General features: G+C 40.7%; 1 protein-coding gene across 1 annotated transcript; it reads right to left on the bottom strand.

Moving 5' to 3' along the window:
• Nucleotides 1-48,040: 48,040 nt before the first annotated feature.
• LOC124613422 (putative defense protein) lies at nucleotides 48,041-120,606 on the bottom strand. Its single transcript, XM_047142125.1, has 9 exons — nucleotides 120,573-120,606; nucleotides 119,576-119,778; nucleotides 115,926-116,056; nucleotides 114,150-114,238; nucleotides 92,686-92,888; nucleotides 89,393-89,523; nucleotides 51,240-51,328; nucleotides 48,933-48,999; nucleotides 48,041-48,406 (listed from the first exon to the last, which is right to left on the bottom strand). Exons 2-9 carry the CDS (start codon nucleotides 119,775-119,777, stop codon nucleotides 48,371-48,373), a joined length of 948 nt encoding a protein of 315 aa, XP_046998081.1. The 5' UTR covers nucleotide 119,778; nucleotides 120,573-120,606; the 3' UTR covers nucleotides 48,041-48,370.
• Nucleotides 120,607-144,179: the final 23,573 nt, after the last annotated feature.

The following is a 144,179-nucleotide window of genomic DNA, read 5'->3' as shown; positions in this document are numbered from 1 at the left end:
TTGTTTCGTAGCTTATGGTTAATCTGCGATCCCAGGGCCATAAAGGTATTCTTTCTTTTCCTGAAACCTGTTCTGGTTCCGAATTTGGTGCTGCGTTTTTCAGTCCGGTCTCTTTTAACAAACTGAGACATTCCTTGCTCGGCGGCGGCCATGCATCTCCTGTCACATAATGACGTTTTCGCTTTACGCCTCTGCGACGATTCCTAACACGTTTTTAGATTAATAACCTTCACTGAATATGCCTGTAGCTATATATGCTCCTAATTCAACAGTTTTTGTCCGACAGTGAAGATGTCTCGGTAACAGATTCCAAATCCAGGCGTTTAAGCTCTCGTTGTCATTTTACGCATATCATGATTGGAAATAAATTCTTATATTGATCGAATATTTTCTTGGATTAATTCATCGAGCGTCTACAACTTCCTATATTTCAGTCAGTACAAGACTACATTTAACACTCTGTAACTTCTAAAATACTTTCACAATCAAAAAATCCTTTTGCGGGCGTAATCTGTATACTACAGGAATGAAAATTATGTAAAATTATTCATTTTTCCTCGGTCCCAACCAGAACTTCTCCTTAAAGGCACTCGTAACAGCTGCCAGAACATGTATTTATTTCATTCTGCTCTATTGTGGCTTGCTCCTTAGTCATTGCGTAGTATTCTAGCGCCCCTCCCATATTTTTTTCACATCGGCTGAAATATTTTTGTTGTACACCGTCTTGCTATGAGAATACTACTCAGCTGTTCCCTTCGGGTTCCCTCTGTGTTCCGAGTAAAGAAGTAGCATATCTAGCTTGTCATCGTTCGTATTACTTTTATACCGGTTTCACGGCGGTGCAAAACACTGTTCCCTCCTCAACCGACAAGACGTATTTCCTTTTTTTTTTTTTTTTTGGGTGTTAAATCACGAACTTCTGCTAAAAACAGCAATCGCTTTCACTTTCAAAACAGATAAATCCTACATTTTAAATAGCGATATTTCTCAGAAATTACTAACTGGTTTTTGAAGAATGAAGGATAGTTGAATTATTTTGTTTTAAAGGTACGATGCTAGCAGCAGAAATTACTGTATTTCTGTTTTAAAAAGTGAAGTTGACGTCGATATCTGTTTAAGTAATATTGCTATGAAAAGAGACTGTAGTCCATTTAGTAAGGACTTGTTCACAATCCAGAATTGCGATATCTTAAACAGTTTACGAAATATCTGAGGTGAATAGCTCAGCTGAAACCTCGTATTACGGTTCTCCTGTAATAATCGTCAGACTTATAATTTCGAGGGCACACTGTCGAAACTCGGTTAGCGGCAGCAGCACGTGCATGGGAGACTCATTGCGTCGCGTGCATGGAGGGCAACAATCCCATTACGAAACATCTTCAATGGGGATATACTGTGAACTAAAAAGCACCTGTCTTAATCGGAGACTTTGGACGAGACCTGCCACGTGAAGCAGTATTAATTTCTCAGGTAATAGCACGAAGACGTTAGATCTTCAATCACAGTGTGATGGTACTGAACATCCGTATTGGTTGATGATTTCTGTCCTTACATCACTATGACGAAAGGCAGCTATTGTTGTAACCTTGGCTCAGGAACCATCGATGATTGGAAGATAACAATATGATACGACGAGCTAGCTATCACATTCTTTACAAATGTGGGAAACCTCAGTTTATCAGAGATTTCGAAAGGAACTGGGGCCCCCCTTCCTACTATGTAGAGTTGAACATGGAGTCGTTTCTACACGAATGATGCTGTCTGGTACGTGGCATTCCATTAATTCTGCTGTTCCTTCTCAAAGGAAATACGAGCCCTGATTACACGGAAGGTCTAGTTGAAGCTTGTGGCACAAATGACGATCATCGATTGGGATAATTATGGTATTATAAGTGGTGCGCGAGACAAGGCATCCAGCGAAGTAACAATAACTTGTCTGAAAACTACTTAGAACAGAAACTTTGTAAGTCTGTTAATGACAAAATTATATATTACATCTAAGGGCAAGAATTGTGCTCTTCTATCTGAAAACGTCCACATTCAATCTAGTATCACTTACCATGAGGGAGTTGGAGTATCAATGATTCAGAGAGTACAAAGGACAGATGAAACGATTAGAGATATTAATAGGGTCAGTAAAATAGATATAGTGTGATTCGGTGAGGCACTCGAAACATATGTAATATCGAATCATGTGTAATATCAATATCTGGATAGATATGTACCGAGTAGAGCAGTTTGTGATGGGAAGGACCCTTGTTGGTATAAATACACCTCTAAAGAATCAACGACAACTGAGCAATAGGCGTACAATAGGTGTAGAACAAACCACAGATTTGTGTGTAGCGAGATGCTGAATGAAACGATTTGCCTGTTAAAAGGACAATACGTAATGCCTTCAACGACTTCCGTAGCAGAATCTTATCGAAAGGCCTCTCGCAGCACTCAAAATATTCAAGCCGTGTGTAAAAGCTATCAGTATCACCGTAGTTAGGGTCTTTCGAGACATTCATGGCTGACACAGGAACCGAAATTGATCGTAGCAAAGAAAAGGCAGAACTACTGAACTCGGTTTAATGTTCCTTTACAGTGGTAGATACAAACCCGTTAATCCCAGCAGCGTTGAGAAATAGCTGAAATTTCTAAAGTTGAACGAGGCCTCAGGACCAGATAAGATCTCTATTAGATTGTCTATTAGATTGAAGCTCAGTTAGCACCTCGCTCGACCATAGTATACCGTTGATCTCTGGACTGTGCTCAGTGTTTGGAAGACAGCAGAAGGCTCTCCCGCCTACGAGAATGGTAGCAAAAATTATCCACAAAAATAGTGACCAGCGACTGGGATATCCATTTGCAATGAAGTACGTGGAACAGAATGACCTTCTCCATGCCGTCCAGAAAGATCACGCGTAATCCAGCTCACACTATTTTCACATGACATCTTGAAAGCCATGGGTGTAGGTAACCAGATGGATGCACATTTCATTACGTTCGAAAAGCATCTGACTCAGAACCGTACTAAGGCTTATTGATAAAATTACCACCAAATGGTGTCACAAATGAGATTTGTGACTGGACAGGGGATTTCTCTGACGACGCAGCATATTACTGTGGACCGAGAATCACCAACACATGGGGAAGTATCTTCACGGGTTGCCCAAGACAGTACGGTGGAGCCCTCCCTGTTCATCATGCATGTCGCATGTAGCTTGTTAGTGGTCTTGGAAATAATATGAATAACAACTACAGACTTTCTGCAGATGATGCAGTTGTCTGTGACGAAGGGGTATCCGAAGAAAGCTACACAAACATCCAATCAATTTCATACACATACATAATCGGAAACAACTGTCTGATGGTAGCAGTACCAATACTAATCATTTCCTCTTCTGCTCCCCTTGTAAATGAAATGAAGGAAAAACCACTGTCTATATACCGCCATACAATCCTTGATTTCTCTTGTGTTCGCGGTCCTTATGCGAAATGTACATTGCCGGCAGTAGAATCGTTCTGCAGTCAGCCATAAATTCCCGTTTTCTAACTTTGTCAGTAGTGTTCTGCGTTAAGAACGTCGTTTTTCCTGCAGAGGTTTGAGTTCACGAAGCATCTCCGTAACACTCACTTATTGATAGAACCTACTGGTAACAAATCTGGCAGCACGTTTCTGAATTGTTTCGATGCGTTCCTTTAACCCAACCTGGTGGTGATCCGAAACACTTGAGCAAGACTCGACAATGATCACACTAGTGTTGCACGTGAGGTCTCCTTCGTAGATGAGCTAAACGTTCCTCGAACTCTCCAAATAAACCGAAGTAGACCATTCGCCTTCCCTACTACCGACCTTACGTATTCGTTTCATGTCGATCTGCAACGTTACACCTAGATATTTAATGAACGTGACTTTACCAAATAGAACACCACTAACCTTGATAAGGTTTCAAAGTGGTGCAAAAATTGGCAACTTGTTTTAAATGTTCGGACATTTGAAATTGACCGCTTCAGAAACTGGTATCCGTCACGTCATACAAACACGTGGCACATTATGGTTTATTGGTGTGATACCTGGTAAATGCAGTCCGTCGGCAAAGGAGATTGCTTACAAAAATTCGTAGACCCATCTTAGAACATTGCTGAAACATTCGGGAATCGTTCCAAATGGGACCAAAAGTGGGTGCTGAACGTGTAAAAAACAGGGCAGCATGAATGGTCACAGAACTGTTTTCCTCACCGGATTGCTTTATGGAAATGTTGGCAAACTTGAACTGGCAGATCCTGAGTGCAGACGTCAACTACTCCGCTAAAGACTATTTAGAAAGTTTGAAGAACACGTATCACCGTTAATGAAGAATCTAGGATCATGCTGCAGCACCCATAGGCGTCACGAAGACATAATTACCCATATTACAGTGAGCACAGAAGTATTCAGGCAGTTGTCTCTCCCGCGGTCGACACAAGAATGTAACGGAAAGAAAATCCAAAATGTGATAAATGAAAAGTGGCCTCCGCCACGCATTTCAAAATGAATTTGCACAATATGTATGCAGATGTAGATTTAGATGTAACTGTAAATGTGAGGGGTCTTTCTTCCCAGACAATCATGAGATTCATGTTCCTATCCCATTTCAGGCGTTGCCTTGGAGACATGTAGAAATTAAACACCATCACCTATGAACGCACTCGAGTATTCTTGGTCGCTTCCAGATTGAAGAATACAATAGCATATTTCACCCTCGCGACATTACTGCCAAACCTAACTTCTAAACTACATGATGAACTTCGCAAGATTATTCGGAAAGAAAATCACGAGCTAGATAAAGCTATTACGTGACGAATCAGCTGATTACCTGTGTAGGATATGGAAGATCGAAATTCATTTTAATGATTTCCGTTCAGCCGTCCTTATTGTTTATTCATTTTCATGAATTCCATCCAGCACCCTTTATTATTTTGACACTCCTACACACAGTTGTGGGCACTCATCACTACCAGCGCAATCCGTAACCCCCGCGATTAAACTAATTCAAGGTTACTATCTTTTTTTTTTTAAAAAAAAAAAGCAAGAAAATGTAGGCCTCTAGATAAATCAAGGGGGAATTTAGGTTAAATCTGTTAATTTGGTTTCATGATTTGGCAAACTACAGCGAAAACTCACTAATTCGGTCTCTAATTAGGGAGAGCCCCAGTCCGAATTATTGAAATTCCGAAGTACAGAATTTTGTTCTAAAATAGTTATCTAATGATGTAATTAGGAATATAACATTCATTATATGTAGAGGTTAAATAAAAACTAGAAACACTTTAATACGACATGAAATACTGTGCAGCATTTTTAGTTTAAAAGCAACTAAAGAAACTGTATCATAATAATGAACTATATAATTAAACAAATTAATATTTATTTAAAAAAGCTGTATATGTGTTCTAATGCACATACGAGGGTTGGAACCTTCAAAGCAGTCACCGGCATTGTGTATAACCCGTTGCCAGCGATGTGGAAGTCGTAAGATACTCTTATCAGTGCCAGTTCTGCTGACAGTTGGAGCGGCGCGGTCTATTGCCCGGCGAATTTGCAGCAGTTCTGAAGCGAATGCCGTGAAGTTTCCTTCCGTTTAGAAATCGAGTTGAACCTACGAGGGATTAAGGCAGGAGAGTGCACTAGGTTGTATAGCACTTAGCAATCCAATCAGTCAAACAAATCAGTAACAGCTTGCACTGTAACTGCTTGAGCACTGTCCTGCAAAATGATGGTCAGGTCCTGCAGAAAGTGTCATCACTTCTGTCTCTGTGCTGCCCATTTTTGGAACGCAACCTACGACAAGCTTAGAGACAGAAGTGATGACACTTTCTGCAGGACCTGACCATCATTTTGCAGGACAGTGCAAGCTGTTACTGATTACGGAGTGGCCGTGCGGTTCTAGGCGCTACAGTCTGGAGCCGAGCGACCGCTACGGTCGCAGGTTCGAATCCTGCGTCGGGCATGGATGTGTGTGATGTCCTTAGGTTAGTTAGGTTTAATTAGTTCTAAGTTCTAGGCGACTGATGACCTCAGAAGTAAAGTCGCATAGTGCTCAGAGCCTTTATTTTTTTTCTTTTTCTTTTTTTTCTTTTTGTTACTGATTAGTTTGACTGATGGGCTGCGAAGTGCTATACCAACTACTGCACTCCCCTGACTTAAGCCCTCGTGAGGTCAACTCGATTTCTAAACTGAAGGAAACACTTCACGGCATTCGCTTCAGAACTGCAACAAATTCGTCGGGCAGTAGACCGCGCCGCTCGAACTGTCAGCAGAACTGGCACTGTTAAGAGTATCCTACGACTTCCACATCGCTGGCAACGGGTCATACACAATGCCGGTGACTAATCTGAAGGTCAGTAAAACTTTGAAATACACATCTATTTTGTACTAGCTGTAAATAAATAGTTCCCGGTATTAAAGTTCCAACCCTCGTATAAATTACTGTATAACATTCGAAAATAAAAGTCTGAACTATACTGGAAATTAATATGCTACACATACTGTAGAATGGTACGTACGCCACCAGTTATTTGTTACCGTTATCTGGATCTACGATGAAATGGTCCACAGCAGCCAAAGAGGGACTATTACTACCTGATGTTGGAGCCATGTAAATATGTTCAACCCTAACAGCTGTTAATAATGTCTTACAGGAGGACCTTACTTTTGGCTGAGGCACTTTTGTGCACTCTCCTTTCACGACTTGTCGTATTTCTTTTAGTGTAATCTTTTTACCTCGATCTTCATCACTATCATTGACTTCCTTTTCTTCAGTAGAAAATAGCTGCTCTTGCTCCTCATTCGTCAGTTCAGTGCCAAGATCTTCATCATCATTATCCAGCCAGTCCATGGGTGTAGCTTAAAATCCACTTTCTAAACCTGAATCTTCAATTCCTTCAACGTCAAATTTCGTTTCTTCGTTATTCTTCGTTGCACGTAAGATAATTCCGTGAGTTTTCAAGAATCCTCCGTTTTATCTTCACTCCCACTGTTGGCCCATTTGAAAAATGGGACTCTTCATTCTTGATATTACAAGCTATCGGGAGGTTCACTAAGATGGCGTTTCACTTCCGATGAAAAACCAGTTGGAATTATCGGGATTCCGAATTAGTGAGGATTTACTGTAGTTTTCTTTTTCTTTTTATTTCTTTTTGTGTAATGAGGCGCAGTACATGTAATTGAAAGTGTTGGCAAAATGCAGTACTGGATCATTTTCGAGTCAGAAATTGTATCGTACCAAAACGTCTAGCAATGTTAAACGAAATAGCGCTGTGATAGTAGCAGTGACAGATCTTGTACACTCAGGAACATTGAAAATAGCGCTCCCAGAGGGAAGAAAGGTACAAACGTGAAACTCAGTAAATAGCACAGTGAGATCCGGTTTGCAAAGGATCCAAGTTTGGTACCAATGCGATTGCCAACAGACAATGAAGGGACACTGCAATAGGGGGAGGGGGCCCTCCTTAAATGGCGTATGGTGGACGAGTCCTACAAGTGACGATCACATCCCGACTGGCCGGCCGGGGTGACCGAGAGGTTCTAGCCGCTACAGTCTGGAACCACGCGACCGCTACGGTCGCAGGTTCGAATCCTGCCTCGGGCATGGATGTATGTGACGTCCTTAGGTTAGTTAGGTTTAAGTAGTTCTAAGTTCTAGGAGACTGATGACCTCAGAAGTTAAGTCCCATAGTGCTCAGAGCCATTTTTGAACATCCCGACTCGAGGAGGACATCAGTCGGCGCAGAACGGCAGGCAGACGACATTTCCCACAGGTAACACAATTTGAAAGCAGCCTTGTAAAGCGCAGACTTTTGACAAACCGTCTGGCTCGCTAGGTCGACCGCTCCGAATGTTCCGTCAAACGATGTTGGCAGTGGACACGAGATGGCACCCACCTGCGACATACTGGGTCTACAGCGACCAGCAAGACGACGAGGCGAGAGCATCGAAGCATTGTGTGGCAAGTGATCATGGATCTTACAGTGACTCTCTCCACGATGCAAGCAAATGTACGGGTGCCAATTGTTTCACAAACCATTTCCAGACGTCTTGCAGATGCGAATTTAGAATCCAGGCGCTCTTGATGTGTACTGCCGTTAACAATGAGACATCGACGACTCCGATTACAATGGTGCAACGGCAGTATTACGTGGACTGCCACGGATTGGTAAAACGCGGTGTTTAATGATGATTCCTGATTCGTTCTGGGATGATAATCACTTGCCGGAGTGGAGGCAGCCTGTGAACGATACAGTTCCAACCATGCTGTCGAGCGCTACACTAACCGTGCCGCAGCGTAATGGTTTAGAGGGCCGTAAAATACGATTGCCGGTCCTCATTATTGTGATACGGCCAGCTTTATGTTGATGACATTCTTCAGCCTCATGTGGAACCTTTCCTGCGTTGCCTACCAGAGGCACTTTTCCAGCAAAACAATGATCATCCGCGTGTAGCTCGACTTGCTCAATACTTCCTTCGTCATGTTCCGAAACTTCCGTGGCCGACCTACTCCCCGGACATGTCCCCAATAGCGCGTGCGTGAGACCACCTGAAACGCCAGGTGGCATAGTGTCCCTCTGTTCACGATATGGAGTTGGCTGTTTAAGATTTGAGGTGCATTTTGTCTCAGGACAATATCTGACGTCTAATGAGCTTGATGCCGGACCGTGTTCCATCATTGCAGGTGCTTCTGCTGGAATTTTCTACATGAATAAATTGGACAGGTGGGACAGTTACAGACAAGAAACATGAGAACTATAATGTAGTCTGTGTGTGTGTCAACGTATCGACTTTAACCAATTTGGTACTCAAACAACTTATTGCCTGATAAGAAATACTGTGGGGGTAAGAACCACCAACTCCCATAGAGGTTGGGGGGGGGGGGGGGAGGGGGGGACAGAGGATTAAAAGGTTTGCTAACATCTGATATGTAGGCTGCCCTGCACAACTAGTGTATCGTGTGGGTGGTATTGGATACTTTCCGACGGGTATTTATGCGGATGGGCACAGCTGAGCAGATGGAGGGGGGAGGAGGAGATGGATAGTGAGAGCGGGAGGGCGAGATGAACTCAGAAAATCAGGGAGGAGGGGGAGGACAACAGATAGTGGGACAGAGAGGGGGGAGGGAGAGATGTGTGCATTATATGTGTGGCACATGTAATTGGGCGAATGCATGGATAAAAAGTTAATATGTGATAAAAAGGGATGTATGTATGTATTATGTATTTTTCACATCTCCTTCCAAACCATGAGATTGGTTTGAAACAAAATTGGTACATACATCATTTATTGTCTGGAAAGAAGTACTGTGGGGGTAAGAACCACTTATCTCCCATTAGGATTGAGGATAGTGGTGTAAATGGGATGACACAGGAGATGGACACAGAGGGGGGAGATAAAATGAGGTGGACAGACAGAGAGAGACAGGATCAGGAGATGGCTTTTTTTTGGGGGGGGGGATAGAGAGATTGAGAAGTAGAGGTGGGGAGGATGGACAGCGAAGCAGGGAAGAAGGAAATGGGGTGAGAGAAGCGGAAAGGAGAGATAAAGTAATCTAAAGTCATATAGCATGACTGGCTGGGAAGCTCCTGGGGGCACGTTCAGCCACTGAATTGGAAGTCTTTTCCCTAAACTCCACATTGGCAAACACCCTTCCGTCGCAGAATATGAGAGCTCTTTATGTAAATGTATCTGTTAAGTATTGCTGACTGTAATAGTGTGTGTGTGTGTGTGTGTGTGTGTGTGTGTAATTAAATCCAGGACATTAGCGCAAAGATTGATGACTAAAAACTTTACGCTGCCACCTCTCCTCCCGTTGTCGACCAAATATTGGCATTTTCTTACATATTTTGTTTTTGAGATCAAGTGAATCTTTCATTTATATCATTACGTCTAATAAATTTCATTTCGACCCGACGCTCCCCTCTTGGTGCACTATTTTCAATGTTCCGGAGTGTATATAGGCAACATTATACCTCTCTTCCTAACGTTCATTTAACATATTGTGGAAGAAGTGAAACAAAACAAAAGCTCGGCAAATCATCATATCATTAGTAGTTGATCAGTCTCTCACTTGTATGATATCGATAAAGGTCAAAACTGACACGAAGTCGCACACGCGCACGCGCACCACTTCAGAGCACTTACAAGGGAACCTCCTCATCGCACCCTCCTCAGATTTAGTTGTAAGTTGGCACATTGGATAGGCCTTGAGAAACTGAACACAGATCAATCGAGAAAACAGGAAGAAGTTGTGTGGACTATGAAAAAAATAAGCAAAATATACAAACTGAGTATTACATGTGCAAGATAGGCAACATGAAGGATAATGTGAGCTCAGGATCGCCATGGTCCCGTGGTTAGCGTGAGCAACTGCGGAACGATAGGTCCTTGGTTCAAATCTTCCCTCGAGTGAAAAATTTAATTTTTTATTTTCAGACAATTATTTTGCGAAGCTGCACAGGTACACAGAGCAGTATTGTTTACGTGATCGTGTGTCAATTATCAAAGTTCAGGCACTCACACATCAACTTCACTGTCCAAAATTCCAGGAAATGTTCAGATTTGCTTGGACATATGCAGGATTTGACGGTCTACACACGGAAAAATTTGAAAACGTTGAAAACATGTTTTGACAGAGCACAGGGAAAACTGTGCGACTGTGAAACTCTGCATTCATTTGTTGCAGTTTATGTGACGAACTCTTATGTTTTCATCACTTTTTTGGGAGCGATTATCACATCCACAAGAAAACCTAAATCGGGCAAGGTAGAAGAATCTTTTTACCCATTCACCAAGTGTACAAGTTAGGTGGGTCGACAACATATTCCTATCATGTGACGCACATGCCGTCACCATTGTCGTATAGAATATATCAGACGTGTTTTCCTGTGGAGGAATCGGTTGAACTATGACCCTGCGATCAAATGTTTTCGGTTACCATTGGAGAGGCACGTCCTTTCGTCTACTAATCACACGGATTTGCGGTGCGATCGCAAAACACAGACACTAAATTTATTACAGTAAACAGAGACGTCAATGAACGAACGGACAGAGCATAACTTCGCGAAAATAAACTTTTCAGTCGAGGGAAGACTCGAACCAAGGACCTCTTGTTCCGCAGCTGCTCACGCTAACCACGGGACCACGGCACGCCTGAGCTCACATTGTCCTTGATGTGGCCTATCTTGCGCGTGGACTACCCAGTTTGTATATTTTGCTTATTTTTTTCACGCGCACGCGCACTCGTAGTTAATGCGACGTCGTAGCTGTCTCGGTAGCCGAGATCTTGCTAAGTGCTCTGAAGTGGTGCTTATCTCGTGTCTTCGGAATTTATAAAACATACCGTCTTGGTGTATGAGTGCCCAGTCCTCGTTTCAACTGAATTCACATGCCAGTTACTACTCACTGTCGTACTGCTTTTTCTCAGCTGACTGAATAGAACTCGTGAAAAGTTAGACTTCACTGCACTCCATGTGGATGTTAGCTCTACAGCCCTCACGTTCTGAATTTAATGAGGACTTACTTTACTTTACATGTAGCAAGGGCCTTATCGAACATACGCCTGCTCTATGAGCCTCTTCCACTTCTGCCTGTCAAATGCGCTGTTTGTCCAGTTCCTGTTGCTGTTCATCCTAGTTGTGTCCTCCCGAATGTTATCCCGTCATCTAATTCTGGGTCTCCCTCTTCCTCTCGTTCCATCTATTGTTCTGCTGAATGCCATTCTAGGTAGTCTATTCTCTGTCATTCTTGCTATATGGTCTACCCAATTCAACCTTCTCCTCCTGAGTACTTCGACGATGTTACGGTGTTTGTAAAGCCCTCTTAATTCTTCATTTCTTCTTATTCTTCATTCCATGTTATTTTCGTCGTGCCGGCCTGGGTGGCCGAGCGGTTCAGTCCGGAACCGCGCTGCTGCTACGGTCGCAGGTTCGAATCCTGCCTCGGGCATGGATGTGTGTGATGTCATTAGGTTACTTAGGTTTAAGTAGTTCTAATTTCTAGGGGACTGATGACCTCAGATATTAAGTCCCATACTGCTCAGAGCCATTTGAACCACTTGAATCATTTTCGTCCATGGATCTTCTTTAGGATCTGGCCGAATCAAGGAAATCAAATGATCTTAAAGAATATCTAAACGTAGATCATAAAGAATAAATTTTAAGTGGAACATGACGTGGCTAATAGCTTAGCAGATCTTACATTCAGTGTTAAAAGTGTATGAGATGAAAATTACTTTTACTGTTATAGTGATTAAAAACAGTCGATCTGCTCGTGTTGTTGGAAGTATAAAAAGGTTGTCAATAAAGTCATTTTAGACAAATGAGGAATAATTAAGACTGTAGTTCCTATTTTTCATGGTAACAGAAACGTATCTAAGAAATAACATCATTTAGTAGCGCTAGAGTCAATCTGAATGACACCCTGAAGGAAATTACTTTCTCCGTAACTGACTTCCAAAAACTTTCCTTAGTACTTTTCTTTCGAATATTAACAGATTTTCTTCATCTTTCTTTCTAAATATTTATGTTTCACATCCATATAACATTACAAGTATAACGGTCGATTGATATAAGCGGATTTTGAAGTTACTGCTAAGTGATCTTTTTCTTCCAATTTTGATGAAACTAAGAAGTGTCTTGTTTGCTGTTGATAAAGCGGCATCTACTTCCATATCTGTTCTGTTGTTATTACTAAAAAGACTTCCTAGGTACTAGAAGTGGTCAACAGTCTTGAAATTGAATCCCTCTACAGTCAGAGGTGCATCTTTTCTGGTTTTCTTACTTATGGGCAAGTATTCTGTCTTTTCTTCATTAACATGTAATCCTGGTTTCTGAGCAATTTTGTAGTAATTTTCCATCATTCTGATTAATTCTCTTTTGGAACTACTTATTATTGCTACATCATCTGCATAGGCAAGTCTTGTAACGTTCACATTCTGTAGCTGGATCCCTTGTGGAATGGATTTAGAAAATTCTCTATCGATCTTCTCTAGGACAAGGTTAAATAAAATAGGTGAAACGGCATCCCCTTGTCTCAGTCCAGTGTACACCTTAAAATCTTCAGTTTCTCCTACCGGTGTCTTTATGTGACGTAAAGTTTCATCTATACGCATTTTAGCTAATCTGATTAACTTTGATGGTACTTTAAATTCCTTCATTATATTTAGGAGTGTCTGTCGCTGTATGCTATCATAGGCCTTTTTAAAATCTACGAATAATATGTGTACATCTAAATTGAATTCCCACGCCCTCTCAGTTACTTGTCTTAGGGTGAATAAGTGATCTAATGTGGATCTGTTTCTGTGGAAACCGCATTTGTAGTCCCCAATCAGTTCTTCCGTTATTGGTATCAGCCTGTTTAATAGGCAGCTCGATAAGATTTTGTAGGTGACATCCAGTAAGGCAATTCCTCTGTAGTTATCACAAACAAGTGGATCATTCTTCTTAAATATGGGGCACACAACTGCAGTTTTCCAATATGCTGGAATGGTTTCTGTCTCCCAAATTGTTTCTATTAACGCCTGTATTTCTAATTCCAGTTGTGGGCCTCCATTCTTTAATAACTCAGCGTATATCTTGTCCTCGCCACAAGCCTTGTTATTTTTTAATTTCTTTATTGCTTGCTGTATTTCATGTACTAATGGAGTAACTGTATCAGCCGTATCAATTGTGTCAGGTTCTTCCAATTTAAAGTAAGAGTGTGGGTCATTGTAGTCTTCCATCTGTTTTGTATGCCACTTTTGTTGGTCAATATTTTCCCATACTGATCCTTTATAAACTGTTCCCTTTTATTGAATTTACCGAAGGATTTTTTTATATTTTGATACATCTGCCTTGTCCTGTGATGTTGGAAATCATCCTCTGCTTCTCTGATAATATTGTTACTGCATTCCCTTTTCTCTTGTCTTCGGGTTCTTTGCGTTTCTTGGCGGAGTTTATAGTATCTTTCCTTCAATGTCATATTGTCCCTTTCTTTAATCCTTGCATTCCTCGCATTTCTTCTTTCTAGCACTTTTTCATGACACTTTGTGTTAAACCAAATTTTATTAGGTCATTTTCTTTCACCTATGATTTTGGAACCTGCTTCTTGAATACAGCCCTTCAGGTGTCTCCATCTGCTTTCGACATTCTGTGGTTCTGCATTGGTCAGTCTCGGTTTTGTTAGATTAAATTTCTTTTGTAAAATTTTCTTTTGTATCTACTTTCGCCAGGTTTCCTATGTTATATCTTGTGATTTAATGAGGCCACCGTTATGAAATAGGATGCCACTGAAACTTATAAGTGTAATCACGTAGGAAGCTACTGGAACATTCCATTACCATGTGTGTGTTTGTGTGTGTGCGTGAGAGAGAGAGAGAAAGAGAGAGAGAGAGAGAGTATAATTTCATTCTTGAAAATATCGGTTTCCATTCATACCAGGGTCCTATTGTGTTTGAATTTGAGAAACAAGAATTAAAAGACTGGCTGGTATGAGTATGAAACGGAAAGACCAGCAGGCGTATACGAAGCCCACATAAACTGCATTGGGAATCGTAAAGAAGAGCAATAGCAGCACAATAAATAACGTTTTACTAGTGAGCTCGACTCCGAAGATGATCTTTTTACTGTTGGTACTGGAATCGATTACTGTCTAATCGAACCTCACAGCGTTCCTGCAGAATTCTTTTGCGGCCTTGTAGAGATTTACTTCTCAATGCGTAGTTTTTAATCTCCTACACAGTCTGTAGAGATACTCTCAGTGAGCCATAATCTCCAGTAAATATTAGTTGTGAAACCTCCTAGCAGCATCAGAAAAGTGTAGAAGATGAAAACAATGCTTTTGGGGACAGAAAAAATTGCGTCCTGTTGCCCGATGTGAAGTCAGTTGCGGAGAAAGTAATTTCCTTCAGGGTGTCATTCAGAGTGACTCTAGCGCTACTAAATGATGCATTTCTTAGATACGTGTCTGTTACCATGAAAAATAGGAACTACAGTCTTAATTATTCCTTATTTGTCTAAAATGAGTTGATTGACAACCTTTTCTATCCTTCCAGCAACAACACGAGCAGGTGGACTGTTTTTGGTCACTATAACAGTAAAAGTAATTTTCATCTCATACACTTTTAGCACTGACTGTAAAATCTACTAAGCTATTAGCCACGTCATGTTCCACTTAAAATTTCTTCTTCATGATCTACGTTTAGATCTTCTTTAAGATCATTTGATTTCCTTGATTCAGCCAGATCCTAAAGAACATCCATGTAGAGTGGCGATGACTGTGAAGAAGAAATTTTAAGCGAAAGATGTGGCTACCTAGGAACCTAGAAGATCTGACCTTCCGTTTTATGATACGCTGTTCAAACGTCGTCTTAGTAATATACGCACCGCAACTTTTTAAAACCGATATGCTTGAGAACACAAGTTTCTTCAAAACGAAAACCTTTTTTACAGACTGAAACTGTGTGCTGGACTGAGTCTGGGTCTCTTGCTTTTCGTAGATATTTCTGCAACATTTGTAAGCTCCGCGGGAAACCTTTGTCCGTATCAGCGCACAGTCCGCTGCGGACTGCAAATCTCGTTGTGGAAGTTTCGCTGGGCTGTGGTTAAGCCATTGTTTCACAATCTGAATCCCCGCCTTTTGCGAGCAGTGCCGTACAGAATTCGATATCCGTGCACGCCTCACGAAACGACTGAATGCTTTAACTTGTCACTGGTTCCTCTGACTTTTGTACAAGAAACCTAAACGCGCAAAATTGACCACAATTGTCGGCGCACTGCCTGCGAAAGGTAGGTGTCTGAGTTTTGAATCCTTACTCGAGACACCGTTTCCACGTGCCACAAATATTCATCATTGTATATTCCCCTCTAAAGGAAAAAAAAAATCGTTGTGGTTCAGATGTAATGGTAATCCGTATCACTGGTTTCTAACCCAACATACAGGTCGTTGATAGTTTTACGTTTACATTCATTTATGAAAGCTGCTTTATACTTAAATGGAAGTTTTCTGTATAAGTCAAATGTACCCTTAACCATTTCACGATTTTGTAACAAAACTGATGGAACTGTTAGATTACGTACAGTTTGCAGCTTGAATCTTGAAACCAGTTCTATCTGCTGGCATTTCCAGGCCTGTTTGTTACAGCATTAAGTCGATTTGTGATCTATAGCTTTTCACCATTATAGACTGAGCAGCTGACACAACCGACTTATTCTGCAAAAATGCACTCTTCTCATTCTTGCAGGCAATTTCCATGCGAGAGACGTCTAGCATATGCGCCAGTACTGTTAAACATTCCGTGTGAGGTTAGGAGTTAGGTAATGGGCTCTCAAAATAATGAAATAACTTTGCTTAAGGGTATCAGAATACAATTGTCTTTATGTTTTTTTAAAAAAGAGCAACTGAGTCTTGACAGTAAGCGGATGTAAAGCAGACGTCGCTGTAATATCATGGTCTTCTGAATTATTTCACCAGGACACAAACCAGGCTGTTGAGCATTCTTCTGCTTTCCAGGTGTGGGAGGCGAGGAATCTTCTTGTCGTGACATGCTGTTATCTTTGCACTGCTTCAAGCTTAGGCCATTTAGTGGTCACCCAACTTTCTGCTCAATGTACCAGCGACCTGCCTCATTTGCTTATTATTGAGAACACTTGTAAGAAAATTTTATTTCATTTTTGTTGTGTTTGCCTAGAAAGACATTAGGCAGAATCTCTCTACAGGACTGTCTCGCCGCCGACGTAATCCATTTTCGATCTTCATGCTGCAATGACGTTGGAAGCCATCCGCGTGGTCTGTAAGGAAACAGAAACGCAGTTAAATCACAATACTGAAATTAACTGCAAAGTCAAATAGATTTGTTACGTTACGCTGTAAAACTTTTTTTTTTTTTCTTCGTCAAAATTCTGTTATTCAAAATAAGCAGTAGATATACTTTGCACGATTAGTAATGGCCGAGGGTAACCGGGGCGTACAGACGCGATTATACGAGCATAATATTCATAATATACGTCCGAACAGGCCTTGGTAGACCCAACGTTAACCGATCACCACGTCACCCTCAGCCGACAAGTGTCACTGGAAGCGGATGTGGAGGAGCGTGTGGCCAGCACTCCGCTCCACCGGCCGTTGTCAGCTTTCGTGACCGAAGCCGCTACCTCTCAATCAAGTTGCTCCTCAAGTGGCCTCACAAGGGCTGAGTTCACTCCGCTTGCCAGCAACTCTCGGCAGACCCGAACGGGCCCCCGTCCAAGTGCTAGACTAGCCCGACAGAGATTAACTTCATGATCTGACGGTAACCGGTGTTACCACTATGGCAAAGTCTACATCTACATCTACATCTACATCTACATTTATACTCCGCAAGCCACCCAACGGTGTGTGGCGGAGGGCACTTTACGTGCCACTGTCATTACCTCCCTTTCCTCTTCCAGTCGCGTATTGTTCCCGGGAAGAACGACTGCCGGAAAGCGTCCGTGCGCGCTCGAATCTCTTTAATTTTACATTCGTGATCTCATCGGGAGGTATAAGTAGGGGGAAGCAATATATTCGATACCTCATCCAGAAACGCACCCTCTCCAAACCTGGACAGCAAGCTACACCGCGATACAGAACGCCTCTCTTGCAGAGTCTGCCACTTGAGTTTCCTAAACATCTCCGTAACGCTACCACGATTACCAAATAACCCTGTGACGAAACGCGCCACTCTTCTTTGGATCTTCTCTATCTCCTCTGTCAACCCGACCAGGTACGGATCCCACACTGATGAGCAATACTCAAGTATAGGTCGAAAGAGTGTTTTGTAAGCCACCTCCTTTGTTGATGGACTACATTTTCTAAGGACTCTCCCAATGAATCTCAACCTGGCATCCACCTCACCAACAATTAATTTTATATCATCATTCCACTTCAAATCGTTCCGCACGCATACTCCCAGATATTTTACAGAAGTAACTGCTACCAGTGTTTGTTCCGCTATCATATAATCATACAATAAAGGATCCTTCTTTCTATGTATTCGCAATACATTAGATTTGTCTATGTTAAGGGTCAGTTGCCACTCCCTGCACCAAGTGCCTACCCGCTGCAGATCTTCCTCCATTTCGCTGCAATTTTCTAATGCTGCAACTTCTCTGTATACTACATCATCATCCGCCGCATGGAACTTCCGACACTATCTACTGGTTCATATATATATATAGCCGGCCGCGGTGGCCGTGTGGTTCTGGGCGCTTCAGTCCGGAACCGCGGGACTGCTACGGTCGCAGGTTCGAATCCTGCCTCGGGCATGGATGTGTGTGATGTCCTTAGGTTAGTTAGGTTCTAGGGGACTGATGACCTAAGATGTTAATTCCCATAGTGCTCAGAGCCATATATATATATTGTGAAAAGCAATGGTCCCATAACACTCCCCTGTGGCACGCCAGAGGTTATTTTAACGTCTACAGACGTCTCTCCATTGAGGACAACATGCTGTGTTCTGTTTGCTAAAAACTCTTCAGTCCAGCCACACAGCTGGTCTAATATTCCGTAGGCTCTTACTTTGTTCATCAGGCGACAGTGCGGAACTGTATCGAACGCCTTCCGGAAAGTCGTTGGCACAATACTCAGTAACTGGACAAAATATCTAGCTGATCAGTTTACTAGTTACTCCGATGCTGTTGCATAATCGAAGAGGGGAAAGACACTTCCCCTAACAACTCTGCTCAATTGGTTGGAACGTCGTAACACTCGTGTCACTCACGAAGCACGGAAGAGGAGACCAAGTCTTAATGCAAATAGAAACTATAATCTCTACTTTATGACTTTCATGTTGTACTCTGAAACTCGCGGATCCGGAAACAAATAATAGCAAGATGAGAAAGCCATATTTTGTGAAGAGTTATTCAGCTTTCAAGAAATAAACCAAAATAAATAATTTCGTGTGCGTTTCAGAGCTTGTTTTTTTCTCAGATAGGACTTGAGAGAAACGACAATATCATTAAGTAGACGTATGGTTCTTATATCTCTAAACTAACTGTTATGAAAATAGTCAAATAAGGTAATTGAAATTCATGGTGACTTAATGTTAACTTACTAGTGAGAAAGAGGTAACTGTTGTTGTACTTACCCCGACCTCGACACTTTATGACCCTACGCCGATCCAGAACTCAGGGAAGGTTTTCACGAAAGACACTCTGCAACAAAAGCGAATTTGTGTTAGAAAGTAATTTGTTAGTCAGCCTCCGGCGGTGTGCTGTTAGCTTTGCTGCACACGCCAAGAACCCGAAAAGCAGTCGGTAGATTGTGTTGTATCCGTGCCTCAGCTCCTCTTTCTCAATTCATATCTCGCCGTGGGCAACGGAAACTCACTCACCTTTCATTCATTTAAGTACTCATATGTTCGTCATTAGGAAATGGCAAGACCACAATTACATTCTCCATTATGTTAAGTTCGCCTACATGTAACTTCCTTGACAAAATCTCATACAGCCTTAATCTATTACTCGGAGTCGAGTTTATTATGCACATTTGATCAAACAAGTACGTTGGTCTTTTGATGCAGCATTGGCTTGAACTATTACTACTATTATTTCATTTACCTTTTCACTTATTTATGTCCGCATAGTAAGCTTCTTGAAATTCACAAGTGACGTGAAGGAACAGAAGCGGCTCTGAAACGTATATGCTGTGGCATACAAAATGTTTAGACAGTAATTGTTCATTTTTCTGCTAAGGTTCTTAGAGTTTAAAACAAAGTTCAGGCCAATATCAGTACAAACACCACATTTCAGGTGTTTGGGAGGAGGAGTTAACCGAAATCGTAAGAAAGAATCCAGCTTACAACTCGCTATAAATTTTTATGGGTAATACAGGTATTCTAAACCATGTGCACTCCTTCGGGACATACATTGCTCGATCTGTTCTGTCGCCACTGTAACTCAGTATTAAGGAAATTCACCATAAAATCATTTCTTCGTGGAAACTCGTATTAAAGAAGAACGCGATTCCTTTCAGTTTTTTTTACTTTAACGTTTACCATCTTCTTGTATGTGTAACCATGTCGAATGCGTTAAGTTTATCCACAATGTACGCTAAACACTTAATGAGGGCCGGCCGTAGTGGCCGTGCGGTTCTAGGCGCTACAGTCTGGAGCCGAGCGGCCGCTACGGTCGCAGGTTCGAATCCTGCCTCGGGCATGGGTGTGTGTGATGTCCTTAGGTTAGTTAGGCTCAATTAGTTCCAAGTTCTAGGCGACTGATGACCTCAGAAGTTAAGTCGCATAGTGCTCAGAGCCATTTGAACCATTTGAACTTAACGAGGAGTAACTATTTAGCTAGAAAATGGAACGACTCATACAGAGAAATAACTACGAATGGTGCAAAGAAGAACGACTGTTCAAGAGTCCCTGTTGGGTACCTACGCGTAGACGAAAGTATGGGTGACACTAAATCGTTCTCTTGGAGTTTACTACGACATGCAGCTATGAAGAGTGGAGAACTGCAGAGCAATAAAAAAGAGAATTGTTAAACTAATAGGAAAGCAGCTTATATCATGTTCAACAGGACAGTGTGTGCCACTATGTAACACTGGACTCGGCACTGACTATTGTACTTTTTTTAGATAGACGAACGTAATTGGTACAATTAAGTGTCAAGAAAAAAAGAAGGCAGAGAAACACAATAATTTGTTCCTGAATGACGCAACAGCGGAAGGCTATGAACATCCAGGTCTGTGGCAGAGTTGGAAGACAATTTAGGCGGAAAAAAATCCTCAACCTATACAGATCTGCGAAACCAGAAGCGTGAACCAATGCGAACGAACAAACAGTAGAAATGGCTGACCCCCCTCCCCCCCCCCCCCCCCCCACTTCAGAGGAAGGTATAGAAAACAGATCCTAGCCAATAAATCCTCACTTTTTTTGAACAGATAGTTCAGCAGACATCTTTCTTTACGGATTCTAAGAGGTAATGGTATGTCTAAACGTCTTTCTACAAATAAGTTTTACAATGAGAGTAGTTTACGGTGACGATCTCAGTGAAGAGAACAGACAATTCCTCGGCGTCAGTCATAGGTGCACTGACCAATAATGCAGAACTTTGGCTTTTCGTTTCTCGTCTCTCTGTAGCTATTACTGGCAGTACTACCTCCCTCGCAGAATTTCAATTTTTGGTGCAGTCCCTCTGCACTATCTACGTCCTTCTTGTATAGCTACTTATGCTCAAAGACTGAAAATACATAAATATGGAGCTTCAGTGTTGATTGCTTGCAGTCTCCCTATTTCCGAAGATTATTTAATTATCCGTGTCCGATACAGGTGTCCCTACAATAGGAGGCTTAGCCACTTTAATTTTAAACGCTAATTTCTGCAGCAGGTAAGTGTTGAGCGCTCGCAACATCTAAAGGTGACGCCTATGACTCCCAGACAGAACAAGGCTCGAATTAAAAACAGGTGACAAGCGGGATGTGATTACAGCAGTACAGATTATTACAGAAAGGAAGGGATGAAACAACATGACATTCGGAATGACTGATGCTTCCAGCTTCTGGACCAGCAGGTGTTCCAGGAAATGTGATAGATCACAGAGACCAGACAGTTATGTGAGGGGCAAGTGTTTAGATCATTTCCCTATTATTATTAATATTATATTATTATTATTATTTAGGCAAAAAGTAGAAAATTCTGTAAAACTTTTAAAAGGGGACAGGAGGTCCAGACAATTACAGTTCAGCAAAGTGGTAAGCAATAGTTACAGAGAAATCATGTTCAGTCCAGTCGTTTATGTTGTGTACTGAAAGTCTGACCTGAAAATTACGCTGTCGTTAATGTCTGGCGCCACCCACTCGACATCCAGTTTCTCAGTGTCTTCGTTTAAAACGTATTCCAAGGCGTTCTGAAAGCAGTCATATGATTGTGCTTACTTACACTAATTATCTAAAATACAGTAAACATTACTCGCAACCATAAATGTTTGGCACGCTGAACGAGTCTAAATGAATGTTTCTAAAGTCTAAAGTTTTTGATTGAGCGACCATTAATTTATACTGTTTGTTGAATTAGCGAAATTAATTTCAAATAGTAGTCTTCGTTCATCAAACAGACGATATTATTATTTTATTAACTATGCCTAATTTCGAACGTGCATATTTTTACCATCGAACCACACAGTTCTGCTGCACCGTAATTTTTGTCTCTATACTTTGCATTTTACATCGAATTTTCAATTTCCTATTCAGTCAGATGAATGAGCCGCTAATCTTTCTCTCGCCCACAAGTAGAGAGAATCCTTTATCATAGCACCTGAACCGTAAGTATTACAAAGAAATTATAAGCTTTACGACTGTCAGCACCACTACACGTTTCCTACGGCTAATCGATGGATATCATTTAAATCAAGAAGGGCAGCTTCATTTAAATATCTAGTGTCATATATAGCATTTAATATCTAGTCTTGCTCATGATTATTGTTTAAGGACATCATCTGTGGCATGGCAACATGTCGGGTACATAATTAGTCTTGCGGCTTCCAGACTGCTGCGAGACTTTAAATTTTGCTCCCAAGTGAGCAAAAAAAATGTTTCAAATGGCTCTGAGCACTATGGGACTTAACTTCTAAGGTCATCAGTACCCTAGAACTTAGAACTACTTAAACCTAACCAACCTAAGGACATCACACACATCCATGCCCGAGACAGGATTCGAACCTGCGACAGTAGCCGTCGCGCGGTTCCAGACTGTAGCGCCTAGAACCGCTCGGCCACTCTGGGTGGCCCACGTGAGCAACTTACTTGCTGAAGCACCTTTCTTATTTCTCCTCAAGAGGCTGAACAGACCTCGTTCCAAACGTTGCCACACCCGGAAACGGAGGTGGCTACTAGAGACATACATGGAGAAAAGTTTGAATTTTATTATACACTATTATCCATAAGTACCTCTTGGTTTCTGAAGATGAATGTGTGAAAAGTATCAATGGATAGAGCACCTCACCATTTTTTTAAAATTTACGGTGCAACTGTTCATTATGTGCACCTCTTGTGACATGAGAAACGTCAATACGTGCGTACAATTCATTGAAATCACTGCTGCTAATGCTGCAGACTGCCAAGGCACAACGACAGAAGATCGCTTTGCGAATCTGTTCTTTCGGTTGCCTATCTACAGGCGGGAACTAGCTCGATGGTACAATTCCGAGCGGTTGATTTATCTACATATGTCCGAAAGAAGAGCCACCACATACACATAATTGATGCCTTGACGGTCAATCATCCCTTCAGTGCAAATGCACAACAAGGTAACAAGGTCGAACTCTTAATGGTATTGGTGAGATGCCGAGAGTAATGAGGCTAATGAGCAGTGGCACTACATCAGTAGTGTGTGGTATAAGTTGGGAATTTGGGCCTGACGGGAGGCTTGCTAGGGCAGTCCGCGCAGCTGCCGTGGCCACTGTGTCCAGGTGGCGTAGTTATCAGCGCATCTCCCTAGTAAGCAGGAGACCCAGGTTCAAGTCCAGTCTGGCAAACACTTTCATTTTGCTCCATTGATATAAATCAGTGCCCACTGGCAGCTAATATCTTTAACTCTTTTGTGTCTTGATTTATCAACTTGTTTCTACACGCCTTGTCTATTGAGGCACTCCATAACTACGCCACGGCGTGTATTACGTGTGTGTGTGAAATCTTATGGGACTTAACTGCTAAGGTCATCAGTCCCTAAGCTTACACACTACTTAACCTAAATTATCCTAAGGACAAACACATACACCCATGCCCGATGGAGGACTCGAACCTCCGCCGGGATCAGCCGCACAGTCCATGACTGCAGCGCCCAGACCGCTCGGCTAATCCCGTGCGGCAAGGCGTGTATTACGATTCGAAAATTCTAACTCCAACGATGTTTTATTTTTCTGTATGTTTTACAGCTTTAGCGCAGCTGCCCTCTGAATCCCTCGAGGCAAAAATAACGTGTGTAGTTAATAATTTATAGTTAGACTGACTTATGAGCATTTTTTACTAAAAATATGTTTTTTTCGAGTAAGATTCTTCCCAGAATATAAGTAATTTCGTATAAAACTACAAAAGTATTATCTCAACCGCGGTAGCTATCAGAGAGCGTCCCTCTGACCAATGTAAAGCATCAAATTCTGACTAACGACATTTTATTCCCTCAGAAATTCACAATGGCTAAGCCCCTCGGGGCGTTGATGTGAGGCATTAACCGGACGGATATCATCACAACGTTAACTCCGCCACGGGTAAAGAGATTTCGGTGTCAGATTAGTTACTCAGAATGTTAACAGTCACGTTAGGTGGACCAGAGGCTGCTGAGAGCCGGTACTCACGCTGGTGCCGGGCGCGCAGTCGTCCAGAGCGACGCCGGCCACGTCGCTGGCGAGGAACTGCCCCACCGGCTGGTCCCCTTGGCGGGCCTGCACGTACACGCCCCGGAACGTCGTGTTGCCCGAGAAGTGCACTGCAACAACAACAGCAGTAGAAAAATACTGATAACGCTCCCTCAGCTAAGGTACATCTATAGCCGCACTTTTTAATGGAGCCGTATAAAGAAAGTGGAACGTCGAGCTTCTCACGAACATCAGACATTTGGTGTCTGGAGCACACCTTATTTTAGAAATATTTTACTCGATGATAATCATTAAAAAATCACAACTCTCGACAAGAGAACAGACTTGATGAGGAATATTAACTGTCACGATGCAGTTTAAAACACCAATTGGCTATCGGACACGAGAATACACTTTATGAGGCATATTCTTTTACCAATAACTGACTGTGCTCTTGAAACCTGTACCATCTACTGAAGAGACAGTAGGAGACAACAGACTGCAGAAAGCTCCACACGTCAATTCTCAAAGTAACCAAAAAAAAAATATATATATATATATATATATATATATATATATATATCCAGAATTAATAGAACCGTCAAGAAACGGAAGCGCAGCATCCACTACTTGAAAGCATAAAAATAGTAAGTTTGAAGTAGTTTGGATATGTCAAGAGCATGGAACAAGCAACAACAAAGAAAAATGGATTGGAAAGAAATGTGTGACATAGACGCTCCCTCAGGAAACTGTGGACTGCTCAAGTGAAACAGGACCCGGAAGGAAGGGGAGTAGAATAGCTGCAGATGGAAAGAACGGAAGTGTACCTGGATAGAGAAAGGGGGAAGTGCTCTCATACCACAGTGGGAAACGGGAGATGGTTAATCGATAATGATTATGATGAAGATAATAATGACGCAGCTTAAAACGCCCCATCAGTTTACTTGTCTCTTCTTAGTACAAGCATAACAGTATCTCAGTGGTGTGTGTATGGTTGTGATTTTTCTAGAGCGATAGGTAGTTCGCAAAGTACTGCTAACAGGGTGTTACCTGAACTGAACGTGCCATCTAAAACGGTAAAGCCGGCCGGGGTGGTCGAGCGGTTCTAGGCGCTATAGTCTGGAACCGAGCGACCGCTACGGTCGCAGGTTCGAATCCTGCCTCGGGCATGGATGTGTGTGTTGTCCTTAGGTTAGTTAGGTTTAATTAGTTCTAGGTTCTAGGCGACTGATGACCTCAGAAGTTAAGTCGCATAGTGCTCAGAGCCATTTTTAAAACGGTAAAGAAAGTAAGTTCTGCTACTCAGTTTGCTGATAGTTTGGAATCGTCGACCCGACATTTTCCATACGACAAGGTACGTCTTTCAGCCTAATATGTAGCCAACTAACTGTGTACCTAACTGTCTTTGAATTCTACTCCTACTTCGACTATGACCAAATATTCTTCTTCCACTGGCATTATCGTTAGATGGTGTACTGATTTCGCTTTTCCACGTCAGTAAGAAACCCATAGAATCTTCATGCATTTACAGCTCTTATTCAATACGATGAGCGTAACGTCTAGTTCTCTCGCAATTAATGCACGCGAACTGGGGTAGAAAATAACATTCTACTGGATACCAAGATACTTTGGAAGAAAATTAAATCCCTTATTCGCTTAGACGCCTGAATTTGTATACCGAGATTTTTTTTTTTTTCTCTCTGTCTATAGGTAAATCAAAACCAAGTATCTGTCGTAGAATTTTTGTACCTTTTATTATGGAGTTTCGATAATTTGCTATAAAGAGCAAGTACGCAATTTTATGGCGTGTGTATGTGTGTGTGTTTAGGGAAACTTTTGTAATTAGTTTATTGTAATTCTTTAACCTCTCTCTTCTTTATTATATTTATCTCAAACAATTTTACTATGGGGGTTAATGTCCACTTTAACATAACTAACGGGAAGGAAATTGGGTCCAAAAATGGTTCAAATGGCTCTGAGCACTATGGGACTGAACATCTATGGTCATCAGTCCCCTAGAACTTAGAGCTCCTTAAACCTAACTAACCTACGGACAGCACACAACACCCAGTCATCACGAGGCAGAGAAAATCCCTGACCCCGCCGAGGAAGATTGGGTTTAACGTCCCGTCGACATCGAGGTCATTAGAGACGGAGCAAAAGGTCAGATTGTGTCAAGGATTTGAAAGAGATTGGCCGTGGCGTTTCAGCGGAACCACTCAAGCATTTACCTGTAGCGATTTGGGAAATCACGGGAAACCTAAATCTGGATGACCAGACGCGGGTTTGAACTGTCGTCGTCCCGAATGCGAGTCCAATGTGCTAAATATGCCACCACATCGCTCGGTCTTTAACATAGCTGTATGTCAGAGGTTGAAATTACCGCTTCAGTTGTAAATTTCTTTTGTTATCACGACAGGTTTCGGGCTCTCATAAGCCCATCCTAAGGTGTCGCGATTGTGCTGTGGCCCCCAAACGCAGCGGTGGATGTCTTCGTATGACAGGCTGGCAAGTCAGTTCAGAGGCCGTACGGAGGCAAAGGCATACCACCTGCAATAAGATCATTCCCTGTAGTTCATTATCTTCTTCAAACCAAGCTGTTTTGGATGACAGCTTGTTATCGTTGAAAAGAAAATTCCGATTGCTGTAAGTCGGCACCATAGTCATCATCGCCACTATCGCCCTTGTATACAAACTGACTGTGATTCTGCGTATACAGTTGAACCCAGTGTGACGACATTTCAGCTAGAACAATGACACGCAAAGTTAATGATACAATTTCTGAGCTTATAACAGTGTTAGACTAAATATTGAATCACGGTATTGCTCTTGGCTGTGAAATTGGATCTCTATGGAAGTCGTAGTACTGAGGTGAAATTTAAATTAATTCAGAATAATTATTGTAAGCATGGTATATTTTCCAGGAACGTCTTTCTAGAACGTAGGTTTTTGAGGGCAAAAGTGACTACTGATGGCAGTTGACATACGGAAGCGCTTGTCTCCAACACATGCAGGGAACTCTGTTACTTGGTACTTTCCTTCGTTGATTTCAGTGCTTAACCATTATAAAATAGCAGGGTACTTAGGAAAAGTGGATCTGGCCGTCGAACTTACAAGCTGCTTTGTGGCATGAGTCAGTCGGTGGCTAGCAGGCAATAGGGTGCTCATCTTGTGAACTGAAAGAGGCGAGAAGAACTGAAAGATTATGTAATATAGCCTTGGATGCGGAAGTAGTGCAGCTTATTGTTCATGGCACGCTCTGGTTAGCTCTGTTCTATGAAAATCCGACGCTAAGAAGAGAATTTTCAGAGCTTTTTGCAAAGGAAGAGCCGTGGATACCTTTTCTGCCTTTTTTGAATAGCACAGGAGATCGACGCTGCCACCACCTTCATTATCAGTTGAATGCTATATAATTGCATGGATCGCATATGTGGTTTCGTTTTCAGTAATAATTTTGTGTTCTGTAAACTTTGTCTTGAGCCACCGTATTTTATAACCTTCGTCATTTACCCAGACAGGGTCCTATCCAAGTGCATCTGTGAATCCGAGAATCCTGTTTTACTGAACTGAAAAGCAATTATCTTCTTTAACTAAAGTCAATAAACAGTGTGGAGTTGTAAAGTACATACTTACTTAGTGAGCAAAAGTTTTCTATTGCTCCACCTAGTTTTCATAAATGGACAGTTAAAGTACTCTGTTCAAAGTTTTTTTTATTGAAATAATAGTATCTACAATTGCACGTGTTATGTAATTAAAATTGCTTCCCATATTGTGTTGTGACTAAAGTGTACAGCCGCGATCTGAATCTGGCGATAGATAAATTTCTGAGTCCCTATGCTAATAGCTGAGCCAGATTTAAATGTCATATTACAGTAACAGCAGTCAAGAATAAGCAACTGGCCACAAATATTCAAACTATACTAGGATATAAACAAAAGATACAAACACTTCATAACTATTTCAGTAATAGTAATTTCCTATAATTAAATTCACAAAAGAACCTCTTGTCCTGATCAGAAGTGCTCCACCATTAGTAAGCTTTTTACTTATAATTATCATTATCTTCCTACTGCAATGTGCAGATAGTTAGTGTTATTGAGAGTCAGTTGTTGCCTAAACGCATTAATACTCCTCTGGTATAGTTCAACTCAAATCACTGGTACATTACTTGCTAAAGTGTGCTACTGTCTAGTATATTACCAGCAAAACAGAAGTTTAGTATCAAGTAAAGTCAACTCACATAGTTAACTTTCTTTACGAGCCATGCTAGTATTGGGTAAAACTTATCCCAATTAAGCTGGCGACCATTTCTTTTTACGTAATTACAGTTTACTTTATTAGTAACAGAACTTTGCTATTGCTTTGTCTCAATAGAAATCTTTAGGGAAACACATTTAGTCCCACAACTTTCCATTACAGACAGTCACGGTCACAAAATAAAAATTCTTTAACAGGAATAACATCATCGGCTATTACTACTTTAATAGTAGCCGTTAGTGTTATAACCCCAAAGCCAGAAAGAAGATTTTTGTAATTATACTCGATAATGGCGTAAAGACGAAATCTAGATTGTACAGAAAAAAAACAGTAAGTCAAATGGCAGTGTATTCTTTCAAAAAATAATCTATGCAACTGGTCATTTTCCGAAATATTATGCCCGTTGGCCATGGGAATCCGGCCATACAGCAATGAATTAATTTGTAAAATATTTACGAAATTTTATAGAACTGCATGTATTACAATCTGGTCACATAAACGTGCCTGGAGCTACCTTCGAATTTGCGTGATTTTAGTGAAAATTCAGTTCTTTCGAAAAGATTTTTAAGAAATCGGGCGTCTGGATCTGTTACTTTCTTGTTGGTAGGGAGTGTCTTTCATTAGTCTCCAACGGTCACAGATATAGCCATCACTAAATGTTTGGTATCCACTGCATTAAATATAAATCTGCTGTTATAAAGAAAAGCATTACCCAACATTAAAAAGACTGGATCTCTGGTCTGTCTTCCGTTTACGTTACATTAGCATTGCACTTAATCAGTGAAGCCGCTGCTGAGGAAACATTACCAACAAACATCTGTTTACTGCCTCTCGAGTTCCCCGTCAGTTATCGAACGTACAAAACCGAAACCAAAATTACACTCCCGCAAATATTTTAGGACTTACGCTCGAGGAAACATGTGTGTAAATAGCAAGGTTACATTTTCATGTGAAAACATATTAAGCGAGTTTAGTAGTAAAGGGCACGGACCGATTCAATATGCTCACCTGTAGGTCCTGACGGTGAACAGTTGTACTGGAGCTCCTTTGATTTCCTGGAAGTTACACTCCTGGAAATTGAAATAAGAACACCGTGAATTCATTGTCACAGGAAGGGGAAACTTTATTGACACATTCCTGGGGTCAGATACATCACATGATCACACTGACAGAACCACAGGCACATAGACGCAGGCAACAGAGCATGCACAATGTCAGCACTAGTACAGTGTATATCCACCTTTCGCAGCAATGCAGGCTGCTATTCTCCCATGGAGACGATCGTAGAGATGCTGGATGTAGTCCTGTGGAACGGCTTGCCATGCCATTTCCACCTGGCGCCTCAGTTGGACCAGCGTTCGTGCTGGACGTGCAGACCGCGTGAGACGACGCTTCATCCAGTCCCAAACATGCTCAATGGGGGACAGATCCGGAGATCTTGCTGGCCAGAGTAGTTGACTTACAACTTCTAGAGCACGTCGGGTGGCACGGGATACATGCGGACGTGCATTGTCCTGTTGGAACAGCAAGTTCCCTTGCCGGTCTAGGAATGGTACAACGATGGGTTCGATGACGGTTTGGATGTACCGTGCACTATTCAGTGTCCCCTCGACGATCACCAGTGGTGTACGGCCAGTGTAGGAGATCGCTCCCCACACCATGATGCCGGGTGTTGGCCCTGTGTGCCTCGGTCGTATGCAGTCCTGATTGTGGCGCTCACCTGCACGGCGCCAAACACGCATACGACCATCATTGGCACCAAGGCAGAAGCGACTCTCATCGCTGAAGACGACACGTCTCCATTCGTCCCTCCATTCACGCCTGTCGCGACACCACTGGAGGCGGGCTGCACGATGTTGGGGCGTGAGCGGAAGACGGCCTAACGGTGTGCGGGACCGTAGCCCAGCTTCATGGAGACGGTTGCGAATGGTCCTCGCCGATACCCCAGGAGCAACAGTGTCCCTAATTTGCTGGGAAGTGGCGGTGCGGTCCCCTACGGCACTGCGTAGGATCCTACGGTCTTGGCGTGCATCCGTGCGTCGCTGCGGTCCGGTCCCAGGTCGACGGGCACGTGCACCTTCCGCCGACCACTGGCGACAACATCGATGTACTGTGGAGACCTCACGCCCCACGTGTTGAGCAATTCGGCGGTACGTCCACCCGGCCTCCCGCATGCTACTATACGCCCTCGCTCAAAGTCCGTCAACTGCACATACGGTTCACGTCCACGCTGTCGCGGCATGCTACCAGTGTTAAAGACTGCGATGGAGCTCCGTATGCCACGGCAAACTGGCTGACACTGACGGCGGCGGTGCACAAATGCTGCGCAGCTAGCGCCATTCGACGGCCAACACCGCGGTTCCTGGTGTGTCCGCTGTGCCGTGCGTGTGATCATTGCTTGTACAGCCCTCTCGCAGTGTCCGGAGCAAGTATAGTGGGTCTGACACACCGGTGTCAATGTATTCTTTTTTCCATTTCCAGGAGTGTATTTTGAAGAACAACTTCACTTCATAAATAACTTCAATATAACAATACGAGAAAAGAAACGTGGATGCATTCATCTCCATACTAACATGCAGGGGAAGCAGGTTCACAGTCCCCGTTTGGCCATACAGGTTGACACTTTCCATGGTTTGCGTGAATTGTTTAAAGCGAACGCTGCGATGCAGATAATAACCCCTACTGTAGTCCAATGGTGACCACGAACTAGATGGTACGTCAAACATGTAATGGATGTCAGATTTCTGACTGGCCTTCTTTAAAATCTGTGTTATCAGTGCCCACGACCCTCGAATGCGAACAAGTGCCTCTCAACATACAAAATAAGCCTAATTTTAGAAATTAAGGATTATTTTTCTCTTAGACTAGCTGTTAGTTCCATGGATAAGTCCTCTGCAAAGTGTATTGTCCATTCCATCCCACTTTGTAAATAGGAGAATTATATTTTATTTAACAATTTGTGACCTTTATTGTAACAGTCAGTCCGACTAATTTACGTTACCCTATAAGAATCTCATAAAATAATGTTCTATATTTTGTAATGACACTACTGCCCTGTGCTACAGTCTGGAACCGAGCGACCGCTACGGTCGCAGGTTCGAATCCTGCCTCGGCCATGGATGTGTGTGATGTCCTTAGGTTAGTTAGGTTTAATTAGTTCTTAGTTCTAGGCGACTGATGACCTCAGAAGTTAAGTCGCATAGTGCTCAGAGCCATTTGAACCATTTTGAACAACTGCCCTGTTTGTATCATTATGTGACATAACTGCACCTGGTAAAATGGGATTTGCCTGAAACCAACAAAATAAAATAAAATTAAAAAAAGACAAATCTTTCCAGATATTAACCGTTACATTTCCTGATATGAGAAGTACACGTAAATGAAAATCAGTTTCTGATACTTTGGTCAGTATTTCCAGCACAACCGTTTTACTGTCAGCTAGAAAGTCAAAAGTGTCCCCCATGACAATGCTTCAGAGAAATATGGGGTCAATGTGTCCTTTTGTTTTTCTTTTAGAATCTAGTACATATGACTAAAGAGAAATAATTTTAGTCTTATTGGTATCATCGTGTCCTGTTCTTCACAGATCTCTACTGTGTGTTAGCCTTGTTAGGCATGTTACTTAAAATGCAAGCTTTCAATTAAATTTCCAAACTTTCGTACATAGAAAGTTGCAAGAGGCTAACTGTTTACTTCCCGATGGTATGGTGTATACATGCATAGAGCAGCCACGACTATTGCTAGGGTGAAGTCGTGAACTGGTCGTCTTGTCGTAGGGTGCAGACAGTATGCATCACAGCTCACCTAAGCGCCGCCTTAAATACCACCTGCTGGGGTATTCCGCGCCACGCGCCACGACACTCGATCGCCGCTACTTCACATAGATACACTGTTTCAGAGATAACTCCTCGACAGCGGCACTCATCACTCATGAGGCATGTGCTGATCACGATCTAGAAGTAGGATTTTCTCATATAACCATCTGCTCTGAGTACGTGGTTATCTCTCAGCGATGTCTCAGACGGTTTTCATTTAGGGAATATCCATAGTTCGTATCTGCATTAGAGTCGGAAACAAAGACTTCAAGTATTGAACTGTGATGGTGAAAGTACAAGGACACAAACAAAAGAAATTTCATTAACTGCACTTCAGGAAGAAGACACTCCTAACTGACAAAGACTGTTACTCACCAGTTTTTGAATGAACGTTACTGTGTTAACTTCGCTACAGTCACATCATCTCTTCAAAGGGTTTTAATCTTTATATGTTACGTTGATGTACAAAATAATATGAATAAAATGGAATAAACGCTTTTATAATTTGTTAGCGCATCTTTTAGTTCTCTCTATCTTTGCTCTTTACTCAAAACATTTGAATTTATTCTATTGGCGCTGTGATGCTATGTTGGTATACCACTGTATCGCAGTTAACACATTTCATGTACGAGTTCGTAGTGATGCAGTATAATCATAATATTTACACTATAGCTCCATTGTCAGACCTCTTGTAAACCACGAGAATGAAACAGCCATCAACAGAGGCAGGACAGAAAAAATCTGAGCTACCATTTAATGAAATGTTATCAGCCGATAAGTCCATTTCTGTACCGGTTTACGTAAGTTTTTACTTAGCGAAAACACGCCAGGTAGCATACAGTCCGGACAGTCGTCTTCCATCTGGATATGAGAATCGTGTATTTTCGCACATCGCAGATATTTATTACTTTTTGTCACTTTTATTAAGCTTTATGTTGACGTGTGATGTATAGATGGTCGCTTGGACACAGATGGTTAAGCTGTGACGAGTGCTAAAGCACAATCTTTGGTTGCCAGCAGCGTTTTAACATTGTTATTCGCGTTATATCCAAGATTTGAGTAAGTTCCAGTAGATTGTTACAATTCATTAGATGTTGGTGGGACTATATAAGTAGGGAATCTGTACCAGTTTTAAAAAAGGCATCCATTGTTCTCCTGATGTAAACAAACTGGCCACTTGGCCTTGCATTCTTGTGTAAACAAACTAGTGAAGTTTATGACCCTAACGTAGACAAAATGCTTACTTGCCCTCTTAGTTTTGTTTATACAAGTGTTAGTCAATGGCCAAATCCGTTTAACCTGTTCTAAGTTATGACCCATAACTATCAGCTTAATTACGATAATTAATGATCCAGGACGTCCACTGAGTAGTCCACTTGTGCTGTTATCTTTACACAAGTCTAATTTATGACAAAATGCTTTTAGTCTCTCTCAGTATTCCACAAACACCCACATTTCAAGAAGAAGACATGTATAAATATGAGACACACCTTGCCCCTCTCCATCTGCCCAAAACCCTGAGACAAGAGAGACATTATGCTGCCAACTAACCCATTATTTATGAGATCCTTCTGTACATACATATTGTCACTATTAAACGGGTAGTGATGGCTTCGATCACTTTCTTGCGTACTTCTCATAAAAATTCCTTTTTTGTCAACACATCTTCCTTGCAATAAGTATTAAACAAATAAATATTATAGATCATCTACCACATACAATTTTTCCATTTTATCTTAGCGGAGCACACGCAATACCAGTTGCCTAAAATGTGTGTAATACACATGTAATTAATTCCTTAATAGCACGCCGATATCCATTTACAACATCAGTTATACGTCACACAGAACGTTTATAGGTATATGATTTCAAATGAGAACAAAATTCATTTCCGATATCGGTTTGGCAATTCCAGTAATTTATCCTCATTTCAACAGGACGATCGTCGACGAATGTATCAACAAGGAACTGGCGTTACGATTACGGCAGATGATTCTCCTTTCGTTTAAGTTTCACCACTGTAGCTATTAGAAATACAAATGGTTCAAATGGCTCTGAGCACTATGGGACTTAACAACTTAGGTCATCAGTCCCCTAGAACTTAGAACTACTTAAACCTAACTAACCTAAGGACATCACACAACACCCAACCATCACGAGGCAGAGAAAATCCCTGACCCCGCCGGGAATCGAACCCGGGAACCCGGGCGTGGTTAGAAATACAGGATATCACTCCTGTTTACCAGCCAAATTTCCAATTAGGAAGTAAAACAAGTCAACGTTTTATCGGAGCTTGTTTGCCATTTCGAGTCACTGCAAATTTCTGAGAATTTAATGAAATTAGCACTTTTCGTAAGAGAACAAGGTTCTAATACAGTACAGCTCTGGAAAACTTCTGTAGACCTTCTTGCGCCTGTCATTGTCTTAGCAGTTTGCTCAAAGATACTTTGAAGTCGGAGCTTTTAGCATCACAGTTAGAACTAACTCGTGTAGGAGAGAAAATAAACTCATCTAAAGCACTTGTGGAATGTGATCGGAATGTGGAATGTTGTATGAAACTTGGTCTTTCAAGGATACTCACAAAATCACTCAAACAAGCGGTCGAAGTCCGAGAGAACACTTTGTTAGACATGCTGGTTTCCTTACGTGATACTCTGATCGAGGTTAAGGTGTTTGTCGTATCGGCCGCCGCACAGCAGCCGTCAACTCGGCGCGGCGTGCTACAACACGCGCGGCACACAGCGAGTACCGCTGGCGCCGCACACGATGTCAGCAACTGGCCCAAGTGAACGCGTCGTCGCAGGGTTAGCGGCAGCGTACACACCACTATCGATACGGATTACCACCAGCGTGAGAAACCGTATAAGGGCGCCATCTACCAAGACTCTGATTGGCCGGACTGCGGATTTAAGCGAGTTCCCTGAGCCCGTTTAACCAGTTCAATCTTCGCCGATGACTGTGTTACTACCCGGCTGCTGGATTCACGAAGCCCGATCCGTACTGTGGCTTCCTTGGCTGGAAACTTGCGAAGCGTCGGTATCGACTGGTTGGCAGTGGTTTGGACTTGTATTCTCTACTAGTGACTCTGATTTCTCCTTGGCGCTACAGCCAGTGAAGTGTTTTGTGTAGTCGAACTTAAGTTTTGTTTTAAGTGACAGAAGGTCAAATAAATTTGGTTATCACCGAATATTTGTTGTGTTATAGTGCGGACATAAGTGTTGCTCCCATAAAATGAGTTAAATAGACAGCAGGATATAGATGATTAGACCCTACACGAGCTTATCACGTTTCTCAAGCCATTCAAAGAAGCCGGTAATAATTAAGAATGAGACAACTATCCAAGTCTCCATTTGGTACTTACCTGGAGATGTAAACTTCTGGGTGATCACTTGAGTCCTAATGAATTAGATAGCGATGCCACGGCAATACTTAAATTAATGTGTAGTAGTTACATGGATGGAAGGAGTCATGAGATTACTGCATTTGTATCACGAGAGCGCAACATTCTTGTGCCCCATATCGTGATCTTTTGATGCTGAGCGCAGAAGACAGAGACAATGTTGTCAAAGAAGTTGGCGCTACGTGTGTGGACATTTCAGGTGAGTGAACAGCTAGGAATCTATGAGCTTGAAACATGATTACGAGTGAATTTTCCTACAAATTACTGTTCCTTTATTTCCAGTTACTCGCGGTTCACACGAAAGTACTTCACGCCCATCGAAGCTGTGGCATCCATTGAAATAGCAGAGGTATGCGTGAAGTCTGGCCCACGTGGACAAACACCGCGAAGTATTGTTGTACATTTCAACCGGTGTTATCGAAAAAGTTTCATAGGTGGAAACTCATCTTGGATGGCAGAAAGGACATGAAAAGGCAGTAGCTTCTCTGGCACGTGTAGCTAAGAGCACACTCCATATTCCAGCCTCAAGTGGATCTAGTGACAGTAACGTCACTGCTGCAGGTTTGGTTGTTACCGGGAGTTGCAGTGGTATGGTCAGTAATACTGAATAACATTTTATTGGTTCACAGTCACAATGTTCTGTTAAATACTTTTTACTTAGGTCATTAATGTCGATACTCTTCTGATATTAAAGGAATGTTATGGTATGTTATTTAAATGTAATGATCCTTTCGCCCGATCTCCTCGAAACTCCTAGGAGGCGGACCATCGTCTCTCAGGAATTCCTTAAAGTTCCGATAGCAATGGACAAAGAGTTGTCGCATTACTCGTAAGCGTCGTTGCACGATGCCTTAGTGGTTTTCAACAAAGCAGTTAGGGACAAGCATTTTAAAGCAATCTCTATGACTGCAAAAGGCAGAATTCTATGTACAACATTAGTAGAACGAGACCACAATTACGAGTGTATACCAATAAATCAAGCGCGTCAGTTTGCGTATTCATTTTGTTATGGTAACATGCGTTTGTAGGCTAATAGTGAGTTGTGTAGCGTATCGTCCATTTCTGTAACTTTTCGAAGATTGCTGTAAATGTATTTTAATGGTTATATACTATTGAGCTTTCTTATACTGTCGTCGTAAACTTGGTAACTTTTCGCAAGCATATGTCACGCAGATGTTAGACATTCTTTGAACAGAGAACATATATTAATTGGACTGTGCGGCTGGTCCTGGCGGAGGTTCGAGTCCTCCCTCGGGCATGGGTTTGTGTGTTTGTCCTTAGGATAATTTAGGTTAAGTAGTATGTAAGCTTAGGGACTGATGACCTTAGCAGTTAAGTCTTATACGATTTCACACACACAACATATATTAAAATAATTTTATAACTGTATTTGGAAAAGTTTTATTGGTAAACGTCCACATACATAGGCACAAACAATACAGGGTGATTCAAAAAGAATACCACAACTTTAAAAATGTGTATTTAATGAAAGAAACATAATATAACCTTCTGTTATACATCATTACAAAGAGTATTCAAAAAGGTTTTTTTTCACTCAAAAACAAGTTCAGAGATGTTCAATATGGGCCCCTCCAGACACTCGAGCAATATCAACCCGATACTCCAACTCGTTCCACACTCTCTGTAGCATATCAGGCGTAACAGTTTGGATAGCTGCTGTTATTTCTCGTCTCAAATCATCAATGGTGGCTGGGAGAGGTGGCCGAAACACCATATCCTTAACATACCCCCATAAGAAAAAATCGCAGGGGGTAAGATCAGGGCTTCTTGGAGGCCAGTGATGAAGTGCTCTGTCACGGGCTGCCTGGCGGCCGATCCATCGCCTCGGGTAGTTGACGTTCAGGTAGTTACGGACAGATAAGTACCAATGTGGTTGATTGTGGAATTTGCAGCTCTCGGCTAGCTCTGAGAGTCGATTTTCCTGGGCTGCGAACAAATGCTTGCTGGATGCGTGCTACATTTTCATCACTCGTTCTCGGCCGTCCAGAACTTTTCCCTTTGCACAAACACCCATTCTCTGTAAACTGTTTATACCAACGTTTAATACACCACCTATCAGGAGGTTTAACACCATACTTCGTTCGAAACGCACGCTGAACAACTGTCGTCGATTCACTTCTGCCGTACTCAATAACACAAAAGCTTTCTGTTGAGCGGTCGCCATCTTAGCATCAACTGACGCTGACGCCTAGTCAACAGCGCCTCAAGCGAACAAATGTACAACTAAATGAAACTTTATAGCTCCCTTAATTCGCCGACAGATAGTGCTTAGCTCTGCCTTTTGTCGTTGCAGAGTTTTAAATTCCTAAAGTTGTGGTATTCTTTTTGAATCACCCTGTATATATATATATATATATATATATATATATATATATATATATATATATATATATATATATATATCGATGGCCTACTTGTCTAGCTTTGCTGTGATAAATTATATGCACAGACTTTCCACGTGAATTAGTCTGTCAGTGAAAAACATCAAATTTCCTACAGTATTTCCTGAGATAATCCTTCACAAGCAAATACAAACACGTGGTGTGGGAATTTAATTTAGAAAAGGCATGGACAATCATGGCCTTTGTAATACTCTATCTCCTTTCTACGACGGTAGAGTCCACTTGTACCGGATGAGACTGTAGCGACGAGTCTACGGTTATAAACGGGTCGCGCGTAGACTGGCGAGTGGAGCTTCCGAACGTACTGGGGCGGCGAGTTCGGAGATGACATCATACGACACATTCGAACAGCCAAATTACGAAACTCATTTTTGATCTCTTCCAGACAGTTGTTTGATTTTACATATTAAGTGAGGTGCCGCTGTGTTTAGGAGAATTGAAATGAATTCATGACGAGCAGAGCCCAAACTCTATCCAGACGTCTCTATTCAGATTTTTCAAGCGCCTTTATTTTGGCTCAAATGGCTCTGAGCACTATAGGACTTAACATCGGAGGTCATCAGTCCCCTAGAACTTAGAACTACTTAAAACTAGCTAACCTAAGGACAGCAGACACATCCACGCCTGAGGCAGGATACGAACCTGCGGTCGCGCGGTTCCAGACTGAAGCGCCTAGAACAGCTCGGCCACAATGGCCGGCCATCTTTATTTTGATTTTTCCGTGGTTTGACTAAATAAATGCTGTCGCAACCTGGGACGTCCATGATGACATCTACGTCGACTACTCTTTCGTATTTACAAAATCTGTAAAGTATTTGTTACGCGTTACCATTAAAGGACAGTGATGTGTGGTCTGTTATTTACCACAATCATTACCAAGTCACTTACCGTACAATTCGAGTGGGTTGCACCATAGTTCTGGTGTAACGTGAAATTTCTGCTTTCCCTTACCACCTGCTCAACGCGTGCGCCGAGCGTGGAATAGATCTGGGTATCATCTTCTGACTGTGGGTATTCCCAAGGCTTGCTACTATGCACATCACGTGTGTGTCTTCATTACTACCGTACTTTTTCGACAGTGTTATGCAACAAGACGATATCGTTCAAATAGGTATGATAAATCTGATGAATCTTTTCAGAAGTACTTCAAAATCTTTTAGATGTAAAATATTCCAGGTTTTTTTTTTTTTTTTTTTTGAGGAAAACAAACCCCACTTTGTCAATCACATCGTCCGGCGGCTCGTCATTGTAAGCTTTGTAGAGCAAAGCACAGAAATAATGACGATGATTACTTGTCTGTTAAATTAAAAAGTTCAGTATTTAGGTAAAGAAAATTGCTTCTTTTTTCCCGAATGCACCAGTTTTTCGGATCAACCTGCAGTTTGTGCTGTGTCACTCAGTAGCAATCTGTAAATAACGTGATGGCTTTCGCAGCATCAAATGAACAGTCGCAAGCGGGAAGCTCTCGAAAAATGTGAGTTCATCAGAGGTGGAGCAGAAGCCTGGAATGGGAAAGCGTGCCCATTCACCGGTACCATACTGATATTTATTCCCTATACTTGTGCCATCCGACCCAGAGATTCGACGTCAATGACGTCATCGTCTACGGTCTTCCTTCCTACCTAAAATTATCACACAAAGAACAGCTGCCGGATATTTTGGTATCCGCTAAAGACTATTGGTGCCTGGGTGACTTGTTGCTTAAAAAAAAAAATTGTGTCGTTCACTGAAGCGATTTCCCGAGACTCCGGAAAGCCTCTATCAGGAAGGCCACACGACAGTTCAAACCACACTTCCTCGTAATGTGAATTACATTGAAGAAACAGTAGGGTGTTAAATGCTTCCAGATTTTCTAGTACAAGTAAATTAACGTGTGTACTCAAGATGAGCACAAGGCATACGTGAGTATTAAGGGCAAAGAAAATAAGTATAGAGACTTACTTGTACAGCTTATTGGATAAAGTGGCAAAAGTCTCCTATATGATTTAAATAATGAAAACTGTATCAGTTGCTTATGTTTTGATACTTAGCTTAGCACAACGCGTTTCAAGAATTTGTCATTTTCAACTGCATTTGTGCATTTGTGTACATGAATATGTTTAGTGATGTTTGCTTGATTTTCTGCCTCTCTTGCGTCTTTTTGCGGTTAGACTGCAATCGGAAAACCAGACAAAATGAATCTCCGAGTGTTTTATACGCTAATGTTAGAAATGGTATTTTTGTTTGTCTACTTCCAGGTATTGTGCCTCCTGCATTGTACAAAATATCACACACACGTAATTCATCACTTACGACACAATGGCTTCAGAAAGAGTTTGTACACAGTCAGAGTTATTACAGTGTTATTGGATTACATTTTATATATATATATATATATATATATATATATATATATATATATATATAAGGTTGTAAATTATAAAACATATTTTTCCATCATTGACCACTAAATTATCTTTTTTTCGTGACGTAATGTACATACTCATAAAAATTGTTACAGTTATTATATGCTGGAGAAACATTTGCAGAAATTAACTGATTCACTGTCTATTTTGTTTCTCCTGCATAACTGTAACCATTTTCACGATTGTATACACTTCCTCATTAGATAAAAAAAGTAATCGATAATTTAGTAATCACTAGTGGTAAAAAAAATTTATAATATAGACAGGTTGACAATTATTGAACTATATTAAATAAAATCTTTATAACTTCTGCACGGTTCAAACTTCACGTTTGGCCGCGGGGCATGATGGGAATTAAAACGCGTATGCATGGTTTGGTTTAGCGACGAAGCCCGCTTTCATTTGGATGGGTTCGTCAATAAGCAAAATTGGCGCATTTTGGGGACTGAGAATCAGCACTTCGCGATCGAGAAGTCTCTTCACTCTCAACATGTGATTGTGTGGTGTCCCATGTCCAGTCACCGAATGATTGGTGCGATATTCCCTGATGGCACGTTGACTACAGAAGGGCACGTTACGGTTTTGGAAGATGATTTCATCCCCATCATCCTAAGTGACACTGATTTCACCAATATACGGTTCATGCAAGACGGAGTTCGATCCCATCGAAGCAGGAGAGTGTTTGATGTCATGGAGGCGCACTTTGGGGACCGCATTCTGGCTCTGGAGTACCCAAGAGTCACTGCCGTGGGCCTCGATTGGCCGCCATATTCTCCGGATCTGAACACATACGATTCCTTTTTGTGGAGCTATATTAAAGGCGTACAGCAATGATCCCAAAACCATTGGTGAGCTGAAAACAGCCATTCAGGATGTCATCGACAGCATTGATGTTCCAACTCTCCAGCGGTTGATACAGAATTTCGCTATTCGTCTGCGCCACATCATCGCCAATGGTTCAAATGGTTCAAATGGCTCTGAGCACTACGCGACTTAACTACTGAAGGTCACCGGTCTCCTAGAACTTAGAACTACTTAAACCTAACTAACCTAAGGACATCACACACATCCATGCCCGAGGCAGGATTCGAACCTGCGACAGTAGCGGACGCTCGGCTCCAGACTGTAGCGCCTAGAACCGCACGGCCACTTCGGCCGGCATCATCATCGCCAATGATGGCAGGCTTATCGGATGTGTCATAACCTAAGTCCTAATATCTGTAGCGAAGTTTACATGTTCAATAAAGTGTGTGCATGTCGTAATTTGTAAATAATTTACGTTTTTTCATGTAGTTCAATAATTTTCAGCCTGTACATAATGTATTCCAAAAACACTGTAACACCTCAGACTGTGTAAAAACTCTTTATAAACCACAGTAATGTCTTTGTTTGTAAACAATCCGTGTAAGTGATAATTCGCGTATATGTGATATTCTTTATAATGGAGGAGTCACAAGACCTGTTAGTAGACAAACAAAAATACCATTTCTAACATTAGCATGTCAAAAAGCACAAAGATTCATTTTGCCCGATTTTCCGTTTGCAGTCTCGTCGCAAAAAGACGAAAGAGAGGGAGAAAATAACACAAGCAAAAAACAATAAACATATTAATGTAAACAAAAGCACAAATTCACTTGAAAATGAGAGTAAATTCTCGAAACGCGTTGTGCTAAGCGTCAAAACATGAATAACTGCTGCAGTTTTCATTATTTAAATCATGAATGTCATGAATGACACAGCTGCAGACTTTCCTACATCTATTAATATGAACGGAATTTTTAAAAAAATCTCATATGTGATGTAGTAAAATGAACATGGGGATCTGGACAGGAGAAATTAGAGACAGATACTGTTGGCTGAAGTTGTAAAAAGTAAAATACAGCAGAAGTTCTGTAGATCGTCAGATCAGTAATAGTAAGTGGAAGCGTCACTTTTTTCAGAATATAAAAAATCTGATACGACCTGCATTATGTGTCTTAATTTGATGTGGTTGTAAGAAATTTATACAGTACTGTTTAATCTCAATGTGAGGTGTGTAAAGTGTTATTAATACATGGCGATGTATGCAGACAACGTAGTGCTTTTCCATGTTGTTGTTACAGGTGCTTGACAATGACAAGTAGTCGAAATCAGCTAATTGCACGATTAAATAAAAAATCACGTTACAGCGTACTACGGAGCATGTTTACGTTTATTATACATCTGGAGGCTGTAGATCCCCACTAACACAAAATCTATCACTTGTTTGAAAACGATAAAGCCTAAGACTGATAAGACCATTCACACACAGTGGACTTGACGTAAGCAGTCAGTTGTCTCGGCATGCAAAATCTGATAAACACCTCGCTCCAGGGCGTTGCATCTAGAGAAGTGGGTCTTATACCTTATCTCAAGTACTTTTAAAACTTACTGTCTCGATCAGTGGCTGTCCAGTCCTCACACTCATTGCACACGGAAATCGCTAGTCACTACCATACAGAGTCGTACTTCTCATATGACTGAGTACCTCTCGTAAAACTTGAAGCTGGAATACACTCCATGTGGATGTTCACTCTAGAGCACGCACCTATTGAATTTAATGAGGACATCGGTACAAACGAGGCTGTTTCAAATGGTTCAAATGGCTCTGAGCACTATGGGACTCAACTTCTGAGGTCATTAGTCCCCTAGAACTTAGAACTATTTAAACCTAAGGACATCACAAACATCCATGCCCGAGGCAGGATTCGAACCTGCGACCGTAGCGGTCCTGCGGTTCCAGACTGCAGCGCCTTTAACCGCACGGCCACTTCGGCCGGCCGAGGCTGTTTGTCATATTTGAAAGTAGTAAGCTGCGTATACATGCCGTTATCTCCAAGTATTCGTAATGGTTTCTGTGCATGCGTACGTGTGTGTGTGTGTGTGTGTGTGTGTGTGTGTGTGTGTAAGTGTACAACAGTGGTGAGCTTAAGTGTTGCTCACTCTGCGCTCAGTGATTGTGTCGCGCGTTAGTTACATTTTCGTCAAAACGACACTGTCTCCAAGCAGACTTTTTTTTATCTAATAATGTTTTATGGTATGTAATAGTAATGTGTACTTAAAAGGCCAGTTTCTCAATTGGAGCTTGAAGTATATTAGAAAACAGTAAATCTTTCTGGATTTGCTGCATATTCATGAATTCGCCTTTTTTGTTAGCATATCCATAATAAAGAAGCTCTTGAAGTAGGAATTCACATTGCGTCCACAGTCGAATCAGAGCTGCACAAACAATGTTACTTCAGTCTAATTTATTCATTTTACGATACCTATTTTATTTATCCAAATATCGTTTTCAGTCGTTACCACAGAACGTCAAAATGTTGGAACCAGGGATCAAAAGACTGGCTGATATGTGCATGAAACGGAAAGATCAACAAGTGCCTTACGTGCTTACGTAAAGTATTGTGAGGATCGTAAGGAAGAGCGGGCTTATCTGAACAAAGGGCGTTTTGCTGTCAACTTTTAATCGGAATCCATTTCTTTACTGTAGCTTTCTTCGTATCTTCTTGACCCAATCTGCATTGTCTGCAGGAATTTGTTGTGATCTATTGAGATTCACAAGCCAAAAAGTAATTTAAAATTTCGCAATCGGTTTGTAGAGATACTCTCAATGAGCCAAGGACATCGAATAAAAAGTATATTTGTGAAGCTTCCGAGGAGCGTCTTATAAGGGTAAAAGAAGGAAACTGCTTTCATGCCAGAACAACAAAATCTGTCCTACCGACCTTTGTAAAGTCATTTACGAATAACATAATTTGCTTCATGAGTGCAATTACATTGAATCTGGAGAGTGCTCTACACATGCTTCTCTATTATCATTTGGCGTTATCACTATCTACCTTATTATTTTATTTTTCAACTAATATGATTCTTGTACAGACATCCATTTATACTCATTGTACTACCGTCGCCATACACACTGTTTTTGGTCACGATAACAGCAAAACTCAAATCTCAGATAAAAAAATTTACCATTCATTGTCCTTCAGTATAATTTCATTGTGCCTTATCCCTTATCGACATTCGCTATCGACTTTTGATATCTAATTAAGCTAAGTGGACCGTTCGTCCTCCCTTCGAGTTTTCTGTTTGTTGTATTTCAGTGTCTTCGTGATATTTGTACAACGACTTTTTCAGGTCTATACGCTTCAGAATGCAACCTTTTTTTTTCCAAACAAATCTTTTTGGCTGATGGGAACTGCTTTTCTGACTGTCCTTCCATTTCTCAGCAAGATTTGTAAACTCCACAGAAGATCTTTGATCGCACTGGAGGACACTGCACTGCGAAGTACAAATATCATTGTGAAAGGTTCACAGGTCTCCGCCCAATCCATTTCTCTAGAAGCTGAATCCATGTGATTCGTAGCTATGCCCTACCAAAAGTGATATCCATGCACACTTCCCGAAAGAGCTAAAAGCTTCAGCTTGTCGCTTGCTCCCATCCACACTTTACAGCATAAGGCAGGTGTGCCCGAAGCTTCAGCCTGTCGCTTGCTCCCATCCACACTTCACAGTATAGGCAGGTGTGCCCCGATTACCACAACTGGCAGCGAACTGCCTGCTAAAGGCAAGATTCAAGCTACCACCTGGCACTCAGTTTTCACGCGTCAGAATAATCATCGTGGCGTGTGCTGCCCTACAGAATAAAAAAGAAAATCATAGTGGTTCAGATTCAACGTTAAACCGTAAGTCTTCTTATAACTGAATGTTTTTCAATTTAACTAGTGGTTGATGACACTATTACGTTTACGACTCTTCTATGTGCGAAAGTTGCTCAAGAGTTTTGCGTAAGTTTTTTCTTTAAAACTGATACTGCCCCGAGGTGCTCCACGTTTTTGTAGCAAAACTAACTGACCCGTTATTTATCAACGCCTACAGTCTGGCTGCTAAAACACAACCAGTTCCTACTGCTATCGTTTCGCTGCCTGTCTTCTGCAGCCTACCATCGATTTCTCATCGATAGCTTTCCGTCACGTGTCGCCAGAGCCGTTAACATATCAGCGGCGAATATGCTCCTGTTTAGAAAATTTTGAAAAGTGGGGTACCAGCTACCTCATCCCACCTTTCTCAGCATCTTTAAAAATTCTCCCAAAAATTTAGCACAGAAATATATTCACGTTCTTTTTAACAACTCATCTCTGACTCCCGCCCAGCTGTTAACTAGCTCACAGCCACAAGTCTATCGCCATAAGTCGCTCATACCCATCCAATCCCATTTGGCGATTCTCACTCACTCATTTTGTCCAACTCATTCTCGTTATCTCTTCGTGTCTCTTGAGCTATCACTCTCTCCTGTCTCTTAGCCACGTCTCCTTCGTTCTGTCCTACTATTATTACAGTCTCCTCTCACTGTCACTATCTGCCTCTTGCTCTACTGCCTTTGTCTCATTTCTTCCCACTGCTGCTCTTCTCACAGTCATTATCAGTGTCTTCCTAATTGCCATTGTCATAGACTCTGCCTCTCATTATCACTGGCTCTCAGTCACTTTCAGTTTCTCCTCTTTATTCATCTCCTAGTGGCTCTGTCTCCTTCACTCTTTTCCTAGCAATGTTCAGTCACTGTCAAATATGTTCCACTCACATTGTGTCCCTCTCTTTCTCTCACACTGCCAATGTCTCCTATGCTTTTTCTATACCACAACCACTGTCTACTATCTTCCAGCATTGTTTACTTTCCTGTATCTTTCCCACCACCATTGTCTCCTCCTCTCTAAGCGCAAAAAGGGGAAATAAGTTTGCATGCCAAAATGTCTAGAAATTTTTTTAAAGGTGATGAGGAATGTAGAATGAGGCAGCTGATACCCCACTTTTTAGTCAGAGTCTTTTAATTAAACAGGAACATATTCGCCTCTTTGTGCGCTTGTAGGACAATTTTTTCGCTGTTAGCGCCATCTTCCTGCTGCAGCACGGTATGTCATTTTTATGAAAAGAACTTTATGGGTCAGTAAAATTTTGATAGTTAACTTTCGTGGAACTCAAATAACGCAAATGTAAATTCACACCTTAGACAGAATTTTACGTGCACATAAATTTTTGACCCGCCAGTTTAGCCGAGAGCGCTAATGCACTGCTTTCTGAACTCGGGTAGGCGCTTGGGCCCCGGTTCAAAACCGGATCAAATCCACCCGAAAGACTATCGACGAGGGCCGGAGTGCTGGTCAGCCTGAATGTGGTTTTTAGGCGGTTTTCCCCATCTCACTAGATGAATACCGGGCTGGTCCCCACCTCCCGCCTCAGTTTCACGACTCACAGACATCTGAACACTTTCGCACTATTCCATGGCTTACACTAGACGCAGACAGCTGGGGTACACTAATTCCGTCCTGCGGGTGGCGACAGGAAGGGCATCCGGCCACACTCTGACATTAACAACGCCAAATCCATAGTAACAAGGCCGACCCTGAGCTGAAAGTGGGACAAGGGCACATGGAAATCATGATGATAATAAATTTTGCACGTGCTTCAGTACTACAACATGGGGTTCTAAGAGCCCCTCTGATGATAAAGGAGACAGTTCACAGCATATTTCGTTGTGCTACATCCGTTTATAATCTACGTTTTCGCAATAACATCGGACGTTACGTGCGTATTCCTCGTGTACTAGTAGGGTAAATCTGAACTTCTGTATCTCGGAAACGAATAAAGATATTAAGAAAATTTTCGTTGTTGTTCGAGATAGGGATCTTAGGAATATATCATAAGAAATACAGCCCTTTTCTGTGCGTAGACGTGGTGTTTCTCAATAACGAATAAAGATATTTGAACGTGAGGAGATAGACGACTAGAGAACATTTGTTTAAAATTTGAGCAGTTTGTTTCGGTTAGTTACTGGTACTTAGGTTTATACCGATAACGGTACAAAAATGGTGCAAAAAGCTTATTTTCGGCTTTTCCCAGTAACCGCCCATGAACGAAATGATGCCCTCATAAACCCCTAAGACGCACCGTAGACTACATATAATGCAAAAAGGACCAACGGGTCTCTTCGTTTGTCTAATCTGGAGAAAGTGTGTAATATTCGAATTCTAACCCTTTACTTAAGATAGTTACAGTAATACGACCTTTCTGTTGGGTATTGTGATGGTCCCTAGCCCAAGGGCTATCCAAAACACTTGGCCCTACCATTCTATTACCAATATAATCCGATGTATAAGCCCTGGAAAATCCCCGTTTTTATGCGCGGCTTTTAGGAACATGCGTACCTATTGTACAAAAATGTATTCTGCTCTGTTTTTTTAAGTCAACACGCCAACGAGAGACAGCTAACACCGGAGTCCGTAGTGTTAGACGTACCATGTGAGGTGGTGAGCTGGGTGATGGGCTCCAATAACAACTAAATAACTTAGCTTAAGAGTATGAGAATACAATTGATTTTTTTTTTTTTTAAAAAACATCAGTTACATTCTTGATGACGACAGGATGTGAGGCAGACGTCGCTCTCATATCCTCGTCTTCAGATTAAGTTCTCCGGAACACAAAGCAAGCTGTCTGACCACCCTTGTACTTTCCATGTGTGAGAGGCAAGAAGTTTTCCTGTTCTGTCTCAGTGTTATCTTTGAACTTCTTTAAGCTTAGGACATAGAGTGTTTTCATGACTTTAATCTAAATATTCCAATTACGTACTGCATTAGCTTATTATTACCAACACTAACAATCATATTGTTATTTAATTTTTAATGTGTTGCCTTGGAAAGAATGTGTTTACGCGACATTCTCGTCACTGTCACAATACATTTCCGATCTTCATGCAGCAATGTTGTGGAAAGCCTTCTGCACGGTCTGCAAAGAATTAAAAAAATCTAGTCACAGTACTGAAATTAAATGCTAAGCCAAATAAGTTAGCTAAATTTACGCTGTATGACATCCTGCACCTTCAACAAAGAAGTTTCAAAACTTATTTTGTTCTCAGAAATGACTAGAAAGTAACGACAATAACATAATGAACGTGAACTCACTCTGTAAGTCCTCGTGCTTTCGTAGCCGATGTCAGTCTCTCAGCCTTTCGTAGCTGATGTCATTCAAGGTTAAATGTTCTAGGATGGTAACTAAGTCATCTTCAATTTCTTCTACACGATCCACCTTCTAATAATTGTGAACACCAAAAGATTCTGAAGAAGCAGAGGGGTCGGACCGTCAATCGTGTGGAGGAAATTCAAGATCACATGACCTAACATACTAGAATATTTAACCTTCAGTCAGTAAACTTACTTTATTATATCTCTAAACTACCTAATACAAAAAAGGAATAAAATAACTTAAATATATCGTCATTTAAAAGTAACTTTCTGACTAGCGGTGTACTTACCCCGACCGTGACAGTTTCTGACTCGACACCGACCCAGAACTCAGGGAAGGTCTTCACGAAAGACGCTCTGCAACAGAAGTAAATCAGCGTTAGAAACTAGCTCGTTAGTCATGCTGTGGTGATGTGCTATTAGCTTTGCTACCCACACCAGAGCGCGAAAAGCAGTCAACAGAATGCACTGCCTCAAAAGTATTGCTTCTCTTTTACAGTGCATATCTCAGTGTTACTGAAGTAGAGATATTTATTTTCCACTCATAAGTGTACTAAGCCCGTTTAGTTAAGAAATAACAAACGCGTATTATATTTGTCAATATGTTAAGTATTATCTGCATACAGATTTCCTGATGAACCTGTAAGACTCCCGACAAGTTTCCATTCAACTTTGAACTATTAACATGGTTCGAAAGTATGATAAAAATTTTGTAAACTAAGTGCGCTGATCGTCTCATTCTGATTTGACACAGCGCATGGAATTTAAGATAAATTTTATCCTTATGTAGAGAATAGTGTGTGTCTGAACTATTACTACCGTTACTTCATTTCTTAATTTCAAACTAATTAGTTCGCAGCGTAATACATCATATGAAATTTCCTCGACGTGTGCTTAATAGGCTTTTTAAAATCACAGATATCGCAAAGGAAATTATTTGAAACAGAGAAGTGGCTCTGAGAACAATGAAATAGAATAATACTGCCTCAGTATACACTTGAAAATAAAAACAAACAAAAAAACAACAACAAAAACATGTTCAGAGAGAAATCATAGCAGATTTTCAGCGGTATAGATGAAGGAGATGGGCAAAGTCGTAGATAGGGAACCATCTCAAAATTCACTAACAATGGAGACAGTATAGGAAGCCGAAATCATGTGCACTCTTTTAGGACTTCCACGCCTCGAACTGTTTCGTCGACTTAATACCACATACTGAAGAAAATTCGTCGTAAAATTATTTGGTGGACTCTCACATTCACAAACGACTGGATTCTTTTCAGTTTTGTACTGTATTGTACCCATCATTTTGCACGACAATGCGCGGGCGCATACAGCGCAAGCTGTGGCTATTCTGCTAGGTCGATGAGACTGGGAAGTACTGTACTCCCCGGACTTAAGTCCTTGAGACTTTGATTTGATTCCGAAGATGAAGGAACCACTTCGTAGCATTCGCTTCAGAACGGTTCCAAAGATTCGACAGGCGGTAGACTGTTCCTTTCGCACCATCACCAGAACAGGCTCTGCTAACGGTATACTATGCCTTCCACATCACTGGCAACGGGTTCTATACAACGCTGGTGGCTACTTTGAAGGACAGTAACAGGCGCAGGCATGTACCTCTTTTGTATCGGTTGTGAATAAATAGCTACTACTACTTAAGTTCCAAGCCTCTAACTAACATCTTGTGAGCATGTCCAGTGAGGTGGTTTACCCAGAAAGTACGGTAAAAGCTTGTTTAGCATGGAGAACGTCTTGGAGAACTATCTCTGAGAAGTGCTGAGAGTAATCCTGAGTTCCCTGTTGTGGTCTACAAACAGACTGGAAGCAATTGCGGCGCTGTATCGGTTTGTTGGAGGTCACTACATAGCGAACAGCTGTGAAGAGTTGGAAGCTACAGGGAAAAAGGACAACATAAAATGAAACGGAAAAGCGGCTTGCAGAATGTTACACCCGCCAGAACTGCGTAAAAGACGACAGCTAGGGAATCGGCGTTGAGGTAATATATTTTTTAAATCGGCAACGTAAAACCTTTTCTGTGGTCCATTGTTAAAAGAAGCAGAGAAATGCGGTAAGAAATTCCTGGACATCGGCCAGAGGAAGGCCACGAAAATCCGCGTCTGTGCCAGCATTCGACGAGAATCTGAGAATCTCCACGAGGACTCTCAGATTAAAGACGGCTGGCAAATGGTATGCGGTGACAGCAGTAACACAGCGTAAACAATAAACGGGAAATGTGGGGAACAAAGAACTTTACATTTTTGAATGAGGTTTCTTCCGGCTACTGTACTACCTGCCGTTCCAGGGAGCGTTTATTAGCTGCACCGTAGGGACAGTAAAAACGGTAGTTAGTCCACCATGAAACTTTGCTGCATACCCGTACTAATTTGCGATGGACATCGTTGAGACAGGTTTTTAATTCATTTCTTTATTATTATCATTATTATTATTATTTAATGACGAAGTAGAATTTTGAGGAAACTTTTTGAAAAGAAACAGTTAGTTCATAATAATCCCAGTTCATCTACGTCGCAAGCAGTAGTTAAGGGGGCGGCATATTCAGTCCAGTCGCTTCTGCAGCGTACTGAAAGTCTCACCTGAAAACGATGACGTCGTTAATGTCTGGCGCCACCCACTCGACATCCAGTTCCTCGGTGTCTTCACTCGAAACGTATTCCAAGGCGTTCTGAAAGCAGACAGTTACGTAATTACGCTTATTCGCTGATTATATAAAAGGCGGCGCAGTGTTTCTCGTCACCAAATATGTTTGACGTACTGAACGAATCTAAATCATTGTTTTTAAATTCTGCAGTTTTTGATTGAGCGATCATAAATTTTCACTCATAACTGAACTAGCGAAAGTTATATAACGTAATGGTTTTCGTTCTTCAAAGTGATAATTTTGTGTCTCACAGATATATTTGATAAGAAATATTTGTTTGCACATAATTCAGTAGAAATGCTTCCTGTTATGTAATACATACTTATGTACAACTTGTGGAAAATAACTCAAAATATTGAAGATTAATTATTTCCGTTTCTGAAGCACAGATGGTATAAGTGTTGAATATATAGATTGCTGAAAAGATATTGCTGTATTACTATGTATGTCTGTAATTTTCAATTGACGTGTTCTTATTTTTACAAACAGCTCTGCTGCACCGCGATCCAATTCTTCGCTTAGTTTGTATTTTACACTGAAGTTACAGAGTTACAGTTTCCCATTGGATTAGATGAAAACACCACTAATCTGTCTCCGGCTCTCAAGTATCGTGGATCTTGTATTGTCATAGATGTGAAGTTACAACCAGATTCTAAATTCTTGCTTTGTCATTACTATAACAATTTCCTGTATCAATATCATTTATATCACGTTTGATGTTGCACGAACAAAACTAAATCTTACTTAGTATATGGAAAAAATAAATTATCATGTATGATTTTTAACGCAAAATCATTGGCGTAGCACCTGGTCAAGTAATAATTATGTGAATCAGGAGCGTAACTAACTTCTTTGAGCTTCCGGAGACTGCAAGAACTTCTATTTTACAGCCACTTGAGATGCAAGCGTGTTACATTCGCTTGATAATTAATGAAGCGTATTTCTTATTGGGTCTCAAGAGGCTGTACAGACCTTGTTGTGCGCATTCCCATACCAGGAAATTACTTGTAAAACGTTATTTAAATAAATAGTTAATAATTTACAATTAGAATGTCCGAGAGAATTTTTCACTGAAATAACGCTGTTTTGAGGGCGGGAGAGGGGTGGGAGGAGGCAGCGCATGTTCTACTCAGTAAGTAAGTAAGCAAGCGTGTATGAAAATTTACGGAGACACCAAAGGGCGTCTTACGGAGCGTTTTAAGGCATCGATATCTCACTGACATCCCTCCATTCCCTCAGAAAACCACAGAGGTGAAGTCCCCCAAACGCGAAGGACGGAGAACTCGCGTAAATGATAACGATAACTCCGCCAAGACTAGAGGACCCGTCTTGCGGGAAAGCGTATATATATATATATATATATATATATATATATATATATATATATATGTGTGTGTGTGTGTGTGTGTGTGTGTGTGTGTGTGTGAGTGAGTGTAGCTACATGTCACAAATTTCACAAGAAACGGGAAATACGTTATTCTAAACGCAACGGTCACGTAAACTGGAGAGGCAGCTGCGACTACTCACGCTGGTGCCGGGCGCGCAGTCGTCCAGACCGACGCCGGCCACGTCGCTGGCGAGGAACTGCCCCACCGGCTGGTCCCCTTGGCGGGCCTGCACGTACACGCCCCTGAACGTCGTGTTGCCCGAGAAGTGCACTGCAACAACAACCACAACGTCAGTACTAAAATACTGATCACTCTCCATCAGCTAAGGTACATCTATAGTTGCACGTGTTAATGGAGCTGTATGAAGAAGTCATTTGACAAGTATTCTAATCGATGATGACCATTAACAGTCTCAATACTTGACAAGAGAACAGACTTGTCGAGAAAAATTGTATGCCACGATGCAGTTTAAAAGACCAAATCCTTCAGCATCCAAGACTACGCTTTATCAGATATATTCTTTTGCCAGCTATGCTATTGAAACCTGTGCCAATCACGAAAGAGATAGTTGCAGGCAAAAATGAAGTTTCGAAGTTAGATCCAGAACGAAACAAATCCCCCACGAAACACAAGAGTGTCATCTCCAGTGTGAAGGAATAAAAAAAAATCAAGGTTTGAACATGTCAATAGAATGGATCACGCAAGAACAGCGAAAAATAGGCTTAAGACGGAATTTGAAGACTTGAGACGTAGACACCGGCACAGAAAACGGTGGATAATTCAAGTGAAACAGGATCTGGAAGGAGGAGGAGTGCAGTGGTACCAAGAACGTGTGCACAAAGGAAAGCGACTTATAGCACAATCCAAGTAGCTGGAGATTCTAGATGGATGCCGATGATGATGACACAACTTAAAAAGCCATGACTGCGTTATTTGTCTCTTGTCAGTGCATGTGTACTAATATCTCGGTGATATATGTATGATTGAGCCGGCCGGTGTGACCGAGCGGTCCTAGGCGCTTCAGTCTGGAACCGCGCGACCGCTACGGTCGCAGGTTCGACACCTGCCTCGGGCATGGATGTGTGTGATGTCCTTAGGTTAGTTAGGTTTAATTAGTTCTAAGTTCTAGGGGACTGATGACCTCAGATGTTAAGTCTCATAGTGCTCAGAGCCATCCGAACCATATATGTATGGCTGTATTTTTTCTATAACAGCACGTAGCTTGCAATGTACAGGCTGGTGGATCAACTAAACTTTAAAAGAACATAGGTATCACGAGTTAGTTTGCTGATAATTTGCAGCCAATCTAGCTGTCATTTAGACATGCCAAATTGCGTGGTTCAATTTGAAATGTAGCTAAAAAAATGAATAGAACTGGCTCTGAATTCTACTGTTACTTCCACTACGACAGATATTCTTCGTCCTTTGGCACGGAGTTTGCATTTCCACACTAGTAGCGTAAAAGGATCATCATTAAATTATATGATCCCATGCGATTAACATAATGGTCAATTCTCATACAATGAATACACAGAAGGAGAGAGAGTAACATTCTGCTGGGACGCACGGTAGGCATATATATATATATATATATATATATATATATATATATATATATATATATATATGTGTGTGTGTGTGTGTGTGTGTGTGTGTGTGTGTGTGTGTGTGTGTGCGTTTGTGTGTGTTGAGGGATATATTGTAGTTAGTTATAATTCTTTAACGTCTCTCTTGTTTATTAAATTTATCTCCATTAATTTTAGTATAAGGGTTAACATAACTGTAACTCTTCGTACAGCAGGCTGGGAAGTCATTTCACCTCTAATAAGATCATTCCCAGCAATTCACTATCTTATTCAAACCAATCTTGGGTAGATGACAACTTGTTACCGCTGAGAAGAAAAATCCGATGTACTTTCAGAATTCAGGTTTTTGAGGGCGAAAGTGACCACAATGTCAGTTGACGTATGGAAGCCGTATTCTCCAATGCATATAGGGAACTCTGTCATAAAGTAACTCCATCCGTTGATTTCAGTGCTTGACCATAGTAAAATAACATGATAGATCACACATCGTGTGGTATTTGCAGTATTGTTAATTTAGAGTCAGAAATAACTTCGTGTTTTTTCGAGAAGGGAGGGGGATTGCGTTAATAAGTACAAGGAGACAAAGACTTCAGTACAGTAGGCCTATTGTTCATATGGATGAGCGTTGCATAGAAGACGACAACAGCATTTCGTGGCCTTAACGTGGCCCAACATGTGATGTAGAAAGAAATTACTACAGCCAGCACGTGTCTTTCCCGCACTCCGTGGCCCACAGAGTGAGCACGCCGTACTTGACACATGAAGCTGCGGTGCGCTCACCTGTGACGGTCTGGCCCGCGGTCACGGCTGTGGTGGACACGGAGATGGTGTAGGGCGCCGGCTCCTCGCTGGGCTGGTTGTCCCCGTGGATGGGCGCCATGTCTTCACACGCGATGGGCGGCACGTGGTTGCGGTCTGAGGGTGGCGCTCCAGCCGCCAGGGGGGCCAGCAGCGCGACACAGGACAACACCAACAGCTGCATCCTGAACACACACACCAACACACCGGCTCCACTCTCAGTAAATACTCAACCTGCCATATATGACTATAGCAACAGCAAATTATTTATGAAAATCCCCTTCCAATGTGCCATAAGGGCCAGTTTAGTCATAAAGCACATGGTCCAGTTCAGTATGCTCACTAGTGGTCCTGAAAGCGAAAAATTCCTTTTGCCTGTCTTTCTCAAGCTCGCGTTTCCTTTATGTGGAAGACATTTTACAGGACATTTTCATTTTGTTAGTAACTTTAACATGGCCACAGGAGTAAGTTAATTTGGTAGTTTGGATCATGAGCCTAATGCCCAGGAGAAGTATGATCTAACATGGCGTTTTTCCAACTCGATTAACGTTTTCTGTGGTTGCCTTGAACTACTTAAACCTGATACCGCAGTGGCGCTAAATCCCCCATTACAGCCCCACCTGTGTGATACTTTTCCTCTAAGGATTTAGAACTCGATGGGACCTCAAGCATATAATCAATTTCAGATTTTTCATTCGGCTTTCCTAAAATCTGTATTGATATGAGTGCACCCGAATCTCTGTTCCAAAAAAATGCCGTTCTACATCCAAGATATACGTAAGTTCAAAAATTAAGTATTACTTTCCTCTTAAAATGGCTCTTATTTTCAAGGATAGATCTGTTGTCAAGAACATTTCCCACTTCATCCATCAGATTTTATTTTGAAATTTTGTAGCTTCTATTTCATTGTTGCAGGCATAGTAGTGTATTTTACGGATTACGTCGCTTAGCTGTTTTTTCCTTTTTTTTCCTTTAATGAAGTCACTACCCATACATCACCCGTTACATTTCTTCACAAGAGCAGTATGAATGAACGAAAACCTGTTTCTGAAACTTCGTTCAGTATTATCACCGTCACTGTTACACTGTTAGCTATACTGTGGAAAGTGCCCCCCCCCCCCCCCCCCCCCGATAAATCTTCAATGGAACTTGAGGTCAGAGTGTCCTTTCTAGATAAAACTTACGAAAAATAGCTTTTATTTCTATTGATATTCTCAAGTCCTACTCCTGACAGATCCGCATCTACTGTGAGGATTGATACTCCTGATACAAATATTACTTAAGATGTTAAATTTCAATTAACTTTGCAAAAATGAGTGCAGAGAATATTGCAAGGGGCTAACTAGTGACTTCCCCATCGTGTGAGATATATGTGAATAGAGCACCCGTGACTACTGACCTGCTAGAGTGAGAGTCGTGAACTGGTCGTGCCGTAGGAGGTTGCAGACGGTATACATCACAAGTCATTTAAGCGCCGCCTTAAATACCGCCTGCTGGGCCATCCCGCGCCACACGCCACTCAATTCGATCGCCGCTACTTCACGCCGATTCACTGTTTCATAGATAACGTCTCGGTATCGCTATTCATCACTCATGAGGCACGTGCTCACCACGACCTAGAACTAGGATTTTCTCATATAACCATTTCTTATGAGTACGTGGTTATCAGTGACGACACAGGCAGTTTTAATTTAGGGGATATCCATAGTTCATATCTTCATTAGAGGCGAAAAAGAAAACACTTACACATTTAACTATAACGATGACAGAGCAAGGACACACATAAATGATACTACGCTACAAACGGAAGTCACAACTCGTTGGCAAAGGCTTGGGGAAAGGCTTTTATCCACCACTTTTTGAATAAGGATTACTCTATTACCTTCGTCACAATCGCAACACCTCTTCAAAGGGTTCAATCTTTCTACGTTATGTTGATGAACACAATAACGTGAAGATAACGATATAAATGCTTTTCTAATTTCTTAGTAACTGTCCTAATTTTACTCTTCAATGTGAAACATCCTAATGTGTTCTGAGCCGCCACTTTGCCTCACATTTCTGTGATGATGTGTTGATATTGCTTTGTATTACCCTTAACACACTCTTTTATGAGTTCATGGGAATGCAGTATAATCACAATATTCACATTAGAGCTGTAATAATCAGATCTTCTGTAAACTACGAGAATAAAAGGAAGAAAAAACGAAAATCTGGACTACCGTTTCATGAAATGCAGCCATCTGGTAGTCTATTTCTATTCTGGTTTACATAAGTGTTAACATACGGAGAACACGACAGGTAGCATACAATCAGATCAATAGTCTTCAAACTGGGTGTGAGGATCTTGTATCTTTCCACATTACAGATATTTATTATTTTTTAGCATTTTTTATTAAACTGATTCTTTAGTGACATGAGATGGTTATGTAAGCACAGCTGATGTTCAGTGCCAAGGTATAATCTTTCCTTGCCATTGGTATAATGTACACTATCGTCGTTGTTCACTAGACGCCAGATTTGAGTGCATTACATTTGGTCAACAGCATTCATGAGATGTGGCCAGGGTGATACGAACAGAGGCCTGTACAAGTTTCAGGACAAAAGGCCAGTTGTTATCCTTACATGAACAATCCAGCCACTTGGGCTACCATTCTTATGTAAACAAACGAGTGAAATTTATGACCCCTATCTAAACAAACTCCTCACTTGCCCTCTTAATTTTGTTCACACTAGTGTTCTTTAAAGGCCAAATGTTTTAGCCTAATCTAATTTATGACACTGCACTATCATTTTGTACACCGTAATTCGTAGCACAAAATTGCTGCCAGGTAGTCCACTTGCGCTCTAATGTTTATACAAGTCTAATTTATGATAAAATGTTTTTAGTCTTATCATAATTATTGTAGTTCCTGACCTCCCCACACTCCTGTAGTGTGCCTCTATTGCTGTCCCATCACCATAACCCTTCAGGATACCCAGATGGACTTAGCTTTCATGTTCTGTACCCCAGGTGCTCAACATTAGCAGCAAATTCAGGTGTTATTTCCAATTTCATTTTTCACAATTTGCTGCAGACTATTGTGCCAAATAGCATATTCCCCGCCGATTCCCTGCTAACAGTCATTGGATCTCGACCAACGCTAGCAGCAATGCCGCGATACGATAAACCGCAATCGCGATAGGTTACAATCCTACCTGTATCAAAGTCGGTAACGTGATGGTACGCATTTCTCCTCCTTACACGAGGCATCACAACAACGTTTCACCAGGCAACGACGGTGAACTGCTGTTTGTGTATGAGAAATCGGTTGGAAACTTTCCTCATGTTAGTACGTTGTAGGTGTCGCCACCGGCGCCAACCTTGTGTGAATGCTCTGAAAAGCTAATCATTTGCATATCACAGCATCATCTTCCTGTCGGTTAAATTTCGCGTCTGTAGTACGTCATCTTTGTGGTGTAGCAATTTTAATGGCCAGTAGTGTATATATTCCTTACTGTCATTTCTTCTTAACAATATTAGCTTATTCCCAAGAATAAGCAACTTTCACTCGGTTGATACTCGGCAGAAATCAAACCTGCATTTGGATCAGACTTCCTTAACTCTTGTGCAAAAAGGTGTGCAGTATACTGCTGCATCCATTTTCAATAAGCTACCACTCTAATTCAAAAATCTTAGCAGAAATCCACGCGCTTTCAAAACCAAACTGAAGAGTTTCCTCGTGGGTCACTCTATCCATTCTGTCGAGGAGTTCCTTGAAAAATTAAGCTGATTCTTAGTGTATTGTTGATTGCGTTTACTTAAACTGATAGACTGACGTTTTTCGGGATCATAAACATTTATTTTTATCTGTTATTACTTTTATGTTGTAATTTCATGTGCTGACACGTTCCATGACCTTGGAGGTTTGCTCCTCAATTTGGTCCTACGGAACTTGACGTGTAAATAAATAAATAAATAACAAGATGTACAGAAGACAGTCCACCACACATTGATACAACGCAGCACTCCTTTTTTAAGCAAATAGGTGTTTCATAATATTCTCAATGGCAGATCTATACTACAAACATATTGTTTACACTGCCCCATGTTAGCCTCATTTTAGAGTGTGACTGTAGGGTACCACTTTTCCTCATATTCTTGCCATTAACTGATGTCCAATGCGATTTGCTTATTGCTATCACACTTTTATCTTCATGATTTTGAAAATGCAACATGCTTATTGCTACCAGCACTACCTTTTTTGTAATTCCTAGATCATAATAGTTCCTAGATCATAATTAGTCGATCATCCAGCAGTGAACTAATCTATCGTTTTTTTTTTTTTTTTTTTGCTATATTGGTAAAGTCATTCCAAAACTACGAAATTAGCTGTGCACGTGACTTCTGCATGACAGCAAACAACTGCTGTATATTACTATAAAAGTTCATTCGCACTTACTAGTAGCTCTCGAGGTCAGGAAATCTAATAGCAGATTTAGGATAGGGCGGTATATGTTTTCTACCACATCCACATATGGAATTCCCGATCAGAGTCTTAATTGAATGTAGTTTTTTTGTTAAATTAATCCAGAAGCATTTCACAAGAAATACGCTGTCCTTTCTTTCAGATGGTGTTACACCAACGCAATTCCGTCCTAGTAATAATATAGAGTTTCTGATTTGGTATTTGCTTTTGCTTTATGCATCCTGCTTTAGCTCGCTTGAGATGCTTATTCCTATACATTTTTATTACTAAACAAATACCATGTTAATTTCTTTCTGCTTCATTCTCATGCACTGACAGGGTAAAAAATGACTATTTATACACCTCCATACATACTGTCTTTTATTAACTACCTCTTTTATGGACAAAATTACAGTTCTCTCAGTCCCTGACAGCTGCTTCCGTATTTATGTACTCATTCCACTATTATGTATTACAACAGTACCAGATTTCTTCCTATGCACAGTATGGTATATCCAATGTCAACTGCAAGAATGTTTATACAATTTCCTCTATCCCATCTACAGCTCCATCTCCACCTGTGCTCTGCTATACGCTACTGGATAAGATTTCAATAAACTGCTATCAGATGAGACTGTGATTGGGAATTCCATTTGTGGATGTCCGACTTGTGCATCCAAATAAATCCCATACGCATGTCACCTACAGGTTCTTTGGAAAAAAGTGTTTAGTTTCTAAAATAATTACCACTATGTGCCTGTGCACTGCCTATGTGGGAGAAGCTGCACACTGCTCTACCTTAAATCTGCTAGAGAATCCCCAACCTGGGAAGCTACCATTGAATATGAAAGAAGTTTTACAATAATATATAGGGGTTTATACTTTCATTCAGAATAGCCAATTTCATAGTTGCTGAATGAGTTTACTGCTACAGAAAGAAGTAACGATAGATTAGTACATTCGGTGAATTTAAAATGTAGGAATTACATAAAGAGAAGTGATAGTGACAATAAGCACATAGCATTTTAAAATGATGGACGTTGGGTGTGCTATAAGGAAATCGCGTTCCAAATTAAGGAAGACAGATGCTGGATACGCAAATGCTATATATTGAGGACTGTAGATTTGTTGGAACATTTGTTAATGGCAAGATATGAGGGAAAGAGGTACCACACAGCAGTAGTCTAAAATAAGGCTTACATGGTGTAGTGTAAACAATCAGCTTTTAGTATAGATTGCCCATTACGAATATTATGAGGCATCAGTTTGTGTAAAAAAGGATTGCTACATTGAATCAGTGTCACGTGGACTGTGTACTGTACATCAGGTGTGTCCAGCATTTTAGCTTACATGGGTCTCTTTGGAATAAAACGAGTATTTTTGGACCACACCTAATATACTCTATTATATCACTGTTATAATTCTCCTTAAAGCACACTGTCATCTGCTTTCCGCTTCAACAGTTCTATTGTCATTAACCACATTTCCATCATACACTGAAGAGCCAAAGAAACTGGTACACCTGCATAATATCGTGTAGCGCCGCTGCGAGCACGCAGAAGTGCGGCAACATGACGTGGCATAGACTCGACTAATGTCTGATGTGGTGCTGGAGGAAACTGACAACATGAATCCTGCAGGGCTGTCCATAAATCCGCAATAGTACGAGGGGGTGGAGATCTCCTCTGAACAGCACTTGCAAGCCAACCCAGATATTCTCAGTAATGTTCATGTCTGGGGAGTTTGGTGCCCAGCGGAAGTGCTTAAACTCAGAAGAGTGTTCCTGGAGCCACTATGTAGCAATTCTGCACGTTTGGGGTGTCGCATTATCCTACTGGAATTGACCAAGTCCGTCGAATGCACAATGGACATAAATGGATACAGGTGATCAGAGAGAATGCTTATATACTTGTCACCTGTCAGAGTAGTGTATAGACATATCACGGATCCCATACCACTCCAACTGCACACGCCACACACCATTATAGAGCCCCCACCTGCTTGAACAGTTCCCTGCTGACATGCAGGGTCCATGGATTCGTGAGGTTGTCTCCGTACCTGTACACGTCCATCCGCTCGATACAATTTGAAACGAGACTTTTCTTACAAGGCAATATGTCTCCAGTCATCAACAGTCAAATGTCGGTGTTGACGTGCGAAGCGAGGCGTAAAGCTTTGTGTCGTGCAGTCATCAAGGGTACACGAGCGGGCTTTCAGCTCCAAAAGTCCATATCGATGATGTATCATTGAATGGTTCGCACACTGGCACTTGTTGATGGCCCAGCGTTGAAATCTGCAGCAATTTGTGGAAGGGTTGCACTTCTCATACGCTGAACAATTCTTTTCAGTCGTCATTAGTCCCGTTCATGCATTATCCTTTCCAGTAGCAGCGATGTCGGAGATTTGATGTTTTACCGGATTCCTGATATTCAAGGTACACTCATGAAATGGTCGTACGTAAATATCCCCACTTCATCGCTATCTCACAGATGCTGTCACTCATTGCTCGTGCACCGACTATAGCACCACGTTCAAACTCACTTAAATCTTGATAACCTGCCATGGTAGCAGCTGTAATCGATCTGACAACAGCGCCAGGCACTTGTTGTCTTATGCAGGTGTTGCCGACCTCAGTCTCGTATCATGCCTGTCTAATATCTCCGTATTTGAGTACACATGCCTATACCAGTTTCATCGGCGCTTCAGTATATGTAATACTAACAATAACTGCTGAAAAAAGACAAAAAAGAAAGCATGGTCAGAGATAAACAATTAACACATTTTGTTGTTGTTGTGGTCTTCAGTCCTGAGACTGGTTTGATGCAGCTCTCCATGCTACTCTATCCTGTGCAAGCTTCTTCATCTCCCAGTACCTACTGCAGCCTACATCCTTCTGAATCTGCTTAGTATATTCATCTCTTGGTCTCCCTCTACGATTTTTACCCTCCACGCTGCCCTCCAGTACTAAATTGGTGACCCCTTGATGCCTCAGAACATGTCCTACCAACCGATCCCTTCTTCTAGTCAAGTTGTGCCACAAACTCCTCTTCTCTCCAATTCTATTCAGTACCTCCTCATAAGTCATGTGATCTACCCAGCTAATCTTAAGCATTCTTCTGTAGCACCACACTTCGAAAGCTTCTATTCTCTTCTTGTCTAAACTATTTATCGTCCATGTTTCAGTTCCATACATGGCTACATTCCATACAAATACTTTCAGAAACGACTTTCTGACACTTAAATCTATACTCGATGTTAACAAATTTCTCTTCTTCAGAAACGCTTTCCTTGCCATTGCCAGTCTACATTTTATATCCTCTCTACTTCGACCATTTAACACATTTAAGTACTGTAATTAAGAATTCCTTAACATACGATTCTGCATTCTAAAAGAACAAAAGGAATTAATTTGATATTTTGTGTATATGAGAATTCATTAATAATTGAGGCATCATTGGACTTATGGATAGCAATTGACCTTCACTTGTAATCTTTCATCTTCAGTCACAGTATTAAATATGCTAGTATTAATGCAGCACTATCTATTCTTAGTTCACAATGGTTGGCAGTAGTTCCAAGGCGATGACTTCTGACATCTACCACCAAGCACTGACAAGAGACAGGGGATAAGCTGTTGCAGCCAAGGAGCACTTTCTCTGCGGAGGTTGGGGTGTTAGGGGAATGAGTATGATGACCACCGTGGGGCAGCGAAGGCAAGGAAAGCATCTTCAACCATCAAATGCAAGCTAACAATTTTGAGTTCTACCAATCATATGTTATGGTAGAAACTGCACACACACACAAAGATATCTTGAAAGCCCATTATAGAGGTGTTCATGTTCTGGTGTGGTTCTTATTTGTGGCAACGCGTACGATGTCACATTAAACTTGTTGTAACAGAGCTATGGTACGGTTAGATAGCAAATATTGGCAGTAATTGCAACTCACATAAAGATTTCTATATTCCACCGACTTGTAGTGAGCAGAACGATGGTAAAGAAGGTTGTCACAATTGTACAAATGTAACACAAATTGGTGAAAAGGTCTAGTTTCACAATTGAAAACTAAAGTAGCTGTAAGTATCAGACCAGCACGTCTGGCAACCCACCGATTGCAGACCCCCGCTGTACTCCTTACTGTTCCACTGATTTTAAGAAAAAAAGTATCTTAAATTGTTCCCACAAAAACTATACCGCTATTCTGCAGATCTTGAGAAAAGTGGACAATATGCATAATGGAGATAGGCAGATTATAATTACAGGAATTACTTTCAGGTTCCTGCAGCAGATAGATGTGATATATGCTACCCCCATCCAAAATCTGATGTTGAGTCCTTCCATTCCCGCATAAATGGGATGGAGAAATGAACACTATTGAAAATCAATACATATCTCATTGTTCTACGTGTAATGTTGTTAAGAGATGCATACCTTGACGTAATGTATCCACATATATCGAAATGCAGATACAATAATTTACCTTAAGGGGAGTTGGAATGCCCTATCTCGCCAATGTTAAATTTGCTAACTTTGTGTACCTTTTTCTTTGGAACTATTATCTTCAGAACTTTGAAATTCTGGCAGAGGTTTTCAGCATATATTGTGAGCCCACTGAACTAGAACCAATGTTTTCTTTTTGTTGGTATAGTATTTATGAATTTTTTACCATTAAGCCATTTTTTATTGGAAAAAGTATAACATAAACTTCCCTAGTTCAGAGAATAAGCCAGTTCTTGTCATGATTCTAGTTCAGTGGCCTCTTTGAACTGTTTTGCAGCATTTCTGAAAATTTGAATGTTGTTGGTTGAGTGGTTTATGAGATAAAGGTACATGTAACACTAAAAATGTCAAATGCCAGAAAATGCGATTAAAGTAATTTATTATGAAAATTCACAAATACCTTTTATTCTATTATCAAAAGTGTCCAGCAGAGTAATCAGGGTCATCTTCTAGTTCTTCTTCTTCACCTAGAAGCTTTCTTCTCCTTGCTGCCCTTGCTTTTTTTGTATTAAATTCAGCTGCATACTGAGCCTTCCTTACTCGCACGCTGTCCAGAAGCTGAAGACCTCTGATGGTGTTGATACCAGGAGCAATGCCGAGCCTTGCCATGACCTTTAGCCTACCCATATGACCATCATTGAATGAAATAACAGCATCACTGACTCCCCATTTCAATGTTTTTATCCCAACAAATACATTCTTAGGTACACGAGTCCAAATGAGGTTGTTGAACGACTCGTTTTGATTCTGGGTACAACCATGAAGACATTTTCGCAGAAGATCAGGATGCCCCAAGTCTCTATATATTGGTTTAATTACTTCCATAACAGCCAATGGAATATAATTTTTATGGTGATAAGGATCCCCAGTAGCTTGAGATTTTCTATAATTGCACCATGACTGAGGACCATCTGGACAAGCAAAATGTTGAGGATTATCATCAGTTGATGATCGATGTAAATATGTGGCCCATACAGCTTGTCTCATTTCCTGCAAATTATTTGCATTATTTCTTATTGCCATACCATAGTATTGTTGTAATTCATTTATAATTTTATCTGACAGGCGACCTCTAATGGTTTTACCATCTGACAAAATTTTGTCCTTCAGATTCTGTTTCAGTTTCCTTAGACGAGTGCCCATTCGTTTCTGAACATGACCGACACATTCTAGTTTAGTTATTGTCTTATTGACATATGGCATGGATTCTGTAACACTTTTGTATGCCTTGGAGTCCCCATCTCCAAGGAATTTTGTGTAAAATACTCCCCGTTCTTTTTCTGATCTGCTAAACATTTTCACAGCAGCGGCAGCCTCCATGCCTCCACTCGTACCTTCATAATTCTTGCTACATATGTGAGCTGCTTCTATCTTACCAGATGCACAATGGTAACAATGTTTAGTGAGCACTTCATAGTCCAAAACTTTACCGCTGTCCACACTAGTAACAGTAGCAACAGCATTTTTGGATGTGTGACCCCTTTTCTGCCAGGTTCCATCAAAAGCAACAGGGATATCTGGGTTTCCTTCATTTATATATTTTGCTTCACTGGCAGCAGCTTTCATTGATAAATCTGCTACAGACTGAACAGCATCTCCTATCACTTCAGTGTAATTGTCAATTTTAGCAGGTGGAGGTGGAAGATTCATTATGGCACAAAATGTTTGAGCAGCAGTATGTCCTTTACCAATTGCTCTCATTGCATACATTAGCCTGATATTACTCTCAAACAAATTGCTACTGCATGTTTTAGAGCTCCAAAAACAGGTCTCATTTTCACAACTGGCACAAACTATAGCAATTTTGCAGGAAAGTCCTATAGATTTTGTTATGTTCATATCAAAAGAACCTCCACAAAGATTACAACACAAACATTTCTTCATAAACTCAGTAAAAACAGGAAAGTCGACTAAAACATATTGTTCATTAGAAGCTTCATCTGTAATTTCACTTGCACAGTTTGATAACTTCTTTTTTGATGCACTGGTGGGCGTGTCTCCTTCACACATCTCAGCTGTACAAACGTCAGAACTTTCACCAGCATCAACAGGTGCTGAAGCAGAATCACTTGAACAAACGTTATTTGTAAATCTATTACCGCGAAACTTTCGCTTTTTAAATAATGATGCACTCCTAGGCATCGTAGAAACTACGCACTCACCACTGAAAGTCAAAACAAGACAGATAACAAACTCCAAATGAGCGACAAACTAAACTCGAGGCTCAAAACAAACACTCACAGATCAAAAACTGAACAATAAACACAGCTAGTCGTAAAAACAATGGTACCTATGGAAGGATCAAAGATTCTACAACTGAAGAGTGAAATCCACAGCCTTCTATATGTAATGTTTTCGGAAATGCGAAGATTTAAATGTGTACAAATCACAAGATGGGTAACTTTGCTGGGCGCACATGTAATTTTGAAAAATTAAATAAAAATACTTCCAATTGGAATTTCTTAACAAATTTTGCACCATTTTAAGCAGAAAATTTCAAATTAAGTTATAAGGTTAAAAACTGAAAATGTGAATTTTTTCCATTTTCCGGCATTCCAACTCCCCTTAAGATCCATAGAATAGCAGTATGGTATTTGTGGGTTTATGATACCTTTTTCTTAACGTGTATATATATGTTGTTGTTGTTGTGGTCTTCACTCCTGAGACTGGTTTGATGCAGCTCTCCATGCTACTCTATCCTGTGCAAGCTTCTTCATCTCCCAATACGTACTGCAGCCTACATCCTTCTGAATCTGTTTAGTGTATTCATCTCTTGGTCTCCCTCTACGATTTTTACCCTCCATGCTGCCCTCCAATACTAAATTTGTGATCCCTTGATGCCTCAGAACATGTCCTACCAACCGATCCCTTCTTCTTGTCAAGTTGTGCCACAAACTCCTCTTCTCGCCAATCCTATTCAATACTTCCTCATTTGTTACGTGATCTACCCATCTAATCTTCATATATATATACAGGGTGTTAAAAAAAGATACGGCCAAACTTTCAGGAAACATTCCTCACACACAAAGATGGAAAATATATTATGTGGACATGTGTCCGGAAACGCTTACTTTCCATGTTAGAGCTAATTTTATTACTTCTCTTCAATTCACATTAATCATGGAATGGAAACACACAGCAACAGAACGTACGAGCGTGACTTCAAACACTTTGTTACATGAAATGTTCAAAATGTCCTCCGTTAGCGAGGATACATGCATCCACCCTCCGTCTCATGGAATCCCTGATGCGCTGATGCTGTCCTGGAGAATGGCGTATTGTATCACAGCCGTCCACAATACGAGCACGAAGAGTCTCTACATTTGGTACCGGAGTTGCGTAGACAAGAGCTTTCAAATGCCCCAATAAATGAAAGTCAAGAGAGTTGAGGTCAGGAGAGCGTGGAGGCCATGGAATTGGTCCGCCTCTACCAATCCATCAGTCACCGAATCTGTTGTTGAGAAGCGCACTAACACTTTGACTGAATTGTGCAGGAGCTCCATCGCGCATGAACCACATGCTGTGTCGTACTTGTAAAGGCACATGTTCTAGCAGCACAGGTAGAGTATCCCGTATGAAATCATGATAACGTGCTCCATTGAGCGTAGGTGGACGAAACTAAAATGAGCTCTGACATGGAAATTAAGCGTTTCCGGACACATGTCCACATAACATCTTTTCTTTATTTGTGTGTGAGGAATGATTCCTGAAAGTTTGGCTCTACCTTTTTGTAACACCCTGTATGTATATATGAGAGAGGAGAGGGTGGCCTGCATTTTTGGAGTGCGTGGAGCTCTCTAATGAGGAATCTTATTTAATACATATTGAATTTTTGGTGTTTTGAGAAAACGTGAATAACAAATGACTGGGTGCATGTAGTATGCTACAATGATGGTATAGTCATCATTACTCATTTAAATACAGCACAGATGACGCAAAAATGGCTACAGCACAGGACTTACTATGGAAGAAAATATTTCAGGGGAGTGGTATGGGGAATGGTATGTTAATGACACATCACTCCGAGGATGGAGAGCCTGTATCTCCGATCACTACAGTGGTGGTAGTATTATTAGTAGGTGGCCTGACACATATAAATACAGAAAAAAACAGCAGAGAAAACACATCTAATGGCTCTTAGGCGTTACTCGCTGTATCTCTGATACTGTGGTAATGTAACTTAATTGAAGAGAGAGCCATCTGCCATATTGTAACATCCATTTCTGGTTGATATATTCTTTGGCATCATTGTGTCAGAATGAAGGGAAAAATGCTACAGACACTAAACAGCTTTTAGTTGCGGAATTCGTATACACTTTAAGTCAAATACATATAACGGCTTTGTGCCACACAGAACTGATGTTGTAAACGGAATACCAGTGCACTGTTTATGTCTTGGAATGGATTTTGGCGAATTTCTGTCGAGAGCACTCCACTAAAATAAAGTGGATGAACTGTCTTTGGTAGGTGCTCTGTTATATCCGTTGATTAATATATATTGTGCATTAAGTGTGTTGAGAAAAAATAAATTTTTAAGGTCACAGCTATCATTATTCGTTTAATTGTGATAAGATGTATGAGATCTCATAAAGGCTGAGGTAGAATGCAATATGATGCCTCGCTTATCTGCTCCCAGGTATTGGATGGGAGGAGGGGGAGGGGGAAGAGGGGATGGAGATCTTAGCCTACTGTCAAGACAATGTGAGGCCTGTACTCTTAATGTGTTTATGCATGTTTGGTGGCAGCGTTAGGCTCAATGCTCACAGCAGTGCAGTCTTCAGTTGATGCTGGCAGTGGGTGTGGCGAAGACGAGGGCAGCACCTGGCCAGGATGATAGGATTACACCACCCAGAAGGGAGCCACCGCAGTTTTGCTTGTTTTAATTGAAATGCATAACTAATTCTCCTATTCATATTCCAGTGTGGTGATGGTGGCAAATTGTTTTTCAGTGTTATTTATCGATTGTTTTTAACTTACATAACTGCATTTCCCACAGTTATTTACAAGTCTGCTATAACTGAATAGTGACAGACTACTCTTAGGCGACCTGATAGTGATAGTACTGTCTTTTTAACACACTGATCATGCAGAGGCAGGTTCTTTACAGTGAAAAAGTTGCAATAGCATATTTTTTATACTGTCCTAATTGTTAAACATTATATTGTGGGGATGTCAGTGTAGCCTATTAAATATTGCATTGTTGTAGAAGCTGTTGAACATTTACAGTCCCATATTTAAGTGTGTCACCTCGAAAAGTGGGTATTTGCAGAATGCTAGGGGAAAATCGGCAAAATTGTGATTAATTGCTCCAAAACTGCAAATGTCACTTGAATTTTCTGTTGGTCAAAAATTAAACTAAATGGATATCAGGGTATTTGTTTAAAATAGGATGATAATTATTAAATAGTTTTGTTTACGTGTGCCTTTTGAACACTGGGATAATGTAGGCGATACTGCCCGAAAATATAAGTAGTATCATATGCTGGCACACTTGCAGAAAATTCCATTGGGATTAATACTCTGTTTAATTTTGCATAAACTATATTGCAAATATCACCTATATTTGCTGCAGCTGCTGCTGATTGACCAACATGCAGAGCACAAACGAAAAGTCCACCTTCTAATTGTGTATATGATAAAGATTGGTAGAGATGAAGCCCATGGTGGGGCACCAATAGGAACACATCACATTAGTTTGGGATGGGAGACAGCCACTTTCAATCACAAATTATAGTAATTATGACTAGAATAAAAGTGTTTGGCATAAATTAGACTTGCATAAATATAATAACACTAGTGGACTACTTGGTGGACATCTTGGATCATTAATTACAGTGACTAAGTGGATGGTTATGGGTAATAAATTGGAACAGTCTAAAAGCATTTGGCCATTAAGTAACATTTTTCCTAACACAAGTAAGAATGCAAGTGAGTAGTTTGTTTTTTAGGATCATAAATTACATCAGTTTCTTTTGTTACAACGGTGGGCCAATTGACCACTTTGCTTATATAATGAGAACAATGTGGTCTTCATCCCAAAACTTGTGCAGCTCCCCTATTGACGTGTGTGTCATGGCAAATTATCAAATTAATTATTGTTTCAAATATAACACTTGTTATTAATGATTCATGCCAAGTTCTTAGTTTGAGTTAATAATCAGTATGAACACATTTTTGGTAGTTGTGCCCTACAGGCATTATTCAGATATTGTTCACTTTTGATTATTGTTGTGTAACACAAGAGAGAATGAAAAGAAGTTTTGTTATGCTTCATTAACTGTTCTGTCTTAGAGCCTTGCATCATTAACTGTTCTAACTTACTGCCATCATTGTATCATAATACTAAACTGAGTAACTTTCGACAGCACTATTTTTTAATTTCAAATTATTTACATGCAGAAAATAGTGATTTGTGATCCACAGTTTAGGTAAGTATGAGAAAGATTTGGAATTAGAAGAGAGAATAGGCTTAATGTGATATTACTATTTCAGTAGGCGTGATAAATGACTATCATGTTGAAAGTTTCGGTAGTCACAAAGAAAGCAAAAGTAAATGGTGCTGTTCTTAGTCACATTTGGGGCTTCCTTGATTCCTCACTGCCACAATCATTACTCCCCCTCACACAATTGGAAGTATCAAACACTAGTCTAATAAGCAGGATTATGATATAAAGCAATGTCTCTAGCAGAATAATCATTTTTCAGCAGTAATGCTACTGGGCTTCGTATTTAGAAACAAAAATGGAGAGGGCATTACTTGACGTATTACAACAGTTCATTGTTTCTTTGCAAGGAATGTTGTTGACTATTATAGCCACGGTTCACAATTTACACTCTTGATCCCTCGGGGCACGATTCAGACAGTTTATTTTCTGAAGTACCCATAATTTTTGTTACATGCATATACTACTTCTTTCACGTACTCTAACGTATATGGCATCTCTTGTGTGTGTGTGTGTGTGTGTGTGTGTGTGTGTGTGTGTGTGTGTGTGTGTGTGAGAGAGAGAGAGAGAGAGAGAGACAGAGAGAGAGAGAGAGAGAGGGAGGGGGCAGGGAGAGAGAGAGAGACAGACAGAAAGAGGGAGGATGGGAGAGAGCTACAGTCACGTTGTAATGTGCTTAAAGTATTGAAATACTCGTGAATTCAACGGGTTACCTGCATGGCGGGTGCATATACCTGTAATAACGTCGGTTACTATTCCTTGGGTTTACATACTAAATGAGACACTGCTGTGTTGAAGACAATCGAAATGTAATCTGATGAGCAGAGCTAAAATGCTATCCAGATATCTCTGTTTAGATTTTTTTCAGACATCTGTATTTAGATTTTCCCGTGATTTGTCTAAATAATTTCTGTCGCAAGTCATCTCAGATGTTATCGATGTTGACAATTCTGACTTTCATTTTTACAAAATTTATAAAAAAATATTGTCAAACGTTACCACTGCAGGACTGTGAGGCAAATAGTGCTCTATTGTTTACCACAACCGTTACCAAGTCACATAACATACAATTCAAGTGGATTGCGCCATATCTGGTGCAGTGTGAAACTCCTTATCATGTAGTCAACACATGCGCTCTTCATTGAATATATCTGAGTAGCATCACCTGATTGAGGGTATTCCCAAGGCTTTGGCACTGGGCGCTTCACGTGTGTTTCCAATAGCAGCGTATTTCTTCGGCCGTGTTATGCAACGAGACCACTTCGTCCCAATAGGAAGCATAAACCTGATGAATCTGGTCAGAACAGCTTCGCGAGTTTCTGGACGTAAATTAATCGAGAGTGTTCTGAGAAGATCAAACACCGGTTTGTCAATTACGTCGTAGCGCGAATCGTCATTAAGAGCTCTGTAGAGCAAAGAGCACGATTAATGACTGTGATTACTTTTCTCTGAAATTAAAAAAATCAATTTTCTGATTGAGGTATATGATCCTTTTTTGTATATTGACTCTAATCACATGTTTCTTGGATTCAGCCAGCTGTCGAAGAATTTCCAGATTGTGCTGTATCACTCATTATCAATCTGCAAATTTTATGATAGCTTTCGCAACATCGAATGAACAACAACAATATTCGAATTGTGAGTCCGCCTTGACGCAAAACACTTTATTTATTTATTTATTTATTCCTCAAACTAGTTTCAGTGAGAAATATCGCCATCAGCAGTGGATTCTTTAAATCTAAAATATGCAGAAAGTGGTATAGATACAACACACTGTAAAACATTATTATATTTGCACTGTTTGTTTTTTAAATTTTGTTTTCTGTGAATACTTTCCTACTACCTTATTTATTATACGCTACAGCACAGTTTTAACATGGTTGTCGCTGTTTGCGGCATATTTTCTGTGGTTTTCTGTTGTCGTTTTTCTCGGCTTGCATCATGTCATATGCAACTGTGTGAGCGGCTGTCAGTAAACAAATACAAAAACGTGGAATTACGTATGTCAGCGTTATACAATTCGGACTGCGGTAGTGTTGTAGATACAGTTTTGGTGTGTACTAGGCTGTTAGTTAGTTTGTTGAGTACTGCCGTTCGTTGGACGGCTTGCAGCTAATTTTACACACAGAAAAACAAAACTTTCGCCCTCATGATGTTCGCGTGTGTCGCGAGAAATGTATCGCATTTCGCGAGAAAGCAATGAAAATTGTAGCGGGAGTTCTGACGACTTCTGTTCCTCATTTACGTCTCTGTGTGTGATGGGGGAGTGGTTCTTCTGCGTGTGTGTTCTTTCTGTTCTATGTCCTGGATCAGTTCTCTCAGAGCGGTAAAGAGAGTGTTGTTGCAAAGTGTTGTGTTTTCGTTTATTAAGTTTTTACCTTCCACTATAGCCTTCTGCACGTAGTAATTTTCTTCCATTGCTCGTTGACGGTATAAACTGTTGCTGTGTTTCAGAATGTGTAGATCACTTTCGATATTAATGGGGCTATGGTTTTTGTTCATTAGATGCTCTACGAAAGTGAAATGTGTGCTGTCACTCTTTAGAGCTCTCATGTGCTCTGTGTACCTCGTTCGAAAATTTCTACTTTTTGGTTTTACGTACATGTGAGTTGGTATATTACAGCGTTGCTGAATTTGTCTCAGGTTCTTTTGTCTGGTTAACAGTGCTTGTGGATGTAGGTTTTCTGTAGATGGAAAATTCCTGTTGGTGGTCGTTTCTTGCGATTATAAGCTCCAACAAATGTAGTTTCTTGTTTTTTTTTTCTATTTTCATTGTGAAGGGGATTTGTGGGTGTACTGTGTTAATGTAGCTCTTCTATACCATTTTGTGTTTCAACTACAAGACAGATTTTGTCACCCACATATCGGTACCAGTAAATTATTTTGTACCCTTCTTGTTTTACAATGCTGTGGAATACTGTGTTCTCTATACGACCCAAGAAAATGTTGGCCAAAGTTTGACTGATGGGAGACCCCGTGGGTAGCCACTCTTGTACAAATAGAAGTTGTTATTGAAAGTGAAGTAGTGTTGTTCTGTGATTATCCCAAGAATGAATGAAATTTCATTCATTTGTATATCTGGGAATTTCTTGCAGTTTAGCTGTTGTTCTATAATGCTTATAGTTTCTTCTGTAGGTACGTGTGTGTACTTGGATGTAATGTCAAAAGATACCAGTTTTGCTGTTGGGGGGATTTTGACTTCCTAATATCCTCTGGTACGTCTCTTGTGTTTTTCTGTAGGAATGTGTGCATGTGTCTCCCTAGTAAGTAGGATCGGGCTTTTCTAAAGTTCACCACTGGCCTGACTATGATGAGAGGTTTGTGGACCTTTGGGAGGCTTGTTAAGAGTGGAACTTTAGGATCCTTTTGTGTGATTCTTTTTGTCTGGTTCTGTGTGAGGGTGTGTGTGATGCTTTGTAAGAGAGTCTTTAGGTTCCTTTGGTATCTTTGGGTTGGGTCACTAGTTAGATTGCTTATTTTATTCTCTTCTGGAAATTTTTCTGTTTTCTCAATATATTCTGTTAAGACCAGAGCGTTCCCTTTGTCCTCCTTGGTGATGGGTGCATTATGTTGTTTTAATTTTTTGTGTATACTGTTCATACTTTTCTCATCAGATTTGTATTTGTGTTTATGAATGGTTTGTTCTTTCTGATGATTTGTTTCGTTTCCTCTGCTACTAGTTCTCTTGTTGGACCTGGAGTGAAGTTTGGTGTGTTAGTGCACTGAGAGTGAGTACATAATAGGACAATATGAAAAACTAACACACCAGATTTCAACTCAGGATTATTAATAGTAGTGGACTAGCATATGTACTCAAGAAGAAATCAACAAGTGTATGAGAACAAAGGACAACAAAGCTAGTAGACACATTTACTTGTTGAGCAAGATAGATGAAGAGGCCAAAGTGTTTCTTATCTTCTCAAGGAGAACGTGAAACATTTAACTTTGGGCAGGATCATGTTGAGGGACTGTGGCTGAAGTTTACCATAACGGGTGACACATCGCAGTCTACATTTGCAGCTAATGGAAAAATTCTCGGCGGGAGGGTTTTTGCATGGTAATATAATCTCTCTAAAGAAACTTCTGACGAATCAGAGACTATTGCATAACAGATGTAAAAGAATGCATAGAGATGTGGGTATAGACATGTAAAATGAAACGCGTTTGGTTGTCAGAAGAGCAAAGCGTAAAGTCATTTATGACTATCGTAGCGGAATCTTGTTGAGAGACCCCTCATAAGTAATTCTGGTCAAATGTAAAGGCTGTCCCTGCCATAAATGTTAATGCCAACACTCTTATGCATGATACAGGAACTGAAATTTAGGCATAAAAACGAAATCAAAAATGAAGAACTCTGTTTTCAAAAATTCCTTGACAAAAGAAAATCCAATCCAGGAGTTCCGCCCTAGTTCATTTCTCGCACAACTGCAAATATCATTAGTATAGAGATTGCAGGTAGTGGCGTTGAGAAATAGCTGAATTCGTTAAAGCTGAAGAATACTGCAGGCTTCGGTGACTCCTGATCAGAATGTGCACAGACTCCGCGGCTGAGTTGCGATTTTCTCACATGACATTCTGTAAGCCATAGAAAGACGTTATCTGGTGGATTGATATTTTGTGACTTCCGAAAATAATTTGGCTCAATGTGGAACATTTTATTTTCTCCCTATTACGAATTTAATGTTATGTAGCACTTTTTATGGTAGTCGGAATAAGACCTGCCATAACGGAAAATTTTCGGATTAATTATTTCTGATCTACTATTACACTTGTTGCACATAGAAAAAAATAAAAGCCAAAAAAACAGTCCTGCAACATAACGTAGTACAAAGTGCCTGGCGCAGTAACCAGAGGACCAACAGGCGTGTGTGACTGAACTACAACACAGACCTCCTACCTTCTTACGCTTTGTACTCGAAATCCAGCTGCACACAGTCGACCCGTTAACCTTACCTGCCATTAATTGTTATGCTGTTGATCGTATGCTGCTGCCCCATACGTGAAACATAAGCAAACTTTGCTTCAACGCAACAGCACTCCAGGAGAGTTTGGTGCACCAAAAATTAAATAAAAAGCTAAAGTGATGAAATCTTAACATATCGTCGGGGCAACATGTTCTCCAATTTGGTTGATGTACATTAGTTACAATTATTAGGCAAGGCTACAAGTGCCACTAATCAGAATTCACGGAGGTTATGCGACTATAAACTAAACCCTATCACAAAGAGACTTCCGCCTTCACCGAAATAGCTACTTTTCGACGCCTCTCTCCCAACATCCATCATCCCACCATGGTGATCTGCAGTTATCTATCGCTCAGCCCACCCATCGCACGACAATGCGTGCTTTGGGCCACTTGTTAAATATCGTATCACACTCATATGTTATGTTTCAACCGTATTTCTTATCTTAATCTACTGTCGTGATTTGAGAACTTAAGAACTTGGAAATGAATATATCAATGGGATTACATATCACTGCCATGTCTGAATACGATAGTAAAGATTATCAATGAATGTGCGATCATATGGCGTATTAAATAAAACTTGTGAATGGACTGAGGCTTTTTCGTAGGGAGGTTATAGCATCTTATCTTGGATGGAGAGTTATTGACCGATGTAGAAGGTACTTTAGGCGTTCCTTAAGGAAGTGTGCTGGGAGCTTTACTATTCATATTGCATGTTAATGACCTGGCAGACACTATTAAAAGCAACCTGATGCTGCACACATATTCAATGAGATCTTGAAAAAAAATTAAAGATGATGTTAAGATTGGAAATTTCCTTATATCTACCTAAATTAAGATGCACACGTCATAAATCTGAAACTGTCAACTCATACAAATACCTACATATTTTGATTTATTGGTAGGTTACTGGAAAAATATAGTCCATCTGCAAAGGAGATTGCTTAAAAAACATTTGTAGGACCTATCCTACAATATTCATCAAATGTGATATAAACTTAGCAAATACGATTAACAGTGAGAGTGGAATCTGCGCAACTCAAGGCAACACGAATTATCATAGGATTGTGTGCCTGACGGAAGATAATCCTGGAAACGTTGAAAAACCCGAGCTGGACTACGTTTGAAGACAGAAGTCAACTGTCCAGTAAAAAGATATTCACAAAATTTCAAGATACAGGATTAAGGGAGAAGACTAGGAGTTTGCTTCGACCCATAGGTATTATTCCCGAAGTAATCGGAAAGGTGTATTCGCCTCAAAAGTCGTATTGCTAGTCGTAACGCACTGTTGTTTCTTGATTATCCGTTCGATATATTTCCATTTCTCTCTTACATCAGCCTTGTCTGTTTGTTTGTCCCTTTCGCTGTTGATGGAATACATATGTCCCACTAAAATAACACGCAGTTTTGAGCGTTGGGGCGTCTGTATCTCATATCTGTCTAGAGTTAGCATGTAGCGAGATTCTCTCTCGCGTATCTTCAGGTGTAGTTGGAACGTCTTTATAAACAATGTCTTTTAGGAATCCCCACAAGAAAAAATCCAGAGGCGTGAAATCTGGCGAACGAGCCGGCCACTACACATCTCCTCCGCGTCCAATCCAACGATTTGGGAACTCTCTCTGCAACTCATTTCTAGCCATCAGCGAAAAATGTACCGGGCACCCATGGTGTTAATACAACAGCTTGTTCCTTGTTTCTAAAGGCATTTCTTCTAATAACAGACCTAATGTTTCTTGCAGGAATGTGGTGTACTTCCTACCATTAAGATTTGTTTCGATGAAATAGGGGCCTATAATTCTGTCTTCATCCCACACCATAACATTCACCGACCACGGCTTTTGATGTGCAACTTGCCGCAGCCAACATGAATTTTCAGTTGCCCATTAATACATGTTATGCAAATTTACATTTCCATGGTTCGTGAATGTAGCCTCGTCAGTAAATACAATCAAATTAATAAATGTGTCATCCCTCTGAATCTGAAGTTGAGCTCACGTGCTCTGACAATTGTCTATCGTATATCGTGCAAATAGTAAATATTCGCCGAATACGGCGTATCCTTCTAACGTGCCATTGACATGTAAACACCATTCGACGGTTTCTCTATACGACACTAATAGGGACGGCATGACTAGTATCGTCGAATCAAACGAATGTGAATGATGTATTCCTTCGAAGAACAAGTCGATATGCTTCTCATTTACGGAGAACGCCAACGAAATTCAGTGAGAGCTAGAGACTACGCTGAAAGATATCCTCAACGTACTCACCCTACACGTCGTACATTTAAATATGTGTGTGATAAATTGAGAACAACTGGATGTTTAACGCATCGGAAACATATCCGGCAAAGTAAAGTTACTAACGAGGAAACGGAAATTGATACTCTTGCCACTGTGGTTCGAGATGCTTGTGTTAGTTCGCGTCAAATCGCAAGGGAATCTGGCAAGGGAATCGCAAGGGAATCTTGTTCTGCATCTCCATAGATATCATCCTTACCATATCAGTCTCCACCAAGAATTAACTGGTACGGAGTGTATGCGTCGCATTGAATTCTGCCGATGGGCTCAACTTCAGAATCAGAGGAATGACACATTTATTAATTTGATTTTATTTACTGCCGAGGCTACAGTCATTAACCATGGAAATGTTAATTTGCATAACATGTATTTTTGGGCAACTGAAAATCCATGTTGGCTGCGGCAAGTTGCGCACCAAAAACTGTGGTCGGTGAATGTATGGTGTGGGATTCTAGAGGACAGAATTAATGTTAGGAAGTACACCACATTCTTGCAAGAAATATTCGATGTGTTATCGGAAGAAATACCTTTAGGAACAAGGAACAGAATGTGGTATCAACACGATGGGTGTCCGGCACATTTTTCGTTGATGGATAGAAATGAATTTCTGAGACAGTTCCCAAATCGTTGGAATGGACATGGAGGAGATGTGTCGTGACCGGCTCGTTCGCCAGACTTCACGCCTCTGGATTTTTTCTAGTGGGAATTAGTAAAAGACATTGTTTATAAAGACGTTTCAACTACACCTGAAGATACGTGAGAGAGAATTGTCAGAGCATGTGCTTCGATAAGTGCCGGTAAGTAGTACAACTCAGTCCATTATAAGAAGCACTGCATTGATACCAATGGTCATCACTTCGAACATCTTATGTAAACGGACGTTCGTGCCTCCTTTTTGACCTTCGTTGACCTTACTGTTACACATCATTGGACTCGTCTCGATAGCCGCTATCAGAAAATAAGCGCCAAACTATAGCATCCCATTTAAAAAAACAAAGTTAAATTTCATATCTCTGAAGTGACCCCACCTAGCAACAAAAAACCAACGCCACATTAAGGCCCCCGTTGTCCCATGGAACTTTTGTCCCACAAACTTTTCATCTCCTATCATACTTTCGGAGTTATTCTTGGTGACAAGGCTGTGAGTGATCGAACGGGGCGGCGTGGGATTATAGTATTTTTGTTTCATGAAGAACAGACCAAATGAATATCTTCTCCAAGGCAAAGATGTCTGAACTAACTAACTGTGTTTCCTTATACTTCATAGACATTGTTTTGAAACACTACTGCACACCTCAGTAATTCTACTGGTTTGTACATAATTTATAAGTAGGTGGACGTATATGTTCAAGAAAACTTCATGGAATGTAGAAAACATTGGTGCATGGTATGTGAAAGCGATCTTCAAATGTTATTTTGATAACGTTTGTGCGATATTTCATGTTTTTCATTGTCAGGAGAATATGTGTACTTTGTTACTGATTTGTTATATTTCTTTCCATAATTTCCATCCTGATAAAATCTTTCTAAAAAAATTACTTCGATAATCCTAGTTTAACATGAAATCATGATTCTGATTAGGTTTGTGGGGCACATGTGTCTCACTTCGACGATTTTCAAAATCGGTCAGCTTAAAATTTTTTGGTAATGAAAGTATATTACTTTTCACAAATGAAGACTGTTTTTGACCTTTTATTTTTCAAATATATGCAAAACAAAATTTTAATCGTGGAAGAGTTATAGTGCCGTTTCTTCTGTCCTTTTTCCTCGTTTTTGCCTTGTGTTCGTACTCGGCGAACCGCCGTTACAGCCTCAAGCCGATCAGCCAGCCTTTCCCGCTTTGTTGAGTCATAGCTGATATTTTAGATCTTTTGCTAAATCTCTATCATGACACTTCCAACACTCCATACACAAATGGCACAGAAAGAACAACGGACGGTGTGACGGTAAGTACCCTCTGCCATTCACAATGGATTTGAAGAGTATAGTTATTGATCTAGATTTAATATATAAGTTTTTTATGTGAGGGAATCTACTTCCCAGAGAACCATTAGATGCATGTTGCTAGTCCATTTCAAATGTAATGTGGGAGACGTGCGATGGAAATTAATACCACCACATCTGGATACACTCGAGAATTGTCTGCGGCACTACATTTCAGAATGTATTGTAAATTTTACCGTCCCATGATTGTTTGTAGTATCTAAATTGCGTGGTGAACATTACAAAATCTTACGGAAACAGTCCATGAGTAAGATGCAGGGATTCATGTACTAATCCCAGTTGCATACTTTGTAGGTGGATGAAAGTCATCTTAATCCTTCCCATCATGTGTTTGTATTATTCTGACGCTCTGAACTTTATTGTGCATTTTGGCAATAGCAAACCCAACAAGCCGCTAAGCCATAGAAATGTTATTTAAATGAAGTTTGGTTCTACGCTACCTAACAATAGCGTGCAAACACATCAGTCTCCAGTCTCCAACGTCTGCATGCGGCTGTGTGCACATTGCTCTCCCAGAGTAAGTTGAGTACCAACGAGAGAAGCTGTTCCAAATAATTATCTTTTTTAAGCTTCTAGATAAATCAGTATTCAATTAACATTTAACTTACTTTCGTTTCATGCTTTGACAAAGTAGATCTCTTTAGTTTTTGTAATGAATGACAGTACTTACCCTCGTGATATGTTGGTAAACTGTAGTATTGGGTTGTTTTCAACACAGAATTCGTGTTGTCCAAAAAACGCCAGCAATCTTAAACGAAGCAGTGCAATGAAATTGGTTGTAAGAGATCTAATACATAAATAAGGTGTACCTACATTATATATCTTAATTTAACTGACTGCAAAACGTATACGAAAACATAACTTCCGCAGATCATCAGGTCGGCAGCAATGAATGGAAGTATCACTTGTTTGAAAACGTTGATGCCCGCAAGTGATTCGGCCACAAGCACGCACTGGACGTGAGTCGCAGTCAATTGTCTTGGCAGACAAGATCTGATAAACACCTTGCAGAGTTTGCTGCCACTACTGAAGTGGACCATATATTTTATCTCATGTGTTTTCAAAACAAATTGTCTTGATCAATGGCTGTTCAGTTCCTGATTATTCTCAGCTAGTCACTACTCACTACCGTAATAAGACATGCTTCTCAGCTGAATGTGTAGCAGTCGTAAAACTTGAAGATGGAATGCACTTTGTATGAATACTTACTCTACAGCACGCACCCGTTGTATTAAATGAGATCATCGGTATACAGTAGGGTGCCTCTCGAACTTAGGAGTAGTAAACAGTGTTTGAACATATCATTACATCTAGCGTATATATATATATATATATATATATATATATATATATATATATATATATATATATATATGTGTGTGTGTGTGTGTGTGTGTGTGTGTGTGTGTGTGTGTAAGAGGGAGAGACAGAGAGAGAGAGAGAGAGAGAGAGAGAGAGAGAGAGAGAGAGAGAGAGAGAGAGAGAGAGCAGGCCGGGGTGGCCGAGCGGTTCTAGGCGCTACAGTCTGGAACCGCGTGACCGCTACGGTCACAGGTTCGAATCCTGCCTCGGACATGGATGTGTGTGAATGTCCTTAGGTTAGTTAGGTTTAAGTAGTTCTAAGTTCTAGGGGACTGATGACCTCAGAAGTTAAGTTCCTTAGTGCTCAGAGCCATTTGAGCCAAGAGAGAGAGAGAGAGAGAGAGAGAGAGAGAGAGAGAGAGAGTTGGTCTATGGTGAGCTAAAGTGTTGCTGATATTGCGATCACACGCCATGTGGCATGATGGTATTCCGCGCTTTTACTGCATTTTCGTCTAGACGACACTACTTCCAAACAGATCTTTATATTAGTACTGTCTTACAGTATGTAGTATTAATCTGTACTGAGAAGGTCAGTTTCTCAGTTGAAGTTTGAAGGATAGTTAAAAGTAGTAAATTTTTATGGATTCGCCGCATACTCGTGTATTCGCCTTTTGTTTCTGTTAGTATATCTACAAATGGCTCAAATGGCTCTGAGCACTATGCGACTTAACTTCTGAGGTCATCAGTCGCCTAGAACTTACAACTAATTAAACCTAACTATCCTAAGGACATCACACACATCCATGCCCGAGGCAGGATTCGAACCTGCGACCGTAGCGGTCGCTCGGTTCCAGACTGTAGCGCCTAGAACCGCACGGCCACTCCGGCTGGCAGTATATCTACAGCCAACGAAGTTCTTGAAATACAGAATTGGATTTTCCTGTGGTGCGATCTTAATTGTTTCATAACTCCACAACCAGAAAAATAGTACTTTAGTCTTCATTCATTATCACTACGATCCTTACAGGGGAGCTAAATTTCATTCATACAAGTATCGTTTTCAGTGTTACCAAGCAAAATCAAAAAGTTGGAAACAGGAATCAAAAGATTGGCTCGTATACATTTGGAACAGAAAGATCAACAGGCGTCTTACGTGTGTACATAAAGTACAGGGTGACAATTATTGAACTATAAAAATTATATCCATGGGAATTAATATGTGTGTATGGTTTGGATTAGAGTCGGAGCCCACTTTCATTTGGATGACTTCGTCAATAAACAAAAGTGGCGCATCTGGACGCCTGACAATCCGCATTTCGCTATCGAGAAGTTTCTTTACTCTAAACGGGTACTGTGTTGTGTGAAATGTCCAGTCACGGAATAATCGGTGTGATATTCCTTGATGGCTCGGTGACTACCGTACAGTACGTGAAGGTTTTGGAAGATGATTTCATCCCCATTATCCAAAGTGACCCCAACTTCGACAAGATGTGGTTAATGCAAGACGTAACAGAGTGCTGATATCCTGCGGGAGCACTTTGGGGACCGCATTCTGGATCTGGGGTACCCATGGGCCACTGGAATGGGCCTCGATTGCCGCCATACTCTCCGGATTCGAACAAATGTGACTCCTTTTTGTGGGGCTGTATCAAACCGTTGCTGAGCTGAAAACAGCCGTTAAGGAGGTCATCCACAGCATCGATGTTCCGAACTTCAGCGGGTCATGCAGAATTTCACTATTCGTCTGCGCCACATCATCGCCAATGATGGCAGGAATATCGAACATGTTACATCCTAAATCCAAATATCTGTAGTAACGTTTACATCATGTAGTCTGTAACTAATTTACGTTTTTTTTCATAGAGTTCAATAATTGTCACCTTATATATTAAGGATGGCAGAGAAGAGCGTAGGTATCGTAATAAAGGGCGTTTTACTGTCTATCTAAAACGGTAAAATTTTCCCTCACTAAAGATTTCTGCGTATCTCCCCAAACCATTACGTATTTTCACAAGCTCTGACAAGGTCGCGAATAAAACAGTGACTCGAATATAGAATAAATCTCCTTTACTTAAGGTGTATGGTCACAAATTTTTTGTCGTCAGACTACCGGTTTCGGTCTATAATGACCTTCTTCAGATCTGTTTTATAAACACATGTCCAGTATGTTAGGACATGTGACGTAAAGGAAAGAAATATATTCCATTATGTATTGTCTGCAGAAATCTCTTGTGACTCTGTTGAGATTAACATCCCAAAGAGCAATTTAAAATTTAAGACAGTCTGTAGAGACGCTCTTAGTGAGAAGAGGACTTCCAATAAGGAATATACGTAGTTGTGAAACCTCCGAGGAGCACCATAGAAAGTTAAAAGGTAGAAACAATGCTTTTATGCCAGAACAACAAAATCCGTCATACTACACACTGTGAAGTCGTTTACGAATACTATAATTTGCTTCATGTGTTCAATTAAACAAGACTCTGGCATCAGCAAATAATGTACTTCTATACAGCTTCTCTTCTCATGAGACGTAGACACCGCCTTCCTTATTATTTTCTTTTTTCATCTGAGATGACTCTTGTATTGATACCCATTTATACTCTTTCTGCTACCATGGCCGTAGTTCGCTTTTGGTCACTATAATAGCAAAACTCATTTGGAGCTCAGGCAGAAACCTTTAGCATCCACTGCCCTTCAGTATACTTTTATACCTCACCCACATTTTTGATCGACTATTGTGGTCTCGTTAAGTGGGTTGTTTACTCTTCCTTCGAATTTTATGTTTTTGGTCATTCAAACAATGTGCTTGTGATATTTGTACAACAACGTTTTAAGATCTACGCGCTTCACAACTCAACGACAGTCTTTCAAACAAATCCTTTTGACAGATTGAAACTGAAAATGATCGAGACTGAAGTCCATGCTTTCCGCGGATTCTCCTGCAGCATATGTAAACTCTATAGGTCTTTGGTCTCATCAGTGCACAGTGTACCGCGAAATGGAATTTTCATTGTGAAAGTTGCACAGGCCTGTGGCTAAGGCATTGTTTTCTTTCATCTATGTCTATGTATTTTACAGCAGCGCCTTACCAAATGCTTTATCCGTGAACGCTTCTCGGAGGCGCTAAAACCTTAAACTTCTCATTGGTTCCCCTTCATACTCGGCAATACAGACAGGTGTGTGACGATTACAATTGGCAGAGAAATGCCTGCTAAAGGCAAGATTCGTGCTGGCACCTGGCACTCAGTTTTCACGTGTCACTAACGTTCATCGTATCATACGCTCCCCTGCAGAGTAAAGGAGAAAATAGTCGCGGCTCAGTTTCAACGTTAATCCCCAAGTCTTCTTATGACTAGGTGTCTTTGAAAGTTATCTAAGAATTGATGACAGTATTATATTTAAGTCTCTTCTGTAGGTGAAAGCTAAACAAAATTTTAAGTGTAAATATTCCTTACGAGAAATACCTGCCCTGAGCCACCTCATGCTTTTGCTACAAAACGGACTGATCTGTTTGTTACTCAATATCTATAGCTTGATTATTACAACGGTAACAGTTCCTTCTGCTGTCGTTTCGCTGCATGTGTTCTGGAGCCTACAGACGATTTATCATCGATAGCTTTCCGTCATGCGTCGACATAGTTGCTGCCTCTTTTCTACAAAAGTGTACTGTGCTCCTTTTTGCGTTCAGTGTGCAAACAAGAGACAGCTAACATAGGTGTTCGTACCAGAAGACATACCGTTGTGATGGGGAGTTGGGTGATGGACTGGAAAACAAATAATTCTGCGTAAGTGTACTAGAATACAATTTTCTTTATTTTTTAAAATAATGTATTACAGTCTAGGTTGTGAGGGGATGTGAGGTAGATGTCGTTCCCATACCATCGGTTTCTGCCGCAGTTCAACAGATACACAAAGCAAGCTGTCTGACCATAATCTTACTCCCCAGGTCTGAGAGGCAAGAAGTTATCTTGTCGCGTCGCGGTGTTATCTTTGCACTTCTTCAATCTTAGGGTACATAGCGGTCTCATAGCTTTAATCTAAATGTTCCAAGTAGGTACTGCATTACCTTATTATTGGCAGTATTAATAATAAAATCTATTTTTAATTTTTGTTATTTATGTTCACCTGGGAGCTATTCGTTTACACGACAGTTTCGACATCGACGTAATGTATTTTCGATCTTCATGCAGCAATGATTTTGGAAGCCTTCTGCACAGTCTGTAAGAATTAAAAAACAATTCAGTCAATGTAGTGATATTAACTGATAAATCAAATATGTTGGATACATTTACGTAGTATGACTTTTTTCCCTTCACCACAACATTACATAAACATAAAATTCACTTACTACAGAAAATAATTAGCTGATCAGATTACTAGTTACACATATACTGCGGCATTGTCGAACCGTGAAAAAGGCAGTTCTCCTAAAAACTTGACTCATCTGATAGAAACGTGACAACAGTCATGTCATTCATGAAGCTCAGGATAGGAAAGAAGTCTTTATGCAAGAAGAAGTGGTAATCTCACTCTTATGGCTTTGGTGTCATATTTTGAATCTCGCGGCTCCAAAAACAAAAGTCGTGCATATTTTATTTAATTCTGAAGAGTAATTCAGCTTTCAGGTGTTAAATCAAAATAAAAAGTGAAAGTGAATTTTAAATTGCACATTTGGTATCAGAGAAAATTTCATAGCTTAATCGTTCTCAGATATGTCTTTAAAGAAACAACAATAACACATTGAAATTAAATTCATTATTTCAGTCCGCAAGCTTTCGTAGCCATTGTCATTGAAGGTTAAATATCCTAGGATGTTAAGCGCGTCATCATCAATTCCTCCTACACGATAGACCTCCCAGTTAACCGTGAACACCAAACAATTCTGAAGAAGTTCTCAGCAGAGGGGTCGAACCGTCGAACGTGTAGAAGAAATTCAAGATGACGTGACCTAACATGATAGAATATCTAACCTTCGTTCAGTAAACTTATTTTTTTATATCTCTAAACTACCTAAAACGAAAAAGCCAAATAAAATAATTTAAATTTATAGTAACTTCCAGGTTGAGAAGAGGTGAGTGGTGTTGTACTTACCCCGACCGTGACACTTTCTGACTCGACGCCGACCCAGAACTCGGGGAAGGTCTTAACGAAAGACGCCCTGTAACAAAAGTGAGACAGCGTAAGAAAATACTCCGTCAGTCACCCTGGTGTGATGTTTTGCTAGCTTTGCTATACACGCCAAGAGCTCGAACAGAAGACGATAGACTGCACTGTCTCGGTAATACTGCTTCTCTTTCAGGATACATATGTCGGTGTGAACTAAGTAGAACTATTTACTTTCCATTCATATGAGTACTAAGCCCGTTTAGTTAAGTAATAATAAATCTATAATTTATTTCTCAACATGTTAAGTATTATCTGTATACAACTTTCCTGAAAAAATTGCAAAAGACTTTTAACAAGATCCAGTCAACTACGAACTTCTAACCTGATTCTAGTTTATGATAAAAGTTTGATAACATAAGTACATTAGCCTTTTGTCGCTAATGGGCTACAGTGCATCACATATAACTTACATTTTGCCTTCGTTTAGATATCGCGATGAATCTGAACTGTTACCACCATGATTTCTATCATTACAGCAAACTGATAACTTTGCAGCGTAATACTTCCATATTCCATTTCTAATATACGACGCAAAGGAAATTATTTGCAGTAGAGAAGTGGCTCAGAGAAAAGAGTTGTATATACTTGAAAATAAAAGAAAGCAAATATTTAGGGAATAATCAATGTAAATTTTCACCAATTCAGGAGAAAGAGATGGCCGAAGCGGTAAAGAGAGACACATATCAAAATTCGCTAAAAATCCCGTAGTACAAACCAGAATCATTTTTACTTATTTGTGTCTGACGTACTTCGAACCCTTTCATCGCCTTTACAATGCAGATTGAAGGAGATTCATTACAAATTTATTTTCATTTGGAAACTCATCTTGGCAAACAAGTTTTCAGTTTTGTACTGTACTGCCTACCACCTTCTTGGCTCTAGAAGCGTGTCTAATGTTGTTAGTTTACCCAAAATCTAAGGTAAAGCTTAATAAGGATGAATTATTGGGATAAAAAACGGAAGGGTAGACTTGAACAACTAACTTTGAATGGCGTATGTAAGAAAATAAAGGTCATTTAGAAGTTAGGTCCCTTATTGTGGTCTACACAGAGTCGGGAATTAACTGTGGAAATACTACGAAGTACGATGAATAGGAAACTACAGGGGAGAAAGTGGTTTCATTAAATAAAGCGGTAATGCAGCTTGTTACACCGCCCGGAGACGGAGTATGAAATAGGCGTTGACGTAATATATTTTTTAAATAGTCAACGTAATTTATCTGCTGTGATCCATTGTTAAAAGAGGAGAAAAATCGAAAAATACAATAAGTATGTCATGGAGAGCGGACCAGAGAAAGGCCACGACCATCCGAGTTTGAGCATGAATTCGACTAGAATTTAGGAAGAAGAAACTCCACGTGGACTCTCAGATTAAAGACGGCTGGAAATCGGCAAGCGGTGGCAGCAGTACCAACGCGTAAACAATAAAAGGGAAATGTGGGGAACAACGAACGGTGTATTTGGAATGACGATGTTCCCAGCTTCTCCATTAGCAGCCGTTCCCATGAAGAGTTAATTTGCTGCACCACATGGACAATACCAGCCATAGTTACAGTTTATCAATGTGGTAAGCAGCTTGTTCAGTTCAGTCGCATGTGCAGTGTGCTGGAAGTCTCACCTGAAAACGATGACGTCGTTAATGTCTGGCGCCACCCACTCGACATCCAGTTCCTCAGTGTCTTCGTTCGAAACGTATTCCAAGGCGTTCTGAAAGCAGACAGTGACATGATTATGCATGCTTACACTAATTATCTAAGACATCATAAGTGTTTCTTGCAAACATAAATGCTTGATGTACTGAACGAATCTAAATCATTGGTTTTAATGTCTACAATTTTACTGAGCGACCACAAATTTTTATTGATATCTGAATTAACGATAATGATTTAAAATAATGGTATTCGTTCCTCAGATTGAGAATTTTGCATCTCACAGACAAATTTACTAAGATAAATTTGTCTACATAGAATAGAGAAGAAATGCATGCTGTTATGTAAGACATACTCGTATTTGTGTACAACCTGTGGAAAAACTCAAAATATTGAAGACTAATTATTTCCGTTTCAGAGCACACATGGCGTAAATGTTGAATATGTAGGCTGCTGAAAAGCTACTGCTGTCTTTGTATGTAAGTCTGTTCTCCAGTTAGTTTGGTTTTTATAGTGCAGTTTCAGTTTCGCATTGAATTGGATGAAAACGGCACTAATCTCTCATTCCCAAAAGGAGACTGCATCTCTTATTGTCCTAACATGTGACCAATAAGTGTTACAAACAAATATTAAGCTTTTGCACTAGTACTATCACGGGTTGCCTATGATTTACCGCTTTCGTTTAAATCACAAGGTCAAAAATCGTTTTAGGAATATTTGGTGTCGGTTGAATGGAACTATATTTTGCTTAATACATGGATGGATTACCAAAAATTAAAAATAATATTCGTGTATGTTGTTTAAGGACAAAATCATTGACGCAGCAACAAGTCAAATAATATTTATCTGAAGCAGTAGCATAAATGATTTCTTGCAGCTTCCAGACAGCTGCGAGGGTTTCGATTATACTTCCACGTCAGCAGCGTCTATGTCACTTTCGCTGCTTATTACTGAAGCATCTTGATTTTTGGCCACATGAGGCTGTATAGACAACAGTGACCGTTCTCACACCAGGAAATGCTAATAGTACTTGCAAACGGCCTCAAGGAAGTCGTAATTTCAATTAAATAGTTATTAATCCGTAATTAGATTGTCTAGAGAGTGTTTTTCATTAAAGGAAATGCTGTTTTTTGGGGCAGGAGCTAGCGCTGGTTCCTCTCATTAAGTAAATAACCGTGTATGGAAATATAAAAATATAAACTTGTGTTTCACAGGCAGCAGAGGACGTCTGACTGAGTGATTTAAGGAATTCACTGGTATCACAGCATCCCCACAGTACTCCACAACCGTGAAGGTGCGCACAGCCGGACAGTGTAATACGTCAACCTGCGTAAATGACATCGATAACTCGGCCAAGACTAAAAAAGCCCATTATCTACGCGCGCGCTTGTGTGTGTGCGTGTGTGTGTGTGTGTGTGTGTGTGTGTGTCTGTGTGAGTCTAGCTACATGTCACAAGTTTCATAAGAAACGGGAAATACGTTATTCTAAAGGCAACGGTCACGTTACGTGGACCAGAGGCTGCTGAGAGCCGGTACTCACGCTGGTGCCGGGCGCGCAGTCGTCCAGAGCGACGCCGGCCACGTCGCTGGCGAGGAACTGCCCCACCGGCTGGTCCCCTTGGCGGGCCTGCACGTACACGCCCCGGAACGTCGTGTTGCCCGAGAAGTGCACTGCAACAACAACAGCATCAACAACATCGGTACTAAAATATTGGTAAGGCTCCATCAGTTATGGTACATCCAAAGCTGCACATTTTAATCAAGCCATATAATGAAAGTGGGACTTCGATCTTCTCACGCACCTTCTGGAACGCACCTCATTTTATGTATAGTTTACTCGATGATAATCAGTAAAAATCATTGCTTTAGAAGAGAACAGTCATGATGCAATTTAAAACGACAATTCCTCTTAAGATCCAACAATATCTTCATCAGGCTCATTCTTTCATCAATAACTAACTACGCTCTTGACGCCTCTACGATTTCCAGAAGAGACAGTGGAAGATACCAGACTGCAGAAAAGTAGTTCCATAGGTAACAAGAAAAAATGAAACCCATAACGAAAAAACCGTCAAGAAACACAAGTGGAGGCATAAAAAACCGTCAAGAAACACAAGTGGAGGCATAAAAAATTCAATGAAGTGGTTCGACATCACAAGAGGATGGATCAAACAAGAATAGCGAAAATCTGGATTGAAAAGAAAACTGCAGACGAGAGACGCAGAGGGTGGCGCGCTGGAGTGACAGAGGATGTGGAAGGAAGAGGAGTGGAACCCACCAAGGTGAAGAGGTGAGAAGTGTACTCGGACCGACAAAGGCGGATACCACACCCATCCAACTGCAGATGGTCATTTATTTATGTGACGTATGGCTTACAGAATTATATTTTACAAATGCAAACGATGAACCTGATACAAGATAAACTGATTTGCATCACAAGTATATATAACTAAATATCTGTTATTAAAGTAATTACTGTAATACTGAAAGCTGGAGACCTGGCAGTAGCTAAAATCCGTCAGAGATATCCATTTCCCATCATAGTTGGTTATGAAAAGACTCCAGTTAACTCCTGGAGGTGTTGCGTCAATGATGTCTTTCTGAGTACCCATGAATTTTCTTCTTGGGCAGTTGTGCTAAATGTGCTCCAGTGTGTGTTCTTAAGTTCCGCAGTCGCATTGGTCACCATCGGTAACCCCCACTAGCGTAGTGTAGCGTTGGTCATTGTGTGCCCAGCTTTGATACGATTGGCGGAGCTCCATATTTTTCTTGGTTGGTTTGCTCCCTGCGGTTGGGTGATTGAATCTGTTTTACGAAACTTTACACCACGAAAGGATGTCCACTAATTTCTCCATTCTTCTCTTAGAATATAGCTTTCTCGGTAGAGTTTGACATTGTTTACCCAGACAGGTTCTCTAGATTTTAATTCGGGTGCATGGTAAGTTGTTCAATGTTTCATGAACTGGTAAGTCTCCGGACCGTTTGAGTTTCATCAATTCATATGTTACTGCTTGTTGTTGTCGTCGAAGATTTTGAGGGTCAATATTGACGAGTACTGACAGCTTTGGTATTGATGTGGATGGGTCTTGTCATAATCCTCAATGCGTCACTTAGATGGGTATCTATTTTGTTTAGATGGCTGCTTCTACTCCAAGCAAGACAAGAGTATTCGGCGACAGAATATACTAGTGCTGTTGTTCTTAAGTCTTTGCATTACATCCCTAGCTATCAGCAGTCAGTAAACGGACAGTCATGATGATGACGATATGGCTGAAAACGCCGCGGTAACTTGACTCTTCTTAGTACGTGCATAGTATTATGTAGATGATGTGTGTATGATTGTATTTTTTATAGACCGGTATTAGTTTCCATAGTACAGCTAACGAGCTGGTAGATGGAATGATTGTGCTATCTTGACTCGGAAAGAACATAGGTATGGCGAATAATTTTGCTGATAATTTAGAACTGTCGATCTGTCATTTTACACACATCTAGCTGTGTGTTTCAGCTGAACATGTAGAAAAAAATCTGCCTTTGAATTTTACCCAAACTACCGCTATGACCAAATACTCTTCTTTCTTTGACATGGTTCAAAAATGTTCAAATGTGAATGAATTTCTAAGGGACCCCTGCCCGAGGGATGACTCGAACCTCCAACAGGAGGGGCTATGAAATGAATGTCATGGCGCCTCTAACCGCGCGGCCACTCGATGGCGTACTCATTTTACTTTTCCATACTAGTACCATTTTGTGTGTGTGTGTGTGTGTGTGTGTGTGTGTGTGTGTGTGTATGTGTGTGTATGTGTGTGTGTGTGTGTCAATGTTTATGGAGATTTTCGCACTTTCTTCCTTGTAATCAACTTCGGTCGCTTTCTATTACACCTATTTCTAAAAATTGTATTATGAGGGTTAAAATCTACGTTAAACTAACTGTATGTTTCTGTATAATTTACTGGGAAAATCAGCACACAGGTCAGAGGAAGACAACAGCATACCACCTCCAATAATATCTTGCATATAAATCACTATCTTGCTTAAAACAGCGTTTGGATGATTGACAGCTTATAAAGAAAATTCGATCATTGTAAATTGGCAACATAGTCGTCATCCCCTTCGTTATCCATATATAGAAACTCACCACAAACTTGTGTATGAAGTTGATCGCTTTGTGATGTCATTTCAGTAGCAACAGTGAGACGCGAATAACATTATTTACATGCTAACGTAAAAACAATGTTAGTTACTCTAAATACTGACACAAGGCATTGCTATTGGCTGTGATAATTGATCGAAATTGTGCTACTGAAGAGAAATTTAAATTAATTCAGGACAGAAAAGAGTTACTGTATGCAAGGTAATTTCTCAGGAAAATTCTTCTAGAATGTTAGCTTTTGAGGGAAAAAGTGAACAGTAATGGCATGTCACATACGCAAGCGGTGTTCCTCAAATTTGCTGATCCAGTAGGGTATAAAACAGGACGTTCTGTAGTTAATTTGGTATTTAACATACCATTGGAGATTTAATGATGGTAATTAATTAATGCGCAGTATATGAATTATGACTCCCTTTGAATAAAATGTGGAGTAGTAAACTTTAATATGCTTTTGTAGCAATCTAGCATTCGCTCCACTGAAGTGTTGTTGGGTTAATATGGTAAAATAGCATGATACGTGATTGTAACCAATTTGTCTGCAAATATCGTTAGACGTCAGTCACTATGCCCAACATGTGATAGAGAAAGGAATTACTTCAGCCAGCACGTCTTTTTCCCGCACCCGCTGGCCCACAGAGTGAGCACGCCGTACTTTACACATGAAGCTGCGGTGCGCTCACCTGTGACGGTCTGACCCGCGGTCACGGCGGTGGTGGACACGGAGATGGTGTAGGGCGCCGGCTCCTCGCTGGGCTGGTTGTCCCCGTGGATGGGCGCCATGTCTTCACACGCGATGGGCGGCACGTGGTTGCGGTCTGAGGGCGGCGCTCCAGCCGCCAGGGAAGCCAGCAGCGCCACACAGAACAACACCAACAGCTGCATCCTGAACACACACACACAACACACTGGCTCCACTCTCGGTATAAAACCTCTATTGCTGTGAGTGCACGTGTGCCTCTATTCCGAACTAGTGCCTCTCTACATTCAAGATAAAATTAATTTTAAAAATTAAATTTTACTTTTCTCCTAGGGTATCTCTTAACTGCCAGAGTAATTCATATATTATCTCGCACAGTTGTGTTTCTAATTTTGTAGTTAAGTCAGAATTATATCCTGTTTTTATATTGTGTGATATAATTAAATCTAATGAAATGGACTTTACATCAAAACCTGTACAAGAAAAGACAAAAGGATATATACAGATACAGACATTAACCGTTACATCACCCCGGATGAGTGGTACGCGTAGATGGAAAACTGTTACTGAAACTCCATTCAGTACTGCAACAGCAACATATTAAACAACGTGAGGACATAGTGTTAACCTATTAAGGCAAGGTGAGGTCAGTGTGCCATTTTGTTTTTATTTTCGTTGCTATGGCATGTAACTTAAGAAAAATAGTCTTTATTCTTATCGTTATCCTAAGGTCCTACTCGTCACAGACCTGTCCCTCATCTGGGGATTGGTAGCCTTGCTACAAACGAAACTTAACATGCTAAATTTGAAATTAATTTGTATAAAGGAATACAGAGAAGACTGCAGGACGTTAGCTACTTGCTTCCCGATGTTGCGAGACGCATGTGCATAGAGCAGCGGCGGCTACTGACCTGCTAGGGTGAGAGTCGTGGGTTGGAAGTCTCGTCGGAGGGTGGAGACGGTATGCAGCACTATTCACCTAAGCGGTGCCTTAAATAGCAACAGCTGGGGTATCCCACGCCACACGGCACGACACTCGATCGCCGCTACTTCACACCGAAACACTGTTTCAGAGATAACTCCTCGACAGCGGTACTCATCACTCATGATGCACGTGTATACCACAATCCAAAAGTCGAATCTTTTCAAACAGCCGACTATGAGTGCCTGGTTATCTCTCAGTGATGTTCCAGGATGTTTTTCATTTAGTAAGTATCCGTAGTTCATATCTGCGCACTTCAAACTGTTAACAGCGGTGGTGAAAGTACAAGTGCACAAATAAACGAAATATCATTAATTGCGCTTCAGGAAGAAGTCACTCATCCTTTAGATGAAAGAAGTGGATAAAGGCTGTTACCTTTTACTTTTCGTAAATGAGCATTACTCTATTAACTTCATTTCATCATTTCTTCTAAGGGTTTGAACACTTCTATTTTACGTTGATGTACAAAATAATATGGAGATAACGGAAAAAACGCTTTTCTAATTTTTTAGTGACGCGCTGGAGCTCTCCTTACTTTTACTCTTGAACTTAAAACATACGAATGTCTCTGGGTCGCCATTTCACCTGAGACTACTGTGATGACGTGGGGATCGTGTATCTTCACACATCACAGATATTTATTATTTTTTAGCTTTCCAGCAGCGTTTAGTGCATTATCCTTGTTGTTCGCTGTACATTGCATGGGGGCTTAATTAAATATAATGAAAATACTTTTTAAATTTTTAGTAGCTGTTTGTCCGATTACGCTGTGTCTCGTAAACGGTTGGCCCTGACTAGTATTATTACGCAATCTGACTGCATAGAACAACAACAAAGAATGAAATGAAAATTTTCGTTAACAGAATTAATTAATTAAGTCCCCAGCAACTATAAAACCTACGAAACCAAAACACAAGTGTAACTGTTCTGTGTGTGGAAGTATGACTCAACGTACACATCTGGCACGGTTCTTCTTCAATAAGACAAGAAATTTCAAACACCATTTATACTGACGTAATTAAAAAATAGAAATACTATAATTGCGTAAGGAAAGCAGAATTACACTCTAATATAAGAACACAAGCCAGATGCTTTGTTGACTGAACCTGTAATGCTGCATTATTTAAGACATTGAGATAATAAAAAGAAAAGGAAAGATTTTTTTTTTCTTTTACCTTCATATATTGACGAAAAGCACTCTAATCATTACAATATATCTCCACACCGACTCTCTACTACCACATCTCAACAAGAACTCTTCAGTATCACATCTCAGCAAGCACTGCCTACTACGAGTTCTCGACCAGCACTTTTCACTAGCACATCTCAACAAGCACTGACTACCATGAGTTCTCCCCAAGCACTGCCTGTGGAGGCGGCTGAATAATACTCTTTGGCGCAATCTCTGGTGCTGTGGCTCAGTGTAGCCACCTTTCAACATAATATCTGAATGCTTTACAATTGGTCGGTATCAATCATGAAATGTGGCCAGGTTGATATGAGTAGCAGAGCTGTAAGAGTTTAAAGAGAAGTCCCATTTATTTTCCTTATGTAAACAATCCAATCTACCATCATTATTTAAACAAACTAGTGTAGCTTATGACCCTAACGTAAACAAACCGCTCAATTGCTCTCTCAGTTTTGTTTTTACAAGTGTTACTTAATGGCCAAATGCTTTTAACCTATTCTAATTTATGAACCACTCGCTGACCCGGCGAACTCTGTTCCGCCTTAAAGCCAATAAATAATCAGATTTTGGATGTTAAGTTCAATTTTTTATTAGGACAAATAAAAATTAAGTATTTTAATGATTCTTTATGTTTTTTGGTGCATAGCTTCCACTCTTCAATTCAGTACCTTGTGATACACGACATTTTTTGTTTTATTACCAGGCGCAAGAACAAACAACGCATATGGTCTTCCGACCCGTGAACATGCCACATATATATGACCATTTGAAAAATATGGATATTCCAAATTTAAACCACAAACTTTCAAGGATTGGCCTTGTGATTTGTTAATGGTCATGGCGAATGCAAGACGGATCGGAAATTGAAGTCTTTTAAACTCAAACGGCACATCGGTTGGGACCATCGGGATCCTCTGAATGAGAACTTCCTCACCCTCGAATTTTCCTTTGAGTATCGTCGCGTAAATAACATTCCTCATCAATTTACTTCCCTCAAAACGTTTACCGTTGCACAGTTTTGGTTGGTTTATGTTTCGAAGCATGATTACTACGGAGCCAACTTTTAGGCGTAAATTGTGCGGTGGTATGTCAGGCACATCCTAAGAGTTTAAAAATTCAATTGGATAGTTGGTGGCTTCATCTTCATTTGTTACACAGTCAATAGATTTGAATGAATGCATTTTACCAATGATCTCATTCTGAATTATGTAGTTTAGGTCATCTACATCTTTATTCTTAGCCGCTAAAATTGCTCGCTCACTCAACCATTCATTACTTTTCTAGTTAGTAATGATGTTTGGGAATACTTTGTTGATAAGTTCGTCTTTCGATGAGACAAAGTTACAGAAATTATGAGGAAATGAAATCAATCCGCTCGATTCTTCGACAGGTACTCGACCATTACCGATAGTCAGCAATTGCTCAAAGAAATCTTCAGCAGATGTATCATTAAGCAATGCAACTCTCATGTTTGTTGTCAGTTAAAGTTTCTTCACAAAGCGCCATAGATTCGATGATTTGAGGCAAGCATTTATTTCATCTGCAGCCATTGATCTTGGAACTACTGGCAGTGTTTGGCGGAATTCGCCAGACAGTAAAATCATTGCTCCTCCAAAACATCTCGAGTCATTGCGTAGATCTTCCAATGTTCGGTTAAGTGCCTCTAATGCACGTTTATGAGCCGTTGTGCATTCGTCCCAGATCTTGGATGCTGATAAAACTTCGGCCACTGCTGAGTTTTTTGTAATATTACATGTTGGTTATTCAATAGCTTGAAGATTTAACGGTAATTTTAATGCTGACTGAGCCGTACGGCATCTTTCTAACAATATGTCTGCTATTCCGGAAGAACCAACTGCAACCGCAATGTTGGATCTCGCACGAACAGTGGCTAAAACTACTGACATGAGGAATGTTTTGCCAGTTCCACCAGGGGCATCCAGGAAATATAAACCACTATTTCCATCATCAATTGCCTTCATTAATGTATCATAAACTTCCTTTTGTTGGGGGTTCAACGGGGGTACATTCGTTTGAACTACTAAATCTAATTTTCGTTTTGTTATTCCACGCCAGATGCGTTTCTGTTATACTACGTTTTATAGCGGTCGAACGGGATAAAAAGTATCCTATGCCCGTCTCCTGGTTCTAAGCTACCTCTCCACCAATTTTCAGCCAAATCGGTCCAGCCGTTCTTCAGTTATAAATAGTGTAACTAACACGACTTTCTTTTATATATATATATATATATATATATATAGATTAAGTATTCATTATACATTTCTGACCGCACGCGTAATATTTTTCAATCTTTTTTTTAAAAAATACACATAATAGTTTATTCATCCATTTTAAATAGTTTATGAACGCATGCATTAATGTCAATCATTACTTACAGATTTTGACAAAAAATTTGACAGCTCCGAAACTAAAGAACTTTTAGGGAAAATAACGCATTTTTCAAGTATTCGTCGAGTTTTCATTATTTTTAAGATGAATTCTGCTATTCGGGACGGAGACAAATCCAACAAATAAAAAACCATGAAAATTGGTCCAGCAGATCTCGACTTATAAGTGTTGTAACAAACCCGACTTTGTTTTATATATATAGATTTTCATTATTTGTTAAGATGTATTCTGCTATTCAGGGCGGAGACAAATCCAACAAATCAAAAACCATGAAAATTGGTCCAGCAGATCCCGAGTTATAAGTGTTGTAACAAACCCGACTTTGTTTTATATATATAGATAACTATCACAGTAAGTACCAAAATTTGTGATCCAAAATGGCCACCAAGTAGAGCCTTTGCATTATAATGTTTATGCAACAATAATTTATGACGAAATGCTTTTAGCTTAATGATGATTACCTAATTTCTGATTCAAAATGGCTGCCTACCCTGCCTCAGTCCTGCAATATTTTTCTGTTGGTGTTCAACCAGCACCAATCCTCAGGGTATCCACCATCGTGAGGTGGATTTAGCATTTGTGCTCTGTACATCAGTTGATCAACTCACCAGCAAATTCACGTGATATTTGCAATTCCATTTTTGCGATTTACAGCAGACTATTTTGCTCAATGGCGTTTTCAAGAAGCAGGCCAATATATGACTCTAATTACAGTTTTGAGGGCATTTCGCCGATTTTATTCAAGTATTAGAAAGATGCAAATAAATAAAAGAAACTAAATGCTTAACAATTATCACCACAGCGCATTGCTTAAACAGATACACTGACATTCAAGTAGTTTAATGGTTGGCCGACAGCAGATTCTAGTGATGTTTTTCATTCTGGAGCAATTTATTATAATTTTGTCGATTTTCTCCCAGCATTCCACAAACAAGCCACACACATATACGAGACAGTTAATGATTCAATGATTCACAGCCGCTAGCACAATGCGTTATTTAAACAGTCCATGCTGATATCGCCACAGTAGTCCGCGTCTATAGCACAGCGGTAGCGTTACCACCTAACTCGCCAGGGGGCCCACGTTCGATTCCCGGCAGGAGACTGGGAGTTGTGTGTTATTCATCACGATTTTCATCATCATTGACACGCAAGTCACCGAAGTGGTGTCAATTAAAAAGACTTGCAATGCGACGGCCAGTAAATGCCAACGATCATTACATTTCCCCACAATATAATGTTAGCAATTAACCCACTACAACAAAAATACTGATGTGACAAAAAATAAAAACATCAACAGCTGTCCTTACGATTTTTTTTATTTTGTCGCTACTAGTTTCGACGCTTCACTGCGTCATCTTCAGGCTGTTTTGATGTGGTACAAGTTGATACGATCCCCATGCATAGCCCATCAGTTGCCAGCATTACTGGATATGTATTCGCTGAAACATATCTGTGGATGTCTTATTTGAATGGTTCTCGTGTCAGTTGACAGATGATGGTTGCAGCGCTGACACATTATCTGCGATTCCAGTAATGCTGGCAACTGATGGGTTATGCATGGGGATTGTATCAACCTGTACAACATCAAAACAGCCTGAACATGACGCAGTGAAGAGTCGAAACTGGCAGCGACAAAATAAAAAAAATCGTAAGGACAGTTGTTGGTGTTTTTATTTTTTGTCACAATAGTAAACGGCCATCGTCCCAGAGACGTCCTGCCAAACGGGTCGACATATAAAAAATACTGTTAGTTCTTTTTCACTGTAAAGAACTCGCCCCCTACATTGTTGGTGTGTTAAAAAAAGACGATGGCACTGTGAGGTCGCCTAAGAGCAGTCTCACACTGTAGGATCATACTAACTGTGGGAAATGCAATTATGTACGCTAAAAGCTATCGCTAAATGACACTATAAAACAATTTTCCACTTTCACCTGTGGAACAGGGTGCTGTGCACTGAATTACTATCGTCTTGGCTGAGGCTGTCTTCACCACAGCTACTCCATGAGTACCGAGCATGCCACTGGCACGTAATTCTTTTAAAAATTTGTTTTTTGTCATCTAAGGTGCAATAGGTATTAAGCAAACAGATATTAAGGAGCAGCTATCACATGCAATTCTTCCACTTTATTTTAGCGAAGTATACTCGTTAGCAGCTGGCTAAAATGTGTGCAATACAGATGTAATCCATCCCAGCACCTTAACAGAATATCTGTATTCCATTTACAATATCAGTTCCGTGGGGCACACGCCTTCATAGGTATATGACATCAAATGTTTATGAAATTCACATCCGATAACAGTTTGTTCATTTTAGCATTTTTCCCTCATTCCAACACAATTATTGGCGACGAAGTGTTAATCAGGAACTGACGTTACAATTATGGCAGACGGCTCTGCAAGCAGGTTTCATCATGGTCAGAGATACCATATGTCATTCCTCAGAGTCGTCAGGTACATTTTTCTGTGCTGTTTCGATACTGAAATCTGTAGCCAGAGTCAACCCAAACAGAGACACTGAAATCTGTGCAGACATCTACTATAACACTATCGCAGTTCTGGTATTCTGGTTCGGCGAGTTTGAAGGCCCGTCAGGATATGCTCATGCAACTGCGGGCGCTGTCACCGCTACTGCGAGCACCATTGTGAGGACACGCCTGCCTCGCCAGCCTACCAGCGCCTCTGGTGGGTCTTTAAACCCAGCAGCACAGCAACTCGGCAGTCAGGGGTGATTTCTCTTCACTATTCGATTGATCTCGTTACACATCGTTGTCTTTGTCCTGAATTCGATGTGTCTTAGGTTTTCGGTCTTGATTCCCGCTCGTTATTCTGCTGTGTCGTCTCTGTTGTCTGTCTCCCGTAATGCCTCCATCTCCGTAATTCTTCAACAGTTGGCAGCGTTGGTATGCGGCAGGTACTGGCTTGTTCCGTAGCCTCTTCTCTACAGCTGCAGTTGGCGGGATGTCTTACAAGGGGAGGCCGCCAATTGAGAAATTCAGATTCAATTCATACTGCGCATAATAAAAACTCATGGCCAGATGTGTAATGTGGCAAAGCACTAAGATGCACTTCTCAGCCGTTGTCGAGAAAATCGACAGTTAAAAGAAACCGTTGTGGTGAAAGTATCTCTACGATTGATAACTTCCTAGAGCGTCGTGGCGCAGCGGTAAGCGCTCGCGTTCGTAATCCGAAGGTCGCCGGATCGAATCCCACGCTATGCAACTTTTCTTATTATTTTTTTGTAATATATATATATATATATATATATATCAGTTGCAAGTTGCTGAAAGTCGTTTGTCGTGGAAAAATAATACTTGAAATAAAACACAATATCACAAATAATATTCAAGTGGATACAATTTATTGAAAAGTTCGGTATACACTCGCACATAATTAACAATTAGTGACCAGAAGTAGCTGGAGTATCGCACCAACCAGAGTGATAGTTATCGTAGAAACATGGAGAGCAGAAAACAGCACGACATCGAGCACATCTGATAAACGATGCGTTTCTACAAGAACAATTGTTTTTTAAATTATAAAACACATCTGATTGACATTCTGAAAAATTTTTCTATCGTTCGTCAGGTTTGATGGATACCACGCGTATCGTATATGATCGGCAAAAATCGGAGAAGACAATTGGTGGTGGACGATGGATTGGATTTTTATACAATCGTCTCTGGAGTTGATGTCACGGTTTCACTCGATTAAAAATTCTATTCTAATTCGAACGTTTGACTTACACTATACGTATTCGTTTCGGAATATCGTTTCTACGTCTTCCGTTAACTATACGTGGTAAACATTATGAAGACGATTAATAACATTTGTGAAATACAACTTTGTTTGCGGAAAACATAATGATGTTCGAAGTCGCCAGGCAACTGCTTGCCGGGAATTATGTGTGTGTGTGTGTGTGTGTGTGTGTGTGTGTGTGTGTGTGTGTGTGTGTGTATTTATATATACATTTGAATTACAAAAAACAAATACTTAAAAAAAAAAGTTCCATGGCGCGAGATCCGCTGCGGCGACCTTCGGATTACGAACCCGAGCGCTTACCGCTGCGCCACGACGCTGTAGAAAATTAATAATCGTAGAGAGTATTTCACCGCAACGGTTTCTTTTAACTGTCGATTTTCTCGACAACGGCTGAGAAGTGCATCTTGGTGCTTTGTCACATTACACCTCTGGCCATGAGCTTTTATTATGCGCAGTATGGATCGAATCTGAATTTCACAATTGGCGGCCTCCCCTTGTTAGCACTGAACGGTTGTGATGTTACAGTGTAAAGTATGCAACCCTGCGCAGATGGTCGGTCAATGCGATTTAAGTAACGTGCAGTCATTGAATTCTAGACAGCAGACGGTGTCACCCCGAAGGAGATTCAGTAGAGAATGAAAGCAATTTCCTTTCTTGAAGGAATGCATCGTTTCAGTATTCTATCAATAAACCGCAATCTAGAATTCGCCTTACCTGTTGCTTGTGTAATCTGATCGTTCCATTTGAGGTCATTTCGAAAAGTCACACCCAGATACTTGACGGATGTTACCGCTTCCAAATACAGGGCGTATATTTTATACTCGTACATTAATGGGGATTTTCGCCTTGTTATACGCAGTAGGTTACACTTACAAATATTGAGAGATAGCTGCGTCATTACACCACGCGTTTATTTTCTGCAAATCCTCATTGATCTGTTCACAACTTTCGTATAATACTACTTTCCTGTAGACTACAACATCATCGGCAAACAGTCTAATGCCGCTGTCAGTACCATCAACCAGAACGTGTATGTAAATCGTAAAAAGCAACAGACCTATTACGCTGCCCTGGGGCACACCTGAAGTTACGATTGTTTCTGTTGAAGTCTCCCCATTCAGGACGACATACTGCTCTCCGTCTGTTAGAAAACTTTCTATCCAACCGCATATGTCATCGGATAAATCGAAAGCGCGCACTTTTTGGAGCAAGCGACATTGCGGAACGAAGTCGAACGCGTTTCGAAAGTCGAACTATACATCTATATTACTAATTATACATATATATTACTAATTACTGGTGCCAGTGACTCTCTGGCAATGTTAAGTAAACAAGGTGAAGTAAAAATAAGAAAGTCCATCCTATTTTAGACTATTCCTACGACTTCCCAAAATCGCTTCAGGCAAATGTAGGAATCGTTCGTTTTAAAGGGCATTACCGATTTCCTTTCCTAGCCCTTTCCATTTCAAGCTCTTGCACCATCTGTAATGACTTCTCTTTCATTTACCAACTATTCAATTAATTTTGCGAAAGCTGTAATAAAATCTGCAGACTGATAATGAACCATACAGCGTAAGTTGGTAGTTCATCGACAGTTGGCTGAATCCGAGAAACACGTGTCTAGAGAAAAGATACAATTGGTCAAAATCCATTTCAGCGCATAAATAGTGCACTGATATTCCATTTATATCAATTCTATGTGACACAGAGCCTTTATAGGTATTTAGCTTCAAATGTTTACGATTTCACATCACACAACTGTTTGGTGTCTGTAGTATTTTTTCCTCATTCTGACACAACCATTGCGGGGGAATACATGATCCACAAACTGACTTTTCAACTGTGGCAGATTTCTCTCCCATCGTTTAGTTACAGCATCGTAGTGATCAGAGACACAGTGCATAACGCCTAAGGGTCGTCTCCACTGTTTTGTTTTTGCAATTTTTAGGTGTAGTCAACCCAAACGCAGCCATTAATATGTGTCCTGACACCTACTAATAATATTAGTACTATTGTAGACATCAGAGATACAGGCTCTCCCTACCAGAGTGAGGTTTCATCAACATACCACCACCTCTGCAAGTCCTGTACTGTAGCCATTTTTGAGTCAGCTGTGCCGTTTTTAAACGATTAATGACAGGTATACCATTGTAGCAGCGCATGCATCCAACCATGTGTTGTTCACCTTTTATCAAAACACCAAAAGTGCGATATGTATTAAACGAGGTTTTCCATAGCTCACTTTTCCCTCCCATTCAATCGAGAGTGGAATGACTCCAACATCATATTTAGGGTAGGGGTAGCATATGTCTCTTCCATCGGCTACCGGAAACTGGAAGAAATTTCTTTAATAGGAATCTGCCTATGTCTATTACGCATATTGCCTATTTTTCTTAAGGCCTGTGAAATAGCGGTACAGCATCTGTGGCAACAGTTTATGATACTTTTTTCTTAAAATCAATGGAGTAATAAGATCTACCCCAGGTCTGTCCAACCCACAGCCTGTGGGCCATCAGACACGCTGGTGACTTATGGCTAATTCAGTTGTAACTATGAAACTAGAGGTTTAGAGATGTATTAAGAAATTCTATGTTATTACTGAACAATTGTGATAAAGAGCCTTATGCACGGTAGTGTTTGGAAGAAAGCAGTGGTTATTGCCGTCTACATGAGATGTAGCCGAAGTGGTCTAAATCGCTACCGTAGAGAATTTTAACATACGTTTCAAGCTGAAAAGAATTTCCTCAGCAGAACGAAATACAACAGGACTTCATGTTAAGCGTCATGGGCTCTGAGAACATCAACCGTGTGAAACCGTTTGCAGCTTTCTCACATTATATTCTAAAAGCCATAGATCGAGATAATCGGATGCATGGATATTTCGTGACTTCCGAAAACAATTTGGCTGAGTACAGAACATATTGTTTCTTCCCTGTTACGGGTTTGACGCTAATCGGTATAAGACCTGCCATAATCGGCAACTGTCAAATTAATTATTTCTGACCCTTCATACACCGGTTTACACGGAGAGAAAGTCTATCCTTCAGAGTAATGAATAACAAAGTCCCTGGTACAGTAATCAGACGACTAATACGGGAGTGACACTGAGTTACAACACAGACCTCCTACCTTCTTACAGTCCGTGATCGAAGGCCAACTATGCACACTCGACCTGTTAACCTCACATGCAGTTCCCTATTATGTTGCTGTCCGTACGCTGCGCTTCCAAATGTGAAACCTGATTAAGTTTTTCATTAACACAACATCACTGTTTGTTATACCATAAATTAAATAACAAGCTAATGTGGCAAAAATTTTTAATATTGGTTGAGGTCCCATGGCGTCAAGTTCGGGTTAATGTACATTAGGTACAACAATCAGGCAAAACTACAAGTGGAACTAATAAGAATTTAAGAAGCTGATGCGACTGTAAACTAATCCCGATTAAAAAGACACTTCCGCCTACCGAGGCAGCTACTTTGCGACCCTCGCTTCGAACACCCGCAATAATGACTTGCTGTTCTCGGCCGAAAAGCTGACCAATCACGCGGCAATGCATGATTTCGGCTGTCGCGTGCTGCATCGAATTCTGATTCCGCTCTTAATCAAAACTGAATTATTTCGTGATCCACTGCTTAAATCACGGAGCAGTTTGCACTACTTGATCTTAAACGAAAATACCACGGTCACATAATTTGTTGCAACATTATTTCTTATCTTAGTCAGTTATCGTGATTCGAGAACTTAAGAATTCCGAAATGGTCGGGGTGGTGAGATAGGATATCATCGTCAAGTCTCAAGTACGATAGCAATGCTTGGCAATGAAAGTCCGTTTATGTGGCGTATCAAATGAAATTTGTGAATGGAGTTAGGATGCAACATTTTGTCTTGGATGGGAGTTACTGACAGATGTGGAAGTTACTTTAGGCACGTCTCAAGGAACTATGCTGAACAGTCACTATTCGTATTGCATATTAATGACATGGTAAGTAATAATGATGGTAACATAATGCTGCACATACAATCAGAACTTGAAAAAATTTCAAAGTGCTGTAACAATTGGTAATTTTCTTATACGTACCTAAATGAAAACTACGCACGTTCCAGATTTGAAAGAATCAGCTCATACAAATATCTGCAAATTTTGGTTCATTGTTAGGGTATTGACAGAATGTAGTCTGTCTGCTTACGAAACATTTGTGTCCTAAAAGTGATCAAATGTGAGTCAATCTTACCAGATACGACTAACAGGGAGTAGAGCCTATATAATATGAAGTAGCATAATTTGACGTGATTTTTTGCCTAACGAAAGAGCATCCTGGAAATGTCAAAAAACCTGAGCTGGCTCGAAGAAAGACGTCCCGCAGAAAGGTATTTACAAAGTTTCAAGAACCAGAAATATATTACAAACCATAGGTATTGTTCCCGCAGCGATCACAAAGACAAGGTTGGACCAGTTAGAGCAGACACGCTCTTAATATTACCAATCTTCATCCGATACACTGGCAAAGAGATTTCCAAAACCGCCCTGGAAACTGGATCTCGACAACGGTCGCCATGCACTGCTACCTCTGCGAGCGCGAGTATAGCCAGCCGTGCCACAGCGCTTGTGTCGCCCTGCCACAGCCCCGGACCTGTGTCGCTGACCAGTTAGTGGTCGTGTCGCTGTGCTGCAAGTTCCGCCACGCCGTGGTCCCGCTTTCAGTGGCTTCGCAGTCGTGTAGCTAGCCATAATACACTGTCGCTTCTTGGTTTTCATTTCGTGACGTCTTTATTCCTCTCTTACTCAGTGGACTTGTTTTTTGTAGTTCAAGCTCCATTGTCCGTTTCCTTCGTTCTTGTTTACCGTCCATACTTAGTGTACCGTCGTGTGAAGTAACGGGCGAGTTGTGACACCCTGAAAATATTCTAAGTTCGGAGTTGGCGTGGCTGCATGGGCCGCTCTGCAAACCGGAGCTCGTCAGCAACCGCGTGGTGCCGATCATTAGCCAGAGCAAGAGGGGTAGCTCCAGCGCGTGGTCCAGGCTGACTACGACGCTGAGAATTCCATGTTGACGCTGTGTCAAGGGCTGTTCTTTGTGTCGATGAAGGAGATTTGTATGCAGGGAGTGCCAAAGATGGAGGACTTTGTGAAACCATAATGACAGACATTTCACAGTTCATGTAGAAATTAATAATAGGCAGAGGAATCATGATACCTTAAAAAGAAACATGTAGATTACCATTATCTGCACGACGATTCTGATGGTATTGTCAGATTTTCAATATCTTTATTAGTTTAAAGTTTAGTATCTGACTGTAAATTATACAAGTAACACCAAGCAACGAGTTTCCAAAATCTAAACGGTTCATCCGATTTTGTCGATCGACGTCTCTTTAGAAAGCTACTAGTGTAAACCTAAATTGGTATGAATTACAGGCTTGTAACTTGAATAATACATGAGTTATTGGAGGTCAATGTGGCTGATTACTATTGATCACGTCAGGCCGTAAGTACTCCACAGTTATACGAAAAATCGGTAGCAGCATGAATATAAATATATTTATTATGTTTTTGTTTATATCCAATATATACTATTCATGAAGAAATCGGTCAAATATTTAGTGTGTTTTGGAAAGCACAGAGACATTAAGCTACTGGGCTACTTTTGTTTCTATTCCTTTGATATATATTTATTTAATTTGTTTATGTATTTAATAACGTTTGGTAGAGTGTGTTTATGGCAAAACCATGGTAATATTTATTTAATTTCAAGTTTTTTAAATGTAAATCCAGTATTTCGTACGTTTCATTATGTTTGTGATTGTGCATTGGCTGGAGATATGGCGGGAGCGCTTTAGCCAATCACACCGCTCGTTACTACGGTAGGCGATTACCGAAGTCAATGGAGAGACTATGGAAGTGGGAGAGGAGCATCGGGTGGCACAGGACAAGGGGGAGTTCTAGACGGTGACGCGCGACGGACGGTCGCAGGAAAGACTTGGAGTGTGTTGAGCAGTTTGCGCATGGTCGTGGTAGATAGAAATATTTCGTAGTGCCGGCTTGTGCACTTGTGAGACTTCCGTGGGTTCTGTAGTGAAGACATAGTGTCCTTTTAGAAGTAAATATCTCGCGAACTGTGTTGTTGCTTATAAGTAATTACGTGAAGTAGGAATCTATTGTTTCCCTGTTATTCATCTTATATTTTATTTAATTGCTGGACCGTCGACACAAATAAGTGTTTTACAGTAATAAATGGCATTCTTAAAGGTACTTCTGCTATCGAACTCCCGGCCGCAGTGGTCATGCTGTTCTAGGCGATTCAGTCTGGAACCGCGCGACCGCTACGGTCGCAGGTTCGAATCCTGCCTCGGGCATGGGTGTGTGTGATGTCCGTAGGTTAGTTAGGTTTAATTAGTTCTAAGTTCTAGGGGAATGATGACCTCAGGTGTTAACTCCCATAGTGCTCAGAGCCATTTGAACCATTTTTTGCTATCATACTCATCATTAAAAGTCGTAAAAATAGTACCTGCAGATTTTATTTAATTGAAATCTTTCATTTATATATGTCTATGTTACATTCAAAATTCGCAATTGCCGAATGATAGGAACCTTCGACCATTCGATTCATGTGTGTATTTATATTCTATACTGTAGACTCAGAAGTATACGGCATGTAATGTGGCAAGTGGAAACTACATATTCCAGCCCCTAAACAACGAAACCAGCCAAAACATTTAATATTACGGCTCTGAGTCTGGGGGTAAGTAGTTGAGGGCCACCATTATTATTATTATTATTATTATTATTATTATTATTTTAAGCCCACAGACGTTACAGCCCCAGGCCAGTCAGCCGGCCTTAGCCGCTTTCTAGAGACATATCCGATCAATAGTTAAAACCAAGTCACACTTTCTCCAGTCCATACATGAATGGCGTAGGGAGAACTGTACATGCTACGAAGAGAAGTACCCTCTACCATCCACATTCGATTTGAAGAGTATAGATATTCATGTAGATTGGCCGTGCAGTTCTAGGCGCTGCAGTCTGGAGCCGAGCTACCGCTACGGTCGCAGGTTCGAATCCTGCCTCGGGCATGGATGTGTGTGATCTCCTTAGGTTAGTCAGTTTTAATTAGTTCTACGTTCTAGGCGACTGATGACCTCGGAACTTAAGACGCATAGTGCTCAGAGCCATTTAAACCATTTGAACCATGTAGATTCAGATGCACCTTATCCAAATTATGCAGTAAATTGCAGAGACCACCAAGGCTGCAATATTAGTTTTCTTTCTTACTTGATGGCTAGTTTCGAGCCTATGATCATTATCAGCTCGTCCGCTAAGCTGTACAGTAATATACGTTACGACAACCATATGAATTTTCATTGTAGTCAAAGAATTTTCAGTATAAAGCACTACAGGACTTAACTTAATTCATCTAGGTTTACCAATACATCGTGATGTGTTGGTAGATTGTAGAATTGGATCGTTTTCGAGACAGCATTCGTTTTGTCCAAAAACCGCCAGTAATCTTAAACTAAGTTATGCAACGAAGGTTACTGTAAGAGATCTAGTGTGTAAATAAGTGTGTACCTACATTATATTTCTTAATATAATTAATTAGGTTGTAAAAAGTAAAACAGAATTTCTGCAGATCATCAGATCAGTAACAGTGAATGGAAGCGTCACATGTTTGAAAATGGTAAAGCCCGAAACTGATTCGACCATTCACACACGATTGTTGTTACTTAGCAGTCAGCTGTCTCGGCAGACAAGATCTGATAAACACATTGCTGAGTATGCTGCCTTTACTGAAGTGGACCTTATACCTTATCTGGTATATTTTTAAAACGTATTGTCTTAATCAATGGCTGTTCAGTCCCTAATCACATTCAATTCACAGAAAAGATGCTGGTCACTACTCACTATCGTACTAAGTCATATTCCTCAGCTCACTGAATAGCTCTCGGAATACTTGAAACTAGAATGCACTCCATGTAGATATCAACTCTACAACACGCATCTGTTGAATATAATGAGGTGATCAGTATAAAGCAGAGTGCCTGTCAAAGAAACTTTTAGTAAGTTGTTTAAAAACAGATGCTATGTGGCGAATGATAAATCGCGCTTTTCCTGCATTCTCTTCTCCACGACAGTTTCCAAACAGATTTTTTAATGTACTTACGTTTTACAATATGCAGCCATATTGTGTGCTGAAAAGATCTACTTCTCAGTCGATGCTTTAAGTATAGTTAAAAACAATACATTCTTCCCGATTGGTGGCATTCTCGTGTGTTCGCCTTTTATCGTTGATAATACAGCCATCATCAGCGAAGTCCTTGAAACACACAATTTGGATTTCTCCTCCGGTACGACCAGAATTGTTTGAGAACACTACAACCCAAAAATATTACTTAGGTCTAATTCCTTCATTACCACATACAGAGATGTGTAATGTTGTTCATGCAAATGTCGCTTTCAGTTGTTACCCCAGAACGTCAAAAAGTTAGAGAAAGAAGTCAAAAGACTGGCTGGTATGTGTATGAAACAGAAAGATCAACAAGTGCCGTAAGTCCCACCGCCATTTGTAAAGTCATTTACGAAGAAAATAATTCGTTTAATAAGTTCCATTAGTCTGACGCTGGCGTCAGTAAATGATGTACACTCTACACATTTTTCTCTTGAGACGTAGGCACTACCTTTCCTATTATTTTATTTTCCTCATCTAAAATGACTGTTGTACTGTAATACATTTATGCTCTTTCTGCTACCATGGCCGTAGATCGACTTTGCTCACTGAACAGCAAAAATCATTTTGAGATCAGGCAGAAAAATTTACCATTCACTGCCCTTTATTATAGCTTCAATGGGCTTTATGTGTCAGCGACAATTGCGATCTGCTTTTGCCATCTCGTTAAGCTAAGTGGACCGTTGGTTTTTCCTTCGAGTTTTGAGTTAGTGGTCATTCAAACAGTGTTTTTGTGACATTTGTACCACAACGTTTTCAGATATATATTCATAATGCAACATTTTTCGAAAGAAATCTTTCTGACCGATGGAAACTGCGTGTCCGTCTGAGACCGGATTTCTTGCTGTCCGTCCATTTCCCAGCAAGGTTTGCAAACTCCGCAGGTCTTTGATCGCTTCAGTGCGCAGTGTACTGCAAAATGGAAATTTCATTGTGGAAGTTTCACAGGGCTGTGGCTAAGCCATTGTTCTCTACGATCTGATATCCGTGCAGCCTTCGCGAAAGCGCTAAAAGCTTCAACTTGTCACTGGTTTCGCTCCATAATTCGTAATATAGACAGACGCGCGCCGATGACAACCAGCAACGCGCTGCCTGCGAAACAAAAAACTCTTGGTTCGAGCTGCCGCCTGCCTCTCAGTTCTCAAGTGTGACAAATATTAGCCGTATTGTGTGCTGCCCTACGAGCAAAGAAGAAAACCGCTGTGGTTCAGATTAAACGTCAATCCGTAAGTCCTGTTATAACTGGCTCTTTTTCAAATTTATCTACGAATTGACGACAGTATTACGTTCGTGCCTCTTCTGTGTGTAAAAGCTGCTTAACGCTTAAGTGAAAGTTTTAGCTGCTTAACGCATAAGTGAAAGTTTCCTTTGCAAATAAGATTTGCCCTGAGCCACTTGAGAAAACAGACTGGTCTCCTAGTTACTTAGTAGCTATATCTTGACTGTTAAAAAAATACCAGTTCCTTCTGCCGTCATTTCGCTGTCTGTTTTCAGCAGCCTACACCGATTTATAATCGATAGCTTTCCATCATATGTTGACTGTACCGCTGACTTATTCTATAAAAGTACACTGCCCTTTTATGCAGTTATGGGTGTATGGACCTTTTGTCGTCCCATGTGGGGTGGGGAATTGGGTAATGGGTTCCGAAAACAATGAAACAACTTTGCTTAAGTGTATCAGAATACAGCTGTCTTTATTTTTTCTTTAAAAAAGGCACCAAGTACAGCGTCGGTGACGAGATGCAGCTGTCGTGGACTTGTCATCACCCTTTGATTCAGTTCACCAGAACACAAAGCAGATTTTCTGACCTAGCTTGTACTTTCCACTTGTGGGAGGCGAGAAATCTTCTTATCGTATCCCTGTGTTATCGTTGAACTTCTTCAGGCTTAGCACATGGACTGGTCTCACAACATTAGTCTAAATGTTCCAATTACGTACTGCATCACTTTATTATTAGCAGCGCTAATTATCAAATTCTTATTTAATTTTTGTTATGTGGGCCTTTACACCACGGCCTAGCCACCGACATAATGTATTTCCGATCTTCATGCAGCAATGATGCTGGAAGCCTTCTTCACGGTCTGTAAAGAATCACAAAAGCAATAAAGTCACTGCACTGAAATTAACTGCTAAGCCAAAGATAGTCACTACTTTTACACTGTATTACTTTTTTTCCTTTTATCACGTTATTACGCAAGCACAAAGCTCAGTTACTAAAGAAAATATCAAGCTGATGAGTTTTCTATTTACACCTATATTACCATCAGCAACAAAAATAGAAGATTACAAACTGAGAAAGTCATGTATTAGTTAATTGTGAAGGATAATTTAGCTTTCATGAAATAAATCAAAATAAGAGGAAGGTGATTTTCAACTTTCGTGTGCGGTACGAAAACGAGTTCGAGAGTTTGTTTTGTTTTCAGGACGTGAAAGACGCGACAATAACACACTGAAAGTAAACTCATTGTGCTAATCCGCAGGATTTCGTAAGAATTATCATTGAATGTAAAAGATTATAGGATGATAACTGTGTTATCTTCAGTTTCTTCTACATGGTCGACCTTCCCAGCAACCGCGAATACCAAATGATCCTGAAGAATAACCCAATGGAGGAGTCGAAACGTCGATCGTGAAAATGAAACTGAAGATGCCTAACATCCTACAACATTTAACTTTCAATAAGTAAACTTATTGTTGTCATTTCCATAACTAACTGATATGTCAATAGCCAAATAAAACAATTTAAATGTGTAGTAACTTAATATTGACTTACTGGCTGAGGAAGAGTTGACTAGCGGTGTACTTACCCCGACCGTGACAGTTTCTGACTCGACGCCGACCCAGAACTCGGGGAAGGTCTTCACGAAAGACGCTCTGCAATAGACCGGAGACAGCGTTAGAAACTAGCTCGTTAGTCATGCTGTGCTGTGCTGATGTGCTGTCAGCGTTACTGTACACGCCAAGAGCACGAAAAGCAGTCGATAGATTGTACTGACTCGGTATCAATGCTTGTCTTTTACAATGAGTATCTCGATGTGAAAAATGTAGCCTTATTTACTTTCCATTAATTTGAGTACTAAACCCGTGTTGTTCAGAAATAGCAAAAGGATATTATATCCACCAATATGTTAAGTATTATGTGCATACAACATTCCTGATAAAATTGTAAAACTTTTCACAGGATTCCATTCAACAACGAACTGATAACTTGATTCGAGATTATGATAAAAGTTTGATAACGTAAGTACATTGGTGTTTTTCTGCTAATAGGATAGAGTTCATGAAATGAAATTTAAGTTTTATCTTTATTTTGATAACAGGATGACTCCGAACTGGTAGTACCATGATTTCATTTCATTATTGCAAACTGATAAGCTTACAATGTCATACATCACATTAGGTTTCTTCGGCTTCTGCATAAAAGGGCTTCATGAAAACCACAGACGATGTAAAGGAAATTTTATGCAGTAGATAAGTGGCTCAAAGAACAACAAAACAGAAAATCAGTGTCACAGTGAACAAGAGTTTGTATACATTTGAAAATAAAGAAAACAAACGTTAGAGAATAGTCATTGGAGGTTTTCAGCAGTTTAGGAGAAAGAATTGACCAAAGATGTGAATAGCAATCCATTTCAAAATTCGCTAAAAATGCTGGTAGTGAAGGAAAACTAAATCATGGTCACCCATTTAGATCTGACACACTTGGAAATCTTTCATCGTCTTGACACAAGGCAAATAGAGGGAAATTCATCTTGACGGACAGTGGGATTCTTTTCAGTTTTGTACTGTACTTTCTACCAATTTCTCGACTGTAAATGGATGTCTGATGCTGTTAGTTTACCCAAAAACTAAGGTAAACGCTTAATAACAGTGAATTGTCGGGGTAGAAAAAGGAAGGAAGGACATGAACAACTGACTTTGAATGGCGCATGGAGGAAAGGACATTTAGAACTCCCTTACTGAGAATTAAGTGTGGCAAATATCGGTCTCTTGGTGTTCACTGCTACGACTACTGTGAAGAGTAGGAAACTACAGTGGAAAAAATGGATTGCATTAAATGAATCGGAATGCAGCTTGTAGTATGTTACACCGGCCGGGACTGTGCGAGAGACAGCGTAGCAAGGGAAACAGCGTTGACGTAATACATTTTTTAATAGGTCGATTGTAAGTAACTGCTATGTCTTATGTTAAAAGAAGCACAGAAATGCAATAAGAAGTTCCTGGATATCGGACCAGAAGAAGGGCACCAACGTCCAGGTCTGTGCCAGAATTTGACAAGTATTTAGAGAGATGAAATTCGACGAGGTCACTCAAATTAAAGACGGCTGGGAACTGGAATGCAGCAACGGCAGTAACAACGCAACAAAAAAATTAAATAAAAAAAATAAAAATAAAAAAGAAGGCAAATGTGAGGAACAAAGAACTTGACATCCGGAATGAGGGTGGTTCCAGCTTCTGGACTAACAGGCGTTCCAGGAACTGTTTATTTGCTCCTCTGATGGGACAATACTAGCCACAACCAGTGCACCATTAGACTACGCATACGTATGTACTCCGCAAACCACCTTGCAGTGTGTGGCTGGGGGAACTTTGCATACCAATCTCACCTCCGCTTTCCTGGCTGCGGGTAACTCTCTGTGTGGGAGGCATGTAACATAGCTGTACTTATTTGTGATAGATAACACTGAGAGGCAGATTTTATGCAAACGACACTTATTATTATTATTGCTATTATTTGGTGAAGAAGTAGAATATTCAGAATTTTTTTTGAAAGGAGACAGTAAATTCAGCATAATAAGTTAGCCATGTCGCAAACACTGGTTAAGGGTGCAGCGTGTTCAGTCCAGTCCCTGCGTAGTGTTCTGAAAATCTCACCTGAAAACGATGACGTCGTTAATATCCGGCGCCACCCACTCGACATCCAGTTCCTCAGTGTCTTCACTCGAAACGTATTCCAAGGCATTCTGAAAGCAGTCACAGGATTACGCATACTCATACTAATTACCTAAAACTTGATAAATGTTTCTGCAAACATAAATTTCTGACGTACTGCAGTTTTTCACTGAGCGACTACAAATTCTCACTTGTAACTGAATTAGGAATAGTGATTTAAATTAATGGTCTTCGTTCCTCAAATTGAGAATTTTATATCTCACAGACAGATTTGCTGAGAAATATTTGATTGCAAATAATTCAGAAGAAATGCATGCTATTATCTAAGACATATCTGTTAAAACTTGTGGAAGAAAGCTCAAAATACTGAAGATCAATTATTCTCGTTTCTGAAGCACAGATGGTATACATGTCGAATACATACTGTTAAAAAAATATTACTATCTTACTAGGTATGCCAGTAATTTCCAGTGCACATTGGTCGTATTTTTAGAAGGAAACACGCAGTTCTGCTGCACCGTGAACAGATTATCGGCTTACTTTTCGTTTTAAATGGCAGTTTCAGTTTCAGATTGAATTAGATGATAACGGCACTAATCTCTCTCTCACCCACAAGTATACTGTATCGTCTATTGCCTTATCATGTGAACAATAAGTGTTACAAACAAACTATAAGCTGTCGCATTGTCATTGCAATCAAGGATTTAGTGTCATCTGAATCAAAAGGGACAACATCGTTTTAAACATAATTAGTATCGAACTAATCAGACTAAGTCTTACTTAATATGTGGACATAATACGAAATTAAAAATAAATGTTCATTGGCATTGTTTAAAGACAAAATCATTGGCGCACCAACACGTCACGTAATCTTTATCTGGATCAGTAGCATAATTAACTCGTTGCAGCCTCCAGACGGCTGCGAGCTTTGCGATTTTACTGCCACGCCAGCGGCGTGCATGTTACTTTGCTGCTTACTTAGTGAAGCGTCTTTCTTATTGGGCTCATACGGCTGTATAGACACCGTTGCATACGTCCCCACTCCAGGAAATGGGGGTAGTTAGTTGGAACCGACATCGAGGATTAGCTAGAGAGTGATTTTCTCTAATATAGATGCTGTTTTGTAGAGAGACGGTAGCACTGGTATCTCTCATTAAATAAGCAATAGTGTATGAAAGGCTAAAAATGTAACTTGTCTTTCCTCGGCACCAGAGGGCGTCCCACTGAGTGATTTAACCCATCAATGCCTCACTACCGTCACTCCAGTCAACTCAGAAGTCCACAATGATGAAACCCTTTAGAGACAAAGGATGCAGTGTGTGTGTATGTGTGTATCTACATCTACATCTACATTTACATTCCGCAAGCCACCCAACGGTGTGTGGCGGAGGGCACTTTATGTGCCACTGTCATTACCTCCCTTTCCTGTTCCAGTCGCGTATGGTTCCCGTGAAGAACGACTGCCGGAAAGCATCCGTGCGCGCTCGAATCTCTCTAATTTTACATTCGTGATCTCCTCGGGAGGTATAAGTAGGGGGAAGCAATATATTCGTTACCTTATCCAGAAATGCACCCTCTCGAAACCTGAACAGCAATGTGTGTGTGTGTGTGTGTGTGTGTGTGTGTGTGTGTGTGTGTGTGTGTGTGTGTCCACATGTCACAGCTAGCTTCCGCACGAGAAGTGAATTAAGTTGCTCAGAACGTAATAGTCGGGTAAATTTAAGTAAAGGAAGCTCTCAGCTGAGAGCCGGTACTCACGCTGGTGCCGGGCGCGCAGTCGTCCAGAGCGACTCCCGCCACGTCGCTGGCGAGGAACTGCCCCACCGGCTGGTCCCCTTGGCGGGCCTGCACGTACACGCCCCGGAACGTCGTGTTGCCCGAGAAGTGCACTGCAACAACAACAGCATCAGCACTAAAATACTGATACCTTCCGTCAGCTAAGGTACATCTATAGCTCCACATTTTAATGGAGCCGTATAATGAAAGAGGAACTTCGAGATTCTCACGAACATAATACATTTGGTGTTTGGAACACACCTTATTTTGTATATATTTTACTCGATGAAAATCAGTAAAAGTCAATCCTTCAGAAGAGAACAGTCATGATGCAATTTAAACCGAGAACTCCTCTTAAGATCCTACAACTCTCTTCATCAGGCTCATTCTTTTATCAGTAACCAACTATGCTCTTCACGCCTGTACGATTACCAGAAGAGACAGTGGCAGATACCAGACTGCAGAAAAGTAGTTCCATAAGTAAGAAAATAAAATGATATCCATAACGTAAAAAAACGTCAAGAAACACAAGTGGAGCACCCACTATGTAGAGGCGTAAAAAAATTCAATGAAGTAGTTTCGACATCTGAAGAACATGGATCAAACAATAATAGCGAAAATATGGCTTGAAAAGAAAACTACAGACGAGAGATGTATAGGCTGGCGCGCAGGAGTGAAATAGGATGTGGGAGGGAGAGGAGTGGAAACAACCAAGTGGAGAGGCCAGAAGTGTACCTGGGCAAAGGTGGATACCACACCCAACCCACTGCAGATTGTTGTTTATTTATTCGGCGTAAGGCTTACAGAATTAGTGCAAACAATGAAGCTGATACAAGATAAACTGGAATGACTTATACAAGCATATATATCTAAATATCTGTACGTGTAAGTAATACCGGAAGCTGGAGACCTGGCAGTAGCTAAAATCCATTTGAGATATGCATTTTCCATCATAGTTGGTTATCCAAAGACTCAAGTTAACTACTGGAGCTGTTGCGTCAATGATATTTTTCTGGGTACCCACGAATTTTCTTTTTGGGCAAATGGTTCGAATGGCTCTGAGCACTATGCGACTTAACTTCTGAGGTCATCAGTCGCCTAGAAATTAGAACTAATTAAACCAAACTAACCAAAGGACATCCCACACATCCATGCCCGAGGCCGGATTCGAACCTGCGACCGTAGTGGTCGCTCGGTTCCAGACTGTAGCGCCTAGAACCGCACGGCCACTCCGGCCGGCCTTTTTGGGCAGTTGTGCTAAATGTGCTCCAGTGTTCGTTCCGAAGTTCCTCAGATGCATTGGTCACCATCGGTAACCCCTACTTGCGTATTGTTGCGTTGGTCATTATGTGGCCAGCTTTGATATAATTGACGGAGCTTCATATTTTTCATGGTTGGTTTGATCCCAGCGGTTGGATGATCGAATCTGTTTTACTAAAACTTCTTACAACCACGAAAGGATATCCACTAATTTCTCCATTCATCTCTTAGAATATAGCTTTGTCGGTAGAGTTGGAGATTGTTTGCCCAGACTGGTTCTGTAGATTTTAACTCGGCTGTATGGTAAGTTGTTCAATGTTTCATGAACTGGTAAGTCTCCGGACCGTTTGAGATTCATCAATTCGTATGTTACTGCTTGTTGTTGCCGTCGAAGATTTAGAGGGCCAATATTAACGAGTACTGACAGGTCTGGCATTGATGCGGATTTAAGAGTTCCTGTCATCATCCTCAGCCAGTAAACGGACAGTTATGATGATTACGATGATGATGTGGCTGAAAAAGCCGCGATTACTTGACTCTTCTTAGTGTATGCATAGTATTATGTCGATGGTCTGTGTATGGTTGTATTTTTTCTACACAAGTATTAGTTTGAATGGTACAGCTAACGAGCTGCTAGATGAAATGATTGTTATCTTGACTCGGAAAGAACGTAGGTATTGCGAGTCATTTTGCTGATAATTCGGAACTATCGATCTGTCATTTTACACACATCTAGCTGTTCCAGCTGAACAAGTAGCAAAAAAATCTGTCTTTGAATTTTACCCGTGCTACTGCTATGACTAAATATTCTTCTTCCTTTGGAATGGTTCAGAAATGTTCAAATGTGTATGAATTTCTAAGGGACCGAACTGTTGATGTCATGGGTCCCTCAACTTACGCACTACTTAAATTACCTGACGCTAAGAACAACACACTCACCGATGCCCGAGGGAAGACTCGAACCTCCAGTGGGAGGGGCCGTGCAATCCGTGACATGGCACCTCTAACCACGCGGCCACTCCGCGCGGGTTGGCATAGTTGTTAGATGGTGTACTCATTTTACTTTTACACACTGGTACAATGGTGTGTGTGTGTGTGTGTGTGTGTGTGTGTGTGTGTGTGTGTGAATGTTTATGGAGTTTCTTTTACACTTAGTTCTAAAAATTTTATTATGAGGGTTAAAATCCACGCTAAACTAAGTGTATGTCTCTGTATAATTTACTGGGCAAATCAGCACACAGTTCAGAGGAAGACAACAGCATACCATCTCCAATAATATCATGCATATAAGTCACTATCTTGTTTAAAACAACGATTGGGTGATTGGCAACTTATATAGACAATTCGATTATTGTAAATCGGCATCATAGTAGTCATCGCCATCGTTATCCATGTATAGAAACTCACCACAATCTTGTGTATGAAGTTGATCGCAATGTTATGGCATTTCAGTAGCGACAGCGAGACACGAATATAATTATTTACTTGCTACCCTGAAAACAAAGTTAGTTACGCTAAATACTGATTCAAGGCTGTGATAACTGATGGAAGTTGTGCTACCGAGGAGAAATTTAAATTAATTCAGGACAGAAAAGAGTTACTGTATGCATGGTTATTTCTCATGAACATTCTTCTAGAATGTTAGCTTTTGAGGGCAAAAATGAACAGTAATGGCATTTCACATATGCAAGCGGTGTTCCTCAACACATGTGGGAAATGTTGTTGTAAGGCGGCCGGGGTGGCCGAGCGGCTCTAGGCGCTACAGTCTGGAACCGCGCAACCGCTACGGTCGCAGGTTCGAATCCTGCCTCGGGCATGGATGTGTGTGATGTTCTTCGGTTAGTTAGGTTTAAGTAGTTCTAAGTTCTAGGGGACTGATGACCTCAGAAGTTAAGTCCCATAGTGCTCAGAGCCTTTTTTTTTTTTTTTTTGCTGTTGTAAAATAATTCCCTTCATTAATTTCAGTGCTTAACCCCAGATTACGAAACCCTCGTAAAAATTTACTATTGCAGTAGTGTGTAAAACAGGACGTTCTGTAGTTAATTTGGTATTTAACATACATTGGAGATTTAATGATGGCAATTAGTTAATGCGCAGTATATGAATTATGACTTCCTTTGAATAAAATGTGGAGTAGTAAACTTTACGATGGTTTTGTAGCAATCTCCACGGAAGTGTTGTTGGGTTAACTATGTAAAATAGAATAATACGTGATAGTAACCGACTTATTTGCAATATCGTCAGACATCAGCCACAATGTCCAACATGTGATGTAGAAAGAAATTACTACAGCCAGCACGTGTCTTTCCCGCACCCCCTGGCCCACAGAATGAGCACGCCGTACTTGACACACGAAGCTGCGGTGCGCTCACCTGTGACGGTCTGTCCCGCGGTCACCGCGGTGGTGGACACGGAGATGGTGTAGGGCGCCGGCTCCTCGCTGGGCTGGTTGTCCCCGTGGATGGGCGCCATGTCTTCACACGCGATGGGCGGCACGTGGTTGCGGTCTGAGGGCGGCGCTCCAGCCGCCAGGGGGGCCAGCAGCGCGACACAGGACAACACCAACAACTGCATCCTGGACACACACAACACACTGGCTCCACTCTCAGTAAAAACACCACTTTCTGTATTTGATTATAGCAACAGCAAATATTAACAAATATAATATTGATGCACATACGCAGACTGAAGCGACAAATTTATACCAAGGTCAGGATTGAACCTGGGTCTCCTATTCACTAGGCAGATGCAGGAGCCACTATTTATGTTGGAAAAACGGTAGTCTGTGTAGTTCTACAAAGCCACTGTGCCAGGGTTGTGTAGAGGTTAGTGTACCTGCCTAATGAGTAGAGAAATGTTCCGTTTGTACCATTGTCTGACATAATTGAATATGATGAAATGGGCTTTTCCTGAAAGATATAAAAGAAAAGAAAATAAGAAAAGGAGCTAAATGTATCGAAACATTAACCATTTCATTTCCTCACATCAGCAGTACGCATAAATGAAAAATTATTTCCGAAGCTTCGTTCAGTAGTGCGACAGCAACTGTACACCGTTTGCTAGTGTGAAAATGTCTCACAGGATGATGTCATAGGGCACGGTGAGGTCACAGTGTTTTTATTTTATTGTTAGAAGATACTACATATAACTTACGAAAAATAGTTTTTATTCTTATTGTTATCCTGAAGTACTACTCCCCACAGACCCACCTCTATTGTGTGGATTAATATCCTTGCTATAAACGAAATTTAAGATGCTAAATTTCAAATAAATTTGAAAAAAATGTGCACAGAGAATACTGCAGTAGGCTAACTGCTTACTTCCCCATTGTTTGAGTTACATGTATGTAGAGTCGCCACGGCTACTGACCTGCTAGAGTGAGAGTCTTGAGCTGGTCGTCTTGTCGGAGGGTACAGACGGTATACAGTGCAAGTCATATAAGCGCCGCCTTAAATACCGCCTGCTGGGGCATCCCGCGCCACACGCCACTCAACTCGATTGCCGCTACTTCACGCCGATTCACTGTTTCATAGATAACGTCTCGGCATCCGTATTCATCACTCTTGAGGCACGTGCTCACCACAATCTAGAAGTAGGATTTTCTCATTTACCAATTGGTTCAGGGTACCTGATTATCTCTCAGTGATGACATAAGCGATTTTCGTCTACGTACTATTACTACCCATAGTCTTTGTTCTGCGTCATAGGCCAGAAAAAGCACGTAAAACATGTAACAATGATGGTGAAAGCACAATTGCAAAAAGTTAACAAAGTCTCACTAAATGCGTATCTAGAAACTTCAGTCCTCTTTGAAATACAAATGGAGGAACGTTGTCTACATTCAGTCAATATTTTTACGTATCTACTCCTTACTTCATATCATTTCGTAGCTGGCGTCTTACCCATTGTGTAAATGACAGTAGCTGTTCTATTTCTGTAATACACCTCAGTGTGTTCCGATACGCCTCTGTACCTGTAAGCGATGCGATGTATTGCTGCACCATCGTGTTGACTTTAACACATGCTCCTTAATAATTTATGTAAAAACGTTATCTGTTACATGATATAACTGAAGAAAGATTAAAGTACCTGACGGAGAATCGAGACGACAAAAGAAGATTGTTTACTGTAAGAATAGGAACCACTGTCAAAGAAAGTGGCTGCTTAGCTTTATGTGCATCCTGAAAACACAATATACGCGATAGAGCATATCTCTAGAAAATCATGAGTATGAAAGTAACAGAATTCAGTGGTTCAGGAAGGGAAAAAACTTCATTACAGTCAATTGAACCGACATCTGACAAGTTCAGTTTCACACCGTTTTACCCAACAAAAAGTGTCAGAGTAATGAAAACACAATGGACACGCATGGGTCGTAGCGTGGATAGGTGAATATATTAATGGATGGATTTGGAATTACTGGACGCTAAACAGAGTGGTCATTAGCACCCTTTCTTAAGATTATGGGACTGTTGCACGAGTAGTCACTCTTTTTAAAGACAACCGTCGGTCACCAAAATTTCTCATACATTCCTCAGTATATCAGTTCATACCGTGGTCAGGTATTAATAAAACGGCGTTTAGCATAAATATGGCTGACTGACGGTGAAACTAATAGGATGAACCAGCCACTCAAAAATAGATTAAAATATTCATCCAATTAAGTGGGGCAGGAGCACTGACACCATATAAAATGGCGACATCGCCTAAAATTGAGAGTAATTCCCTCCATAAACCAAAGGCTTTCATCCTACCAGCATACATAATATACATTAGAACATATTGCACTGTGAATGTGACTCCACAAACACTGCATTTCTGCGCATCTTCTTCCCGCAAGAGATAAGTATGCGTCATTGGGTAATTTGCGATACGAAAGCGAATGAGAACTGCTTCTTCCCTTCTTCTAACTCGAAAGGGTGTGTGCCATGATCGAATAGTTATCTTGATCTACCGCGGCTTGTTGTTGGCTAATACTTCCAAGAGAGGAGTGTGTTGGAGGATCTATAGAGGTCTTGGCATTCATGATTTTCAGAGGATTTTAGTTTTACGATATACATAATGTAGCTATTAAAGGCCATAAAAATCATATTACGGTGTCTTCAAGCTTCTGTGTTACAGAAATTACTCCCATTGTGTGGTTGCAACTTCTAGTATGAGAGTAGACCCACTCACACAGCTGAATGTGTGAAACTTTGACTTCATAAGCACTAGCATAAGAAATAATGCTTTTATAGCTTCCACACCGCCGTTTGCTATAGGGCACTTTAACTAAAAATGGCTACTAAATACGAATTAGTTTTTTCCATCATCAGTTGAAGTACTGAAAAGTAAGTAAAAAAAAAATCCGATTTATCCTCATCGATTCGCAGGACAGTTCCTAGAGATCTATGTCCTGCATGTCTAATGTACATCTGTAACATACTGGATGCATATCAATATTCTTCTTTCATCTCTTATAGCCTGTTCCATTTTTGTCATATATATATCTCTCTCTCTCTCTCTCTCTCTCTCTCTCTCTGTTTGCGTGTTTCGGGGAGGGGGGTAAGTGTGTCAGAGAGACTGAGTGAGTGAGTGAGTGATAGAGAGAGAGAGAGAGAGAGAGAGAGAGAGAGAGAGAGAGGGAGGAAGCGAGTACATATGCAGTGACAGTTCCTGGTGTTGTCTCGGGAAAAGTGAGTTAGAAATCATAATCTTTATCTTTACGGTTCTGTTGTGAAGCACAAACAATTTTACTGATTCACTTCATAATCATAGATTTTCACTATTATGTTTAAACCTGGCAATTTTGTCTACGATGTAGTGTCTAGGAGGGAGCGGGCATATGGCATGGAGTCACTTCCCTGCAGGAATCTATCGAAGGCACTCCCTTCTGTGGACTGACCTACAGACTTCGCTGGCGAGACCCACAGCGGAGAATCTGGCAGTTAGATTATAAGAAGTGTAGATTTCGCCACAAGGAGCGCCTGAAGTCATTTCTATGTGAACAAAGTTATTATTCTTTTTACTTGAGTGACGATCTTTACCTTTTTTGGAGTCTGACGCATACTAAAGTGCTCATTTACGGAAGAATAAATGAGTCGAATTTCTGTTCCTGGCTAGGGAGCAAACAGAAGTCTTCACTCATGTTCTGCCATGTAACGAGGTAATTTCAGCCATGGGAGATTGCAGGCAGCATACTGTGTCCAGAAAATTACAGATACGCCACGTACATTATCTGCACAGCGGCCAAAGCTCCAAGGAGCAGATCATCGATGCAGTACAACCGCTGCCCATGCTTCTGTAGGTGATACGCGTACTTCGGATCGGCATGTAGGAAAAAATTCACAGTAAATATTTTGAGTTCCATTTGCTTGTTCACTGCACCATTTCTGAAAATGCCGGTCAGCGTGTACGTCTTCTGTTTCTGACCGCGAACATTTCATCCATCTAATAACAGGACGAATTGTCTAAAGAAAGTCAATCATATGTTCTGCAAGCCTAGAAATTACATTTAGGGTAGAATTTGACGTTGTGTACTTCACATTTACACAATGTTTTGCACTTTACATATTCTTTGAGAATAAATCATTTACGGTATCCAAGTTGTGATTCATTCTAATAGCAACCCAAACGTGTAATTAGTTTCATTTGCTATACCGAAGTAAAACCACACCATGATACTTCGTTTTATGGAAATCCCTAGGTGTGTCAACGGCAGGGTCGTTTTAATCATTTGAAGGCGTGAGACTTCCATAATGGTCACAGTGTTTATGGCTGGGTCCTCCCCCCTTTGCAGAGTTTTTCAAGAAGTCGAGGGTTAGGCACTTGTGATGGGGAAGCTACCTGGAGCATTTGCCGTCCCGCTGCAGCGTAAGAGAGACTTGCATCCTGTCGCAGAGGGAAAAAAAACTTCTAATTCTGACGCCAATTGGGATGCATACTTGCGGAGTTTTAGGTAAGTGTCGCATTTCGCATTAGAGCTACTCACTTTCTAAGCAGCTCGCAATTTGCAGGATTTGACTTGTCCGATTAATTATATTGTTTCGTAGGTCAGGGACTCATTTACTTTGCATTTGAGAGCTACACGGATTAGCAAAGTTTGTAGAGTTTCCCAGGCAGTCTTTCACATAGATAAGGTACCTCCCCACTGCCCTAGCGAGACATCCACGATTAAATTCAGCTTCTAGAGAGCTTTGAGTTTCTATACTTTTAGGTGACGTTGTGTTCGTTGCATTGGAACAATTTCTTAGTCAGCATTACGAGACTTTGTGTTCATTGCGTAGGAAACTTATTCTCTGTCATATGTGTCGAGGTCTGAGGGTAGATAAATGTAAATAAATGAGTTATTAAACTCATACTTGATTTAATCTCAGAATCCGACCATTTTCCTAAAAATAATCCTGGTTAGGCAATCGTCTAAGAACAAATATAACCTCTGCATTCCTAATTTATTCGTCCCAGTAGATGCCATCTCTTTTATTTAAATATAAAACGTGTGATTGTTTCGAGAAGTGATTACTATCTACGATTTATGAGCATTGCACTGAACTCATCACAGATGTGTTAAAGGCTGGTCTTAGAGAGACTAAAATAAGATAGGAGAACAGGTTCTATTCGTGTCGACCCTGATCTAGGATAAGCATAGAAGGTATTGTTCATGGCGACCCTGCCAGCATAATCATAACAGCAAATGTTCACATTGCTTATTATCCCTTTGCCATGAATAACAAGAGTCACATGTCGTTAAAACTTCTTTCTTTAGGCGTTTTGGGTATGGTCCATCATCAGAATATGTCTCAAAACAGTCACAGCAATCATGCTTGCACAGTTTATAGATAACATATTAAAATTAAACATACATAGGTTCATAAGCAAACAACTTTACATACTATAGACAATAACGTAATCACAGCGCTGTGTCAAGTGATACGGGGGATATTCGGAAAGTAAGTTCCGATCGCTCAAGAAATGGAAACCACTGCGAAAATCTAATAAATCTTTGCACACATGTGTTTGACATTGTCTCTAGTATGCCTGTCGGTTACATCACTTCGCTCTTTTCAGTTCTGAGCGCATGGTGAGCACATAAAGATGCGTAGTGTCTCCCGCCAAGTATGAGGTCCTTGTGAGAGATTTCGCCTGATGTTATGCAGCCCACATTTCAGAACTGTCATACGGTTCCTACATCGTCACAATTGTCGGTCGCAATCTGCAGGGGCAATGAAAATGCTCCTTTCGAGCCCGTAATTGGCTCCCCTCTGCTCACATTAACTACTGGCTATGAAGACATTTTCGCATAGACAACGCGCTGTAGATGAACGTAGAAAATTGGCGGAAGCACAGGCAGTTGCCTTCTATGGCGAGGGTATTGGAAAGTTGGTACAACGCTACGACAAATGTCTAATTCGGAGTGGTGACTATGTATAAAAGTGGCTGGAAGCCGTAGCTAACTGTTGCAGACAAAATATTTCTGATTTTCAAAGTGGTTTCCAATTCGCGATCAATCGGAACTGTCGAATAGTCCTAGTATACCTCGTAGGACTAGTTCTCGAGAGAGCTGACAAGATGCTTCGTATTAAGGTTTTCTGTGGTATGCAAACTTGTTTGTCGATGAACCTTTTCTCTTAATGTGTCATCAGTAAGTTGTCCTTTTATGATATCGGTGATGTTTTTGGCAGATATTCTAATGACGGAGAATGCCCGAAATGCGTAAATAAAAAAGTTTTTAACAAGTGGACTCTTGTTATTAGCAGCCTAAGACGATGATAAGGACGTGCCCAGCTGCATTCTTTGTGTCGTGGAAGGCATATTTGACATGTTTATTTACATTTTTCCGTTCTTTTCCTAAATAATTTACGTAGATTACTGGAATGGGTCTGCTGCGAATTCCATCAGTTGTCCTTCTTACAAATTGCGGTATTATTACATCTCCGATGACGCTGTCGGTGTGAATTCTGAGTGTCCTTTTTACAAAGTTCATCAAGTATTTATTATACGTTGAACTGAAAATACACAAAAAGCAGGTATATTGTCTATTATACATCCCGAACGTCACGTAGCCAGTTAACGCAGAAGCAATGAATGAGGAACAGAAGGTGTTTCACAAAATTAATGATACAGTTGCGGCATAGTTGTATTGTTGCGCAAGTTTTCAACCTCAGACAGACATCCGGTTGACCAGTACCACGTGGTCTGCGCGTGCGGCGTGCCTGCAGTATCTCTGGGTAGAGGATAATTGGGGCATTCCCAATTCATGCGTTACGAGTGTCTCCATTACTAGTTTACTTCTTTGATTACGCTCAAACAGACGTGACAAACCCTGTGAATCTTTTCAGAACATTTTCACGAATTTTGTGGACGTAAAAATTCAGAGAGAATTAGAGGAAAAGCAAAAATCAGTCATCAATTACAACACAGAACGGTTCGTCACTGTAAGCTTGACAACTAAATACTGTATGTTGGTTGTAGCCATTAGCCTATTAATCCAAAAACTTGAAATATTTGACAAACACACATTATTTTTTTGCTCATTGCACACTTTTTTCCCTTCGAAAGAATTGTTGTGTCAATAAACCAATTTATACCCTCAATAATAAAATCTTAATAATTTTGCAATTTATAGTACTACATTCATTGACAATCTGCAGATGTTATGAAGACTTTCGAAATCACCGAAAGCAGAGTGATAGCAGCATGAGGTTTTGGAAGTCGAGGCGACGTATTCGGTTAGTAGCAATACTTGACTGTAGTTGGCAAACGAATTGTTAACTATATCTTGATATTCCCGGTCACTGCAATATCGAATTTTTAAGAAATCTAAATACATACCGTGTTTAGTATTTCTGTTTGCATATTATATAATGCATATGAGAGTCTCGTCGACAAAATAATAAGTTCGCAATCAGTAAAGACTGTCACAATTTTGAAAGAGTTGAAAAATTCATATACCTTGGGTCAATATTGTCGAATAAATGTAAGATAGAGAAGTAAATTCGACAAAGAATAAATGTGCGAAACGGATGTACTACGGTTAGAACCACCTATACATGTCATGCATCGTGTCCCAAGAAAGCAAGATACAGCTACACATGTCACTAGTTCGACCGGTTGTATTGTATGGTGGTGAGACACTGGCAAGTACACAGACAATGGACGAGCGCATTCGTGCGTTTGAGAGGCAGATTTTAAGGAAAATTTATGGCGCGGTATACAATGCAGAAACTGCAAGGTGGAAAGAAGGCACAATGAAGATCTGTATCGGCGGTTTAAGAAAGTTGATATTGGGAGAGCGATTGCAACATGAAGGCTACAGTGGGCGGTACATGTTCTACGAGCAGAGGGCAGTCTGGTAGACGACGAAGAGGTCGTCCGCGAACGAGGTGGAGACACCGGACCATAGTGACCCTGGAAGGAGCAGATACCACAGCCAGCACTGAAGATGTCGTGACAGAAGTAAATCGGCAAACATATGTAATAAATTTCTGTGATGTTACAACCATTTTGTCATGATTCGCGGACATGATGTGTTAATCAATTCATTATGTTCTACATATGTCTTGTATCTGTATTTTTTTGTCTCCTGCCATGGGACTAAAAACCTGTACATGTGCAGTAAATGACGATGATGATGATGATATCATATAACAGCGAATTTGATTCCAAGGTAATGAAATAATTATTTTTAATCTCTGAAACCCTCATATTACACTGAAACTTCTTTGTAATCACAGGTTCCATTGATTATTTAGGGAGCTTATTATTCTAGATTTCCCTAATGGTTCGAGTAGTTATCTGGTCTAATATTTTCTGAAAGAAGAAACGCCAAGAGAGCAACAATTACGAGCAAAAGTGTCACACTCACTGGTCAGAGGCGCAGTATGCGCTTCTGGGAGAAGTGAATTTTAAATTTCCCGTTCAGACATTAAGAGCAAATAAAGCTAAGGCCTAAAACGCTTTGTAAAGGAATAACATTAGTTTATAGTTATTTTGACATGTTATGTAAGAGTTATTTGAGTTGTTGTTAATACTGATCTAGCCTTCGGTTTGGGGACTTGTTTATGCAACTCTCCACGCTATTTGATCCTGTGGAAGTCTGATTAAATTCTCTGACTATATGCAGTTTAACCTGTCTACTGTAGGGAAGCCTTTGTCTCCATCTACAAGTTCTATACCCTGTCCCCCCCTATCCACAAATCCCTCCACTAGCAAAGCGACAGTACGCTGATGGCTCACGATGTGCCCTACCGACGAAACCCTTCAGTTTTTTTTATCGTTATGCCATACGTTTTTATTCTCTGTGATACAACTCAGTACCTCTACATTAGTTATTCATTCTCTCCATCTACTCTTCAGCATTCTCCTCTACCACCAATTTTCAAAAAATTTTGCTCTCTTTTTTGCTCTGAACTCTTTGTTCTCCGTCAAGCTCAGCGTCGGACACTAAATAGTGTACTGCCAAACTGTATACTTCTATCGTTGCGAAATTGCTACTTACCGCCTACACAGACGTCAAACACCTAAGTATCAGAACCGTAAAGACAAATAAATCATTCCACAAAGTCATACCCATTATGAACTGGTCTTTTCGTACATTTGAGAACGGAACAAAAAGCAGACAAGACGTACCGTTACTGACGGTGTATTCCAGATTACAAATTAGGTGGTTGTCTTATGGGTCGGAAAGAGATCGATAAAAACCGTTTTGAAAGGTGCAGGAGCAGCCACACTAAAGTGGAGGCGCTGCAAATTTTTTTGCACCGATAAGCGTGACTTCTGCCCTCTATCATCATGCGGAACCAGTAACCATCACTCTGTGGGCTCATTGACAATAACGGAAAAAAACTGATGCAGAAGCATAGCAACCGGCACTTTGTATGTTATGACCGTCATGATAATAAGTAATATATTGCACTCTGTTGTGATACTTATAAGTAATAGGACACAATGCCAAAATGTTAATGCTGCAGCACTAACACTGGGAACTGTTTGTCCTTTACGAGCACTGGAAACAACAGGGCGTTTACGAAACACCTTCAGCGAAGAGCTGCAGCGATCGAAAAGCAGCTATTGTAATCGGAGAATGTGGAGTGTTCAAATGGTTCAAATGGCTCTGAGCACTATGGGACTTAACTACTCAGGACATCAGTCCCCTAGAACTTAGAACTACTTAAACCTAACTAACCTAAGGACGTCACACACATCCATGCCCGAGGCAGGATTCAAACCTGCGACCGTAGTGGTCGAGCGGTTCCAGACTGTAACACCTAGAACCGCTCGGCCACACCGGCCGGCAATGTGGAGTGTATTAAAGATCACTTGAAGCAGTAGAAGTATGTCAAAGATTGTGTTTCTTCAGTCACACTGCGACGAGACTGGACATCCGTATCAGATGGTGATTTCCGACCGAAGATCACTACGACCTAACGCTAATGGTGCTGAAACCAAACATCAGGGACCAACTGTGATTGGAAGAGAATGATACCATACGATGAGCTAACAATCACATTCTTTCCAGTGGTTGGAAGTGTCAGTTTATGAGAGAATTCTGAAGCATATTATGTTTCACACTCACTGCTACATGCAGTCAAAGGTAGAGACATTTCTGTATGGGTGACGGCGCCCAGTATGTGATACTCTGTTAATTACACTGTTCCTTCTTAAAAAAGTAAATGCAGACCATAATTAGATGAAATATGAACCATTTGGCACAGATATGTCTTTCCATTTGATGCTCTGATGGACAATGCTAGCTCAGTTCAGGTGTCCGCGAAACACATGATGGAGATTAAACACTACCACAGCTGAACACACTCGAACATTGTTTCTTTTTTAGCTTGAAGAATACAGTGCGGATTTTACTTTTCCATGATTACCGATTAAACTAAACTCTAAGCCGCGTAACAAACAATTCAAAATTCTAAATGAAAGAATTCGCGGTGGGATGCATCAATTCTGAGCCGTATTTTCATTCACCTATTTCTATTACTTTGATAAGTTGTACTTCACTCTGCTCCCTGGCTATCTGAAATGCAATATACCGAAACGATACAGAAATATATGCTTATGTACTCTAAAATAAAAGGATTGTCCCTACGCCAAGTGCGAACAGGGAGAAAACAAATGTCTCTTTGATGTCAAACATCAGAGCGAAGTTGTGAATAGTGCTGGATGAAAGTAATTTGCTAATGGTTAAGCCCCAGTCTGATACGATCACTCACACTCGGTGGACGTGAGACCACCGTCAGCTATCTCAGCAGACAGGATCTGATAAACACGTTGTTAAGTGCGCTTTCTGTGCTGTATCTTATCACTCAAATTTTAAGACGTATCGCCTTGATGAATGGTTGTCCAGTTCTCACTTACCTCTTTCATCTGAAGCCCAGTTCACACAGAAAGAGCTACTCACGTCCCACTACCTTACTAAGACCTACTTCTGAGGTGACTGAATACCACTCGTAAAATGTGAAGCTGAAATGCACTTCAGCATGGAAATTGACTCTACAGCTCGGTCTTTTGTATTTAATAAGGCTATCAGCATGAGTTAAGATGCCTCTTAAAACCATAACACTTTAGTTACTGAAATGCACTCCAGCGTGGAAATTCACTCAAATTCACTCTACAGCTCGTTCTTTTGAATTTAATAAGGCTATCAGCATGAATTAAGATGCCCCTTAAAACCATTAACACTTTAGTCACTGCAATGCACTCCAGCATGGAAATTCACTCTACAGCTCGGTCTTTTGAATTTAATAAGGCTGTCAACATGAATTAAGATGCCTCTTAAAACCATAACACTTTAGTCACATACTAAATCATCAGTTTTAAGTGTACTTACAGATATGTGTGTGTGTGTGGGGGGGGGGGGGGGGTGAGTGTGGACGTTATGTGGTATAAGTTGCATGTCTTAGAATATGAAAATTTGCTACTGTTTGCGTCCACACGTAATTTTTTCCAAGCAGTTATTTTTTCAATGGCGATACGGAAGCTAATAATGTAGGGTTGGTTTTTCACTTGAAGCTAAAATATACTAAAAGATCGTGGTGCGATTGCCATTATTTCAGGAGCAGATCCTTTCTGCTACCAGAAATATATGATTAGAGTCTAATTCACCTACGTGACATTGCGGTATTAGCGAGTGTGTAATTGTAATCACACAAATACGGATTTTCTTTGTTACCACAATTCTTTAAAATTTTACAAACGAGAATCAAATACTGGCTCGTATGATTATTAAACAGCTTACGGGTGTACTTTAAGTATACTGAGAATCGCAGAAAAGAAAGAGCAAAAGAGCAGATACTTTTTTTTTTTTAAGTCATTAGTCTTCTGACTGGTTTGACGCGGTCCACCACGAATTCCTCTCCTGTGTCAAACTCTTCATCTCAGAGCAGCACTTGCATCCTACGTCCTCAGTTGTTTGCTGGATGCATTCGACTCTCTGTCTCCCTCTACAGTTTTTACCCAGTCATACCACAACATCCCACTGAGAACCTTTAGTCTGAAGAGAATTCCTTTGCTGCGGCTTCCTTCGTATCTCCTAGAAATACCCGTCTTGCTTGCAAAAATATTTTATGACCCTACTGAGATTTAGATCATATCAAAGAATAAGTTAAAATTACCTAGATAATCAGTAGACGAAACAAACATCCAACGAAGAGTGTACCTACTATTTTGTGAAATTTACGTACAGTATCATCTCGGAGTAAGTGAAGGTCAGAAGACGTTACATAAAACAACGCTTTCGTGACACAAACTCAATCAAATTGTCAGTTATGAAATCATTTGCGGAGAATGTTATTTCCTCTATGAGATCAGACATTAAGAGCGACTCTGCGGCTTGTAAGTGATGTACTACTCCCTAGATACGTTTATCCTGTGATGAGACGTCTGCGGTAGATTTCTTATTATTTTATTTTATTTCATTGTATTCGTCGGCTTGAATCTCTCTCGTTTCTCTTTATCTCGTTAAGTAAGTGGTACGGTATAGCAACCGACCAGTCTTCCTTTCTGTTTACCCTTTATGGTCTTGCGAACGACATCTTCGCGTAATTCGTACCGCAACATTTTTCATAGATCTATACGCTCCAGAACGCAGGTTTCGTCTGAATCGAAACTTTTCGACTTTTATAAAATAACAAATTCTCAGCTTGAGACAAGTTTATTTTCTAATATTTATTCGCACGATGTTCTTCGGTATTATCAGGTCTCTGTTAATAATACACCAATTATTAATTACTAATGCATGTCAGATGAGAAGCAGATTTTCTGCTGGATTTTCCAGTGACATTATGGTTCGAATGTTATTGCCCCTGAGAAGAAAGGTTAATTTACTTTAGTGTTCACCATTATTATGTTGTATAATTCATTAATCTCAAATCTTCGTCTTCATGTAATGGGACTATATTTTCATCTGGCAAATGAAGCATAACATCTCCAATTCGTTCAGCTGTTTACGTGTCAAAGATACTTCAACTGCTTAAGTAATAAATTCACTAATAATAAACTTCTTAATCAGGATACTGGCGAAAGTATATGGATATTTCTTATGAAGATTGTCGGCGGCATGAGATGATGTTCTTTCGAACGAAACTGCTCTTGGCACAACAAATATGTATCTATACTGCTGTGCTCTTTTCTTACTAATATTTACAAGAAACATCGGTGGAGCTCTCCATGATCTATACAGTCATATCATGGCAGATGTTATAACGTGTGATTATTCAGTATTTAGGAATTCAATCATTATCATTCAGATAATTTAATTATTGTTATTAATAGAACCAGTTGTAGATATTTACCTTTGGAATTATTGGATGAATTTTTCCTTCTTTACTAATAATCGGACAAGCCTTCAACACTGAAGCAATGTTTAAAGAAATTTATATTATTATTTTCTAATCTGTCAGTAGGCACTTGTTACAATGTGTCTGATGTAAATTTTTAAGTTCCCCGTATAAATCCATTTGATGTCTCTTGTCCATTTTATGTAATATCTGAAGATATTATCTGGCCTACATAAATGGCTTTACATGTACCACAAACTACCATTTATATGTCTGATTGTGTGTGTTCATCTGCAAGTGTGTGAATTCTGTGTCTAAACGTGTGTTGGGATTACATAAATAAGGATGCACACTGTGTGTTCATCTGCAAGTGTGTGAATTCTGTGTCTGAACGTGTGTTTGGATTACATAAATAAGGATGCACACTTAAACTAATCTTTCTGGACAGGGGCAATAACGTTCGGAATATAAGGTCGCTGGCGCACCTAGCAAAATATCTACTCTTTACTTTACATGAATTGTTAATTTAAAAGTGAGACGTTAAGTACCTAATGATTGCAGCATTTTACTGAAATGCATCGTGCCGATAGATAGTGTCAAAATAAACGTAACTTAAACTGTGAAACCGTTATTTCATAAATTTCGTAATATAGTCGCAGACGTCAACGAACTGCATGTAATATAATCTTTTTGGCTGATTGAAGATGAGCGCCGGGCCGGGACTGGATCTCTTGCTTTCCGTGGACGTCTCTCCCACATTTCTAAACTCCACAAAAGGCCTTTGTGTTCGCTACAGCGCACGCTCCACTGCAGAATGGAAATTTCATTGTGGAAGTTTCTCAGACTGCGGTTAAGCCGTTGTTTCCTCTAATCAGCATCCTTGCCTCTCGCAAGCAGTGCCCTATAGTTTCCGTTGTCTGTGCACGAGTCTTAGCCTCTGTCCTGTTCCCTTACATACTACAAAAGAAACACAGATGTACGCTTCCTTCGAAGTTTGCTATGCACTGCCTGTCAAATGCGAGCGTCCGGTTTTGAATCCCGATTCGGCGTACAGTTTTCAGGTTTCTCAAATATCTGTCGTAGCGTATACTCCCCTAAAGAGAAAATAAGTAGCATCGTCGTTGAGGTTTCACGTTTTCTTTATTATTTGGCTTAATTTTATTGAACCATTCTGCAACACCTAAAATCATATATACAGAGAAATCACTATATCTGTTTGATCAACGACTTAAGATTATTTAATAGTGTCCACAAAGACACAATACTTATATCCAAAGTAATATTGACGTTATATCAATTATAGACAAAAAATAAGATCAGATTTCATACAGAGATTTACAGATGCACAGATTTCGTATATACATGTTATTAGATCACAAGAAATGAAAAAGGGGTTTGCCCGGACATTTCAAAACATAGAACACTCCGCTGCAGAATGAAAATTAATCCTGCGATTACGATTTCCGTTACGACAACACGTGAGGCAAACTGTTCACATCATTGTCTTTCTGATCCAGTACGTCACAGAGCTCGGGCTGTCTGGCAGTAATGACACTTACAAGTCTGGCAGGCGATTTTTCTGTAATTGCGGCAGAGAAGTTTTCTTGTAGTGCCGCGTTGTTATCAGTCCGCTTCTTCAATCTTAGGACGCTGAATATTACAATTTCTGTGTAAATGAATTACTCACACGTATTGGTTAACAGCATGAATAATCAGATTGTTACTTAATTTTGTGGTGAACTTATCGTGAAATGTACGAAGAGCGGAAATGGAATACGTCCGAAGTCCCAAATCTGACATTTGTATCTCCGTTTCTAGATAATTGATTTGTCTGTAAAACGACTGAGGCGATATTCTGATAACACATAATTATATTGCTCATCACTTCACCGCAAATAAATTGAGACAAATTGGGGAATAAATACTTTGTTAAGAACATTTTAAATACAGTACCAGGAAACTAACTGGCTCTGAGTGCCAATAAGAAGCTTTGTACATGTTGATTCTTGCAAAGGAGAAAACAGCAACCAGCCACTGTTAATAATGCTTTTTGTTTACACAAATAACGTCGTTACCGGTACTGAAATGTCAGGTTCATCTTCGACAGAGTTGCCGAGAAAAAAAGCCAGCAATTAATTTAACATAAACATATGTAATGTAAGCGTAAATAGCCGTCTGACGATGAACCTGTCCGTTACAAACTGTTATCGAGCTATTTGTGTAAGTAAGTACAGTGAGTGGTTACTGTTTTCTTCTTTGCAAGAATCAGTCTGTATTTCTACACAGCCACGGTCTCAAAAATTATGATCGCAAGTAAAAAATATACAAATAAAAGTAATTATATAACTAAAAACAAGGAAAATATTAATAGATATTAGCCTTGTTATTAAATAAATATAAATTATGTCGTATTTTTTATCTCCAATACATTTTAATGTGATATGTGTATTTCGTTTTCTTCTCACCTTTCGTCCCATTTCATAGCGGAGTCCACTTTTTTGCACCTAGCTTCCATCTTGCGAGATCTTTGGCAGTCTGAGCGTTAACACCCACAATGAACACGTCATTCTGAAGTGTGACAAACCAGCGCTTCTGCAATTAATTCAATAAATGATAGGATAATATTAGTTACACAGTTTTCGAGTAACATTTGAAGATAAATGTACGGGGTTTCAAAATCTATCCACTGTTTATGAAACATTAGTTCTTAACTTATACGTGTTGTTTACGTCTTACAGCGAACCCAGTCCAAGACAAGTGAAAAAAAATGGTTCAAATGGTTCTGAGCACTATGGGACTTAACTTCTGAGGTCATCAGTCCCTTAGAACTTAGAACTACTTAAACCTAACTAACCTAAGGACATCACACACATCCATGCCCGAGGCAGGATTCGAACCTGCGACCGTAGCGGTCGCGCGGTTGCAGACTGTAGCTCCTAGAACCGCTCGGCCACTCCGGCCGACCAAGACAAGTGAACAGCCCCCAACAGCAGCTTTCTATATGCAACTTCTGGTTTATTCGTTTACTCGTGTTCTGTGAAGAACTGAACGGCAACTGCCTCTTTATCTGTGTTGAGCAGTGTTTATTTTTTCTGAGCGTTTGCGTATTTTGTGTACGTTAGCGTCGCGTCAACTGACTTTGTAGTGGAGGTCCTACAGCCCTTGGCGAGAGCACCAATACTTTGTTTGTACAGTGTGTAATTCAGTGATTATATTACGTTTTTCTACTGCCTCGTGTTAAGTAGTGCTTCTTAATAGTTCGCTTATTTTGCCGAAATGCAGTGCAGCGCAGCTTCACACTGCTAAAGTGCCCTGTCCCCAGTTTGAATTAGTGGCCTTTACAAATACAGTAAAGAACCAGATAGTTACGATCATCTAATCAGTAGCGTGTTGGTCCCCTTTGGAACGCAATGCTGCAGCGATTCTGTGTGGAATGAGTTCGACGAGTCCTCGGTAGGTTTCCGAAGGTCACGCAGTTCCCGTAAATTAAGGGCCTGTGATCTGCGGCAGTGGAGCTGGCTCCAGAAAGTGTCCAAGATATGTTCATTTGGGCTCAGGTAACAAGAATTGGTCGCCAAGAGCTCATCGCCGGCATTAACAAGGTAGAAAATTTGTACACCCATTTTTTATTGGCTTAAAATGCTCCTAAGAGTGTCTATTTTTAAAATTCATTCATCTAAAGTGTACCATAAACACTAAAAATTGTTAAAACCGCGATTTACAGCATGGGGGGTCTAGAGCATCCGAGAGCTCGAATGCAACCAATGTAATACTGTAACAGTTACCGCCGATACGGGGGACCTGCTAGTTAAGGGTAGTAGTATCAGAAATGGCTTTAGTATCAACTAAAATACTGTTCTCATTAAGATTTGTATCTGTCCCCGGTAGCTGAGTGGTCAGTGCGATAGAATGCACAATCCTAAGGGACCGGGTTCGGTTCCCGGCTGGGTCGGAGATTTTCTCCGCTGAGGGACTGCGTGTTGTGTTGTCCTATTCATCATCATTTCATCCCCATCGACGCGCAGGTTGCCGAAGTGGCGTCAAATCGAAAGATTTGCACCCGGCAAACGGTCTACCCAACGGGAGGCCCTAGTCACACGAGGAAAAAAATGAAAAAAGATTTGTCTTCAAATTGACGTTTCGCTTTTTTTTTCTTTTTCTTTTTGGAGGCATCCTCTCCTTTACCAGCCTCTTCATCTCAGAGTAGCACTTGCAACCTTCTGTCTTCCTTTACATTTTTTGCCCTCTATAGCTCTCTCTAGTACCCATAGAAGTCATTCCCTGATGTCGTAATAGATGTCCTATCATCCTGTCGCTTCTCCGTGTCAGTGTTTTCCACACATTCCTTTCCTCTCCCATTCTACGCAGAACCTGCTCATTCCTTACCTTATCAGTCCACTTAATTTTCAACATTCGTCTGTAGCACCACATCTCAAATGCTTCGATTCTCCTCTGTTCAGATTTTCCCACAGTCTGTCTTTCCCTACTACACATTTCTGTGCTCCAAACGTACATTCTCAGAAATTTATTCCTCAAATTAATGCCGATATTTGATATTAGCAGACTTCTCTTGGCCAGGAATGCCTTTTTTGCCATTGCTAGTCTGCTTTTGATGTCTTCTTTGCTCCGTCCTTCATGCGTTATTTTGCTGCCTAGGTAGTAGAAATCCATAACTTCATCTACTTCGTGAGCATCAATCCTGATGTTAAGTTTCTCACTGTTCTCATTTCTGATATCCCTCATTACTTTCGTCTTTCTTCGGTTTACTCTCAGTACATATTCTGTAATAATTAGGCTGTTCATTCGATTGACTTTCACTCAAGTTAGCAATGTCATCAGCGAAACGTGTCATTGATATCCTTTCACCTTGAATTTTAATTGCACTCCTAAACCTTTCTTTTATTTCCATCATCGCTTCTTCGATGTACAGATTGAACAGTAGGGGCGAAAGACTACATCCTTGTCTTACATTCTTTTTAATCTGAGCTTTTCGTTCTTGGTCCTCCACTCTTATTATTCCCTCTTGGCTCTTGTGCATGTTGTATTTTACTCGTCTCTCCCTATAGCTTACACTTATTTTTCCCAGCATTCCGAACATCTTGCACCATTTTACATTGTCGAACGCTTTTTCCTGTTCGACAAATCCTATGAACGTGTCTTGATTTTTCTTCAGTCTAGCTTCCATTATCAACCGCAAAGTCAGAATTGCTAACTGGTGCCTTTGCCTTTCCTAAAGTCAAACTGATCGTCATCTAACACGTTCTCAATTTTCTTTTCCATTCTTCTATATGTTATTCTTGTCAGCAACTTAGATGCCTGAGCTGTTAAGCTGATTGTGTGATAATTCTCACACTTGTCGGCTCTTGCAGTCTTCAGAATTCTGTGTATGATATTTTTTCCGAAAGTCGGATGGTATGTCACCAGGCTCATTCATTCTACATACCAACGTGAATAGTCGTTTTGTTGCCACTTCCCCCAATCATTTTAGAAATTCTGATGGAATGTTATCTATCCTTTCTGTCTTATTTGATCTTAAGTCCTTCAAAGCTCTCTTAAATTCTGATTCTAATAATGGATGCCCTAGCTCTTCTAAATCGACTCCTGCGACTCCTGTTTCTTCTTGTATCACATCAGACAAAATCATCCCCCTCATAGAGGCTTTCAATGTATTCCTTCAACTATCCACTCTCTCCTCCGCATTTAACAGTGGAATTCCCGTTGCACTCTTAATTTTACCACCTTTGCTTTTAACTCCACCGAAAGTTATTTTGGCTTTCCTTCCGACAATCATTTCTTTTTCGATTTCTTCACATTTTTCATGGAGCCATTTCTTCTTAGCTTCCCTACCTTCCTATTCATTTCACTCCTCAGCGAATTGTACTTCTGTATTCCTGAATTTCTCAGAACATTTTTGTACTTCATTCTCTCATCGAACAAGTGGAGTATTTCTTCAGTTACTCATGGATTATTCGGAGTTACCTTCATTGTGCCTATGTTTTTCTGTCCAACTTCAGTGACTGCCCTTTTTAGAGATGTGCATTCCTCTTCAACTGTACTCCCTACTGAGCTATTTCTTATTGCTGTATTTATAGTCATAGAGAACTTCAAGCGACCACTACGGTCGCAGGTTCTAATCCAGCCTCGGGCATGGATGTGTGTGATGTCCTTAGGTCAGTTAGGTTTAAGTAGTTCTAAGTTGTAGGGGACTGATGACCTCAGATGTTAAGTCCCATAGCGCTCAGAGCCATTTGAACCAAGAACTTCAAGCGTGTCTTGTCGTTCCTTAGTACTTCTGTGTCCCATTTCTTTGCATGTTGATTCTTCCTGACTAATCTCTTAAACTTCAGCCTGCTCTTCATCACTACTAAATTGTGGTCTTAGCCTATATCTACTCCTGGGTACGCCTTACAATCCAGTATCTGATTTCGGAATCTCTGTCTGACCATGATGTAATCTAATTCAAATCTTCCCGTATCACCCGGCCCTTTCCAAGTATACCTCCTCCTCTTGTGATTGTTGAACAGAGTATTCGTTATTCCTAGCTGAATTTTATTACAGAACTCAATTAGTCTTCCTCCTCTCTCATTCCTTGTCCCAAGCCCATATTCCGCTGTAACATTTCCTTACACTCCTTCCCCTATAACTGCATCCCAGTCCCCGACGACTATTGGATTTTCATCTCCCTTTACGTTCTCTATGACCTTTCAGTATCCTCATATACTTTCTCTATCTCTTCATCTTCAGCTTGCGACATTGGCATGTATACTTGAACTGCCGTTATAGGTGTTGGCTTGCTGTCGATTCTGATTAGAATAATCCTATCACTGAACTGTTCACAGTAACACACTCTCTGCCCTACCTTCCTATTTATAACGAGTCCTACTCCTGTTATACCGTTTTCTGCTGCTGTTGGTATTACCCTACACTCATCCGACCAGAAATCCTTGTCCTCTTTCCATTTCACTTCACTGTTACATACTATATCTAAATTGAACCTTTGCATTTCCCTTTTCAGCTTTTCTAGCTCCTGATATCCAGACTCGTGGAACGTTATCCTTTCGTTGGTTATTTAATCTTTTTGTCGTGGTCACCTCCCCCTTGGCAGTCCCCTCCCGGAGATCCGAGTGGGGGCTGTTCCGGATTCTTTTGCCAATGTAGAGATTATCATGACAATTTTTTCAATTACAGGCTATATGTTCTGTGGATATACGTAATGTGTCTTTAATGCAATGGTTCCCATTGCCTTCTGCATCCTCATGCCGTTGATTACTGCTCATTCTTCCGCATTTCTGCTTGTTTCTTATGCGAAATAAAAAGTGAATGGTTGAAAATAACGAACAGATAAACGCTGATGGGCCAGAACACTATGTCCTCCTACCTACTAGTGGGCATGCCTACCTTTGGCAAGGATAATACCGGCGACGCGTCGTGGCATAGAAGCAATTTGGCCTTGATAGGTCGCTAGAGGGAGTTGTCACCACATCTGCACACACAAGTCACCTAATTCCCGTAAATTCCCGGGAGAAGCTTGATGAGCTCTTGTGCCACAAATCACATCCCAGATGTGTTCGATCGGGTTCAGATCTGGCGAGTTGGGACGCCAGTACTTCAATTGGAACTCACCACTGTGTTCCTCGATCCACTCCATCACACTCCTGGCCTTGTGACATGGAGCATTATCTCGTTGGAAAACGCATCTGCCGTCGTCATGAAGGGGTGTATGTGATCTGCAACCATCATACGGTACTCCTCGGCCGGCATGGTGCCTTGTATGAGCTCCACTGGACCCATGGGTGCCCACGTGAATGACCTCCAGAGCATAATGGAGCCGCCGCCAGCCTGTCTCCGTCTCGCAGAACAGGTTTCAAATACTGCAAGACGACGCACTCGCGCTCCCCATCGGCATGATGATGAAGGTCTCGGGATTCAAATGGTTCAAATGGCTCTGAGCACTATGGGACTCAAATGCTGTGGTCATCAGTCCCCTAGAACTTAGAACTACTTAAACCAAACTAACCTAAGGACATCACACACATCCATGCCCGAGGCAGGATTCGAACCTGCGACCGTAGCAGCAGCGCGGCTCCGGACTGGAGCACCTAGAACCGCACGGCCACCGCGGCCGGCGTCTCGGGATTCATCAGCCCATGCAACGCTCTGACGCTGCGCCAACGTTCAGTGCCGATGCTCAGGTGCCCATCTCAGTTGTAGTTGCTGACTTCGTGGTCTTAACACTGGCACGTGCATGGGTCGTCGGTTGCAGAGGCCCCTCAGTGCTCAGTGTGTTCAGACGCACTTGTATAGGGTTATTACAAATGATTGAAGCGATTTCACAACTCTACAATAACTTTATTATTTGAGATATTTTCACAATGCTTTGCACACACATACAAAAACTCAAAAAGTTTTTTTAGGCATTCACAAATGTTCGATATGTGCCCCTTTAGTGATTCGGCAGACATCAAGCCGATAATCAAGTTCCTCCCACACTCGGCGCAGCATGTCCCCATCAATGAGTTCGAAAGCATCGTTGATGCGAGCTCGCAGTTCTGGCACGTTTCTTGGTAGAGGAGGTTTAAACACTGAATCTTTCACATAACCCCACAGAAAGAAATCGCATGGGGTTAAGTTGGGAGAGCGTGGAGGCCATGACGTGAATTGTTGATCATGATCTCCACCACGACCGATCCATCGGTTTTCCAATCTCCTGTTTAAGAAATGCTTCTGCTTTAGCCTTTTCAGTAAGATTTTCCAAACCGTCGGCTGTGGTACGTTTAGCTCCCTGCTTGCTTTATTCGTCGACTTCCGCGGCTACGCGTGAAACTTGCCCGCACGCGTTCAACCGTTTCTTCGCTCACTGCAGGCCGACCCGTTGATTTCCCCTTACAGAGGCATCCAGAAGCTTTAACTGCGCATGCCATTGCCGAATGGAGTTAGCAGCTGGTGGATCTTTGTTGAACTTCGTCCTGAAGTGTCGTTGCACTGTTATGACTGACTGATGTGAGTGCATTTCAAGCACGACATACGCTTTATCCGCTCCTGTCGCCATTTTGTCTCACTGTGCTCTCGAGCGCTCTGGCGGCAGGAACCTGAAGTGCGGCTTCAGCTGAACAAAACTTTATGAGTTTTTCTACGTATCTGTAGTGTGTCGTGACCATATATCAATGAATGGAGCTACAGAGAATTTATGAAATCGCTTCAATCATTTGTAATAGCCCTGTACTTTGCCCAGCATTAAAGTCTGATGTTAGTTCCGCCACTGTTCGCCGCCTACTCTGTTTTACTAGTTTGCCCAGCCTATGACGTCCGACTTGTGTAAAGAGGGTGCTGACCAACCCGACGACGTCTGGACTTGGTTTCACCTTGGTTTCGCCACGTGTTGAAGACATTCACCATAGCAGTTCTCGCGACACTCGACAATGATGCAGTTTCCGAAATACTCGTGCCGAGCCTCCTGACCATCGCAATCTGCTTCGGTCAAACCCATATAGATCGCGCGCCTTCTCCATTCTACACACGGACAGCGCGCATGTGTCTGACATGCAGTCATTCCTCGCCAGGTGTCGCTGCTATCGCCTGGACTGGTTAATATCGACAGTACTTCGGTTGAATGTGTTCTGGCTGGTCAGTGTGTTTATACTGATAGGAAAGGCTCGGAAAGTAATCCCAGTCGCGCAATAAATGCTTCGATTGGTAATCGGGAGCCAGTTAATCAATACAATTTCGTCGAAATGAAAGTGTTATCGAGATCGGCGAAAAGGTGAATTGTGCGGTGTCGGCTTTGCCCGTTAAAGATTTGTTCAATTTGAGCATTAAAAAACAGAAGTTTAACCTTTAAACGCTTTTTTTTCAAAAGAACATTTTTCAGGTTGAAAATTACATGCAGTTATATTATACCTTTTTGTATCTTGTGAGTTGACATTTTGTTTACCGTATTACATAGGATTTTTGCCGTATATTTTAATTTCGATTTTTGGTACACGATTTTATAACGACTTTCTTGTCAATTATTTAGTTAAAAAGCGTTTTTTCAAAGATCTCTACGTACTACGGTATATGATCATATCAGTTGTGTAACACGGTGTAGATTACTGTTAAAATTTCGAGAGATTACTGAACCGAAAGAGTCAACTGCACACATCTTTCTCATGCGTATGCAGTATGTGATCAAAAGTATCCAGACACCTGGCTGAAAATGACTTAACAAGTTCGTGGCACCCTCCATCGGTAACGGTGGAATTCAGTAGGGTGCTGGACCATCCTTAGCCTTGATGACAGCTTCCACTCTAATGTTACTTAAAATCCGTCTTGATTGCAAATTTTTTTATTATTCATGTGGACGGGTTACTCCTGTAACTGAAATATCAGATCTGAAGATGGTTCTGAATGAACCGAAACCGGTCATATGAATAATAAAAAAATTTGCAATCAAGACGGATTTTAAGTAACATTATAAAATCACTGATTCCTGTTATCCCATAAGACATTATGTCTGTTTTTGCAAAGCTTCCACTCTCGCAGGCAGACGTTCAACCAGGTGCTGAAAGGTTCCTTGGGGAAACGCAGCCCATTCTTCAAGGAGTCCTGCACTGAGGAAAGGTATCGGTGTAGGTCGGTGAGGCCTGACACGAAGTTGGCGTTCCAAAAGATCCCAAAGGTATTCTGTAGGATTCAGCTCAGGACTCTGTGCAGGCTAGTCCTTTACAGGGATGTTATTGTCGTGTAACCACTCTGCCACAGACCGTGCATTACGAACAGGTACTCGATCACGTTGAAAGATGCAATCGCCATCCCCGAAATGCTCTTCAACAGTGGGAAGCAAGAAGGTGCTTAAAACATCAGTGTAGGCCTGTGCTGCGATAGTACCACGCAAAACAACAGCAGGTGCAAGCCCCCTCCATGAAAAACCCGACCACACCATAACACCAACGCCTCCGCACTACACACGCTGGTAGATGTCGTTCACCGGGCATTCGCCGTACCCATACCCTGCCATCGGATTGCCACATTGTGTACCGAGATTCGTCTCTCCGCACAACGTTTTTCCACTGTTCAATCGCCCAATGTTTGTGTTCCTTACACGAAGAGAGGCGTCGTTTGGCATTTACCGGTGTAATGTGTGGCTTACGAGCAGCCGCTCGACCATAAAATCCAAGATTTATCACCTCCCGCCTAACTGTCATAGTACTTGCGGTGGATCCTGATGCAATTC

Source organism: Schistocerca americana, chromosome 4 (assembly GCF_021461395.2).
Source record: "Schistocerca americana isolate TAMUIC-IGC-003095 chromosome 4, iqSchAmer2.1, whole genome shotgun sequence".
In the NCBI taxonomy this organism is placed as follows: domain Eukaryota; kingdom Metazoa; phylum Arthropoda; class Insecta; order Orthoptera; family Acrididae; genus Schistocerca; species Schistocerca americana.
This window is presented reverse-complemented; position numbering and strand designations above follow the sequence as displayed.

What these genes read in the sequence shown, in the direction of transcription:
- LOC124613422 (XM_047142125.1), bottom strand. Translation starts at nt 119,777, where the DNA reads ATGCAGTTGTTGGTGTTGTCCTGTGTCGCGCTGCTGGCCCCCCTGGCG. An exon ending in CGCGGGACAGACCGTCACAG is followed by an intron (nt 116,057 to 119,575) that starts GTGAGCGCACCG and finishes TTGTTGTTGCAG; the next exon opens with TGCACTTCTCGGGCAACACG. An exon ending in CGCGGGTCAGACCGTCACAG is followed by an intron (nt 89,524 to 92,685) that starts GTGAGCGCACCG and finishes TTGTTGTTGCAG; the next exon opens with TGCACTTCTCGGGCAACACG.